The following is a 144,179-nucleotide window of genomic DNA, read 5'->3' on the forward strand; positions in this document are numbered from 1 at the left end:
CCACAAAATGATTGAAAATATTGTATAAAATTATCTGCAGGCTGTGTGTATAAGGTGTATATAACACATAAATGCATTCTGCGTGTATATTTTGCTCCCATTCCCAAGATATTTCATTATTAAATGTAAACATTCAAAAATATGGAATATTCCGTTATGCAAAATACCCCTGGTCCCAAGTATTTTGGATATGGGAGACTCAACCTGTATTCAAGTTTTCTCCCTGCCAATATATGAATTTAGGCTGAATGTATCCTACTGGCGTCGGCAACACCATTGGTTCCGCGTAGGCAACACCATTGGTCCCAGTGGGCCTATTTCTATGTCATTGGCAGCGAAGTTTGGATACCTTGAGCTGTTGGCAATGAGCTGGCAGTATTCCCCTATCTAAGCCTTGAGTTGTTGGTGCTGGGCAGGCAGTTGGTCCCCATATAAGCATTGAGTTGCCAGTGGCAGGCTGGAAGTTGGCCTCCATTTAAAACTTGAGATGTTTGCGATGAGATGATAGTTGGTCTCCAACAACACCTTTTATTGGCTTATGTTTGCAAGATGGCTATACTATGTATAGAGTTGCTACAGTATTTTTTCACCACCATATTTTTTCATTTCTTTCAATAATATTAAGTAAAGCTTACCCTTTTTTTCCCCACCAATATGTCTCTTTCTTTATTGTAGATACATATTTTTTTTCCTTTATTCACATGGAGAATATGAAATGTAGGCTGACATCAGCTGATAGGAACTATAATGTTAATAATAGTGAAAACTTACAAATTGTACAGTCCAACAGTGATGTAAACAGTCAGTGCTTTAAAACCATTTGTTTCAATTGTCAGTTCACTGTGGGCAGTACAGTATGGTAGTTTGCTGGTTAGTATTGGAGTACCATGGTACTGGGGCCATGGGTTTTATTCAGACGAATGTCATATGTGTCGAGTTTATATGTACTCCACATGTTTGCATGGAATTATTCAGGATTCTCTAGCTTCCTGGCTGTTTTGTTTAAATTAGAGATGTACACCGACCCCGTGTTTTGATTTTGGTTCAAATTCATCGTCGGGTTTTGGTTTTTCCAAAACCGCCATCACATGTTTTGGATCTGTATTTTTTTTACTGCAACCCCAAGAGCTGTCTGGAATTTATGAATCAGTTTTCAATCCAGTTTGAGGGCTTGGCTGCAAATTTTTCCTAGAGAACTAAGGTGGCTTACATTATCTCCTTGTTTTCTGGTCAAGCCCTAACAGGGGCTTCTCCATTGTGGGAGAGAAGTGACCCACTGGTCAATAACAGTGTCAAATTCTGTAAGCCTTCAGAAAGGTGTTTAATGAACCTGCATGGGGGTCTTCTACCACCTCAGGTATACTGCCGTTGAGACAAGGAAACCAGTTCATGGACCAGTATGCAGTTCAATTCAGAAACCTTGCCTCCAAGCTAGGATGGAATAATAAAGCCCTGGTGGCTGCATTTATGTCTTTTGGATTAAATTAAGGATGCGATGGCATGCAGTGAGTTGCCAATGTCCCTGGATGACCTAATATCCTTATGTATCTGGGTAGAATTTCATCAAACAGAGAGGGCATGAAAGAGAGAACAGTCATGGCACTTCAGTTTCAAACTCACTCCTCGTTTCATGGCTCCTGTTGATCCTCCTGGAGATCTCATGCAAATCAAGAAGTCACTGCTCCTTGCTGCAGAGAGAAAAAGGAGGTTCAAGAACAAGCTGTGTCTGTACTGTGGCAAACCAGGTCACCTTCTAATTGGCTGTTCTAAGCACCAGGGAAATGTGAAGGTCTAACTGATTGAGAGATGGTCAAATAAGGTGCATTTCAGCACACTCCAAAAGAATATGCTTCTTCCCAGTTTACAATCGATATTACTCTCCTTCTACAGAAACCCTATGAAATGTTTAAAGTCTTTTTAGTCTTTTTAGACTCGGATGCTGATGGCAACTTCATCAGAGCCAAGAAAATTCAGAAGTTAGAAATTCCTAGTGTGCCTTTACAGGTTCCAGTCTGTATTGTCAGAGTGGATGGAAATAAATTTCATACGGATACTATTCACTCCTGGTCTTCAGAAGTCATCAAGCAAATTGGCACCATTTATAAGGAGTTAATTTTGTTCTCTGTAATTCCATCAGTCGAGAGTATATATTATCCTGGGTCTTGCATGGCTTCGACAGCACGATCCCATTTAGATTGGAGTGAACCTCAAATCCTATTGTAGGAATCCTAGTGCCATCAGTCATGTTTGCCATCTATCAAACCTCCACATTGTGTCATCCAGGGTTTGGTCATCTCTCCGAAAGACCCTCTTCTAGCTCAGTACCAGTCCTTCAGGGATGTATTTAGTAAAAAGGCAGCTGAGTTGCTTTCAGCTCATCAGGAGTGGGAATGCATTATAGACTTAATATCTGGGAAAATGCCCCCTTGTGGAACAGTATTTCCTATCTTGCTTCCTTAGACCCAAGCGGTGTCAGAATATATTAAGGAGAACCTTGAACACGGGTTCATCAAGGAGTCCAAATCATCCACAGTAGTTAATCTATTCTTTGTGAAAAGAAAGGTGATGGTCTTAGACCATGCACTGATTACTGTGGCCTGAATGCCATTACCGTCAAGGACTGGATTCCCTTACCTCAGAGCTCTTTGATCAAATAAAAAGGGCAAAGACTTTTTATCAAATTAGACTTTCATGGGGCCTACATTCTAATCCAAATACAACCTTGGGATGCGTGGAAGACAGCCTTCAACACTCATGATAGCCATTACGAAAGTCATGCCTTTTGCATTAAGCAATGCTCCGACTAAGTTTTTGTCCTTCTAAAGCAGTGTTTTATTTCAGCACCCATTCTGAGAAAAGCTTATTGTGACCAGCCTTTTTTTCGAGTTTGCTATCTCACACAAGTTTTTACAGTGAAAAGAAAGAACTCTCTTACAAACTCACTCCAGTTTGTCTATAGTAAATTTGCGAGTTTAAAAACATGCCTAAACTCATGTGAGAATGCAATCTCACCCAAACTCGATACTTAGTAAATTTACCCCTTAAAGTAGAAGAACATTTCAATTAAAAAGTGTAAAACTTGCACTTACAACAAGCTGAAAGAAAAAAAGTAGTTATCAGATAAATATAAACATTACAGTACTATTGTAGAGAGACCTTTCTCAGATAGCAAATCCTCTATATATTCAAGAAAAAAAATATCTGACATTGTTTAGACCTCAAAAATAACAAAGTGTCACTTAGGACACATACATATTGATAAACCACAATGCAAACCAAGGGCCTGATTCAATGCAAGTGCACTGTGGATTGCAGAGTCCTGATTATCGAGAATCTGTGTGCACAGGACCCATACTGTGAGTGTGCAGAATGGGTCCTGCATAGTTGCAAGCAGACCCAAACAGTGGATAAATGGGGCAAACATTTTTTAACTATATAAGTGAAAGGAGGAAGTCAAATGGAGGAATAATAAGACTTAAGACAGAGACTGAGGGCCTGATTCTGCACGGATCGCACGACTGCAGTCGCATGATAACCACAGCACTATACCAACAAACTGTATAAAGTGGCCCACTTCCCATTACATGCATCCGCAAGTCAGCAAAAACATTAGTAACATCAAGTAACATCAGAACCACTCGCACAGTTGTGGTTGACTTGACACTACCTCACAAACTGCAAATGTCCTGTAGCCATCTAGACCTCTGACAGCATATACAGTCACAGGGGCTTAATTATGCATGCCCCTTTAATGGCATTCAAATGCACAGGCACGCCTGCGTTTCTATGACCCCCCCGGTCACCACCCTCAAAAGGACAGTTCCTGTCAATAACTGTGTGAAGACTCTGTGTGTTCACTGCGATCGCTTACTGATTGCAGTGGCCTGTTCGCATACATGCTCTGCAATGCATATGCAGATTGCAAACATCTATCGGCTGCATGCGAATGCAGCCGTGCAATCCTTGCTGAATCAGGCCCTGAGTACATGATTGAGGGACACAATGAAATAGCAGATCATCGAAATAATTATTTTTGTTCAGTATTTACTACAGAAGGAGAGAGGAAGGGACCACAGTTATTTTGCAAAGCATTCATAAAAATTAAGAACATGAAAGTACATTTACACTTACAGAGGAGAGGGTCCTGACAGAACTCATTGGGGCCAGATGGGATACATCCAAGGATACTAAAAAAGCTTAAAGGGGTTCTGGTAACACCATTAAAAGAATTATTCAACCAGTCGCTAGTATCAGGAGTGATTCCAGAGGACTGGAAAAGAGCAAATGTAATACCACTGTACAAAAGTGGAAACAAAGAGAAGCAAGTACCTATAGACCAGTGAGCCTTACATCAGTAGTGGGGAAAATAATGTAAACACTATTAAAAGAAAGAGCGGTGGAATATCTCAAATCCAACAATTTACAAGATCCCAAACAACATGGATTTACACAGGGGAGATCATACCAAACAAATCTTATTAACTTTTTTGACTGGGTGACAAAGGTAATAGATCAAGGGGGGCTGTAGATGTCGCTTATCTAGACTTTTGTAAGTCTTTTGACACTGTCCCACATCACAGAATACTAAACAAACTGGAAAGCTTGGGATTGGATTCTATGACTATTGAATGGATAAGATCTTGGTTGCAGGATAGGAAACGGAGAGTTGCAGTATTCACAGGAGGCAAAGGTTACCAGTGAAGTACCCCAGGGATCTATACTTGGGTCAGTGCTTTTTAATATCTATGTTGGTGATATTGCCAATGTATTGAAGGGAAAGTATGCTTTTTGCAGATGACACAAAAGTATGCAATAGAGTAGACTCACTAGGATGGGTAAAACAAATGACTGAGGATCTGGGTAGACTAGAGGAATGGAAAAGAGCAATGCAACTAAAGTTGCAAAATCATGCACTTGGGTCTCAATAACCTAAAGGCTAAATATAGGGTTAAGGACACTTTAATGAAAAACACAAAAGAAGGAAAGTGATTTAGGAGTCACCATTTCAGATGATTTGAAGGCAGGCAAGCAATGCACCAAAGCATTAAGGAAGGCAAGTCAGATGCTTGGTTGCATAGGGAAAGCAATCAGTAGCAGGAAAAAAAGAAGTGATAAATCCACTGTATAGGTCCTTGGTACGGACTCATCTAGAATACTGTGTTCAGTTCTGGAGGCCATACAGTATCCCCAGATGGATATAAATACATTAGAGATGGTACAAGGAAGGGCAGCTAAATGGTGCATGGCCTACAGCACAGAACTTACCCAGAAATACTAAAATATTTTAATATGTATAGTTTGGAGCAGAGAAGGGAAAGGGGGAATATGATATAAACTTTCAATACATAAGGGTTTTAACAAGGTACGGGAGTGAAGCATTGTTCAAAGGAAAAGAAGTACAAGAACACGAGGACATGCACTAAAACTGGAGGGAGGTAGGCTCAGTGGAAATTTGAGGAAAAATTACTTCACAGATAAGGTAGTGGATAAGTGGAATAGCCTCCCATCAGAGGTGGTTTAAGTTAAGATGGTTGAACAGTTTAAACACATTTGGGATAAGCATAAGAATATCCTTAAGAGAGACCTACAGTAGGGCGCAAATAGGGTTGAAGATGCCAAAAGGATAAATGAAAAGGGGAAGACTAGATGGGCCAAGTGGTTCTTATCTGCCATCAAATTATATGTTTCTATGTTTGTATGCCTCTGCCTCATTGACAGACAGAGGCATTTATGGGGTGGTAAGGGGATGGCTAGCATTCCCGGAAACAGAGTCATGTCCATCCTATTTTCTGGGAGTGGCAAGTCCTGGGACTGCGTTGATGCTGTGTCTTGGGCTCAGGAGTCGGAAAGCCTGAGTAAGTGCCAGTGCAATCAACCATTGCAACCATAGACCACTGATGGTCTCGATGGTGATCCCAGCCTGAGACCTCTGTCGCAAAGCTGGGATCGCAAATGCAGCTTTGCAATTGCAATCCTTCCTGAATCACCCCCCAAGTACTTAAACCTTTTTTCAGTTTAACCCAATCAGCAACCAGAATAAGCATATCACATAATAACATTTATAAAAATCAACTCTGTCAGGTCCGGATTATTATTTGAACCTGGGGTGGATGCAGAAGAAACAAGAATGGGTTTGTAACACTGGAATGCAGCAGGTTTAATAGGAGTATTATTAGTCATGAAGAGGTAATAAATATATAAACTGGCAAAAAATAAATAAGTCGAAGTGAAGTGTGGCTGAAAACAAATGTCTGGCAGGAAAACAAAGTACAAATAATGAGGCTGGAAACAAGTGTCAGGCAGAAAAAACATAAGTCCAATGTGTCAGGATGCGACCTCTGATCGGCCGCTACTCACTTCTGCACTCGTGTCTTTGGGCTTAGGTGTTCAGTCGCTGGGAGTGGAGCTGAGTGGTGACTGAGGATTCTCCCTGGAGTCTGCTAGGGGAATACATACGAATTACAGCTGGACACAAGTCCGGTGGTTCAAATCCCGGCATCAGCAGGCCGACATGGCAGAAAATTCTGAACGTCCACAGGTAAGTATGTTCTAACCTTACCTAACCCCCCTAACCCTAACCCTCCTTAGGGGTGCCTATCCCTAACCTTCCCCCCAGTGCCTAACCCTAATCCCCCCATCCCCACCTCCTAAACCTAAGTCCCCCTGAGGGGTGCCTAACCCTAAGTCCCCCCCATGGGTGCCTATCCCTTCCTCCCCCTACAGGAGCCCTAAACCTAACCATCCCCCCTGCGGCTGTCCGCAGCAGAGCCCAGCATCACTTCGATCGGGATGCCGGGTGCCGGTCTCCTGGCGTCGGTAAAATAATAGGTGTCTAGAATTAGACACCTGTCATTTAACCCTTGCCAGGATAAAGCAGTTGGGAAGCTGGCCATCAGGCTTACGTGCGCTGGCTTCCCGATTGCATACCCTGCTAGGGCTTCTGTGCATGCGTCCTGGTTTCCGGAGTGCTGGGCATTGGCGCAGCCATTTTGGTCCATTTCACCTTACTAGTCTTGCACAATGGTATTCCTGTGGTCACTCAGCTGATTCTCTGATCCAATGATCAGGTGCCCATGGGTATTTAAGTCTGACTCCAGGAATAGGAAGCTGCTGTTTGCTGTTCCAGTGACTTGTGATACTCACCAAGTGTTGCTCTGTGCTATTTCCTTTGGGGTTTTGCTTCAGCCTACTCACAGTTCTCCAATATTTCTTGTATTAGCTCTCATGCTAATTATCAGTCTGAGACTTTAGTTCTCTCTCAGAAGTCCAGTTTTTTATGTTGTTTCTCCTGTGTGTCTTGTAGTGTGCTGCTAGCTCTCCTGCAGCTTCCATGTGTTACTGAGGTGTCAGGTTTCTTGCTAATTTCTAGTTATCTCTGAGCTGGATCTATACAATCCCCAGTACATGCCTGTGTCCACTTCTCTCTGTGTCTCTCTGTGCAAATCAGCAACTGAATCTGTTGCAGTTCCCAGTACATTTCCCTGTGTTTTCAAGCAAGCCTATGACTAGGATTTCTACATTCTCAAGTTTTTCACCAGTGTTTAAGTGTTCCGTTCATCACCAGTGTTTAAGTATTCTATTAATTACCAGTGTTCAAGTATTCCATTCATCAACAGTGTTCAATTATTCCATTCATCAACAATGTTCAAGTGTTTAGTTCATCACCAGTGTTCACGTATTAAGTTCATCACCAGTGTTCAAGTATTGTGTTCATCACCAGTGTTCAAGTATTCAGTACATATGCAGTGTTCAGTTCATTGCCTGTATTCTGTCCATCTCTTTTGTACTAGTTACAGTGTCATACTTGTTTCCTCGTTTCTCCCAGGTACCTAGTCAGAGGGCCACAACCTGCTCACTTAGGACCTGATTCAGAGCCGGATGCTATTTGCACTCGCTCGGTCAGAAAAAGGGGCCGGCTATTTAAATTGAGCGCTCGCACATTGCGGTTTGTTGACGCCTCTATGTCTGAGCAAGCGACGAAACATGCGCTCGCTATTTTGTAAAGACGTCCCTGGCCACTCGCATCATATGTCATCTCCGCTATTTATTTGATTAATCGAGTACATCGAAAGGCATCTGAACTGCTCGCAGTGCTTGTGGTAGCATTTTCCTACCGCAATCATGCGAACAGTTCAGGCTAAGAGACAACCAAGTGACGTAGCCGATGATGCTGCTTTGTTAATTATGCACACCATTAAAACACCTGTTTTGACCGTTTGGCATGCCTGCGTTCGGATCTCCACTCCCCGTTTTCAAGCACCTTCCCCTGTTACCACCCACAACCGCCTCATTCTGTCACTCAAATTAGCAGGCATTCGCTATTTTGTGAGCACACAATTTCCGACCGCAATGACTGGTTCGCGCATGCGTATTACAACCTATATGCATGCGCAGTTGTGCGAACATCGCTCAGGGCGAATGAGCGGCCACTTACGAGCAGCTCTGAATCATGCCCTTAGTGCAATGAACCCACATCTCTGGCTAGGTCTTACCAACACCTGGGTTTGACCTTTATTGGGGAAACTAGGACTGTCACTTCGCTAGCCATCCACCATCCTCCACAGAGAAACTCTTGCACCAGATCGTAACACAATGGAGGTGTGACTGAGCAACAGAGGTCTGAAGTACTGGAGTGGGATCTGAGTCTGGAGGGTACACAAACTGTGGGGTGAGTAATGGGGTTGAGCAGGGTAAATTCAGGTATCTGGGAACAGCCTGTGATGGAGACAGAGAAGGACATGGAGCACTGCTGGGACTGCAATTATCATACAAAGATAAGGAGCACATAGAACTCTCACACAGCTTGCACTGTGTATACGTTGCACTGGCAACAGGAGGGCGTGCTGAACACCATTAATTACCATTGGAAGGTACATGATAGGCTGCTTAGAGTACACACATGATGATCCAACCTGATTGGCCCATTCAGGTCACATGCCCAAAACCAAGATGTCGGCATCCAGCAATCCCCATCGCAGCAGTGCTGCCAGTTTCTCCTTTCACCACATGCACTGTACCCTTCAGACATCCATGTGCACCTCACATTAACCTCCAGACACTAACACCCCCACCAGTAGGACTGCACCAAAGCACCCACACAGAGACCACGACTCACCAAGTACAACACCTCTGGTCATGACAAACTCAGGCCCAAAGATCCATTGAGACCTCTCAGATATAAAGTATCCAGAGTAAATATCCAATGGGTTTACAATTGCAATAAAATATATATAGAATAGAGATGAGCATGTACGGTTTCATAGAAATCAAACCCACCCACACTTACCTTTAATGAGTAGACCCGAGCCACTGCTCGGATCTCCGTGCAATTTTAGGTTTTAAAAATGAGGCACAATTACATCTTCCTGGCAATGGACCTTGCATGTGTTGGATTCAATATAATCCCTCCCACAGTGATTCGGCGTCATTTGTGTCAGGACTGCTGGAGGTGAAGGAGGTTTGGGTAGTTCATTGGAAGACTGGAGAGAGTAAAAAATAATATTTTTTGTTAGAAGAAACTTCAGGACGTGATACTGTGTCTGTTATATATAACAGCTATGGACAATAGGTCAAGGGCCATCTCCTTAATACTTTCTGCACGGTGTGACACAGTCAAAGGGCAGATTGCTTTTTTTTTGTTTAAAAAAATGCATTATTTTTGTTAAAAAAACTTCAGTCCGTGATATTGTGTCTATGATATATAACAACAATGGTCAGTAGGTCAAGGTCCACCTCCTTATTAATACCATAAATTGTTTTTACTATAAAAAATTTATTGGAGCTTGCCAATCAATCAACAGAAAGCAGGAGCAGCAACAAAGCACTAGCTCTTGCATCTTCTACCACCACCAGACATCATGATGATACCACTTCAACATAATCTACTAAAGTTGATGGTCAACGGCATAGAGACTTTCAGTCAGGGCATCTAAAATCCAAACACTTAGATTTTCTTACATTGCTAAAGAAAAAAAATCTTTAATAAAGGGAAAGTTTTTGGCTAAAAAAACATTAAATTGCTAACATGCCATACACCAAACACAGTGGCAAGGAAAGGTTAAAACCTTGACCTTTATTTCTGAGTGGTGGTTCCGGAACTACAATCAGTCAAGCATCTTTTTCTGCCCCACATGATGATGCAAGAGTGTGTCCCTCTTGAAAAGGTTAAAAATTAAAACTGTAATATCAGTGGTGAAAAAAACACTAAGGTAGTAGTACAAATGTGTTCACAAATCCCTAAGAATGGTATAAGTGTGTCTGCGAGTGCTACGTGTGAGCCTGACCTTTCTAAAACTATGCTCATAGAGAAGCCTCCTTTGACCATTTCTGCACCCTTTGGCAATATGCTGATGAGCAGAATAAGTCATGAAGATGGTGACCTAGAAATTGAGGAAGCTATGGTGGAAGTGCAACATGATGAGGAAGACATTTGTGAAGCTGACGCCGGCGCAAAGGAGGATGTTGATCATAAAGATGTTGATAATGAGGATGTTGTTTGTTAAAGTGAGGCACCAGTGAAAGCAGTTCATGCCCATGATAAAAAGAAGGCCATAACCATGTCTGGACATAAGAGAAAAAAAATCCATCTCTTATATGTGAAATAATTTTACCCAAATCCTGACAATTGTCTTGCCATTTGAAGTGTTTGCAAAGCCACAGGAAGTAGAGTTAGGGACTTTAACCATCTAGGAACCTCCTCCCTGTTATGTCATTTGCAGCACATTCATGAAAAGTTGTTGACAAAATAAAAAACATGCTAAAAAATTAACAACAAGCAGTCCAGCATCAGCAATTTCCCTTCTCTCTGCTAGATCCAAGCACTTGCAATCTTCACCAGCAACACCTTCATTATCAATATCCTCAATAATGATCGGACATAGTCCTGCATCCAATTTGCTAAGGCTAACTGAGTCCTCCCCTATCCAGGATTCCACATAAGATTCCTTGAGTGCTAGGCCTGTTGCTTCTGCTGCTGCTGCTGGGAGTGGATTTTCATACCAGAAGGGAACCAAGAAGACTACTACAAGTAGTAGTTAAAAAAAAACAATTGACAATCCTTTGCTAGGGGAAGCAAGTATGACAGCTGTTACCGAGTTACACATTGGATCACTTACACCATAACAGCTACTGCATGCTCGTATTAGATCCGTGTCCAATATCCACCATTAATGCAGTTAGTTTTAGACAGTTAATTGAGGTCCGGTGCCCCCGCTACCAAATCTCATCTAGATTCCATTTCACTGTAAAGCAATTTCCCTCCTGTACATGGACATTAAAAAAACATGATTAGTGGCCTACAAAATGCCATTGTACCCACTGTCCACTTAGTCACAGATATGTGGACAAGTGGAACTGGACAAACAAAAGATTACATGATTTTGACAGCCCTTTTGGTGGGTGTATTGCATTCAGCAACACCATCTAACAAACACTAGCTTATTCAGACAGGCTACTCTCTGTATCACCGGCTTCACTAAGAGGCATACCAGTGTCATCTTAGAAAAACTCAGGGATGTCTTTGAAAAATGGCTTACCCCGCTTGGACTCTCCTCGGATTGTCATTTCTGACAATGCCACAAATATTGTGAGATCATTACAGCTGGGTGTTTTTGAACATATCCCATGCTTTGCTCACACAATCAACTTGGTGGTACAGAAATTTTAGAAAAATTACAGGGGCGTGCTGTCTGTGGCACAATATTTTTAGCATTCAGCAGCATTTAGAAGATTGGAGCACCTGCAAGAAAAGTTTGATTTGCCCTGCCACCAAGAGGTAGTAACAAGGTGTAATCCCTTTATATGTTTTAGCAGATGGAGGAACAGCAAAAAGCCATCCAAAGCTACACAACAAGCCATGACATAGGGAGACTGTACCTTACTCTGGCACAGTGGAGAGCAGTTTCTGTGTTGTGCAAGGTGCTGAAACCCTTCAAAGTTGTCATCTGTGAAGTGAGCTGAGACACTGCCAGCTTGAGTCAGGTGATTCCCCTAATTAGACTTTTGAAAAATCTGTTCAAGAAACTGAAGGTGGTGATAAAACGAAGTGATTCCATTAAGTATTGCAGATTTTTAGATCAAGTCCTTTATTCGCTTTGCCAGGATCTAAGGGTTGTCAGCATCTTGAAATCAGATCAATACATTTCAGCTCAAGTGGCATGTAACAAGGCAACATTTTCTCCTTCAGTTTCTCCGGCAACTGTGGCTGCCAGGGAAAAAAAAACTCAGAGACCCACTGGTGATGCAAATAAGTCAACACAACATTTTAACATCTGGTCAGGTCTAAATTGATTGCATAAAATAAGTGACAATTAGTGATACCACTACCGCAACTCTGATATGGTCACCATCCCAAAAATGGTGGACTAATATTATTAAGGGATTGTAAAAAAAGGAATACCATACAGTGCCTTTGATTACTGGCAGGAAAAAAGGCAATTTGTAGGCAATACAAACTGGATTTGCTTTACTAAAGCTGCCCACCCTCCAGTGTGTGCTCAGATAGAGCTTTCAGCATAGCCGGGAACCTTGTCAGTAATCGGTTTAAGAGACTACTTCTGCTACTTCCTCAAAATGTGGATGTTTATAAAAAAAAGATGATATTCATCCAAAAGAACTACAAATTCTATGAGGAAGACCTTTGCTGCCAATTTTAACAAAGTATAAATAGTTTTAACAGTGAATGCTTGGTGGGAATTATCTAATATTGTGTGATGATAATAATAACAACACTGATTAGGGTGAGGATGATAATGACATTTTCCAACTTTAGACATGATTATCAACACTGTTAGCCACCTTAAGCCCAGTGGTAGCTTGTTTTGTGGGGGCCCAAACAAAACAAATACTTTAGCCACAAAAGTGTAAGTCCCTGTCGCTGAAGTGCTTGGTTTGTTAAGCTGTGTATGTCCTTTCTAATATACAATATAAAGGTGGGTGGAAGTGCCCAAAGATATTTCCACCATGCACCACTTTTCATTATGGGCTTTGCCAAGATTGTGTGTAGTTGACAGGCATTGTATATTACTGTACTTTACTGGGGTATTCATGTTGTTTTATATCTTGCAATGCCATCCATTACCAGCTTCTCCTCCAGGCATATAGGCTTTATTTCCTGTAGCTTCTTAGCAGATTAGTATCATCAAATCACATAATCATATAATTAATAATATAATTAATTATCGATTTCGACTAGACTGTTACTTTGCCTCACATCTTGAGGCCTGTCATTTGCTGTTTGGATTCAGTTTCCACTTTTAAAATCTCAATTGTTCAATTTGACTAAACTGTTAATTTTCCCTAAATCCTAAGGAATCAGGACCTCATTCAGAGTCGGCCGTTGCGGCCGCACGGTCGTACGCCACCGATGTTCGCTAAACTGCGCATGCGTAAAGTTCACAATGCGCGTGTGCAAACTAGCTGCTATGATCAGAAATTTATCTCTCCTTGAACACAGCCAGGTCGGTAGCTTGAGTGACAGAATGAGGCATTTGTGGGTGGTAACAGGGGAAGGTGCTTGAAAATGGGGGAGAGGAGATCCGAACGCAGGCGTGCCTAATTATGCAAACGGCATTTTATGGGAGTGCATAATTAACAAAGTAGTGTCATGGCACACATGACATGGGTGGTTTGTACACTGACCTGATCGTAGTGCTTAAGAGAGGGTATGGTCAACCTTAAGCTCTACGACCAGTTCCGATGGTTACCGATGGTCTTGATTAATCCTTATATGCCCGGAGATGATGTGTAATGCGTACGAGAAGGGGGCGTATTTTTGGACTTCCGACCACTTCCTCCCCTTGGTCGGCCAACTACCGATCCGAACTTAGGGACGCAACTTGCAAGTGCATCATTTGCATATCCGGCCCCTTTTCCCTTACGACCGTGCGGCCGCAACTACCGACTCTGAATGAGGTCCTCAGTCTCATTGGGATTTTGAATGCTTGCTTTTTTATAGTGTTTTCCATGTCTCGGATTTGTTTTTTTTTATATTAATATTCTGTAATCAGACAATCTCATTTGGATTCTTGTTTTTTAAAGGATGGGTAATTTATCATTTTTTTAATTTATAGTTATATTCTCTAATCAATAATTTAATCAATCAATTATTCAATCAAATAATGAATCAACAATTTACCTTGCTTCCACTAATACTACAACCTCCATTTACTTGTTCTGGCCTCTGATCTAGTTCTTGATTAATGAAACATTCTATAGCATTGTGTAGTTTATATTAAACTGCCATACTGTCTGCCAATGTAGTGTATGTTTCCTAGATTGCTCTATATTCTATTTTACACTACCATGTGTTTGTGCTGCTGCTCTGTCACTTAGTTTAGCCAGTCATTTTGCTGCAGCCTTTGACCAAGTGACAACTGAAAATAATATTATAAGTTAGGGGTAGGTAGAGAAAATCAACTTAGAAAGACTTAGAAAGATTTTTTTATTGAGGATTAAAAATACTGTTGGAACAATATCAGGCCCAAATTACATGGTTTTAGCTGTTTTTATAAATTTTTAAAGATAGCCAAGTAAAAACCAAACACTTGAGGGTGCTTTTGGCAAAACCAAAATAAAAACCTTTGAGGATAGTTTACATTGTATTGTGTAGGAAAAGGAAGGAGGAAGAAAGATGTTCAATATATGATAAATTACATGTTATGGACTGTAAGTCATATATCGGAAATCAATGGAAAAGATTTGTGCTTAAAACACATTTTTTTATATTCCTATAAAAATATTTACTAAACCTGACCCATGAATGCTAATTAGACACCATATTTTATGGAGGAGCAATTACAAAACTGCTCCACATGTGCCTTCTTTTGGATGTGTATGTACACCCAGTAAAAAGAGCATTTAATAAACTTCTGTATTCTCATACATACAATTGAGCACTCATATCTGTTAAAATCATTTGTTGTATCTATCCTTCCACAGTTTATGAACAGCTGATACTTAAAGACCAATGATCTCTGGCATGTTCTACTCCTGTTCCCTGAACCTCTTGCTTTGACCTGTTGTACTTCTATGGATCTCCTGGCATTTGACCTTGAATTGCTAACTTTGACTTTGAACATATGCTGCCCGCCACAAAATTTAATCTGCCTGACAATTCTATCTGTGTTTCTGGCACTGACTTGCATTTGACTATTTAATAATTGATAATGTTAGGGTCTATTACCCATGGCTGCTGTGGTAATTAATAAGGTGCTAAAGAAGTAGCATTTCTGGTATGGTATCGCAGTCGTTAAGTTATGCACACCCATGCAATGCTGTTGAAATGCACTGGCATCCCTGCATTCGCCCGACCACCCCTCTGTTACCACCCATCACCCACAAACGGCAATTCCTGTCAGTCACTCTGCCTTGGGTCTGTGTATTCTCTACAGCGTCTGGCTCGAGCATGTGCACTGTGAGGCATACGCATGCGCAGTGTGAATTAATCGGCCAATTGCGTGCGCATAAGCAACTGCGTTACTTGCTGAATCAGGCCCAGAGACAGACACATAACATGGCTAGAGTTGACCTAAGTGTAGACTGTTTGTTCATGGACAACTTTACGTGGGCCTGTCTTGTCAAAACTAAATCTGTTTATGTTGACGTCAGGAAGAAAAATGACCAATTTCATCTACATGTGTTTGCAAGGGCTTCCATGGGGTGGTCTGGTTTACTGTCACAGTACAAAAATAGCAGTTTGTGGGGCCCCAGTCAGCCCAAAGACACTGGTGCAACTTCCTTGACCAGATTATATATAAAGTGCTATCCTTATGGCTTATCCTGCACTGAGCCACCCCCCAGTGTGTTGTCATCAATCACACAGTCACAAAGGGAGAAGGTGACTCTGTGGTAGTAGGATTGGCAGTTGCTTCAAATGTGAGCCATTTCCTCATCTATCCTCTCTGCTTTTTGAGTCGCCATACACAGAGCATGTGAGAGCCACCAGTTCCCATGCTGCTCAGCTATGCCGTGCATCTTTTCACCACAAATACATCTTATTCGAAATGTGATGACAATAAGAAGCACATGCAGACTTTGCTGTTTAAAATGATATGCAGCATATGTATGTTCTGTGTGCGCCCGTGTCTGTAACATCATAACAACAGAACGTGGTGTGGAAAACAGCTACAGGTTGAGTCTCCCATATCCAAATATTCCGAAATACAAAATAATTTTGGCATGACTGAGATAATGAAACCTTTGATTTTTGATGGTTCAATGTACACATACTTTGTCTAAGGCACAAATTGTTACAAATATTGTATAAAATTTCCTTCAGGCTGTGTGTATAGGATGTAGATGAAACAATGAATTTCATGTATGTACACAAACTTTGCTTAAGCTACAAAATTATTGAAAATATTGTATAAAATGACCTGCAGGCTGTGTGTATAAGGTGTATATTAAACATAAATGCATTCTGTGTGTATATTGGGGTCCCATTCCCAAGATATCTCATTATGATATGCAAATATTCCAAAATACCCCTGGTCCCAAGCATTTTGGATATGGGAGACTCAACCTTTATTGACACTTTATTGCTGCATATCATTTTAATAAGCAAAGTCTTTGCAGCAAATAACTCTCGTACAGGACTAGGCAAGACTAGAAGCAAAGCCAGCCCAGGCATAGGCAAACTAGGCAAATGCCTTGGGGCATTTGGCATGCCTAGCGGCATACCAAGGCAAGGTTGGGCGGTGGTGTTTGGGGAACTTTGCAGATGGTGGGCAGCTCAGCATGCTGCGAGTGGGAAACCAACAGCAGAGGTGGGGAGCAGAGAGTGAGCAGCGGGCAGCAAAAAAAAAGGGCCACTGGAGGGCTGCTGCACATGCCCAGCCACAGCAGCTCCTCCTACAAATGGCTTTCTGTGGAGTCCAGGACCAGCAGGCTGCACTGACTGACAACTGCAGGGGCAGACCATGAATGCAGCTGCATTTTCATCTTCAACTTCACAGCCAGTCTGACAGAGTGAGTTTTGTTAAAATGTAGATTTGACTAAGTCAGCTCAACATGTGTGTGTGAAGGGTGTTTAGCTGAATGCTGTGAGTGGTGCTATGTGTGCTGGCTGAGTGAGGGGTGATGGCTGTTGCTGACTCAGCTGCTGAAGTGATCTGTACCGCAAGATGAGGGGTTCTGTGCTGGGAGAGGGGTTCTGTGCTGGGTGAGGAGTGCTGACATGCTGTGCTGGCAATAGAGTGGTGACATGCTGTGCTGGGAGAAGGGTGCAGGGGTAGGGGTGCTGACATGATGTGCTGGGAGAGGTGTGCTAACATGCTGTGCATGGAGATGGGTATGGGGTGCTCACATGATGTGCTGGGAGAGGTGTGCGGACATGCTGTGATGGGAGATTGGTGCTGGGTATGGGGTGCTCACATGATGTGCTGGGAGATGGGTACTGACATGCTGTGCTGGGAGATGGGTGCTGGGTATGGGGTGCTCACATGATGTTCTGGGAGAGGGGTAATGACATGCAGTGCTGAGAGATGGGTACTGACATGCTGTGCTGGGAGGTGGGTGCTGGGTATGGGATGCTCACATGATGTGCTGGGAGATGGGAGATGGGTGCTGGGTGAGGGTTGCTGACATGTTGTGCTGGGAGATGGTTGCTGGTTGAGAGGTGTTGTGCTGGGAGAGTGGTGCTATGCTGGGAGAGGGTTGCTGTGCTGTGACGGGTGAAGGAAGGGTGCTGTGCAGTGAGGGGAGAATGCACCCTATAGAATGTCAAATGGCTGCACTAATTAAAAGAGAAGTAGGAGGCTCTGTAACGGCGTATGGCAGAAGATGAGCCTGACAGAGAGAGGTACATTAAGAAGCTGAGAAGGAGTGCCCTGGAGATGACAGAAGAAGCATAGCATTTAAGAACAAAGATAAGTGTTTTAGTATAAATGTTTTTACACAAGAAAGAAGATGCTGGGCTGGGGCTGCAAAGAAGAAATGAGGCTGCATGGGATAGGAGCACAGCACAATGGGGAAGGAAAGCAGAGCACAGTCATAGCATGCCCCCTTCCATAATGCCACACCACTTTTCAGGATCCCACATTGGGGGTTACCAGCAAAAATCTTTCCTGGGGTACTAATTTGGCTAGAGCAGTCTCTGACTTGAAGGAAGGTGTAATGCAACTGCAACAACAATGAGGGAGGGCACATCTGTACTTTGCCTAAAGCAGGAGTGGATTGAGGGTTCATACTTGGTGCAGATCATCTTATATAACATGTAACTGCTGAACTTATAGTGAAAATAAGGGAATTGGAGGTGCAAGGAAGAATTTATATATGTTGCTCTGATTTATAAAATATTGGGATGGGAAGCTGCAAATAAACCTGATTATTAATCATTTAATTACCACATTTGCATTGATTATCAATGTACTGTACAATTAGGTTGTGATATATAATATATTTCAAACTCATGTCTCAATGAGAGGGATTTAGCATTTTAGACTAAAAAATGAAAACAGGACAGGAACTGATGAGAAAGAAGAACTATTCTCTGAAAAGCACTGCACAATATAGTAATACTGAAAATATAGGGTGCTGTTAGTAGTGCCAGGATTTATTTTCACAGCCTCCTGAGGGTGCGAGCAGAAATCTCACTAGAGTGCCGGCCATGAGGATGTTTTCCGGTACTAACAGCCTCGTAGCCGTCACTTTAGTTGGAGACTGCCGAATAGTGTGACTAAAAGTGATATAGTCGGACTTAACAGCGCGCTGAATTTAATAGCTATGGGAACCCCTTACCGGCCCTGAATTGCATCACCCCCTTAGCGTGCAATGCATATGAGGATTGATAATAAAATCTTCAACTGTCTACACATAGGAAGAAGTTATGCATTCCATACATTTGCAGCCCCAATTCCCCCTTCTGCTGATCCGTGGTTATTGGTGATCCCTCGATGGATCGGGGGAAAACTGCATGTTAAAAATCCCTGACTTATCGATCCCAATCATTTTCAGGTAAGGATCAGATTACCCGAACCCTGCTTTGGCAGAATGGAGGATTGATGCAAAACATCACAGATGTATGGGCTCCTGTTTACAACCTCCAAATGCAATAACTTGTTATGAAATTTATCAAATACATTTTTGTTTGTGACTTTAGCTGCATAACTATAACCGCATATTAAATATATTGAAATATATATTTTTCCACCAATTTGCATTGATATTTTTGTAATAATGCAACACCTGTTTTATATTCCATTTTCATTAATACTCATTTATGCCTATTTGCATTTAATTTGATTTCTTAAAGAGAAATAGCCAGCTTGTTTATAATATTGTTATTCAATGTTGATACATGTAGATAATTTACTAATGTCTGACTTAATATCTTGCATACATTTTTCAGAAATTGTTGCCTTTCTCTGTTTGAAAGCTGAGCATTATATGAACTACCTTTTTGCAAGTTGTGTAGTCTTTGGTAAGAAAAAAAAGCATATACTGGTAGATATTCTAGCACTTCACTCCACCCCCCAAAAAAGTAAACATAAAATGGTCAAATAACCACAGCAAATAAACAGAAAACAAGTATTGTTATAATCAGCTACTTCTGCACTTACCAAAAATCTTATTTTGTACCCATGTTTGGACTGAAGTACTAACCTAAAGTTACAATAGCATGTATATATCTCAGTCCCTCATCCTCATAATTTGACTCCTCAGTCAAACAGAGACAGATTTACCTAAGGCCCCCAATACACGGAGAGATTTGCACCTTGTGACGCAATGAGGAATCCGATGGACAACATATCGGGTGGTCCCCACACACGGAGTGATCGGATGGCCGACCACCCAACATGCCAGCACACCCCTCCCCCACCAGCATGGCACTGCATGGGATTATACATCACATCCCCAGATTACATGAACCTGCAGAAAGATCTCGAGATGCGATGTACAACTCCACGGGAGTGCACTCTATCCGATATCATGCCCATACATGGTACTAAATAGCAGCAAAATGGTACCAATCCATCGGATTGGCTGCTATATTGCACCATGTATGGGTGTCTTTACTTCAATATGCAAAAGACTGACTAATATAAAAAAATCCACATAACTCAGATTAAAAAAAATTATCATGGCATAAGTGCTACAGTATTAGTGACAACAACATACTTAAACACTATAATTAACATTAACTGTTAATTATCGGGTGAAGAGAGTGGGGACATTGCAAAAATAAATACATAGATAATAGAAAACTCACAAAGAACTTCTTACATTGTACTATAGATAAATGTGTTCATTAAACTGTGCAAAGATGTGTATCCTTGAGATACATGTTTCTTTATCTTATCCTCTTTTAAGGAGAGATTTATCAAAGATTGTAGACAGATAAAATACCAACCAATCAGCCCTAACTGTCATTTTTCAAACACAGCCTGTAAACTGACAGTTAGAAGCTGATTGGTTAGTGCTTTATCTCTCTACAAGCTTTGAAAAATATCCCCCTTTATTTCTTGAGCAAATAATAAAATCTCAAAATGAGAAAACAATTGTCATATTGATTAATAATATATTCCTGCTAGACTGCAAGCTGCAGTAGAAAAGTCTTATTAGCAGGCTGCCCCTCTAATATAGCTGGAAATGACGCCTCTGCTTCCTCGACCAGCTGTGTGTTATTGTCCAATTACTTTGTGCACATGCTCACTGTCAGTTGGGGAAGTAATGATCCTCATACACAGAGCTGTTCTGTGCTCTGAGACTAACATACAGTATGTACAGTATTCATGGAGTGGCTACAATAGCATTCACAGCATACTATATGTAAGATTGTCATATTATGGATATTTGGAAAGTTCTTGCAATATAATAATTCCAAAAGTATAATGAACTTCAGACTACTGCTGTTAAAGGGTTAATCCAACAAAATCCTCAGAACGGAAAGTGATTATTTCATTGCAATACATTAATGTATATTGTATTCTCAATATGATTTTTTCTAAATAAAATAGTCCAAGTACAACATGCTATATAAACTATTACAGATAATTATTTTATTTTACTTATAATGCTCCAACATAGTAATACATTCACTAAAGGAATTACCTATTTTCCACTATATTACTAACACTGCAATATTAACATTCTAATCTGTGTGGAAAGAGCTGCGTTGTTTTCTTCACTTTTCATTAACCCTCGACTAACTGGGTATAAGTGGATATCAATACTAACAAGCAACTTACCCATACTAATAGGCTGTGACCAGTGACTTTTATTTCACGCTATGTTTTATCATAATGTGTATGTTATAGGAAGAGTATCTTGCAGAAGTCTTTTTGAAGTATCTTTATATTGATATTAATTAATATTATATGGTGGAGCTGGCTCCATGCTTTAAATGATGTGGCATTAAAGCCCAATTAATTATATTCATCTGTATTTCCATTATTTGATGTTTTTAATGTTTTTGCAAATAGTGTTATATGTAATAAAATTACTAATTTTTTAAACCAGCAGCCGCTGCCAGCACTCCCATTTCTTTTCTATATTTTTGATCTTGATTACTATTAGGTGGATTTCCAGATCCACTGTGTGGGGGCAGCAGAAGTGGTATATACTTTTTTCAGCTTAATTGGTGACATACATTGGTAGCGCCCACTTTTTTCTTTTTCAATTAATAAAATATCACAGTTGCAGCAGTGGATCAGGGAAAAAAGTATGCTGCCAACAATACTGCATGCACCAGTAAAAGAAGTCGTCCTACTTTGATGGTAATTTTTGGTACAAATGTGCATACATAACTCAACCATCTTTGGCATTTCAGTTAAAAAACAATTGTAAAGGAAAATCTAATATTTAAAAAAAAAAAGTTTTTCATTTGAAGATATACCAAATAAAACTAAATTTATTTTAACAAATAATGAATTGTCCTTTAAATATTCTCTCCTATCACCATCCTGAGATAGTAATAGCATGATAGCAAAATGAGTACAAAAGCAAGGGTGAAGCTAGCGTAGAACAACACTAGCAGGTGAGCCACAGTTACTAGCGGGATTCAATGCACCTGCATATCGGAATGCGGTAAGCATTGGGCCTGATTTAGAGTTGTACGCAAACCTGATGGTTGCTAATCAGCACAGGATCTGTACTGCACATGTGCCAATTGGTGTCAGCAACAACAGTCTCTTTGACATGCTGCAGTCATTTGGGGACTGGGAAAGGGCAGCGACAATCAGCATCGCAGAACATAGCTTCACTGGCCCCAGCAGCGTGAATTTAATGGACATCCTGAGTATCCTGAAAATTTACTCAGATGCTTGATATTCACTCAAGTGATCCGATGGCCGTGTCCTCAGATGAAGCAGTGGATCACAGAAACCAGCAGGATAAGTCTATTTACAAAAGATGCCTTCTGTGGTATTAGCATAAATTCAAATTTCCACTGCATACAAAGACACAGCAGTCTATGCGATTAGATTGGCAGTTGATGAGATCGATTCTGTGACCCTGCAGTCAATTGACACAACAAGATTCCACTACTCTCTGTGAATACTTCACACTAAGCAGGGTGCATATAGCACAATTTGTTGGCTAATCTCAGATCCAATATCATTATCTACCAGTCTATGGGTAATGTATAATTAGTGCAATCTGGCTTCAAATATTATCTGCTAAATCATCAATGGACAATGACCAATAATGTGTACAACATATGATTACCAGGCACCAAGATATTGGAATAAATACATTTCTTTTTAAATTAAAATAGAGTATACTATACTGTGATAACCCTAAGTGGTGAGTTACCAATCTGTCCTATGGACCATGGATTACTGGATTCTACTCGCTGTGGAGTGCAGGAGTGACATTTAGGAAGAAAGCCAAAGTTTTGTTGCTGCGGACATGTGAAGTGCTGAAAGGAGAATGCTGTTAGTCATAAGCTTGTGTGAGCAGCTGAGGATCTCCACAGTAGAAACTGTGTCTGGCAGAAAGACCTGGAGAGTGAAAGAGAGACCCTAGGTGGAGCCCCTGAGTAAAGAAGCCACTGAGTAGCTGATGCTGAGAGCAATAGAACTGTGTATGCAGAGTGCTGGTGACAGAGTGGGATACAGCATCAATTTTAGCAGTGAAGTGCTATGACTGCAAATGGGTCTGTGAGAACTGACAGGCTACTGAGATCAAAAGAAGATTTCCCATAGTAAGACTGTTCCTTAACATTTATATAAACAGCTATAATCATGGAATTTAGATCTGTTTTTGTTCCTACAGCACTGGTTCACAAACTTTCTTGAATCACAGCAATCTAGAGTATCAGAATAATTTTTACAGTACCCCTAGGGCAACATTTTCCAATTGATAAATTCAGCAAATATTATTGCATTAAGTAAATTGTACATAATGGTCATCTTTAGGGACAGTTTATGGTGGTAGATAAGATTTTGCTTCTGTTTGTCCACATATTTAATGGTTAGTGGCAACCTGCTCTAGTTTTGCATATCACATTGACTATCAAAAAATGAATTTGGTCCTGGACCACCAACCTGTGGCACCCCTGCAATTGCCCCGCGGCACCCCTGCACCCATGGAAGCTTTATGGCTGAAGTGATTGTTTTTTGTGGGACACCACAAAAGAAAACACCTTGGTGGTTTGGTTAAACCAAGCTACCAATGGGCTTATGAGGGCTGAAAATGTTGTTAATCATCCTCACAGTTGGAAGTTGTCATCATCCCCCTCACAACTGTTGCTAATATGATTATCACACAATAATAGCTCATCCCCAATCAAATCCACCATTAGAGTAGGATCTGTGTGTTGTAATTGGAAGCAAAGGTCATCCTCACAGAAGTTGTAAGTTTTTTTTATGAGCATCAGTTTTCCAAATTTTTTTGGCATAGAGTCCTCCACTGATCACTCCCAAGGTTCCTAATTGTGCTAAACACCCTTTCTGAGTACACTGAGTGGAGGGCTTAAGTACACCATACTATAGCTAGTTTGCACAAGGGGCTCCAAATTGCCTTTTATTCTTCAAAGTATATAAAGGGACTGTGTGAGAAGCTAATTTGTCATGAAAGTATTTATCATTAAAGCTAATTATCATTAAAGTAATCCTCCACAATTCCATTGATGTTTACCATAGTAAATTACTGTAAGTCATATTAGAGGTGTGAATATACAGATCTGTTGTTGCACATCTTCAGCTTCAGTTGTGCTAAGCAGCCCCTCTCAGTGCACCAGGTTCTGTGAGCCTCTGCTAGTGCCAGGCACCTTTTTAGCACCTTTTTGGATTTATGACACTTGTAATTCTGTGTGAGTCTCTGAATCAGCATATGCTATGATGAAGCAGCCGCAGCTTTTTTCCACGCCAAGTTCTTTTGACAGACTCAGTTGCACACAGATATACAAGAGTCACTTGTAGAATCAGCACAGTCTCCTGGTGTATCCTAGTCTCATCACATTTTGCCTTACATGCATTTTTGGCAAAGAAAGACACCTGATGCTAGCAGAGTTGCATTGGACCTGGTGGCTCACTCATGCCAGGCATGGCGCCATCATGTTGAGACTCTGGAGGTCTCCAGCCAGAGGGTTAGAAGTCAGAGAACTAGGATATGGAGAGCAGCTACTGAGGAGACTGGGAATAAGTCTTCTAAAACAGTTAGTACCGGATGTTGACTAGACCTGACCAAAGGCGCAGAGTCTACCGTACTGGGAGGTCTTCACCAGTATAAGATGCTGTGATCAGGAATGCGATCACAGGCAGTACTCAGACCCAGTACTCAATGATTGACAGGTAGTGCCATTTGTGGGTGGTGACAGGGGAGTGGTCGTGGGAACGCAGGCTTGTCAGTGCATTCAAACGCCATTACTGGGGCATGCAGAAATTAACCACAGTGAACCCATACTCTGCCTGAGTACTCACTGCATACAAGTTTAGCAATTCCTGCGGGAGGGTCAGGTCAACCACTATTTTGCATCCTGGTTCCAATGGTTCTCAATTGTACTGATGTTTTCGCAATCTTGCACATATTACAGATGTGGGTGAAGGTATAGGGGGTGTCTTTAGATAGTGATGGGCGTCTTCATAATATGGTGCATTGGCAGTGCGTATGCATTCATTAGCATATTTTCGCATTGTCCGGGTGCGTGCTACCACAGCATTGTAATCCATTCTGAATCAGGCCCTGAGTAACTAATAATCATAGTGCAGAGTAATTACTGGAATAGGTCACTAGGATTCAGTACTCGGATTTTCTACTGAGTATACTTAGGTTGATCCTAACGCAGGACAAACACTGGATTGAGACACTAAGATTCAGTACTCAGGTGATGTACTAGGAACAAGTACTGATGATCCAGATGCAGGTAAAGCACTATAGTAGAGAACTTGAAATCAGTACATGGATGATATACTGAGTACACACACTAGTGATCCAGATGCAGGTAAAGCACTGTAGTTGAGAACTTGAAATTTATACACAGATGATGTACTGAGTACACACACTTGGGAATATTGTTGGGAACAATCACTGGAAGAATTGCTCTTGGAGCCTGGAAATGATACAAAAGTAACCATCGAGGAAATGGTGAAGTTGATCAGGCAACTTCCTATTACCTGGAGTCCTGCTTTATATCCCCAGGTAGCTGTCTATTTGAGGAGGAATTCAGCAGAGAACTGACAAGGCTACCGTTGGATGAGAGACTGTCATGTGATTCAAACAACATGGCTGTGCCCATGACCGCCACTACAGGAACTCCAATATGAGGATTGTGTGGAAATCACCTGGGCCCTGGGGAGAATACTCAGTGTGATACATCGTGCAGGATGCTGCCACAGCAGCACACATGCCCAAATTATCACACCATCCTCCTGACGGCTACCAAGACTGAAGACCAAAAGTCCAGCAGGGAAGACATGCGGGTCTAGAACTGCATGGTAGGAGCCCCCAGAAGGGGTCCACCCACCTTCTTCCTGAGCCAGTCACACCCCCCCCACACTCTCCCCAGGACCATTCCCAAGCAGCACTGTGCCTTCTCAATAAAAGTTTTGGCCCCATACCAGTTTGTTTGTCCATTATTTTCCACACAAACACCACACGATAGGCACACACCCTACCCCACATATTTAGAGAGTGCACCTGACTCACACTTTTCCAGAATACTCAGGGTGTCACCCACCGCACTTGACGTCTCACCGCATTTGCTAGTGAGGGGAAGCTGGTGCTGCAGTAATTAACAGCCGATCCAGGCTGAATCCTCACAGGTGCGTTGTGTGGCATATTGAGGATAAATGTAGGAGGACACATCTGTATATGGGAAATTCTTTTAAGCCTGACCACATGCCAATAATGTTTCACTCTGGTGTGCTGGGTTGACTTATTATCATCACTAGGGGGTCTCTAGGAAACGGTCAAGTTTTCAGGCAGAAGCATTTGCACAAGAAACTGAAGCAGGAGATGTATCATGAGCCACTAGAGCTAACAACTTGTTTGCAAGGAGCACAATGCACCTCTTAAGATCTGTGTCAGTTGGAAAAAAGACATTACATAGGATTTAAACCTAGGATCAAGCATAATTGGCAAAATGTATTGCTCAAATTGCAAGATGTTGCAAACCCTTTGGTCCTGGCAAACAACTTGATCTTAGTGGAATTGCTTCAGTTCATCTCCTGCTTAAGCTTTTCTCACTGTTTTTCCAGTAGACTAATAAAGGGTATGACCTGACTCCACATTAACTGCTGCCACTTGTGGTTGACTTACTTTCAGACAAACCACATCTCCCTCCTAAATGTTATTCATTTGTTCTTGTCAATCACATTCATCTTCAATATCCTCATTAGTGTTAGATACACAATTATCCCCCTTATCCTGTTGCATTTCCAAGTAGCATCCTCAATTCCTATGTCTAAACCATTATAATCATTAATTTTACTACTACTCAATCTCACATTAGCAGAGGATTTATAAATGGTGGAAGGAGGCTTTCCTACAATTACAGAATCAGACTCAGAAATGTCAGACTCACATATAGCACTCAAGGACACCCTTAGACACTCCTAAGGGATTTGTGAAGTTTGTGAACACACAATTTGTTCTTCAGCCTTAGTGATCTTTATGTGCTGTTTTAAAGGTGACACATCTACACTGAGAGCAAGAAGGTGGTGCATGCAAGGTTACAGAAGATGCCTAACTGTATTTGGCCACTGTTTTTGCAGTCAGCATTCTAGTGCATGAAACATGCTCTTAGTCTTTACTAGCCTCTATGTGTCAGAAATGGCATGTTGGCAATTTTACTTATTTTGGCAGTAACTTTTCCCTTCATTGGTTATAGGCTATGTTTTCTCTGAGATTGTCAAACATTGTTTAGATTTGGAGTGTCCTTTCTTACACTTTCTTCATATCTCTTGACCTTCTTTAAAAGTAGATATTGAATAAGTACTATGACTGCCAGCACTAGTCCTGGTTTGCTCTATTTCTTTTATCGACTCATCCATGATTGATTTTACTTTTTACACCATGTCAGGAGTAAAGCTATGGTATTCCACCACACCAAGTGAATGTATAGTGAGATATGGAATTGTGGGACTTAAGGTACCTAAAAAAAAGGATTTTTTTTTTTAACTTATTATTTTGTGTTGTAGCTGATGGGGACAGGATCACATAGAGTATGCACAGAAAAATATGCTGCCTCTCAAAATGACACGTTCTTGAAATATGATTTAAATTGTATAAAAAAAACTAGATAATTTTTTAAAACAGGGAAAAAAGTATGTTTTGAATAAAAAAAATGTACGCTGCAGCTGATGGGGACACCGCCACACCAAGAGTAAGTACAGTAATGCTGTATCTGCTGCCACTCACTGCACAGTATAAGCAAATAAGCATGAAAATAATCACACTGTCTCTGACATCATACACCAGTGAGACTATATACTGCATAGATATCCTTATGAAAAACAAGTGCAAGTGCACTGTTTTCACATGAGCCTGTTTGCACTGGATTGCAGGTGCTACTTGTGTCTGACAAACAAACACACAGTGATAGTAGTCTGTTGCTAATGTGTCTGACAAACAAACACATTACACAGTGACAAAGATGACTGCAGTCACCATTCCCACCCACTCCATCCACCTACAACTCTCTTTCCTGGACTCTAATGGCATCCATATGGTGTCTATTTGAAGCACAACTAAAGCACATACCCCTCTTGTGTGAAATGGCACTTGATCAGGAGGAAGGGACTCTTATATGCAATCCAAAACACAAGCTATTTGAGATTTCTATTAATTCCGTTTTGCCTCATGTTGAGATCTGAACTTCATGGGAAAACCTACCCCAAACATATGAATTAATTGGCACGTTGGGAATTAACTGATACAAACATATTGGGCAATTGTGGTTAAGAGAAAATGTGAGTGCAGAGTATGATTTTTTCATATTTAAATGGTGTAGGTACTGCAGATGGTTGAGTGCCAGAGTGCCATAGAAGTCTATTTTTTACATAAAATTTTGTGTTCACATTTTCTCTTGCATGTGCCTCCCTCCCACTTAAAAAATGCTGAATTGCTTCTTTGTCTTTTGCCTTTCATCATCAAATAAACTATTTCTCAAACTAGAGGAAGTGCAGCTAGATAAGAAGGCACTACAACTCAGTGGCCACGTGTGGCACAAGAGTTGATTGTGAGGCACTTACCATTTGATGTGTGGCAAATCTTTCCTCACTATGCAGGGAACTTCTATGCAGAGATTTTTGGACTGTGCAATAGCAAGGAAAGTTAGGTCTTTCATAATACAGGTTGTGAATAGGATGGAATGTTAATCACTACTAATTTGTATAGAGGGACTGGGCTTGAGCTGAGTGTTTGTAGCACCTTCTTGGCCACTCATATAAACCATTACAAATTTGGACATCAATAATTAAAAGCTGTGACATTTTACATCAGGCAAACTGTGTTGTCAATTTATTATAGTACAGCAGGGCTGAAACTAGGGTGGTGCAACATGTGTCATCACCCAGGGTGCTGCAATGCAGAGGGTGTTGTCAATGGGCTGCTAGTCAATTTTCTTTTTTTATTCCACTTGCAGTCAGTGCCAGATTAAGGTCCTCATGGGCCTGGAGCTGAAATCTATGAAGGGCCTATTGTGTATGTCGCAGGGGGTGTGACTACTTCTATGAGGGTGTGACCAATGATGTGGGGGCGTGGTCTGTGTCATGGGGTGTTGCTAGCATCATGGAGCATAGCTACCCACATACATTGAACCATCTTCATCACCCTCCCCTTTTTGATTATATGAAACATACACTACCTGTTCTATAAAAAATAAAAACCACAAACTATGGTTTATTAATAAAATGCAACATTTTTTATTAATAAAGTGCTTTAACAGAAACATAGCTGAAAATTGCTAGTTTCCAAATAATTAACTTTGAACAAAGTAAAAAGTGCAAAACATGAAAACATAAATAATACTAAATAAATATGTGATCTGGATATTACTTAATATGCATATTAAATATTACATAAAATAAACTATGTGAACCATGACTGCAAAATAAGTGACCTGTGCTTTAATTAAGCTCACTGTCTCACCCCAACCTCGCAGCGTGCAAAATTACGGGTAGTATATAAGGTAATTCTGCTCCATATTTCTAGTAATGATGACGAATTCAATCATATTACCAGAGATATTAATCGCCTATGACAAATCTGACAGACATTGGAGCGCCATACAGACTGCAATAGCAAATAGGCAGCGATCAATTGAGCCCATAAAAAAAGTCACTGTGTAAACAATCAAACTTTAAAATTGGTAGTATTAGAAATCCAAAAGTGGTTTGTTTAATCATAAAACATTTTGGTAAAGAGCATATGTGCTTTCATATAAACCACACTTAGCTTTAAACTCTAATATTACATTTCAACTTGCACTAGATAGGTGGTAAACAACTAGACTCCAACAAACTGAGGATAAGAACAAGTATTGCTATACATGAACTTTTCTTGCTTTTCGACTGGCAAATTCTTTTATTACATTTTCCATATCAATTTCTCTTAATATTTCATTTTCAATGCATAAAAGAGAGAGCGCATTTAGGCGCTGTTGTGCCATGGAGGATCTCAGTGCATTTTTTACTCGCTTCAGTGCAGAAAAGCTGCGCTCACCACTGCAGTTGGTGACCATCAAACAAAGGTACATGCGCAGTGAAACGGCAACATTTGGGAAGTTACCAACTAATGCCTCTGTAATTAGAAATTTATACATTTTGATTTCTTGGCTCTCATGTGTATCTTTATTTGCACTGGATGAAATGTAGATACGAAACAAAGCAACAAAGTGTACTACTTCATCTGCATATTCTGGACCAAGATCTCCTGGGTATATTTCTACCAATGTACTGGCATTAGCACGTAGGTCATCTGATGTTGAAGAGAACAGTTCTGAAAGAAATCCAAATCTGTGTTGAATGACACTGTATGCTGCTTGTCTTTGATTTAGCGATGCCAATAGCTGATCAATTATGGGAAGAAAAGTGTTCACTTTAAATTTGTCTGATGGTGAAAGTCCAGCAGCTGCATCTTCAGCACCCCCAAAGTCCCACTTTTTATTTCTTTTAATTTGTCTTCTTTGTTTGTAATCATCACAAGAGTAAAGAATTTTACTTTGGTTCTCAAACTCTGTAAACTGAGAACGGAGGCTTTCTACAAACATTTTTAAGGATTCCAAAATGTCTGCGGCTCTATTCAGATCCAGTTTTGAATCTTGAAGAAAATTACTGGTTTTATGAAACCGGCTCAGTATTGTGGACCAGAGTTGCACCATTATCCCATTTTCTAATTGGCTCATTAGAGAATAAAGTCCCTTTGCTTCCAAACATGTCTCTTCCCTTTCAGATGTGTCATTTCCCATATTGTGCAGCAGATCTTTAATAGCTGGATAGCCTTTTTTCAAGGCATTAAGGGCATCATGATGAGCAGACCAACGTGTGTCTGAAAGGCTTTTCAGTGTAGGCAATCCAAGGGGCTTGAAGACATCTGTCAGAAGATTCCACCGATGTGTTGATGTAGAAAAAAAAACATATAACTTCTGAACAAAGTCAAAAAACAAAACTGCCTCAGGGCAACATTTTACAGCACTTTGCCCGATAAGATTTAAAGAATGCCCACAGCTTGTTCTTCTGACGTATCAAGGCCTGCATACCATTGTATTTTCCACTCATATTCGATGCATTATCATATGACTGGCCCCGGCAATCTTGAATGGAAATTCCATTTTCTTCAAGAAAAAGAAAAAGGGTGTTTGCCAAGTGATCTCCAGTATGTCCACGTACTGGAATAAACTTGGTAAAACGCTCAATGGGTCCACTTGGAAGCACATAGCGAAATATAAGCGTCAGCTGATCAGTGTGTGAAATATCGGGTGTTGAGTCCACACTTACAGAATAGTAATTAGATTTTTTTATCTCAGCTATGATCTGCCGCAATACTTGTTGGCCAATCACCTCAATAAATTCATCACAAATGGTTGAGGACAGGTATGATACGTGTCCTCGCCCTTTGTTTGCATGCATCTGAATATGTTCAGCAAGGAAGGGATCATACTCTGCCAAAAATTCGAGACATCCTAAATAATTGCCATTGTGTACTGATCCAATGATTTCATCATTTCCACGAAAGGCAAGACCTCTTGATGACAGGAATTTGATAGCACTTAAAATTCTGCAAAGAATTTGATGCCAGTACTTTTTTTCAGACTCAAATTGAATCACCAGAGATTTGTCTACACGTTCTCCGGTCAATTTTCTTTTAATAAGTTTCTCAAGAGACTCTGCATGAGTTGCACTACTTTCATGGCGGCTTAAATCTCTGGCTGCATGTCTCCAGTCTGAATAACCATCAGTTGCCAACAGTAAGGTGGCATCTGAAGAAAATAATTTACAGTGAGCACAAAAGAGTTTGAGCATTTTTGGTGAGTAGCAAAGCCAGTCACGCTGAACTTTCTCACCATTCATTTGTTGACGATAAAACAATGACTTTGTACAATGTCGTGCAAAATGTTCACCAGGAAATATTTTTTTGGTATTCGTAAAATCACTGTCCAGGAAGTGGCAATCAGCGACTCCCTTCTGACAAAAAAATTTGCGCAAAGTTTCCGAAACTTTCCACTCTCCTACATCATTTGAAAAAGAAGTGTTTTTTGATTGTTCAACCACAATTTCTGAGTCACCTTCAACTGATTCCCTGGTCACATTTTGGATATCTATTATATCTGCATGATCACTGGATGCACTGGGACTGGTTTCACTTGTACCAGCTTCACTTGCACCAACTGTAAAGTCTCTGACAGTGGATGTACTTGGACTGACTACAGAGGAACTGGCTGCACTTTTTACAGAACAAAAGTCTGTAATTTTTTTGGTCTTAGCCAATACTTTCTCTAGGTTTTTCTTTTCCTCTTTCTTTGCTTTTATTTTATCCCAGCCACTCTGTTGTTTCTTCATGTTAACCTGAATGACAAATAAAATGTCACTTGTAACATAGTTGTTTCTCTATCTTATTCAACACCCCGCTAACATTTAACTGTATAAAACACATTGGAGCTGATTCTGAATTGGACGGATCTCTGTACGGATTAGAATAGCAAGTTTTAGCATACAGCGCATGTGCAGATATGAATTTATGAATTTTGTCATTTTTCCATCCTACCCTGAAGGGCCAGATATGGGCAGTGACAATGTTCTGTCTCGTCAGAGTATAGCTAGAAGCCTGTGCTATTCTGAGTTATAGTGCATACAGACGGTCAGATAAACTGTACGATTTTATCAATAACGATCATATCATTATAATTCAAATCGTACAGTTTCTGGCCCCTGCAAACGACCAAACGATGGTCAATGTGCGGGCACAAATGGTCAATAACGACCATCGACCGCCGCCCGTGCATGCAGTCCAACCTGGTCGATATCGACCAGGTTAGTTTGTTTACTATAGGGACCCGCGATATTTGCGGGTCGCTAAAGTCTTTGGGGGGTTAATGTATGTGTTGGATGCTCAATAACGATCATCTAACACATGCAGGCCGATCAGATAACTACCGTTATCATTATCTGATCGTGCCCCCATCTGACTGTGTGTACGCTCCATTATTTACCGGTCGCTATAGTTTTTGGGGGGTTAATTTATGTGTTGGATGCTCGATAACGATCATCTAACAAATGCAGGCCGATCAGATGGACTTATGGAGAATGTAAAGCCTGTGTCAGACAGATCTCTTGCACCACGCATGGAGCTGGTGCCGATACTAATGGTGATGCTTGTGGCTCTGAACAGACTAACAGTGAGTGGAGCGGCTTCCCGCTTCCAGGCACATGGAATTTTTCATTAGCCAAATGGAAACTCCCATTAGCATAAAGTAGTAAATCAGGCTTTAACGACTACACGCAAATACAGATATTTTGCATCCAACTCAGACTCAGCTCCATTGCTTAATCTGCAAATAAACTGTGCTCTACATATAGAAGACATATTTCCCAGCGAACAGTCATTGATATTACTTAGAGTTTGAAACAATGACTGTACAATTAACACACATACATATATGTATATATATATATATATATATATATATATATTACGGTTATATATGTGACGACTACTTACTGCTGCTTGACAAAGACTTGTTTAGTGGGGCAGACACGAAAGGGAATTAGCCTCTGAAACCATACAGACTACTCAGATTCCCAAAGGCTTTGATGGCTGAAGGAATATACATTATTGTTAGTATAGGTGTTTATTTATTTTTTTATTACACATATAACAAAAAAAGTATATAGTATTGAACTCTGGGCCTGATTCAGAGCTGGACGCACTGACAAGAGTGCTCGCTCTGCATCAGGGCCCTCCTACCTAATATTGGAGCAGCCTCCTGGCCGCTCGCATAGCTGTGGGTGACCACCCACAGCTTATGCGAGCGGCCAAAAAGATGGTCGCGATGGTCAAGACCATCGCGACTATCGGGCTTGCGACGAGACCCTGCGGTAGGGTCTCGCTGCCGCAAGCCCAGGAGTGCTTTTGGCTCTATCAGAGCCAAAAGCACTCCAACTGACATCACTAGTGATGTCAGTGGGGCCTGCCCCAGACGGTAGGCGTTCCCATGGGAACGCCTCCGTCTGGGCAGCAACGCCCCCGGCACGCCCACCAAAGGGGGCGTGCTGTCACTCACCATCGACAGCACGCCCCCATTGGTACGAGACCCATAGCGACGGCTTGGCTGTCGCTATTCTGGTCTCGTGCATGCGCACAACGGAGCTCCCTCCGTCGCGCGCATGCGCACTAGGGCACCATCGACCCGCTTGCGAGCGCTCAGCGCTCACGAGCGGGTCTGAATCAGGCCCTCTATCCCAAGTATTTCATCTATATATGTTATGTGTGTATGCATGCACTTAAATGCCCAAATATATATCCAACATATCAATTATTGAAGCACAGACATATAGAAAAAATCCTAAAATGAAAATCATTAGACAAATGTGAACACACTCCCTTCTTCAAAAAGGGTGGCCACCATCCTCAATAGTCCAAGAAACAACAAAAGAGGACAATGTGCCAAATAGTATAGGTAAATCCATACATGGTAGTCCTCTTTTGGTATATAAATAAATATATATGTATATCCATAGTACAACAAACAGAACAGGAGAGCGCATATACTGTAGTGGCTGATTCAGATGTAGTGGCTGCTGTGTATTTGGTGGTCACACATCTGCAGCTTTATGCAAATGCTGCTTGTGTACAAGTGTGTGTCTAAATGTGCAAGGACTGAGACGCCTACTTTCTGACTGTATAGATACAGTCATTAGACACCACCATCAAAACTTGCACTAGCCCTATGACAGTTGCAGAATTTTTATCTGATTATTGCCTCCGATGTGAATGATGATAATACATCTGTGTACACAAACAATTCAGTGACCCTCCCATGAGACAGACCATTTTTGTGCACATTAATACCCACCTCCCAGTCACTGCCCATCACTTTTCCAAGACATTTCTAATAACCTGCGTCTTAATCACAACAGCATCTTTGTGTGCACACTCTCTATAACGCATGAGCCGTAAAAGTTTTTATGGATTTTCGTGCACATACATTAGCAAAAAAAATCTCCCAACTACGTGAACATTGGCATCACGTGCATCTCTGATTCAGGCCCATAGTGTATTATATCCAATTTTACACACAAATATACTTTACAAGAAATAGTTCACCTATCAGTGGCCATTACCAGCCATCCTAAGCACCTTTTTTGTGCACGATTTGTGGCCGATTACTGAGTGATTGCACGATTACGATGTCGTAATCGTGCAATCATACAGTGTAATCGACTAGTGGATGTGCGCCTTTAGACTGTGACACTGCGCATGTGCACAATGTCAATTACCACTGATGGACGGAATATGCAGATGAGGGACCATAAGATTCCTTATCCACTAAACTGGCATAAAGTGGTTTGTGCCATCTGAGGATGGTGTTAACCAATGGGGCGAAACTCTAAAGTTACACTCATTGGAGTTTAGTACTGTAGTCCCAACTGCGTGTGTGTGTATGTGTGTATATATATATACACACATACACACACACACAGGTGCAAAATCAAAATTTTCATGAGGGTGCATACAGACTTAATACTTAATACCCACACTGGACCTACCATGGGTCCCGCTTCGTCGCACGTCTCGCAAGACTCAGAGCATCCACACCACAAGTGAGAAGTAACAAAGAATGTGATTGGGATCCTGCTGCACCATTGATGTGAGGGTATTTAGCTTAGTAATTATTATGTTTCTATGCACCCTGACAAAAAATGTAATCTTGCACCTGCCCCTACCTATCTCATTCAAATATTGCACGTTTATTTGCCATTGTTTCAGACATAAAAAAATCAAACATGCTCTCTATATATATTCACATATATTATTAATACATATTTCTTAATAAACACAAGTTTTTTTTAATATATTTACTATTATATATAATATAGATAGAAACCTATTTATATATAGCGAAACTGAGGGACACTCACCAGCTTTTCGCACATAAAGGTATCAGATTTTAATCCTCACAAATACCAATATCGGCTCAACGTTTTGGTCCTACATAGACCTTCTTCAGGAGATATAGCAGTACACCAAGTGCATCAGTGACCAACCAATCCTTTAGAGATCCTATATTGCAATGAGTGCCCCTCAGTTTCACTATATTATGGACTTTCCATGTGTGCGTCATGGGTGACACCCCAGTACATTGCAAGACCTGGATGATGTGAGTGCAGCCGTGGATAATCATATTTATATAAAGATATAAATACATATGTACTATATATGTATATACACTCTTTTTTTTATTATTACACACCCACACATATATATATATATATATATATATATATATACTAACAAGAGCGTTTACTAACACTGAAACGTTGAATACATCCGATTGCCAATGCCTGCTATTGCACCGAGTGCCGCACCTTACTCTACTACGTTTTGCTTTTGTTGTGAGGGCACCGCCAATGTGTATGTATGTGTGAATATATATATAAATATATATATATATATATCTACACACACATATGGAGCCGTATTCAATTTGAGCCTAGCCACGTTAAGTTAACGCAGCCCAGACTTAACGCTGACTTCGCCTGTTTTGTAGGCATTAAAGTATCACGCGCGTGCACGCTTTACCCCGTATTCAATTTGAAAGTACGCGTAAACAGCACCCGGCAATACTGTAACGAGCGGAAAGTACTGTCATTTTTGGGGAAATCAGCCTGTCACCCCCCAAATGATGATCTGACATGGGGGTTGACTATGGTACCCCCCGATTTGGCTTGCTGAAGGTATTTGGTGTTCTTAAATGGGATCAATAGCTGCTAAATAGCGTTATTCTATACCTGATGCATAATAGTATTTAGGAGTATTTTTTCCAGAAAATAAGTTATCCCAGCAAATTTGGGGTACTTGAAAATGTGGGTCAGCATATTTAAAGTTCAAATCGTGAAATCCACCTGCCGCAAACACCTGCAATCAAAAAACCTCCTTGGGCATACTTGGGGACCCCTCCAGAGGCAAGTTTGCTAGTTTTTAAGTTTGTACCCCAACATTTTTTTTTCGCCCCCTTTATCAAAGTACATTTTTAGGGTGTCCTTTTTTTTTTTTTACACAGATTACCTTTGGGGGACTGTCTGAAGGCTGCACGGGGGTTCCTGAAAGTTTGCACCCCAAAATCCCAATTCTGTACTTTTTTCGGCGTGCTATTCATAGGCGATACTTTACCGCCTATTACATTGCATTGACTTTCCGCGTAGGCGGAAAGTCTTTCAAATTGAAAACCAAAACAGGCGATATAGACGTCATCGGTGGTAACTTAACGCGGATCCGGACATAACGCTTCAAATTGAATATGGGCCTCAGTTATATATATATATATTTATATATATATATATATATATATATATATACCAACAGAATTCCGGCACTCGTGGCAAAAACAATGAAAAAAGGGCGTAGGTGCCATCCATGGACCACCAGGTCCGGTATAATCAGCAAAGAATGGCGGCACTCCACGACTGTATAATAAGTCAAAACAGCAGCTTTATTGCGTCAATCCAATGTTTCGGGCATCAGCCCTTCGTCTGACGTTATATATATATATATATATATATATAGTGTATAACATATACAGTGTGTGTGTATATATATATGTATATATATATATATATATATATACACACACACATACACAGTTTATATGTATACATATATATATATATATATATATATATATATATATATATAAATATACATAAACACAGTACATATATAGATATAAACAGTATATATATATATATATATATATATATATATATACACAGTACATATAGATATAAACAGTATATATATATATATATATATATATATATATATAATTTTACACATGCACATAGCTTGTATGCATGGTCTTTTATTTGCAATATACTTTGTACACACAATATATATATTTATAAACATATATTTTTAAGGATATTTAATAATTTAATATTATGTATAGATATGTATATGATTGGTATGCATACATATCAATGCATATACTACACAGCAGCAGCATGGAATTGAGGTCTGAAACCCAGCTCTGCTCACCTTTGGGGGACTAAAAAGAACCCTGCAGATCAAGATGCTGCTGCTGCTGCTGCTGTCGTGCGTCGAATTGCTGCCAGTGGTCGGTGCACGGCCGGGGGTGGGGTGTGGTCGGCCCACAGGCTGCTGCAGAGGGACGGTGCACAGCCTGGGATGGGCTACGTGTGGATGCGGTGCAGTGGTGGCGGCGGTGGGCGGGACCTATGTGACGTCAGACGTCACATGACGGGCAGGCTCTGCCGCTGCCTATTCGCTGCGCTGGGAGGGCTAGAGAAGCCCTCCATTGCGCTGCCTGCCCTTACAGTATTTTTGTTCCCCGGCGTTCTGGTGTCACAGCCGCGAGGCGGGGGGGGGGTGTTATGCGCGGCCAGTGGGGGGGGCGTGGTCGGCCCTGAGGCTGCTGCAGAAGGAAATAAAATTTCCTTTATACAGCAGCAGACACGCATCAGAGGGCTGTGGGCCTAGTCTGATTGTAGGCCTGGAGCTGCAGCTCCATCAGCCCCATTACTAATCCGGCCCTGCTTGCAGTGATTCTCGAGGTTGGCCCCTCTGCTGGAACCAGCTACCTTGCTCTATATTCTAGTTAACATACTGGAGATGCTTCTGCCCTTTTCCAACCCAACTTCCCCAATGGTTATCTGATCTAGCCCTCTCCATCCCATCATACTTCCCCTCATTCCATCTCCTCTCTGGTTGCCTCAGCCCTTTTCTTTTTCTCCCTTAGCACCTCCACCTCTGCCCCACCTTAACCAGGGACACCTCCCTATCTGTCCGATCTTATCTCTAATTTCCTATCCCTATCCCCTTTAATTGTGCTCAGTGCTACAATAGAAAATAAAGTGAGCAATGGTAAGGCAACTGTGTAGAAATTTCTGTGAATGGGAGTGTCCTGCCTCCAAAGTGAGATTCAGTTAATAATTAGATCTATTAAACAGTGAATGTAGGGCCTTTTTCTCAGAATGACACAGATAAATGGGTTTGATTATAATGTGCACTCCACTAAACCTAAATATATTAGTAGTGTGTACTGCATATAAGTGTACTGTATATAAGAACTACACTAAAACAACAGGAGGATAAACAAACTTATAATTATTTAGTCATCTAAATAATTCAGTGACTACTGTAGCTCAATAAACCTAAAGAACCTAGTTGTAAAAAAGAGGATACAACAAATTAGATATCACATTAATTTTGTAGTCCAGCTGTTTGTGACTTTATTGAATCTTAACAAATATCTGGTCACCCAAACTTTATATTAAAAGTGCACCAATGAACAAATACTTGGCCAAAAAGTAGGAACTCCTTTAAGGAGAATATTATAATGTTTTACTGATATTTTATTTAATTGTTAGTGCAATGATGATGATTATCACTATAATTATTATTCCAATTTAGTATTAGGAAAATAGGATAAACCTATCAGTTCAGAGTAAAGTATTGAAAGTGTAATGTTTAACAAGTTTGTTGCTGAAGGAACTTTGCTCTAGATAGCAAAGGTTTTGCAACTGTTGTGGGATGCTAATCCAAGTTTCCCTTTCAGTACATGCATTGTAGGAGTTAAACAGAATTTCTGATTTATGTGCATTGTGAACTAATTTTGCGTCTGTAGCACAAGTATTAAAGAAGTTCCTGCTACATATATCAATATTAATTTCTGGATTACACAGTGTGTAATTTATTTAATGTTATTGTGAAAATACCTTCTTAAGAAAAATGTTTATTGTTAACAGCCATGTATGTCAACTGACAACCTTGTTTCTTTTTAAATATATCTTTTCTCTAACATAAAAACTCTGCTAAAGTTATAATTATTCATGTTTGGGACATCTCTTGTTACCTCTATGGAGGAACAAGAGAACCAACACAAAGTGTGAAAATCCATCACTATATTGGTAAGATATCGGAACACTAAACCCAGGGCCAGTGCAAGGGTGTACAGTGCCCCCCTGCAAACTATAAATTTGCACCATCACATTTTTTTGTTTTAGGAAAGCATGTGCCAAAGGACAGTCCCATGACAAAGGTGACAGATACATTAAAAAGGTGACAGGAACAGAATAAAGGTGACAGGACAGAGATTACATGGATCAGACAGCGGAGACAGGGCATATGTGACAGGGCCATGACAGCACTGACAGGATCAAGATATAGGTGACAGGACCAGGACAGTGATGACAGGTCCAGGACAGAGGAGCCAGGATAGAGGCACCAGGGCAAGGGATGATGAGACAGGGGCGACAGGACCAAGACAAAACAGAAGAGAGGGGTGGCAGGGCCAGGATAGAGATTGCAGAGCAAGGAAAGATAAGACAGATGTGACAGTGCCAAGACAGAAATAAGGGAACAGCAGAGAGAAGTGACAGGGTCGTGACATCATTGACAGGACCAGGACAGCATTGACAGGGAAGGACAAAGGTTACAGGACCAGGCCCAAGGTGAAAGCTCAGGAAAGAGGGGATAGGACAGACATGGCAGGGTAGGACAGAGGAGACAGGAGAGAGGAGACAAAACCAGATCAGAGGTGAAAGGGTGAAAGAGCCAGGACAGAGGTGACAGGAACAGGACAGTGCGAGGACAGAACAGAGGGGATAGAAAAGAGGGGTGACATGGAGAAGAAAGAGATGACAGGGAAAGTACCAGGACAGATATGATAGGGCCAGGACAGAGGTGACATGAACAAGACCAGGACAGTGGGGGCAGGGACAGAGCCAGACAAGAACAGAGGGGACAGAACAGAAGGTTGAGAACATTATTATTATTATTATTATTATTATTATTATTATTATTATTATTATTATTATTATTATTATCGTTTATTTATATGGTGCCACAATAGTTCCACAGCGCCATACAAAGTACATAAACAAATAGATTGATTTACAGTGACTTACAGTACAATACAATATATTACAGGACATGGATAATATGCATTGCTACATTCACGACCATAACACCCAGATAAGCAACAATGCAAAGCAATCAAGTGTTAGGTGCCCTGGTAGAGAGTACGAAGTAGATTAAGGTATAGTAAGGAGATGCACAAGAGGGAAGAGGGCCCTGCTCATAGGAGCTTACATTCTAAGGGGGAGGGACAGACAAACAGGGACGACACAGATGGGGTAGGCAGGGAGTAAGGAGTATATAAGGGACATGGTAAGAAAAGGGGTGACTGAGCCAGAACAAAGGGGACAGTGACAGGGCCAGTGCACAGTCCTGAATTCAGCACTGGTAGGAGGAGGTAGTTGATAGCCGCGCTCACTATATATACTGTAACTGATGCTGTAACCAGTCCCTCCAGCCCACTCACCACTTGTGCCTGATCAAGGTTTTATTCTGGCAATGTACTGTCTGCAGCCTGCATCTGTTAAGAGCCTACTTCCACAGCAGGAGGAGGCAGGTCCTACTGATGTCAATGTGAGGAGGAGAAGCCAAGAAAGGTGGGAGGCCTTTTATGTGTCACAGCTGAAGAGCTGCACACTAATATCTTTCACATTGAATAGCCTCCGAGGAGCTGCCTGTGTGCCCCCCTCTTAATACGGCCCAGCAATCACCATGGTAACCAGCTAGTAAGGTGGAGTCACATAGAAGAATAATAGAGTACTGGACCAAGCACTCTGCTATAATTATTGTTACGTGATTCCTGCACACTAGCTGGGCAGGAAGGTATGTGATGGAGGTGTTGGAAGGGGGCCGTAGTGGCGGTGTCGGTGGTGGGACAATGGTGAAGAGTTACACATTGCATGCACAGCCCACTGCTTGTCATTCAGTTTGACTGCACAACAGGTCAGGTGAAGAGGAGAGGGGAGGAAGGGGGAGACCCAGCCAGGAGGGGGAATAACAAGGGGTGGGACTGTGTGAAGAGCTGTTATTTTATGCAGCAGGCTGCCGCTTTCTGTCATACAGTTTGAAAGGCACAGCAACAGCTGGTAGCAGCAACAATGGACCCAGCAACAGCTGCAGGGAGAGGGTCTCTCCAGCCTGGTGCCTCCCTGCAATGCAGGCTATGCTGGGTTGCGCTGGGCCTGACCAAACCACATTTTTGCATTTAATGGAGTGTTACGATAATGGTGCACAACACAAAATATATATGTTGAACAACACAAAGTAAATCTGTATAAAGGATATTAATTCCTTACTATGGATACATTGATCTGGTGAATCCTTCTACACACTAACCTTCATCTACAGTGTTTTAATATGTGTGATGAGTGCAGGGCTATAGCAAAGGACCAATGCCCTGGGTAGGCACAATACTTGCCCTTCCCTTCCCAGTCCATAATTCTCTTATCTCATAATATGCAACCATCAAGTGCCGGATGCCCGCCATGATGTATAATACACAAGAGGTGCACCCGGCTATATGCTGGATCAGTCTCCTATTAATATACTATGTTGACACCACACTAGTGACACTGGGGAATGAGATGTCATAAAATCTTATCCACTGAATAGACAAGCCTGACAAGAAGCAGCTGCAGTATTAGAGGAATGTCATGAGCCCAGTTAGCTTAAGACAGTGCTGAGAAAATAACAAGCATAACAGCATTGTCAGTAAAAAGATAAAGATTGGGGGGCACAAATGATAAAATTATTATATATATTATTAAAGGGGTGGCGATGGGGAGTGGAGGGAATAAATGAAAATATAAACCAATTTTTTTTCTTTTGTCCCAAGCTTTTTGTTTAAATAAATAACAGGTAGCAGACAATAAAGAGGGTAAAGCAGCCTATACCCTATATGTCTATTACTGAGAATGGTGATTCTTTTAGAAAGCTGCAACAAACTACACATATAGTAAACAAAAAAGATAAGGAATGTATTCTCTTATTGGGAACTCACATATTGGCATGCTATATCCTTTATAATATTAATGTTCCAATATAAATTTTCTTGAGATTCTAAATGGACACTTATTTAAAATAAATATAATTTATACAAACAACAATGCTCAATGAAACATACAAATGTTTTCCCATGAAGTATCTGAGCCATGAATGAGTAGAGTGAGTGGGGCAGACAATGGTGCTGCTCCACAATCCATCTCCCTTCTTCTTCCTCCGATCCTAGTCTTTTCCAGGCTGCTATTTTCTTCTGTGGGGGGTTGCGCTTGCATTTTCTGCAGTAGGCTAGGGTCAAATAGTTCTACTGATACTGTTGACACGTTAGCACCCTCCTTTCCTGCCCTGTCTGCTAATGCATTCCCTCTTACCTCCATAATATTGTCTTGGGTGTGTGCTTTTACCTTATTTAGCTTTATCATGGCCACTTGCCTTGGCAACTACAGAGCAGCAAAAAAGGATCTAATGAAATCTGCATGTTTAATAGGCTTACCAGATGATCCCATTAAACCTCTACTCTTTCATATTGGGCCATAATCATAGGCATACCTTGAATCAGGATAAATATTTACTATTTGTCCTTCTGCATATATACAGGTGGCTGCTAGAGCCCGTGGCTTGGCTTTTCGTGCTAAGCTGGAAGGAGATAGGGCCCCCTGTATGAGAATATCAGTTTCTGTGGTTACTGCATAACCTGTGTGTGGCTCACCCCCCACATAATACCGTGAACCATTAACAAAACGGTTAAGGTCTGCACCCTGAAGGGGCATGTCAGCAATGGTGGGGATGTCACTTGTCTCTAGGTTCATTAATTCAAGACAATCATGATCATCAGAGAAAAAAAGTTAGGGTATCTGAGTCTCGTGCACTGTCATCTGCATCATTATTATCATTATTGTCCCCTCTTTTGGACACAGCTGGGTTCGAACAATATTAGAAATGAACCTCTATGTACCCCTGCTTGTACCTTCTAAAATCCTTCCTATAAACCTCTAAGGATGACGCTAATTTGTGTACGCAGTCACACCATAAATAAAGACTTAGACATAGAACCTGTGGTTCCAAATCACAAGTGATAATCAGGTAAAAGTTCAGACAGTTACATGCAATAGATCAAGACACAATTTAGGTGCAAAAGTAAATCATACAGACCACAAGTACAGTATACGTACGCAGGCGCTTCTGGACCCAGAGATAGGCTTCAGCAAGAGACCCCTCGTCATTCAACATTCAGCACAAAGACTCCCAAATAGTGTCCGTGCACCCATACTTATACCCCCCAGTATAAACAAGACAAAAGGTATGTCTGTTGCTGATGTCATTGGTTCTCAGAGGTGAAGCATGTGTTACAGTGCATCTAACAGGCTGGTTTAAACAGACTTTCCCTGCCTCTAACAGCTAGGGGTCTTCCTCCTCACGCCTTCTTCAGCATCCTAACAGTTGAATCTAAAATATACATTTGGTTGCTTGTAGGTTCTGCGGTCCATAACTTCGAGAAAGCATAATGCGATCTCCTCACCGATAGCACCGGGAAACTGTGGAAAGAGTATGCATCAGAACAACTCCAAGAATGACGTGTTTATCTTGTATAATTCCATAGTTAACAAATATCTTTATTTCTTAGCATTTAAACTAACTGAACCTTCTTGAATCATACACTTTAAAGCTTATTGAACCTTATGTATGAATATGAAATGTGTGGGTATTCAGGGTTTGGTATAAAGACATATTTAATGTGTGTATGAAAATGCATTTGTCTCTAACTGAGTGAACATTTTAGCAGTGTGGCATGCTGGGTTAGATAGTTCTACATGTCCTGTCAGCAGGCCCTCCCACCTTTCCTGTGTCATTGCAGGAAGCTTGCTTATTTATTCTAGCCAGACCACCCGTAGTGAACAAGCACTATGCAGGAAACTTATCTACCCAAGCCAGTTGTCACCTGGCCACTTGCTTCATATGATAATAGTCACAGATGCCTTCGCATGATGCTAATGGTATTATCGCCACATGTACTAAAATGTGAGTTTATCTAAAATGGAGCTTAGGCAGCCATTTGCAAAATGGCGTCTTGCGATCGCATTTCAAAAATGGAGTCTTGTGGCCAGTCGCAAGATGGCGTCGCTGTGATTGAATTTTAAACTGAACTTGTCTTACTCAATAATTCAGCTTCGACAGTCCACCCTTTAATAGCAAACAACATGCTATCACAATCTGTTATATAAATTTATTTTAGGCTTACATTTACATATTATTTAGTGTTATTCTGGGATGGCACAAGGTGTTCCTTAATCCATCAATAATGTGTCTCTGGGTGGGGACATAAAACTACTATTATACATACACCGCCGATCTTGGGAGATCATGTGAAAGGTGTGGGAATGCACCAGTCTTATAACAGCTGTCTTGAAGGGGAATTTGAGACTTTACATTATCTGAGGTGTTCTATAAATAACATTTCAATAATAACTTCTATGCATGTCTAAATATTATACATTTAAATGATGGTACTTCCTAGCTCAGGGTTGTAATGCAGTTCTGTATCTACCTTGGTATACATATTATCATTTCTGACCACCATCATAATTTCATTCTTTCGTTTTACTCTATTTTTACATTTTCCACACTTCAACACAATAGGAACACACCGGACGCATATGCCAATTATTGTGATGACAATCAGTATAAGGATCAAGAATTTGCCTATGCTGGCGATCACTTTCTGGACCCATTCCCCTAGACCCGAGAACCATTTAACTGGGTTCAGCCATGACACCCATCCTTCTATATTTTCCCCTGCTTCAGCCACTGATATTTTATGGTTCTTACGAAATTCCCACTTTAGCTGCAGAATCTCATCCATCTTCTGGTCTATCACCTCCTTAGGGTCACTGGTATCATTGGTGACATAAGTGCAACATTTTACGCCAAATTGGATGGCTAACGTTACGCAATGCCCTCCAGTAACAGCGGTTAAATAATTCAACACTAGCCTGTGTTGCACTAGTTCTTTCTTGTACGCTTGCAATTCTCTCCCCGTGTACCTGAATGTGTCATCGTACATCTCGGTGAAATTATCTATTAATTTAGCAAGTTCCTGGATATATCTAAAATTTAATGTACCCCTAGCAATACTGGTGGGATCCTATCTCAGGCTCTTCCATTTGGTATATGCAAGTTTCGGGTTGTATTATTTTAGCACAATAACCATCTGGTACTTTACCAATCATTTCTTTGGTGGAACTCAATGTTTACCGGTACCTAAAATGTTTTCTACTTGATTTAATTGAGCGTAACAGATCATAGTTTATGGACTCATTATCAGCTCTTTGTGAGAAGGTCATCATCTGATTATTCCCCGTCACTTCCCAACCTCCGGGTTTATTGGGGTTGGTTATGTTCAAACATAAAAGTGATCTATCTACTTGGAATTGATACAGTTTGAAATGAGGTGGTTTGGATGAGAGGAATTTTCCATCCAAAGTTTTCCCTTTTTGTAAATCTAAAATTTCCGTGATATTCAGTGGAAATGGCACCAACCCTACATTATGCTGTCCCTGTGGCACATGTGAACACACCCAGCAATCAGTTTGATTTAACACTTTGCCTACCATGCTGTGATAATCCTCTAAAGGATACCTTCCCCAGTATGGGTTATATTTAGGTTGGCACCGTTGGATACAGTTCTCATCAACTAGGGACCCACAAAACTCACAAATACAGGAATCTTCAGACGATAAACCTCCACACCTTCCCCGAGTATCCGGAATGACAGCTCTCTTAACAATAACAGTACTAAGATTGGTCAGATACTCCCCTGATTGGCATTGCACTCCTCCTTTCTCCACTCCATCAGCACTGCCATCAGCTCCTGTTTCCTCAATCGGTCCCCCATCACAGACACTGGATATTCCCGAACTGACCAGGATGGTGAACACTCTAAAAGAGAATATGAGAAAGAACACAGCAGGCCTATCCATTTTAACAACAAGTCCTGCAAAATTTCTCTCTGTTCAGGTATCTCACTACAACAGGGGTTCCCAACCATGGTCCACAAGGCACACTAACAGTCCAGGTTTTGAGGATAACCATACTGGAGCACAGGTGACTTAATTAGTACCTCAGTTATTTTGATTTAACCATCTGTGCACAAGCCTGGATATCACCAAAACCAGGACTGTTAGTGTGCCTTGAGGACCGAGGTTGGGAATCACTGCACTACAACCTTTTCAATCCTCCTGGAACAAGTTCGCTAGCGACAGGTCCACACTATCAGCCTTGACTCCGCCTTGTTTCTCCACTGGTTGATTGACCTTTTTGCAGTGAGTGGAATGGACCCAGGTATCTCTCTCGGCCACCTTCAAAGATGTAGTACTCATCAGCAGCACCTGGTATGGACCTTCCCACCGATCAGTCAAACAACCTGAACGCAATAAATTTCTGATCATTACATATTCTCCTGGTTCAACATCATGACAGTTTGTTGTCTAATGATATGCCTGAAACTATTTCAATTTCTGCTGCTGTTGCTTTAACTGCCTACTCATTGATATAAGATACTTTACAGTTACCTTGTTGTTTCCCTTCAAGTCTTCCTTGGGATTTATAATCAAATGAGGTTGTCTGCCAAATAGTATTTCAAATGGGGACAGATTCAGAGGAAACCTAGGAGTGGTCCTTATGCTATGTAGGACCAAAGGTAACGCTTCTGGCCATCCTAGTCCAGTCTCTGCCATGATTTTACTTAGCTTATTTTTAATAGTTCCAGTCATCCTCTCTACCTTGGCACTGGCCTGCGGTCGGTAGGGGGTGTGAAGTCGGCTATTAATACCCATCAGCTTACACATATTTTGAAAAACATCACCTGTGAAATGGGTACCCCTATCACTCTCAATGATTCTAGGGATACCGTACCTGCATACAAATTCCTGAACTATTTTCTTAGCAGTAAACGCAGCAGTATTAGTGGCCGCTGGGTAGGCCTCAACCCAGTTAGAAAATGCATCTGTGCACACTAGTACATACTTAAGGTTCCTGCAGGGTGGTAATTGGATGTAATGAATTTGTATCACCTGGAAAGGTCCATCAGTTGGAGGAATGTGGGACGGTTCGGTAGGGATCGCTTTCCCTATGTTCTTTCTCAAGCAGGTCAGACAGGACATTGCTATCTTCTCTGCTTGTGAAGAAAAACCTGGTGCGCACCAGTATGCCCTCACCAACTTGCACATACCCTGTTTGCCCAGGTGAGTCAGACCGTGTGCTGCCTCAGCCAGGCTGGGGTAATATGCCTTGGGGGCTACTGGCTTACCATGTCCGTCCCTCCAGAGCCCAGAGGACTCTTGCCCACACCCCTTGGCCTTCCATATGGATTTTTCCTGAATTGAACACAAATTTTGCATCTCAATTAATTTCAGCATATCAATGGTTTGGAATGACATAATTATTTCAATCGGGGAAGACATTTTTAACCCTGCTGCCCATTTTGCAGCTTCATCAGCTCTGTTGTTGCCCAGTAACACCGGGTCATCCTCACATGTGTGGGCTTTGCATTTAATTACTGCCACTGCCTTGGGCAGTTGGATTGCTTCTAAGAGATGTTTTATGTGTCGGGAGTGTGCAACTGGTGTACCTGCTGCTGTCATAAAATTTCTCAGACGCCATAGAGCCCCAAAATCGTGCACCACCCCGAACGCATACCTTGAGTCAGTGTAAATGTTAGCAGATTTGCCTGCTGCCAGTTCACATGCTCTAGTCAGTGCTACTAACTCTGCCACCTGGGCTGAGTGAGGAGGACCGAGAGGTTTAGCTTCCATGATGTCTGTGTCATTTACAACAGCATAACCTGTACATAATTCACCTGTGTCTGTTTGAATATGACAACTCCCATCCGTATAGAAAGTCAAATCCACATTCTCTAAAGGTGTGTCATGTATGTCAGGTCTAGCAGTAAAGGTCTGATTCAGATATGTCATACAATCATGAGTGTCATCATGTCTGCTGAACTCACCTCCCGCCAGCAACTCCTCTCCTTCCACCCTTTGTACATCATGTTGTACATATGGTAGGTATGTTGCTGGATTCAGCGTACTGCAACATTTAACAGTAATATTTGCAGGAGCGATTAGGGCTAGTTCCCATTTGGTGAACCTAGCCGAGGAGACATGTCTGGTTTGAGCTGAGTTCAACAGAGCAGATACAGCGTGGGGAGTGTAGACAATCATATCATGGCCCAATACTACGTCCTCACTTTTACTCACCAATAAAGCGGTAGCTGCTACACTTCTCAAACAGGTGGGGAGTGATCTTGCTACCGTGTCCAATTGGGCCCTGTAGTATGCTACGGACCTACTGGCATCACCATGTTTTTGTGTAAGGACAACTGCAGCACAACCATCAAAAGGTTTTTCATAATCGGGTATTCCCAATAAATCAAAAGGTTTTTCATAATCGGGTATTCCCAATGCAGGAGCTTTTGTCAGACTATCCTTAAGATTAAGAAAAGCCTTTTCTGATTCCTCAGTGTGTGTGACGCGATTGGGCTTTGAGGAAGAGACTAGTTCCTGTAAAGGCAAGGCCAAAATAGAAAAACCTGGGATCCACGTTCGGCAATATCCACACATTCCCAAGAAGGTACGGATTTGCTGTTGATTCTGCGGCAGTGTCATCTTTTGTATGGCCTGGATTCTATCATTTGTGAGATGTCGTAACCCCTGGGTTAGGCAGTGTCTAAAATATTTTACACTGGGCTGGCATGGCTGTAACTTGTCCTTAGCCACTTTGTGTCCTGTATGCGAGAGATGAAGTAACAAAAGTTTAGTATCATTCACACATGACATAAAAGAGTCAGAACATAGCAATAAATCATCCACATATTGAATTAGAACTGATCCATTGGCAGGTTGAAAAGCTTGTAAACAGTTATGCAATGCCTGGGAGAAAATACTGGGGCTGTCTATGAAACCTTGGGGCAATCGCAGGGCCGGATTAGAAATGGGGCTGATGGAGCTGCAGCTCCAGGCCTACAATCAGACTAGGCCCACAGCCCTCTGATGCGTGTCTGCTGCTGTATAAAGGAAATTTTATTTCCTTCTGCAGCAGCCTCAGGGCCGACCACGCCCCCCCCACTGGCCGCGCTTAACACCCCCCCCCCCCCGCCTCGCGGCTGTGACACCAGAACGCCGGGGAACAAAAATACTGTAAGGGCAGGCAGCGCAATGGAGGGCTTCTCTAGCCCTCCCAGCGCAGCGAATAGGCAGCGGCAGAGCCTGCCCGTCATGTGACGTCTGACGTCACATAGGTCCCGCCGACCGCCGCCACCACTGCACCGCATCCACACGTAGCCCGTCCCAGGCTGTGCACCGTCCCTCTGCAGCAGCCTGTGGGCCGACCACACCCCACCCCCGGCCGTGCACCGACCACTGGCAGCAATTCGACGCACGACAGCAGCAGCAGCAGCTTGATCTGCAGGGTTCTTTTTAGTCCCCCAAAGGTGAGCAGAGCTGGGTTTCAGTCCTCAATTCCATGCTGCTGCTGTGTAGTATATGCATTGATATGTATGCATACCAATCATATACATATCTATACATAATATTAAATTATTAAATATCCTTAAAAATATATGTTTATAAATATATATATTGTGTGTACAAAGTATATTGCAAATAAAAGACCATGCATACAAGCTATGTGCATGTGTAAAATTATATATCTATATATATATATATATATATATATATACTGTTTATATCTATATGTACTGTGTATATATATATATATATATATATATATACTGTTTATATCTATATATGTACTGTGTTTATGTATATTTATATATATATATATATGTATACATATAAACTGTGTATGTGTGTGTGTATATATATATATATATACATATATATATATACACACACTGTATATGTTATACACTATATATATATATATATATATATATATATATACTGTCAGACGAAGACGTCAGACGAAGGGCTGGTGCCCGAAACGTTGGATTGACGCAATAAAGCTGCTGTTTTGACTTATTATACAGTCGTGGAGTGCCGCCATTCTTTGCTGATTATACCGGACCTGGTGGTCCATGGATGGCACCTACGCCCTTTACATTGTTTTTGCCACGAGTGCCGGAATTCTGTTGGTATATATATATATATATATATATATATATATATATATAACTGAGGCCCATATTCAATTTGAAGCGTTAAGTCCGGATCCGCGTTAAGTTACCACCGATGACGTGCAGCCTTCAGACAGTCCCCCAAAGGTAATCTGTGTAAAAAAAAAAAGGACACCCTAAAAATGTACTTTGATAAAGGGAGCGAAAAAAAAATGTTGGGGTACAAACTTAAAAACTAGCAAACTTGCCTCTGGAGGGGTCCCCAAGTATGCCCAAGGTGGTTTTTTGATTGCAGGTGTTTGCGGCAGGTGGATTTCACGATTTCAACTTTAAATATGCTGACCCACATTTTCAAGTACCCCAAATTTGCTGGGATAACTTACTTTCTGGAAAAAATACTCCTAAATACTATTATGCATCAGGTATAGAATAACGCTATTTAGCAGCTATTGATCCCATTTAAGAACACCAAATACCTTCAGCAAGCCAAATCGGGGGGTACCAAAAATGACAGTACTTTCCGCTAGTTACAGTATCGCCGGGTGCTGTTTACGCGTACTTTCAAATTGAATACGGGGTAAAGCGTGCACGCGCGTGATACTTTAATGCCTACAAAACAGGCGAAGTCAGCGTTAAGTCTGGGCTGCGTTAACTTAACGTGGCTCGGCTCAAATTGAATACGGCTCCATATGTGTGTGTAGATATATATATATATTTATATATATATTCACACATACATACACATTGGCGGTGCCCTCACAACAAAAGCAAAACATAGTAGAGTAAGGTGCGGCACTCGGTGCAATAGCAGGCATTGGCAATCGGATGTATTCAACGTTTCAGTGTTAGTAAACGCTCTTGTTAGTATATATATATATATATATATATATGTGTGGGTGTGTAATAATAAAAAAAAGAGTGTATATACATATATAGTACATATGTATTTATATCTTTATATAAATATGATTATCCACGGCTGCACTCACATCATCCAGGTCTTGCAATGTACTGGGGTGTCACCCATGACGCACACATGGAAAGTCCATAATATAGCGAAACTGAGGGGCACTCATTGCAATATAGGATCTCTAAAGGATTGGTTGGTCACTGATGCACTTGGTGTACTGCTATATCTCCTGAAGAAGGTCTATGTAGGACCAAAACGTTGAGCCGATATTGGTATTTGTGAGGATTAAAATCTGATACCTTTATGTGCGAAAAGCTGGTGAGTGCCCCTCAGTTTCGCTATATATAAATAGGTTTCTATCTATATTATATATAATAGTAAATATATTAAAAAAAACTTGTGTCTATTAAGAAATATGTATTAATAATATATGTGAATATATATAGAGAGCATGTTTGATTTTTTTATGTCTGAAACAATGGCAAATAAACGTGCAATATTTGAATGAGATAGGTAGGGGCAGGTGCAAGATTACATTTTTTGTCAGGGTGCATAGAAACATAATAATTACTAAGCTAAATACCCTCACATCAATGGTGCAGCAGGATCCCAATCACATTCTTTGTTACTTCTCACTTGTGGTGTGGATGCTCTGAGTCTTGCGAGACGTGCGACGAAGCGGGACCCATGGTAGGTCCAGTGTGGGTATTAAGTATTAAGTCTGTATGTACCCTCATGAAAATTTTGATTTTGCACCTGTGTGTGTGTGTATGTGTGTATATATATATACACACATACACACACACGCAGTTGGGACTACAGTACTAAACTCCAATGAGTGTAACTTTAGAGTTTCGCCCCATTGGTTAACACCATCCTCAGATGGCACAAACCACTTTATGCCAGTTTAGTGGATAAGGAATCTTATGGTCCCTCATCTGCATATTCCGTCCATCAGTGGTAATTGACATTGTGCACATGCGCAGTGTCACAGTCTAAAGGCGCACATCCACTAGTCGATTACACTGTATGATTGCACGATTACGACATCGTAATCGTGCAATCACTCAGTAATCGGCCACAAATCGTGCACAAAAAAGGTGCTTAGGATGGCTGGTAATGGCCACTGATAGGTGAACTATTTCTTGTAAAGTATATTTGTGTGTAAAAAATGGATATAATACACTATGGGCCTGAATCAGAGATGCACATGATGCCAATGTTCACGTAGTTGGGAGATTTTTTTTGCTACTGTATGTGCACGAAAATCCATAAAAACTTTTATGGCTCATGCGTTATAGAGAGTGTGCTCACAAAGATGCTGTTGTGATTAAGACGCAGGTTATTAGAAATGTCTTGGAAAAGTGATGGGCAGTGACTGGGAGGTGGGTATTAATGTGCACAAAAATGGTCTGTCTCATGGGAGGGTCACTGAATTGTTTGTGTACACAGATGTATTATCATCATTCACATCGGAGGCAATAATCAGATAAAAATTCTGCAACTGTCATAGGGCTAGTGCAAGTTTTGATGGTGGTGTCTAATGACTGTATCTATACAGTCAGAAAGTAGGCGTCTCAGTCCTTGCACATTTAGACACACACTTGTACACAAGCAGCATTTGCATAAAGCTGCAGATGTGTGACCACCAAATACACAGCAGCCACTACATCTGAATCAGCCACTACAGTATATGCGCTCTCCTGTTCTGTTTGTTGTACTATGGATATACATATATATTTATTTATATACCAAAAGAGGACTACCATGTATGGATTTACCTATACTATTTGGCACATTGTCCTCTTTTGTTGTTTCTTGGACTATTGAGGATGGTGGCCACCCTTTTTGAAGAAGGGAGTGTGTTCACATTTGTCTAATGATTTTCATTTTAGGATTTTTTCTATATGTCTGTGCTTCAATAATTGATTTGTTGGATATATATTTGGGCATTTAAGTGCATGCATACACACATCAAATATATAGATTAAATAGTTGGGATAGAGGGCCTGATTCAGACCCGCTCGCGAGCGCTGAGCGCTCGCAAGCAGGTCAATGGTGCCCTAGTGCGCATGCGCACGACGGAGGGAGCTCCGTTGTGCGCATGCACGAGACCAGAATAGCGACAGCCAAGCCGTCGCTATGGGTTTCGTACCAATGGGGGCGTGCTGTCGATGGTGAGTGACAGCACGCCCCCTTTGGTGGGCGTGCCGGGGGCGTTGCTGCCCAGACGGAGGCGTTCCCATGGGAACGCCTACCGTCTGGGGCAGGCCTCACTGACATCACTAGTGATGTCAGTGGGAGTGCTTTTGGCTCTGATAGAGCCAAAAGCACTCCTGGGCTTGCGGCAGCGAGACCCTACCGCAGGGTCTCGTCGCAAGCCCGATAGTCGCGATGGTCTTGACCATCGCGACCATCTTTTTGGCCGCTCGCATAAGCTGTGGGTGGTCACCCACAGCTATGCGAGCGGCCAGGAGGCCGCTCCAATATTAGGTAGGAGGGCCCTGATGCAGAGTGAGCACTCTTGTCAGTGCGTCCAGCTCTGAATCAGGCCCAGAGTTCAATACTATATACTTTTTTTGTTATATGTGTAATAAAAAAATAAATAAACACCTATACTAACAATAATGTATATTCCTTCAGCCATCAAAGCCTTTGGGAATCTGAGTAGTCTGTATGGTTTCAGAGGCTAATTCCCTTTCGTGTCTGCCCCACTAAACTAGTCTTTGTCAAGCAGCAGTAAGTAGTCGTCACATATATAACCGTAATATATATATATATATATATATATATATATATATATATATATAAGAGTACAGGAATGAGCGGCACTCAGCAGACTAAGTTATGTGGTGAAATAAAAGTCCTTTATTCCTACGGCGTTACGGGGCTGTGCCCCCGTCTTCAGGGACAGACAGTATAAACTACATACACAGACAAGAACATATATATACCATAAAACACTTAACCATGATAAACAATCATGGTACTCACCTGGAAGGCACCGTCCGATCCCGCCAACGCCGCACACGCCAAACAAGCTCTGTACTGTCGCGGTGACGTCACCGGGCGGCGCCAACCCAGGAAGTAAGGTAAAAGCTGTGGATGTGTTGTCATGGCAACACCAATGCTGGAAAAGACAAATAAACAAACAAACGGGCATGAGCAAAACTAATAAACATTAAGGAATACCTATGGTACACACAAATGAATAATACTTAGTCAGGTAAGTTCAAAAAACTTTTTCCTAAACATGACTGGCCAAAAGCCTTAGACTGTTCATAAATAGAGGTACAACACTATGAACTAGTATAGCAGAATTTACCTTATATCTATATAACAAAAAATGAATAATTCTAGTTGGATATACATAACTGGCAGGACAAACATTAAAGAAAACATTGCAATCCCAAGGATTCGTTGAGCCCTTTAGGGGCCAGTGTATTCAATAGATTAATCCATTTACATTCTTTACGTAAAAGTGTCTTATTACGATTGCCACCCCGCATAGAAGAAGGAACATGGTCTATAATAATAGACCGTATGCTAGCAATGCTGTGTTTAGCAGTAAGGCAGTGACGTGCCACTGGCTGATCACTGTGGCCAGATGTCAGTGCGCTACGAATGGCACTACGATGTAGGGCCATGCGTTCGCGGAATTGCCGTTGTGTCTTCCCAATGTAAGACAACCCGCATGGACAAGTTAACATATAGACTACATATGTGGTAGTGCAAGTAACTGCATGTTGAATGAAAAATCTCTTCCCGGTGTGGGGATGACAAAAATATTTCCCCACTGATAAAGAACGGCAGGTGACACATCCCAGACAGCGGTGACATCCTCGTCGGTGACTAAGAAAATGTGAAGGCTGAGAGCTCCCCATGCCTGTAACATCCAATTTTACCACATGGTCCCGTATGTTTCTCCCCCTAGTATAGCTAGGCATGAGACGTTTATTGAGTAAAGAGGGAAGATCAGGGTCACTGTTTACTATGGGCCACCATTGTTTCGCTAGTTTACTAGTATACAAGCTGTTGGTATTAAACTTATTAACCCAAGGAATACGGTTAAAAGGTAAAGTGGCTCTGGATTTGTGACTGGGCTCAAGAGTCTTAGCTCGCGGGGTGTTCATTACTTTCTGTTTTAGCATGTTCAGCTCAGATCTATTGTAGCCCCGAGCCACAAATTTGTTGACCATATCATCAAGAGCTGGTTCAACCTGACAAGGATCAGAGGTAATGCGTCTGACTCGTAGGAGCTGTGAGAAAGGAAGACCCTTACGTAAGGGGGCTGGGTGAAAACTATCATTCCTGAGGATAGTATTTCTATCCGTACTTTTAACATATAATGAGGTGATAATAAAGTGATTTGACACCCCGCGAGCTAAGACTCTTGAGCCCAGTCACAAATCCAGAGCCACTTTACCTTTTAACCGTATTCCTTGGGTTAATAAGTTTAATACCAACAGCTTGTATACTAGTAAACTAGCGAAACAATGGTGGCCCATAGTAAACAGTGACCCTGATCTTCCCTCTTTACTCAATAAACGTCTCATGCCTAGCTATACTAGGGGGAGAAACATACGGGACCATGTGGTAAAATTGGATGTTACAGGCATGGGGAGCTCTCAGCCTTCACATTTTCTTAGTCACCGACGAGGATGTCACCGCTGTCTGGGATGTGTCACCTGCCGTTCTTTATCAGTGGGGAAATATTTTTGTCATCCCCACACCGGGAAGAGATTTTTCATTCAACATGCAGTTACTTGCACTACCACATATGTAGTCTATATGTTAACTTGTCCATGCGGGTTGTCTTACATTGGGAAGACACAACGGCAATTCCGCGAACGCATGGCCCTACATCGTAGTGCCATTCGTAGCGCACTGACATCTGGCCACAGTGATCAGCCAGTGGCACGTCACTGCCTTACTGCTAAACACAGCATTGCTAGCATACGGTCTATTATTATAGACCATGTTCCTTCTTCTATGCGGGGTGGCAATCGTAATAAGACACTTTTACGTAAAGAATGTAAATGGATTCATCTATTGAATACACTGGCCCCTAAAGGGCTCAACGAATCCTTGGGATTGCAATGTTTTCTTTAATGTTTGTCCTGCCAGTTATGTATATCCAACTAGAATTATTCATTTTTTGTTATATAGATATAAGGTAAATTCTGCTATACTAGTTCATAGTGTTGTACCTCTATTTATGAACAGTCTAAGGCTTTTGGCCAGTCATGTTTAGGAAAAAGTTTTTTGAACTTACCTGACTAAGTATTATTCATTTGTGTGTACCATAGGTATTCCTTAATGTTTATTAGTTTTGCTCATGCCCGTTTGTTTGTTTATTTGTCTTTTCCAGCATTGGTGTTGCCATGACAACACATCCACAGCTTTTACCTTACTTCCTGGGTTGGCGCCGCCCGGTGACGTCACCGCGACAGTACAGAGCTTGTTTGGCGTGTGCGGCGTTGGCGGGATCGGACGGTGCCTTCCAGGTGAGTACCATGATTGTTTATCATGGTTAAGTGTTTTATGGTATATATATGTTCTTGTCTGTGTATGTAGTTTATACTGTCTGTCCCTGAAGACGGGGGCATAGCCCCGTAACGCCGTAGGAATAAAGGACTTTTATTTCACCACATAACTTAGTCTGCTGAGTGCCGCTCATTCCTGTACTCTTATGCATTGGATGTGATCATCCTGAGAGGGCACCGCAGCACTACTGGAGCTACCACAGAGTGCCGGGCATCATCAGCTTTTCATATATATATATATATATATACATATATGTATGTGTGTTAATTGTACAGTCATTGTTTCAAACTCTAAGTAATATCAATGACTGTTCGCTGGGAAATATGTCTTCTATATGTAGAGCACAGTTTATTTGCAGATTAAGCAATGGAGCTGAGTCTGAGTTGGATGCAAAATATCTGTATTTGCGTGTAGTCGTTAAAGCCTGATTTACTACTTTATGCTAATGGGAGTTTCCATTTGGCTAATGAAAAATTCCATGTGCCTGGAAGCGGGAAGCCGCTCCACTCACTGTTTGTCTGTTCAGAGCCACAAGCATCACCATTAGTATCGGCACCAGCTCCATGCGTGGTGCAAGAGAACTGTCTGACACAGGCTTTACATTCTCCATAAGTCCATCTGATCGGCCTGCATTTGTTAGATGATCGTTATCGAGCATCCAACACATAAATTAACCCCCCAAAAACTATAGCGACCGGTAAATAATGGAGCGTACACACAGTCAGATGGGGGCACGATCAGATAATGATAACGGTAGTTATCTGATCGGCCTGCATGTGTTAGATGATCGTTATTGAGCATCCAACACATACATTAACCCCCCAAAGACTTTAGCGACCCGCAAATATCGCGGGTCCCTATAGTAAACAAACTAACCTGGTCGATATCGACCAGGTTGGACTGCATGCACGGGCGGCGGTCGATGGTCGTTATTGACCATTTGTGCCCGCACATTGACCATCGTTTGGTCGTTTGCAGGGGCCAGAAACTGTACGATTTGAATTATAATGATATGATCGTTAATGATAAAATCGTACAGTTTATCTGACCGTCTGTATGCACTATAACTCAGAATAGCACAGGCTTCTAGCTATACTCTGATGAGACAGAACATTGTCACTGCCCATATCTGGCCCTTCAGGGTAGGACGGAAAAATGACAAAATTCATAAATTCATATCTGCACATGCGCTGTATGCTAAAACTTGCTATTCTAATCCGTACAGAGATCCGTCCAATTCAGAATCAGCTCCAATGTGTTTTATACAGTTAAATGTTAGCGGGGTGTTGAATAAGATAGAGAAACAACTATGTTACGAGTGACATTTTATTTGTCATTCAGGTTAACATGAAGAAACAACAGAGTGGCTGGGATAAAATAAAAGCTAAGAAAGAGGAAAAGAAAAACCTAGAGAAAGTATTGGCTAAGACCAAAAAAATTACAGACTTTTGTTCTGTAAAAAGTGCAGCCAGTTCCTCTGTAGTCAGTCCAAGTACATCCACTGTCAGAGACTTTACAGTTGGTGCAAGTGAAGCTGGTACAAGTGAAACCAGTCCCAGTGCATCCAGTGATCATGCAGATATAATAGATATCCAAAATGTGACCAGGGATTCAGTTGAACGTGACTCAGAAATTGTGGTTGAACAATCAAAAAACACTTCTTTTTCAAATGATGTAGGAGAGTGGAAAGTTTTGGAAACTTTGCGCGAATTTTTTTGTCAGAAGGGAGTCGCTGATTGCCACTTCCTGGACAGTGATTTTACGAATACCAAAAAAATATTTCCTGGTGAACATTTTGCACGACATTGTACAAAGTCATTGTTTTATCGTCAACAAATGAATGGTGAGAAAGTTCAGCGTGACTGGCTTTGCTACTCACCAAAAATGCTCAAACTCTTTTGTGCTCACTGTAAATTATTTTCTTCAGATGCCACCTTACTGTTGGCAACTGATGGTTATTCAGACTGGAGACATGCAGCCAGAGATTTAAGCCGCCATGAAAGTAGTGCAACTCATGCAGAGTCTCTTGAGAAACTTATTAAAAGAAAATTGACCGGAGAACGTGTAGACAAATCTCTGGTGATTCAATTTGAGTCTGAAAAAAAGTACTGGCATCAAATTCTTCGCAGAATTTTAAGTGCTATCAAATTCCTGTCATCAAGAGGTCTTGCCTTTCGTGGAAATGATGAAATCATTGGATCAGTACACAATGGCAATTATTTAGGATGTCTCGAATTTTTGGCAGAGTATGATCCCTTCCTTGCTGAACATATTCAGATGCATGCAAACAAAGGGCGAGGACACGTATCATACCTGTCCTCAACCATTTGTGATGAATTTATTGAGGTGATTGGCCAACAAGTATTACGGCAGATCATAGCTGAGATAAAAAAATCTAAGTACTATTCTGTAAGTGTGGACTCAACACCCGATATTTCACACACTGATCAGCTGACGCTTATATTTCGCTATGTGCTTCCAAGTGGACCCATTGAGCGTTTTACCAAGTTTATTCCAGTACGTGGACATACTGGAGATCACTTGGCAAACACCCTTTTTCTTTTTCTTGAAGAAAATGGAATTTCCATTCAAGATTGCCGGGGCCAGTCATATGATAATGCATCGAATATGAGTGGAAAATACAATGGTATGCAGGCCTTGATACGTCAGAAGAACAAGCTGTGGGCATTCTTTAAATCTTATCGGGCAAAGTGCTGTAAAATGTTGCCCTGAAGCAGTTTTGTTTTTTGACTTTGTTCAGAAGTTATATGTTTTTTTTTCTACATCAACACATCGGTGGAATCTTCTGACAGATGTCTTCAAGCCCCTTGGATTGCCTACACTGAAAAGCCTTTCAGACACACGTTGGTCTGCTCATCATGATGCCCTTAATGCCTTGAAAAAAGGCTATCCAGCTATTAAAGATCTGCTGCACAATATGGGAAATGACACATCTGAAAGGGAAGAGACATGTTTGGAAGCAAAGGGACTTTATTCTCTAATGAGCCAATTAGAAAATGGGATAATGGTGCAACTCTGGTCCACAATACTGAGCCGGTTTCATAAAACCAGTAATTTTCTTCAAGATTCAAAACTGGATCTGAATAGAGCCGCAGACATTTTGGAATCCTTAAAAATGTTTGTAGAAAGCCTCCGTTCTCAGTTTACAGAGTTTGAGAACCAAAGTAAAATTCTTTACTCTTGTGATGATTACAAACAAAGAAGACAAATTAAAAGAAATAAAAAGTGGGACTTTGGGGGTGCTGAAGATGCAGCTGCTGGACTTTCACCATCAGACAAATTTAAAGTGAACACTTTTCTTCCCATAATTGATCAGCTATTGGCATCGCTAAATCAAAGACAAGCAGCATACAGTGTCATTCAACACAGATTTGGATTTCTTTCAGAACTGTTCTCTTCAACATCAGATGACCTACGTGCTAATGCCAGTACATTGGTAGAAATATACCCAGGAGATCTTGGTCCAGAATATGCAGATGAAGTAGTACACTTTGTTGCTTTGTTTCGTATCTACATTTCATCCAGTGCAAATAAAGATACACATGAGAGCCAAGAAATCAAAATGTATAAATTTCTAATTACAGAGGCATTAGTTGGTAACTTCCCAAATGTTGCCGTTTCACTGTGCATGTACCTTTGTTTGATGGTCACCAACTGCAGTGGTGAGCGCAGCTTTTCTGCACTGAAGCGAGTAAAAAATGCACTGAGATCCTCCATGGCACAACAGCGCCTAAATGCGCTCTCTCTTTTATGCATTGAAAATGAAATATTAAGAGAAATTGATATGGAAAATGTAATAAAAGAATTTGCCAGTCGAAAAGCAAGAAAAGTTCATGTATAGCAATACTTGTTCTTATCCTCAGTTTGTTGGAGTCTAGTTGTTTACCACCTATCTAGTGCAAGTTGAAATGTAATATTAGAGTTTAAAGCTAAGTGTGGTTTATATGAAAGCACATATGCTCTTTACCAAAATGTTTTATGATTAAACAAACCACTTTTGGATTTCTAATACTACCAATTTTAAAGTTTGATTGTTTACACAGTGACTTTTTTTTATGGGCTCAATTGATCGCTGCCTGTTTGCTATTGCAGTCTGTATGGCGCTCCAATGTCTGTCAGATTTGTCATAGGCGATTAATATCTCTGGTAATATGATTGAATTCGTCATCATTACTAGAAATATGGAGCAGAATTACCTTATATACTACCCGTAATTTTGCACGCTGCGAGGTCAGGGTGAGACAGTGAGCTTAATTAAAGCACAGGTCACTTATTTTGCAGTCATGGTTCACATAGTTTATTTTATGTAATATTTAATATGCATATTAAGTAATATCCAGATCACATATTTATTTAGTATTATTTATGTTTTCATGTTCTGCACTTTTTACTTTGTTCAAAGTTAATTATTTGGAAACTAGCAATTTTCAGCTATGTTTCTGTTAAAGCACTTTATTAATAAAAAATGTTGCATTTTATTAATAAACCATAGTTTGTGGATTTTATTTTTTATAGAACAGGTAGTGTATGTTTCATATAATCAAAAAGGGGAGGGTGATGAAGATGGTTCAATGTATGTGGGTAGCTATGCTCCATGATGCTAGCAACACCCCATGACACAGACCACGCCCCCACATCATTGGTCACACCCCCATAGCAGTAGTCACACCCCCTGCGACAGTACACAATAGGCCCTTCATAGATTTCAGCTCCAGGCCCATGAGGACCTTAATCTGGCACTGGGCAATCGTGTCCATGTATATTGCACACCTCAGTATGTGAATGCGAATAGATACTGACAGTCAGGGTGGAGAGGCACAGAGAAGAAAGCAGAACAGAGGTCAATGACAGTGAAATGGGTTGCATTTGGTGGGATCTGTATCAGGATGACAGCTGGATTCGGCACTACAGGGAATTGGCTCTCTACTACCTTATTAACACCTCTAAGGTCTTGTACCAGCCTATAACCCCTCCCACCACTTTTTTTTAATGGAAATATGGGACTGTTGGCTACACTAGCTGTACGAACTAAAATTCCCTGTTGCAATAATCGCTCGATTATTGGAAACACCCCTAGTTCTACTACCTGTTTTAGTGGGTACTGGGGAATTTTTGGAGCTTGCCTACCGCTTTTTAAGTTTACCATTACCGGGCTTACGTTTGCCATTAATCCAGTGTCCTGTCCATCTTTTGTCCAAAGGGAATCTGGAATGTGGGACAACATTTCATCTACTTGTGATGGATTTTCTTTTAAACGGTAGAGTGATACATTATCCTTTGAGGAGTGTCTAACATATCCTGCACCTCGTATACCATTCTCTCTGGGATATCTAAATATACACCATCAGGGGTGCAATATATGACACATCCCATTTTACATAACAAGTCTCTGCCCAGCAGGTTAGTAGGAGCCGCGGCAGCCAGGAGAAAAGAATGTCTGGTATGCAACGGCCCAATACTAACCTCTGCGGACTTTGTTAAAGGATAACGTTCCACTCTACCTGTCACACCCATTGTTGGTATAGTCTCGTTGGTCACCTGTAAATTAACGGGAGATTTCATCACTGACTTGGTCGCCCCTGTGTCTACAAGAAAAGTATATTCAGTACCAGCTACATCAACCATCAAGACCGGTTCTTCCCTAGTACTTCCCATTAATCTGACTATCTGTAGACTACAGGTATGACCTGAGCCCTATCGTTGGCTACCATTCTCCAATAAAGCATTTCTGGCTACAATTGGAGCTGGTGCTTGCTGAATATTTGCTGATCTCTGTGCATATCCCTTATGGGGATATCCAGGTTTCCCTTGGTGTGGGGTCCATACTCTTTTTACTGTGCAGTTTCTACTTAAGTGTCCTGTTTGTTTGCAATTAAAACATGTCCGTGATTCAGGTGAAAGCATGTGTTGTTGTGGAGTTTGAGCAGAGGGTAAAGGTGGTGGATATGGGTAAGGATAGGGAGGGTAAGGGTATTGTGGGGGATAAGAAGTAGGTGGATATCCTGGGACCTGTGGTTGCATTGGGTTAGTAGCATAGAGTTGTGTTTGTTGTTGAGTGGGGTTATTGAGAGCAACTTGTTCTGACATGAGTGTGCAAGTGCAAGTGCAAGCATGTCTGTTGGCTGTGGTGTTACCGTCATTCCCTCCAGAGCTTGTATACTGACAGCCATTAATTTTTCGCTCTGGGTCTCCCTCTTTTTTGAGATGTTTTTGTCATGTTCTATGGCAGACTCTATGAGATTATCTATTGTAAGTCCCCTCCAGCCAGGCTGTGAGGTCTGAACCCGAGTTTTTAAATTCTCTTTTAAACCGTCCATTAATATCGTGACTATCATTCCCCTGTGGTGAATGCTATCTTTAATATCTTCTATCCCAGTGTACTGGGTGATAGCCTGCAGAGCCCGATCGCAATAGTCTTCTGCAGTTTCACTCTCCTTTTGTTTGATTGTGAAGATTTTGTTCCAGTTAACTACTACCGGAAAATATATACCCAATTGAGTCACAATGGGAACGTCGCCATCCAATACACAATCCGTGATAAATTTTGTCACGTCGGTATTGTGTGGTAGACAGGCCCTTAACACTACACGCCAATCTTTATTTGTGGGCTCATGAGAACTACCCAAATTTCTCAAAAATCTTTGAGATTTGGCTAATTCCTTTTTTGGATCAGGGAAATCATTTATGATGGAATTTAGTTCTATGGACAATGCATTACTACTTCCCTAGTGAGCACTACACCGTTTGCATCCGCATTTCAATTCGGAACAGTTATTGTCCGAATGGGATGCAGACCGGCAGCGTTGCTACCTCTGACCTCTGACCTGATTACCTGGCTGGGGGTTTAATCTGCTGCTGCTACGTATGGTATTAACAACTTCCTCAATGGGTGCAGAGTGTATTAACACTTCCCTTGCTGTTACTGATGGAGATGGCGGCACCACCCGTGATTGTGGTGATGCAGCATCTATCATTTGCTCAGCATGGGAAATGGCAGACATTACAATAGGCTCATCATCTACGTCATAAACATTTTCTTTATGGTTACTTAAGAGGGGGTACAAATTACTTGTTTCATTTTTGTTGGTATATTTGGTAACTGTACTTGCACCTCCATCCACATAAGGTGGGGGAGGTGAGCATGAACTGCTGACAATACTCTCCACAACGCTACCTTGCCGCACATGCGCGCCAATTTGCGGCTCGCCCGTATTGCAATTCTGTGTCGTGGATGTATTTTCTGGCAATGCGTTCGCAACGCTAGTTTGCGTCATTTGCACATTTTTAATCCAAGCATCCCCTTCATGCTGCCATAGTTTTAAACATTCAAAATACTTAATCTTTTTCTCTTGGGATCGCACCATACTGATGTGATCCTGGACATTATCTAACACATTTTTGTCAAAACTACCAATTCTGGGAAACAGTCTAACACTCTTCCTCGTCATATTAAACCATATATCACAATACCTTATCGCATAAGTACCGAACTTGGTATGCATGATACGACGGGCCGATCCGATCGGCGCCTCCATTAGCAGCACATCATTGCTTAACATCTCTACTGTTTGCGTGGCTCGCATTCTGAGACAACTCCTATGCTTTTCAATAAAAATTTAAACCGGTGAAAGACAATCAAGACACTTTCACTTACCTGTGGATGATTTAAGTCGGCGGCGCCCACACACCTGGATAAGATTTAGTAAGGCAACTTCCACACCTGGATAAGATTTGAAGCAGGCCACTTCCACACCCGGATAAGCTTTAGTAAGGTAACTTCCAGACCTATGAGAGTTTATATGTCGGCCACTCTGACGCACCTCTATACAACAAAGACAACATGTACACCTGCTACTGTGTTTAGAACGGTAAGCTGCTTACCGAGAGACTAGGCTAACCCTTGCACCTAGCCCTTAAGGATCATACGATACCCTTAAATTTAGGGAATAAATTACCCCTACCAACAATACACTCACTGTTACACACTTTTTCCAGCACAGAAAAATACACGTTTAACCCAGATATTGGTAATAGAAAATAAAATGTAAACCTCAATGGCTTTGTTCAAACACGTGGCAGCAGAACCGGAAGTGCGTATACGCTATTGTGCGAATGGCCGCATACACAATTATGCAACTACCACACAACCGTATAATGACTTTTTAACTGCGTACGCAAAAATGCGTTTTAGCCGCATACGCAATACTGCGGCACCCCTCTAAACACAAGGTTCTATCAACAGAGGAAAACAAACTTTTTCATCTCTTGTCCCTGGATTCTAGTCAGCTTCCTTAATTCACACGGAGATGGATAGCGATCTTTCAGCACAAAGCGGTAGCAGGCAAACCCTGCATGTGGCCACTCCACCCTTTGCTGAAATATCGATGACCGTATGTACCATGTGAGCAGGTAAGTGACTTCTTCACGAGCCCCCAACTAACAATATTAGAAATGAACCTCTATGTACCCCTGCCTGTACCTTCTAAAGTCCCTCCTATAAACCTCTAAGGATGACGCTAATTTGCATGCGCAGTCACACCATAAATAAAGACTTAGACATAGAACCTGTGGTTCCAAAGCACAAGTGATATTCAGGTAAAAGTTCAGACAGTTACATGCAATTGATCAAGACACAATTTAGGCGAAAAAGTAAATCATACAGACCACAAGTACAGTATACATACGCAGGCGCTTCTGGACCCAGAGATAGGCTTCAGCAAGAGACCCCTCGTCATTCAGCACAAAGACTCCCAAATAGTGTCCGTGCACCCATACTTATACCCCCCAGTATAAACAAGACAAAAAGGTATGTCTGTTGCTGATGTCATTGGTTCTCAGAGGTGAAGCATCTCTTACAGTGCATCTAACAGGCTGGTTTAAACAGACTTTCCCTGCCTCTAACAGCTAGGGGTCTTCCTCCTCATGCCTTCTTCAGCATCCTAACAGTTGAATCTAAAATATACATTTTGGTTGCTTGTAGGTTCTGCGGTCCATAACTCGAGAATGCATAATGCGATCTCCTCACCGATAGCACCGGGAAACTGTGGAAAGAGTATGCATCAGAACAACTCCAAGAATGATGTGTTTATCTTGTAAAATTCCTTAGTTAACAAATATCTTTATTTCTTAGCATTTAAACTAACTGAACCTTCTTGAATCATACACTTTAAAGCTTATTGAACCTTATGTAAGAATATGAAATGTGTGGGTATTCAGGGTTTGGTATAAAGACATATTTAATGTGTGTATGAAAATGCATTTGTCTCTAACTGAGTGAACATTTTAGCAGTGTGGCATGCTGGGTTAGATAGTTCTACATGTCCTGTCAGCAGGCCCTCCCACCTTTCCAGTGTCATTGCAGGAAGCTTGCTTATTTATTCTAGCCAGACCACCCATAGTGAACAAACACTATGCAGGAAACTTATCTACCCAAGCCAGTTGTCACCTGGCCACTTGCTTCATATGATAATGGTCACAGATGCCTTCGCATGATGCTAATGGTATTATCGCCACATGTACTAAAATGTGAGTTTATCTAAAATGGCGCTTAGGTGGCCATTTGCAAAATGGCATCTTGCGATCGCATTTCAAAAATGGAGTCTTGCGGCCAGTCGCAAGATGGTGTCGCTGTGATTGAATTTTAAACTGAACTTGTCTTACACAATTATTCAGCTTCGACAGTTCAAATCTGTACATCTTTTGATGGTGATATTGGATGTTGTGAGTAATGCTATTTCATACTTGGTGAGTCTGGTAGCTGAGAGGTGTCTGATTTGGGCCTTATTGAGTATTACAGTGACTGCATGTGGTACCTGTATTGTAAGTGGGTAACCTAAGAAAATATCTGCCACTTTGTCTATAAGTACACCAGCAGAAGCAACATAATGGACACACGAAGGTGCTCCTCCTATTACAGGATCCAACTGTAAAGAATCCAAGAGGACTTTGTTTTCCCCAATGTTCCTGTGTGAGTGTACCCTAGGCATGGCCTGAATTTTCATGCCAGAAAAGTGTAAAGGGTTTACTATAATCAGGAATTGCCAAAGCTGGGGCACTAAGGATGTAATTTTTTAGTTTTGGGAAAATTAAGCGTTGGTTGTCTATCAGATCTATATGTCCTTGCTTAAGATATCCTTTCAGAGCAGCACCAAACAGTACCTGAAGCTTCTGTGATGCATTTGGAATCCACTCCTTACAATGGGTTATGAGGCCTAGAAATGCCCTGAGCTATTTTAATGTCCTGGGGAGTGGCACCTGTGAAATGCCCATCCTGCTTTCATCAGTAATTTGCTTGGCTCTAGATGATATACAAAGGCCAAGAAACTGGAGTTTGTAGTGCCGTGCACCTTTTCTTTGCTAAGAATGTTAATAGTGAAACAGTGTCCTGCATACGATCTTTGTTTAGTATCTGAACAGAGAAGATGGTCATCAATATATTGAATGAACACTGTGCTTGTATTACAAGGGTGCCATTCTTAAAGGACTAGAGACATGGCTTCTGAAAAAACTAAGGGTGATGTATCCCCTCCCTGTGATAATCTAGTTTAACAATACAATAAAATATAAGTATTATAAGTATACAATACAATATAATACAATATAAGTTGTCTGTCCTCTGTCAGGGGAACTGAGAAGAAAGCATTTGCCAACTCAATGACCGTGAATCATTCTGAGATAGTAGTAATATGGTTAAGCAGTGTGTAAGGATTGGGCATGATAGTACTATCTATTTCCATCCTTTTATTGAACTCTCCAACGTCAAGATCCGTCCTATAGGATGTTGGCTCACCTGTTTTTGTTTTATTTTTAACAGGAAACAGGGGCATGTTCCACAGGGAGCGTCAAGGCTTTATGGATGTATTCGTGTTTCCGCTTCCCAATTGCATGTGTTTGGTCTGGATTAAGAGGATACTGTTTCATACACACAGGTTGGACATTGTGTTTGAGTTGTATAGACACTAGTGTAATGGGCAAAAGTCCCACATCAACTTTACATGTGGCCCAAAGTTTACCTGGAATTAAGTCAGAATTTCCTCTACACTGGTGTCTGTCTGATCAATGGGGTGCATCTGATGTGTGGGCATACATATAGGTGTCAAAAGTAATAGACTGCTGCTTGCCTGGTCCAGAAGTAATTGTTAGATCCCCATCTCTGTATATTATGGCTGCTTTAAGGGCTGACAATAAGTCTGAACCTAATAAATTGACTGGGCACTAACACCTGAGCTACCACTGAAAAGAGGTTTGGTTCTTTTTAATGGCATAGTAGTGCCATCTAAGCCAATGGCATTCACACAATCATTAGTTATTAAGCTGGGATCAATCTGATCTGCCCTTACAATGGTTTTGGTAGCCCTACTATTCACTAGGCAGGGTATATTCACTTCATGTTCTATATCTACAGGTATGGAGCACTGAAATATTAGGTGTAACCATGAGCAAAGTGGGTACGTGGCGGCGGTTTTCCTTTTCTACTTTGGGTTTGTCCACCTTTTGGCTCTGACCTTTTTCTGTCAGGAACAGACAATCTCTTTTCATGTGTCCATGCTGATAGCAATGGAAGCAAAGGCCCCTGAATTTTGCCTCATATGCCCCAATTTCAACTGTCCCTGTCTGCCTGTTCCTGAACTGTTTCTGTATTCTGTGGTCATAACATAAACAGGCTGAGGGGTAGATTTGGCATGTATTTCTACTCTCTTTTTTATTTTGCTCTGTAGCTCTCAAAATAATGAGAAGTGCGTTGGGTGCTATAGATGCAGTCTTTGGTCTACTTTTATATAAATCCTCTTATTTTTGTATCTAGGCCACTGAGTAGGGTAATTTCAAAAAATTGTATCTCTCTGGGCTCTACCAATGCAAAACCCATCATAGTAGTCCTGTACTAATTCACCCTTCTGCCTATGTTCTATATTTGCAGGAGCATTTTCTGCTAGTCTATTGCAGAATAGTCTGCATCTATTTAGCCATTGAGTTCCTGATTGAACTGGTTTATGTTGTGCAGCTTTTTGGGGTGCTGGCAAATTGTATATAAGTAAATTAGAAATCTCAGTTGCTGTAGATTCACCTGCAGCTGCGCATATAACTTCATCTAACTCAATCCATGTGGTTCTATAGACAGTATTTATTCTCTCTAAGTATCGATAGGCTGCCATTGGATGATTTCTAATGTCAGGGACATCTTTAACTATTGATAAAAGTTCAGATTTGGTCCATGGTTTGAATCATGTGGTGTCCTCTACTTGGTCCTGCCCTTTGTGTCTGTGTTAAACTATCATCTGGTAAATCCTTGTAGGTTTTAAAATAACTCTGCATGATGGAGGGGGAGGGGAAGGGCCAATTAATTGTCTGGTGGTACTCCTGGACAATGACATTTACATTGTGCACACATTTTACTAGACCAATTATATAAACCATTAGTACATCTACAGCTCCAGGTTCTTGTAACTGGCTGGGAGCCCCTAAGTCTGTCTAATTTTTTTTTCTCTTAGGGTGGTCACTGCTTTTAAAAGAGGGACAAAATTCAGACGAGAGTGAACCACAACTCTGACATATTATATCTCCTGGCACATTACAAAATCTGCAATTTAGACATCTCCAATCAGAAAAATGGAGATTAATCTGATTTAGTTTCCTTATCCTAACCACTGACTGTGTGACCTTCTGAGTTTGTCCTGACTCTGTTCTTAGGTTCAAGGAGCACATATCATCCTCCAAGTCATCCAGTTCCTTCTCCTGTTTTAATCTGCCTGCCATTTTAAGCCACTTATTCACTTGTTTCAGCAAATCTTTATCCTGTATGTAATCCATGTGTCCCCTTTCCAAATCCAGTATCTAACGTGCCGCACCTTTTAAATAATTTCTCCATTCCCATTAAAACCTTATCACCATGAAACATTGTGCATTACATCTATGGCAGTCTGTGGGCTCTCATGCAAAGGATGGCTGTCACTGTTCCCCTTAGTCAGTAGACTATCTCAGAATCTAGGGTGTTCCTTCTAGTCAGTAGACTATCTGAGAATATGGGGTGTTCCTCTGAGTCTATAGACTATCCCAGAATCCGTAGTCTAATGGATCATTGGATATAAATCATTTACCACTGTATCCCATTGTTTCCCTATGTCACTAACCTGTGGCAGAAAGTGGCAATAGAGTGGAATGTAAATGGTTGATCCTTCTTCATAAGGATTCCTTGCATTTAGTTTTGGATCTATGCTGTGGAGGATGATTGGCCTACCTGACAACTGAGTCAGAATCACAGTACAGACACACTGACTACAACTCATAGGGTAATCTTCTTACACAATTTGGTGTCAACAACTAACTCTAGATGTGGTAGTCACTAGCCAAATTGTAAATCTAAATATCTATTATCTTTGACACCCCCTCCCATTATAATCTGCCAATATTTGTAATCTAATACTTAAACAAACATTTAAGACATATTTTCTGACTCCAGGAGGCTTTTATGGGTACAAAAAGTACATAACTCAATTACTCACTCAATCATACACCTACTAACACAGAAGCACATATACTGTAAAAGTCTGGTTATTGAGGCTTATAATCCCAGAGTCTTACCCAGAAACACATCATGTCTACCTCAACACAGGAGGACAGAAAAGCTTTGAGTGGAGATAATAATTCTACTCACAGCATGGTTTTGCAATTATGTTGTCCAGTGCCCACTAGTTGTAGTGTCCATCTCTAGTCAACAACTGGGAATCTCAGTGGAAACCTCCAATTGATAAAGACAAGTTGTCAGGTAACCATGCTATCTGGAAAGGTAAGAATTAATTATGGCCGGACAGTAAATGAACATATAGCCATAGTGTTTATGCAGTACTCTAATTTATTAGGCGTGGCAGGCATTTATATAGCTTCTTCATTGGTTATCTTATCATTTCTGAGCATGCATAATTGTAACTAACAATTTGATTGTCATGTATACAGTACATGGCAAATTCTATTTGTATGAATAACAGGGGGCAGCATTATATTAATAAGCAAATAACTACTGATTTTTGAATTTTTCTACTGAGCCTTTGTTCATTGTCGATGAGAACGGTACAGACAGTGAAATTCCAATGCCACATTGTATATTTCTCTCTACCATTCCAAACAATAAACACATATAAATTCTTGGTCAGAACATGTGAACTACTGTATCTCCATGTCAGCATAAATTTGAACAAACCAATATTCAGAGTTTAACTCTATCATATGAGATAACTTAAATAAGATGCTTAAAAGTGTCAGTTTCATGTTCTGCTATAATGACAACTTGGCAACACTTCTGGTCATGTGAGATATTGTTTTGCTATTTTTGCCCTCCCAGCTAACTGGTCTACCCAAAGATCATTATTATGCATTGCACCTGACCTTCTTGGTAACTTGACATAGGCTATATAAATAACCTATACAGATAATGGATAAATGCACCTTTTTATTATTATAAAGGTGGATACTGTAACACAAAAATAGAGTAACTTTGGGAACACATACAAGGGGTTTCACTACACTGTAAATTATGCTTTTAGCCTTTCAGGCACTCAGTGGTGTGTGGCTTCAGTTTGCTAAACCATGATGTGACTCAGTGGGACACTTGTTGCCTGTGTATAGACAGCCAGAAGGCATATTCAGAAGGCATATTACACAAACTAAGAGTACACAAACAATTAGCCTCAGCAAAATCAGAGACATACTACCTTCTACCAGCATAAACACCTACTACCAGCATAATTCCAAAATGGTATTGGAGATTATATATATATATATATATATATATATATATATATACATACAAAATATGGGTTTTCCAAAAAGCAAGAACAGATTTAAATTGGAAAGTTGGTTGTTTTATATGGATATTAGTAGGCATGAAAATATACAGATAGCAACTAGAGTCCCAATGTAAATAAACTTAGAACCAGTGTATGTGGATGATAGGTCACTGTAGTGGGAGAGAACAAAGTCAATGTCCAGAAAAGTGGCAGCGATGTCTAAAGTGAAATCCAGAAATGATGCAAATATGGCTGAATGAGATATCCTGTAGAATGGCTTGAATGAGATATCCTTGATGAATGGCTGAATGAGGAGTTAACGACTGGTTCAGAACACAGGAATGGGGACCCTGTGGGAGACAGGGCAGTCACTACTGGACTAAAGGCTGTGGGACTGTTCAGAGTGGTGCTGGGAGATCTGTGGTAGCCAATTATCTAACAGGAAGCAGAGGTAGCATCGGAGCAGAAACACGGCTTAGGAGCACAGGGAACTCTCTCACAGCAAGCTGTGAAACACACTACATCGAGCTCCAAACCCCCTTAAGTACCCAGCAGCAGAGTGTGAGTGGCTGGGAGAGATCAACTGATGCATCAGGATAGGCGCACTATGACACATGACCTGAGACAAGATGGCCGTGCCCAGACACCTGCAGCATGGTGATGCTGATAGCCTTACCCCTGCCAGCAGGACTCACAGACATCAGAACCCTGCACGCACCCAGCGACAGTCTCCAAGCACCAGCTCCTCCGCCGGAAGGGCAACATAACAAACTCTAAGTTGAAGTGGTCCATATAAACAGATGGCCATGACCAGGGTATCTCATCCCAGGAGCCTGCAGATCTCCAGTTGTAGTGTTCCAAAGTAAACATGGATGACAACTAGGGATTTCCAAGAAAAGGCATGCATAATTTTCAAAAGGTGGAGCAAAAACTATGAGAGTAACCTTTAAACATGTTCTATATTATGTTGATTGAATGGTTAATCATGATAGATTTTAATAATAATATAGATCTTTGAAATATACAAAAAAGACCTTACTTGCCTACTTTTTAAAAAGCATTTTAGGGAGAATGTGAGAGTGGCACCTATGAACGTGCATTAAAGTGGACATGTACTACTACTTCTGAGAGGTATACCATAAAATTGCTTTACAGCAACATATAAATTAGCCCCAAAGCAGTTAGTAAGATCTACTTGTTGATGAAAACAAACTCATACTTTTCAGAAAACGCATGTAGCCATAGGGATTATTGTGCCTTATAACCAATGCAAAGAAATTATACTAATGATTCCATTTGGTAAGGTGCAATCAGGGAGATTGCTAGAGGTAAAGTTACTAAAGTGAGAGTTTTTAGAAGTGGAGATGTTGCCCATAGCAACTAGTCAAATTCTAGTTATTATTTTCTATATCTAGAAGGTTCCAGTTAAATGTTAAGTAGAATCTGATTTAATTTTTTTCAGAAGTGGAGATGTTGACCATAGCAACCACTTTAGTAAAAATACCCCTAGGGTTAAATTTACTAAGAATCGAGTCTCATTGAGTTTTTCTTTTTTAACTCGATTAGTATCACCTAAACTTGGGTTATCTGATGCTTCTGAAACTCACAAATTTACTAAGAAGTGAGTTTAGCTGAGATTGAGTTGGCCGATGATGAAGCAGATCGATATTTCTCCCCCGAGTAGAGAATGAGATTACTCACCCGAAATTACAGTGTCTTATATCTGGCTAACTCTGCTGAACAAGCATTGAGATATGTGAAGGCTGCTTGTGTGTTCTACCTGTAATAAAAGGGTTATTTTTTTTTAAATGATGTAGGGTCCCCCTAAAAAGCATTACCAGCCCCGGGCTGCCCAGTCCTTGTTCCTAAAAATACTGGGAAAAAAATGAATAGCATCCTCCCATATTTTGGGAACCAGCACCTGGCTGCTGAGCCAGTCCTGGTTTTAAAAATAGGAGGGGGGGAAATTGCGTAGAATTCCCCATATATTTAAAACCAGCACCAGGCTCAAATCAGGCTGGGTTGTAGTGCCACAGCCAGTGGAGACCCTATCACCAGGTCATCCCAGCCAAAGCATTCGCATCCCAAGCCGGTCAGCCCAAGCTGGGGATCTCCAGGGTGTAGGGACTCCCCCAGTAAAGGGGTCCCCCCTCTCCTGACAACCCAGGCTTTGTCTGAAGCCTGGGGCTCTTCCCCAAACCCCTGGCTGTAGGGGGTAATAGTATTGTAAATAGTGTAAAACTATTGTTTTTGCCATGGAACTACAGGTGCAAGCATGCCTGCTCTTTTGCACTTGTGGAACTACAAGTGCCAGCAAATGGCTAGCACACATACCCCAGCTTAAAAAAATAGTTAAATATAGTAAAAAAACCCACACACTGTGTCAAATATAACTTTTATTACATACACCTACCGCACTCACACATACTTACCTGTTGTCCGTCGCTGGGGGTACCTGAAAAAAAAACAATACTCACCTCCTTCCAGGCGCCGGTCTCCATAGCATCCCAAACTGGCACATGGACCAGACACTTACATTAGCATTGTTGATTCAGCAAGGATAGCAATGCTGCTTATATGCATGCAATGCAGTTACTAATATCAGCGGGGATGTGATCTCAGCCTAACATGAGGATGCCCACTTCCCCCTACTCACATTCGTATAATTTGGCAACATAGCCTACGGAAATTCCCCCCCCCCTATTTTTAAAACCAGGACTGGCTCAGCAGCCAAGTGCTAGTTCCTAAAATATGGGAGGACCCTATTAATTTTTTTCCCTGTATTTTTAGGAGCCAGAACTGGCTGAGCAGTCCGGGGCTGGTTATGCTTTTGTGTGGGACCCTATGTCATTTTTTTTTTAATTAAGACTTTACAGAAGGTTACCAAGCAGAAACAAACACAAATCACACTGATCTGGGTATGTTTCTGGCAAACTCGCAGCTGAGGAGGTGGTCTACAGTGTTTGAAATTTCTGATTAGCTGTGAGTTTTGCTACAATTACACCCGTTTCTTAGTAAATTCCCGAGTTGTATGTTTTTCATGAAAAGTATTTCAGAGTTTGGCCGATGGTGAGTTTATTCGAGTTTGCAATGTCACCCAAGTTTTTCAGTGAAAAGAGAGAAATCTCTCCCAAACTCACCCGAGTTTATCTTTAGTAAATTTTCAAGTTGAAAAAATTGCCTAAACTCGACCTGAGATTGCAATCTTGACCAAAGTCGAATCTTAGTAAATTTACCCCCTAGTCATGGAGATTGCTACTATTTCAGGGAGTCTCCCTGACAATCTGGGAGATTTGGAAAGTATGAAAAAGACTTTGTGAAGTTCTTGGGTCTTATTTGTAACTGCCGGTTTAAAAAGCAAACCGTTCTGGCAGTGTACTGTATAATAATGGAATAAAAGATAAACACCCCATGTCATGTAGGAATGGTACTGCAAATTTGCAGAATATGTTTTATTGCTTTGCAGAGAAATAATGAATGCTTCATATACTAGAATATATGTATCATATCACCTTTGTTATTGTTTCATAAAACCTTAAATGTTATAATCTTCCCATTTCCCATTTGATACATTGTGCGCTATATTTAAATTATGTCCCTTATTAATTCAGTTATTACCTAAATGGCTTTTGCACATAGTAACATGGTGAACTTGTGTGTTGTCGTAAGGAAAATGCACCATTTAATGTTTACTGATTTGTGGAGTAAACTTGTTAATTATTTTTAAATGTATAGCATATCTTTTTACAACTTTGAGCTAACATAAACTGGCATTTGGATATGAAATTGGTAGCTTACTGCCATTGTCTGGTTTCTCCTGATCTCCAGACCTGTCTATTTAAAGTTTTTAAGCTCACAATGATATATGTGATATATGTGATTATATGCAATAGTAACCCTTTACCACAAGAGGGCAATATTGAATAACACATGTATATTTTTATTTCATTTTTGAAATCTAACGTTCACACATTTATTGCAATGTTTAAAAACATGCATGCAACATGCAACATTTTTGTAGACAAACAAAGTGCAGTTCAGAAATGTATGCTAATTAATAGAATCTTACTTTATGAATATGGCGAAATAAAAAAAGAAGTTGTTATACAACCTCAACAAATAAAAAATAAAAATAAATTGCACACTTCAATTTTACATTCATACACACAGAATATAGGGCCTGATTCAGAGCCGGACGCTATTTGTGCTTGCTCGTTCAGAAAAAGGGGCCGGATATTTTAATTGAGCGCTCGCTCTTTGCGGTCTGTTTACGCCTCTATGTCTGAGCGAGCGAACGAACGAAATATGCGCTCGCTATTTTGTAAAGATGCCCCCTGGCAGTTCGCATCATACGTCATCTCCGCAATTTATTAGATTAATCGAGTACATCGAAAGGCGTCTGAACTGCTCGCAGTGCTTCTGGTTGGATTTTACTACCGCAATCATGCGAACAGTTCAGGCTAAGAGACAACCAAGTGACGTGGCTGATGGCGCTGCTTTGTTAATTATGCACACCCTTAAAACGCCCGTTTTGACCATTTGGCTAGCCTGCGTTCGGATCTCCACTCCCCGTTTTCAAGCACCTTCCCCTGTTACCACCCACAAACGCCTCATCCTGTCACTCAAATTAGCAGGCACTCGCTATTTTGCGAACACACAATTTCTGATCGCACTGACTGGTTGGCACATGCGCATTACGACCCATACGCATGCGCAGATGTGCGAACATCGCTCGGAGCGAACGAGCAGCCGCTTACGAGCTGCTCTGAATCAGGCCCATAATTCTAAACATGCATGATACTGTATATTCATCAAAAATTGCCACACATAATATGCAATCTTTTTAATCTATTGGTTTATATGAATAGCTGACTCATTATGCCCAGTCTGATAACATTTAGAAATGTGATTGACCTTTGATGGTGCCCCCACCACCACTCCAATCAATTCCTGGGATAGAAAAGGTATTATTTTTACTGTCCCCGGGAACTATGTGTGCTGATCAAATACAGTTGATGGTAATGTTGAGCACTGTGTGTTCTTTTTCTACTGTATTTGCATTTGAGTTTTCCTTCTGTATTTTAAATTGAGGTAAAACAGAAAACAGCTCTTTTATAGTAGGCAAAGATTTTTCCTATGTAGACTATAAGCACCGCAGGTAACCAGACAAGTGAAGGACTACCATAGCTCTTCACGAGTCTAACTACACTTGGGAGGTTTCTATTTGTACACAACACTTAGCCACACGCACACACATAAATGTATATGTGTGTGTGTGTGTACCTGTGTGCCAGTGTATATAGACTAATGTGACTTTACATTGTACATAACATTATATAAAACTACTGTAATAAATACAGTATGTGCATAAACAATTTTAAATATCTAGAAAAAACACTTCCAATCTGTCATTTTTACAAATTAAACAAGTTAGAGAAGTAATCATTTTATAAAGATACCTATGCATTATGTGATATGCATAGAACCTATGGGTCCAAAAAAACCTGAAAACGTCTATTAAAATTGACATAGTAATCGTTCAATCGCTCATTAATTATGCAAAAGTTGGGCAGTATAATGTCGGAAATGACCAGCGATGCACACTCCGCTGGTCGTTTCCGACATCAATCATCGCCTGAACATGACGGTCTATCTGCCGATAAAGACAGATTGGCCATATTCGGGGATGAGGGAGGATGCCTGCACTGAATGACATATCGTTCAGTGTAGGCACTACAGGGGATTTAAGTTGTTTTGTAAAACATGCCCAAAAATGCCTTAAAAGGCTTGCTAGACAACAACTAAAGGTGCGTATCCACTTCCACATGGGGTAACGACAGTACGATCACAATGTTGTAAACGTACTCAGTGGCAAATGCAGGATTTCTAGAGGGGGTTTCCAAATGCTTGATTTTAGAGTGAGTGTGCCCAGTCCATGAAGAGTTTAGAATTAGAACTTAACCAGCTTTAATATGCATCATACAAAGTGTATTGTGTGTAATAATTCCAGCATATAGAGGACCAGCAATCACTGTAACCCATTTAATGAGACAGTAGGGCTATCCTGCCTGAGCTGAATGTTTTTATTTTAGATGTGGGCACCATTCCAGAGCATGGGAGCAAGTCCAGGAGTCTGGGGGAGCAGTAGAATAACCTAGCACTGCCCTGGACATATATGTACATATTGGGCTCTATAGCAACTGTCGAAGCTGGATTATTGGCTGAGACAAGATCAGTTTAAAATTTAATCGCAGCGACACCATCTTGCGACTGGCCGCAAGACGCCATCTTGGAAATGAGATCGCAAGACACCATTTTGCGAATGGCCGCCTAAGCGCTATTTTAGATAAACTCACACTTTAGTACATGTGGCGATATTACTATTAGCATCATGCGATTGCATCTGTGACCATCGCCATATGTTACGGCGATTCACCAAAAGCCCATTTCATAACTTTACGTAGTTAGGGTGCTCTGGATAAAGTGTATATTATTATAATTCCCCTAAAGGATATATTTCAGAAATGGCTGTACAGTATGTCAAAATTGGATTGCATTAGCTAAACAGAGCAAATGGCCACGTGACAACTAGCCTGTGAAGACAAGCTTCATGGACATAACGTCTGCTCTCACTCCAGGTGGCCCTGCTCGAATACAGCAAGAGGGTTGTTTGTAGCACCTTACATTAGCAGGCTTCCTACAATAAAATACCTTCAAAGCCAAGAGTGTTATCTGAGGTTTGGGTCTTGTAGCTGTGCTAATTTGCATTTACACAAGAACCTGGGAGAACAAAGGACTGTACTTTTGTGCCTGGGAAGGGTGGGGGCTACTGAGAGAGGGGGGTGTGTGGAACTATAAGGCTCAGCATTCCACACTGTTAGGTGTTCACTTAGTTTAAGTGAGATTTAAGTGCACCATTTCTCATACACACATTAATACGCACAATTGCGCTAACTAGTCATATATTAGCGAATGCATAAGATCCTGTATGAAAACGCTGTTTATTAGCTTCATGCGCATGCTTCTGACCCAAGTTAACTAGCGTCTTTACATCACACCCCGCATACTTACACATTACATATTCACATAAAAGGTTTAATAATTTTTAAGGTATAAGATTCAAGTATGCACATTTACTATAATTGCTATGAAATAAAGATTATTTGGTAACTAAGATTTTATACATGATAAGTAAGCCATGATTGGTATTGTACTGATGCGTACTCTTTCAGCAGTATTCCAGTACCATCGGTGTGGAGATCTCATCATGCATTCTCAACTTATGGACCGCAGAGACTTCAAGCAACAAAATGTACATAATATGAACAACTGTTAGGATGTTGCATGAGGCAGGAAACCAGAGACCCCCAGTTGTTAGAGGCTGGGTTCTGTCTATTTGAATCAACCTGTTAAATACCTTGTAACATATGCCCTCTCCTTTAGGACAAATGGTATAAGCAACAAACTTCTCTATTGTGTTGTTTATTTCTGGGGGGTATAAATATGTGTGCTGACCCAGGGTTCCTAGTCTTTGTGCTGAATGCTGATTGACGAGGGGTTTCTTGCTGATGCCTAACATCTGGACCAGAGAGTGCTGCGTATGTATAATTGTGCTTGGGTCTGTATAATCTCTTTGCGCTAAGATTATATGAGGATCATAGCATGTAACTGATGTACTTTTACTTGAATAATACTTTGTGCTTTGGAACCACATGTGCTAGGTCAGGAGTCTTTATTTACTGGATGACTGCGTACGCAAATTAGCGTCATCCTTAGAGGTTTATAGGAAGGATATTCGAAGGTATAGGCAGGGGAATGTAGAGGTTCAAAGGCAGAATCCTTACAGCACATCCCTAACAGTTAATGTTTTCCAGATCTCCTAGTTGGTGCACAGGTTATTTATTACTGACTGAGACATGTTAAAAGTTTCACAGGTGGTGCTAATTATTTCATTTGTGATACTGTGAAGAACATGCAGCACTAGTAAAATTCTATTACATTACTATTTCGATTGTGGTCATGGTGTGGGCTGGGAAGGGGGAGTTTCCAGGCAGATGGAAACCCCCCTGAGTTTGCCTATGGTACTGTCGTTACCCCATCAGCAAGTGGATATGCACCTTTAGTTGTTGTCTAGCAAGCCTATTAAGGCATTTTTGGGCATGTTTTACAAAACAACTTAAATGTCAATGTCAGTCTCTATAACTCTTAAGGTGGGTATACACCTGACAGATTTATCTGCAAATCGAGTGATCTGCTGATATATCTGCAGTTTTGTTTGTGATTATAAGTACAAATATGGTACACTGATCTCTAGTTGCTTTGCAATAAGCTGCAAGCAGAAATCAGCCTCTATGAGATATCCCACATAGCCAAAAGAAGCCATTCCAGTGGCACTTGCATGTAATTGAATAGATTTCCCAACCATAGGCGAAACTAGAGATTTGGTAATGAGTGGTCCCAGTTTTAGCACCATGCTAAACTCTATCACACACACCAGTGGCGTCCTTCCACATGGTGTCACCCAGTGCAGGGAGCGATGTTGTGCGGCCTCATGTACAGGGGGCATGGTCACTCAGAAAGGGGGTATGGCCTCGCAGCCCAAACCCCCGTGGTCCAGTGTGTGGGGGGTGCCAAGTGCTGCCCTTAATGCTACAGTGCAGCACCTGTCACCTTGGTGTTATCCCTCGGCAGGTTTTTGGGGCACCAGTCAGTTTGAAAGTCTTTTCTTACCCATATATGGTGGTTTCTCTGCAACGGGGAACATCTGAAGATTTTGAGCCTCACTGGGCAGCGTCTTCAGCCGGTAATCACTTTTCATGTAGGAGATCACATTGTCTGGAAGATGCCTGTTTATGTAGAAATATAACCCATGTCATCATCATAACCAGATAATATATACTGTAGTAACGTAAGTTTTTGTGCAGAAAATTTTTTAATTTCCCTGATCAAACTTGTGTCTCTCCAGGCTCTCCTGTGCTACTCTAGACCCCCAATGTCTCCATCCCCAGGCCCCTCTATGGTTCTCCAGGCTCTCTGTGTCTCTTTATCTCCATGCCTCCATATCTCTCAATCTCCAGACCCCCTTGACTCTCATAATGACCCCCTGGACCTCTCCATCCCCAGGACCCCCTGTATCTCTCCATCCTCAGGCTCATCTGTGGCTCTCAGCCTCATAACCCCAGCTCCAGTGTTAGTCTTACTACATCATTCCCCCAACCCCAGTGTGCATCTCTCATCCCAATTCCCCAGGCTCTAGTGTGCATATCTCAGCCCCAGTGAGTCTCTCAGCCCCAGTGTACATCTCTCAGCTCCATTCCCACAGCCCCGATGTGTGTCTCTCAGCTTCACTCCCCCCCAGCTGTGTGCAGTTAGCTCTAATCCACCTAGCTCTGTTCAGTCAGCCCCAATCCCCCCAAGCTGTGTGCAGTCAGCCCCATCCCTCCCCCAACTGTGTGAAGTCAGCTCCAATCTCCCCCAGCTCTGTACAGTCAACTCCAATTCCCCCCAACCCTGTGCAGTCAGCTCCAATGCCACCCAGCACTGTGCAGTCAGTTCCAATCTCCCCCACCAGCCCTGTGCAGTAAGCTCCAACCTGCCCCCCAGCCCTGTGCACTAAGCTCCAACCTCTCCCACACCTGTGCAGTCTCCACCACCACCGCTGCCAGCACTTACCTGCTGGCTGCTGCTCCTCTTTGTGGCAGCTTGGGGGAGGATGTGCAGTAGCTCCCCTGGCAACCATTTTTTACCTTTTTTTTAAGCTAAGCTTCTGCGCATGCGCATTGCACAGAAGCTGTAGAATAAAGCTGCCCAATCGGAGCTGAGCTCTGATCGTGGCAGCGGGCGTGGGAGGGTGCAGAGCGGCTGCCCTGTATGGCAGTAGGTGGGCACTCCCCCTGTTTTGCCTTTGCTCCCAACTTAACTTGATGCAAAGGAGTGTAAAAACTATACATGTTTGTTTGTAACCACCACAAAAAAATACATTGTAGCACTTGCTTCAGCATTAATTCACCTTTGCAAAACAGCAAAAAAAAACAAAGGATTCTTCACTTAGATTTCAATATTTAAAGTCTGAACTTAAAATGATAAAACATGTTTTTCTTTTACTAGTTTGACTGAAACACATGCAAGTTATTGACATCCAATAAATACAGCATTTAGAGAGCACACAGTATAAAAGAGGAGAGTCCTCTAATTCAATCAATTGTGCACTTGAGTGTGCAGGTGCAGGATGGGGGCGATGTGGCACTTTCAGTGCCTTTCACACCCAAGCTCTAATAACATTTGTGCAGTTTAATATTGTTTGGCGATCACCTGTCAATAACTAGAAAGGAGCCACATCATTACAAGGAGAGGACTCTTTCAAAATATCTCAAATCATCACCAGAGAATAACTTGTTAGGGGCTGCATCCTTTGTAATAGGGGTCTTCCCTCTTTTTTTATAAAAAGGGAAATATTCAGTCTGTGGGTACTAGTACTGATGACCAGTGTAGTTTTTGGATGGAGAGGTGCTGGATGCAATACTAGTTAATCTATCTGGGGGTCTGCAGAGGTGAGAGCAGCCTTGTGTCCAAGGGGGACTGAAATCCAAATCTATTGCCAGTGGATGGTGTGTCTGGGCCAGGAGAGTGGAGTGCATTAACCAATACTGAACCTGAAAGGCTAGTAATCTGACTGGACAAAGGATCACCCCATTGGAAGAATACCAAGCTCATAATATATTAAGAAAGAAGGAGGCTGCAGCAGGCGCACATAAGAGGATTATATAATACAGTATAACACGAACCAATGACATCAGCGCTAGGTTATATACTAGATGTAACTGCAGAAATGTATCTATATGACCAAATCTTTAGAAAAAAATATATAATTGATAAACCAGCTGCAATTGCACAATGTGGGGTATGTGCACACCCAAGAAAAGAAGAACTAATAACCAGATAAGACTGTGCTTAATTATTTAAACACTATTACATTGTGAAATGGCAGAAAATCACATAGCAGTCAGGGTTCCAAATAATTTTTTGGTTTAATCACATATAAAAGATAACAGTACACACCATAATCAGTTCAATATACATTGTTAATACTACTGATATTAAACTGTGGTTCTTATGTCAAAACAATGATTTATATCAGAGTAAGGACTAAATATGTACTTTAAAATAATAAACACATAATAATAAAATAATAATAAAATAAGGTTAGTACCTTCTTTTATCAGAAGAACTCATGAAGTTCTTCAATGTGTTAATATTGCTCCACTTGGATTTGTATCCATAAGGAAATCCGTGAGGAATGGCTTGTACAGAATCACATATGTGTCATTCTCAGAAGTGGATAAGACCGTAAAAAGTAGCAGACAAATAGCTCATACAAGTTCTGACCACACTGGATATACCTGATCAACAGATTTGCTTTGGACAGCAGCCTAAGTCAGGGATCCTTGCATTAGCAGCCTTGAATGACTCCCGTGTGCTCCAGCTGATCCAGCCACAATGTCCTCCGGGGCCAGCTACATACAGCGCTAATGTGGTGTTTGCTTGCCATGCCTCCTCCGTCTAAAATGTAAGTACAAAACACTCCAGTATATTAGTCGCAAGTGGGGTGTGCTGAAGGTATAGGGGTCCTCTGCCGTGTTTCACCCTTATATATGAGGGCTTTATCAAGGACTCTTTGATAAAGCCCTCATATGTAAGGGCAAAATGTGTCATTATTTAAGCTGCATACACACACAACGATTTTGTTACCAATGATTTTATGAACAATTTTCTGTCAGATTATCTGTCAGATTTTTTAAAGTGTAATGAACGATTTTTTTGAACTACAAACAATTTAGCAAATTCCCTTAATGAAAATCGTTCAGTTGGTCAGTCTGACTGAACTACAAACTGCAAACTACAAACGTGAACGCGCATGAACGATAATCATTCATCGTTTTAGCTCAGAAAGTGAACGATTGTTTAAACAATTGAATGATAAACAATATCGTTGTCGATAATGATTCAAAAAATCGTTGTGTGTGTATGCAACTTTAGTGTTTTTCGGGACATTATTTTAAAGTGCATATTTAGTCCTTACTCTGATATAAATCATTGTTTTGATATCAGAACCACAGTTTAATATCAGTAGAATTATTAACAGTGTATATTGAAATGATTATGGTGTGTACTTTTATCTTTTATATGTGATTAAACCAAAAAACTATTTGGAACCCTGACTGCTATGTGATTTTTCACCATTTCACAATGTAACAGTGTTTAAATAATTAAGTGCAGTCTTATCTGGTTATTTGCACATAAGACGATAGCTAATACTGATCACAGCATATTCCCAAAAGTGTATACACTACGCTACTCTTGATTCACAACACTGATAATGAAAGATAATGCACTATAGTGACCTCTGTGCTTCTGTATTCCTTTCCATGGAGGGACTCCAAAGAATCAGCAGTAGCAGATCCAAACAATATAATAGGAAAAACAGATCTGACCACAAAGAGGCCTATTCATGATAACTAATGGGCCCATTACACTTCCGGAAATGCTATTTAAGTAATGGGCCCATTCATTATTAGTGGTCATCTGATATTCAGCAAATTCCGAAAACCGAAAGGTTTGGGAGTTTTATTGAGGGAACCAACACCGTCTTGGTTGTGGGAAGGAGGTCCAGGGTTACAAAGAGTGATTTGATCAGAATAATGACTTGCTCCGGTAATTAAGAATCCACCACCGCTACTTGTGGCAAGTTGGTAAGTAATGATCAGGGGCCATGATGATGAAAAGGCGAATCATAAAGGGCCTGATTCAGACCCGCACACTGCCGGAGGCTGCTCGCAGGTCTGATGGGCGTGTTTTTTTTTTTTGCTCCAGCCCACTCGCAAAGCTGTGGGTGACCACCCACAGCTTGTGCGAGCAGCCTGGAGTCTGTCGCGATTATCATGCCCATCGGGCTTGTGACGGGACCCTGTGGTAGGGTCTCAGCTCCCGCAAGCCCGAGTGGACTTCCTGCTCTGATAGAGCAGGAAGTCCACTACTGACATCACTAGTGATATCAGTAGGGCTGCCCATAAACGCCAGGCATTGCTAAGGGAACGCCTGCTTTTGTGCAGCCACCCCCCCTCCCCACCTACAAAACAGGGCGAGCTGTCATTCACCATCGACATTCACCATGGAGCTGCTGTCGCTGGACGGGTCTAGTGTATGCGCACGCCGGAGGTGGCGCATGAGCAGTGGAGGACCATCGACCCACTTGCGAGTGCTGTGTGCTCGCAAGCGGGTCTGAATCATGCCCTAAATACAAAGCCTGAATACAGTATGTCTAAGTAGAATACCTGAGTGTCTCCCAAATATTCCAACATCTTTCAAATTATTGTACATTTCTACCTGAACATTAAAAAATGATAGTGCTTTGTGTATATTGACTATTTTTAGGTTACTGAAGAGCGTGTTACATATTATGTTGTAAACCTACAGTGGAATGTGATCAGTGTACATAGAACATACCATATTGTATACCAAATTGTATCCACTGTCTACTTTATATATGGAAACTATCAAGATTGGTTATAAATATGTCATTTTATATGCATTCAATTTATTTACTAAGCGGTTTTGATACTTAGGGCCTCATTTATCAATGAGTTTTATCATAATATGGTGCTCAAGCCAATCAGCTCCCAACTGTCAATTTTAAAACGGTTGACAATTGAGAGCTGATTGGCTGGAGCACCATTATCATACACAATGAGTTTTATTACTCGTTGTGAACGATAAAACTTGTTGATAAATGAGGCCAAAAACAGGATTTTTTTTTCCGACATTATATTTATACCTTGTATCTTTATTTTAAATCCATAATAGCAAATAAATAGGAGAGAACCTATATTTACTATCCTATGGTTCTAGTTTATAAGTGCTATCTGCACATTTGAATTTTGTTTGTCTGTACATGATAGCAGGCTGCCACTGTTTTCTCTTTCTTGCTAGCAGCTTTTAATCAGGTATGCCACTTTATTTATTTAGTAAGCAGGTATGCCATTTTATTATTTATCTATCTGAAGAGACTTGTGATATGCCCTATTTCTTATGTATTCTGTTATCATTTCTATTGTGGGGAAAGAGTAAAAGATCTTGTCATATGCTTGATTTTATTTTTAAATTTGAGAATGTATTCAGTTAAAAATATATTTTATGTTTTAAAACTGGTATTAGTGCACTAGAAATGTTCATATTCGCTTAGAACTTGGAATTTGTGCTGATTGTACTGTATGTGAGATGGAGGATTACATAACTTATTTCAAGGTACCTACTTACCAAATAAGGAAATATTGGCTGGGTATCTTATTACACTTGGAAACGGTTCAGCACCTATTTTAATTCTGAATTGGATCTATTAATAAGGAAGGTGGGAATTTTTTTTACATTTATTGCATAATTATGTTTTATTTATGTTTTTGATATCTCAACCGATAGTCATATGAAAACACCTGTTATAATGCTAAGGGAAAATTGCACATTATGTGTATCACAAATATCGATGCCCTTTAGATGTAACTAAAAATTGCATCTTGTACTTACACCATTGGTATATGTAGACGCCCACATAAAAAGATATTTTTATAAATATTTTTCACATGGGACATACTGATTCAGCAATGGATTTCAATAACCATATAAATTAGCTGAAGAAATTGAGTTAACTTTAAAAATATTGCATGTACTGTAAGTGATAAGTGTATTCATTAATTCTGGATTACTCAACTGGGGTGATAAAGATCAATTACTCAGCAGCATATAAATCGAATGGTCAAAAGGGCTTACATCAAATAAAACACACTAAATATGTTAAAAAGCAGAACATGCAATTTTAATGTATTAAAAAAACATCAATATAGTAGATTAAGGAGCAATAATCAGGTTAGACACAAGGACTATGAATGGTTATATTAAAAGAGCATAACCCATGTTTAAGGCTAATTAAGTATTAAAATAATTGTAACATTAGAGCAATTGCAATCAAATTAACTGCCTTAAACATAAATGTTGTAAAATAAAGAGTTTTACATTAGGAATTTGTGTTACCTGCATATACATTAGTATTTATTTTTGTGTGTAGCTCATACAATTGTATACAGGGAGACAAAGTGACATGTCTAAAGTTACAACAATCTAACTTCTGAAAAATGTGTCTTGGTTTTATTATAACATAAAGTTACCACATATTTAATATTTTAACTCTTATTTAGCCTTGTGTATATGTTAATATTTTGCACACTTTAAAGATTAAATATACTGATTATACTGTTCTTGAAGACAACTATTGATAGATGGTCTTTGCAAGGTCTTAACTATAGATATAGAAATGTGTAAATATAATGTAGTTAAGGATGTGAACCGACCTTCGTGTTATGGATCTGAATTTGGTTTTGGCAAAACCACCCTTGCATGTTTTGGTTTTTGATATGTATTTTTTATAAAAAAAATCATAAAAACAGCTAAAATCACATAATTTGGGCCAGTTTTTGTTCCTACAGTATTGTCAACCTCAATAACATTAATTTCCACTCGTTTCCAGTCAATTTTGACCACCTCACAGCTCAAAATATTGTTTTCATCCAGTTTAAACCCATAATTTGCACCAAGCTAGCTGGCTGACCAAGTTAAGTGGCAGCAGTGGGCGGCATAAACACGTGGCAGTTCAACTTCCAACATGGCACATAAGGAAACCTATGTTTTCATTAATCAAGATGCCTGAGGGAGATGGAGTATATACATAGTTGATGGCAGGGAAAGGAAGGGTTTATTAATAGTAAATTGATTTAAGTTTTGGATTCCAAAGCAAATTTATGAGGGAGGGAGGGAGGTGGGGAATCATTTTAAAAGAACATAATCAGCCCTTGCCCCAGTTAAATTGGTGATACAGTATTTTGTAAAAATTTAAAGGGGAATGCAGGAGATGCTGTCTGTGGCAGCACATAAAATGAAAGCTCTGATCAGGAAAGGGGCAGAGGGTTTTTTAAAGTCTGGTACTAAACATCTGTTATCATTGTGCTTCTGGGATTATGGATGGGAATGCTGGGAGCGGAGGAGAGAGGACATCTCCAGATAACATCACAAAATAGCCTTTCCATTTGGTGTTTGAGCTGCATCTGACAAAAAATGGCTATTATGATCAAGGAACACCAAGTCCACCAGGTTGGTATCTATAAAGCAAGGTTGAAAAATGGCATAAGAGTATTTTGCAAGTATACCTATTTGTGATTTTAGTTGAAATAAATAAAGTATGAAACTATAAAAAAATTAAGTGGCAGAGCAGCTGCACAGAAGCATGGCAGATTGAAAAACATATAGGACATCTATTAAACTTTTGCAACTCACCAGTGGCAGGCAGGATGGTAGTTTCATAAACTATAAAATTAAAAATGTCAGGCAGCAATGCCCCAAACAGCACATATTGCAAAGCAAAGAGGTGCAAGATGGAATTATCCTTGGGCCCTTCCACCCACCCTTATGTTGTATATAGGACATTCACAGTTTAACAAACCAACCACTTCAGCGACAGGGACTGCCAATTGTGGCTGAAGTGATTGATTTGTTTGGGCCCCCACAAAACAAGCTACCAATGGGCAACTGACATTGCTGGCAATGATCTCTCTGGTTAAAACTGGCTTTACAGAGGCAATATGTAATTTTCCGCTGCTGGATTCCACCATTACAGAGGTCTTCCTCATGAAATTTGTAGTTAATTATGATAAACATCATATTTTCCACATTTTGAGGAAGTAGCCTCCTACGCTGATCACTGACAAGGTTCCCGGCTGTGCTGAAAACTCTGGAGGGTGGGAAGCTCAAGAAAGGAAAGTCAGTTTGTGCAAGAGCCTCCAAATTGCAGTTTTCTTTCCTGCCAGTAGTGAAACATACTGAGTGACATGCCTATTTGGACCCTATCATTAAAATAATCCTCAACCATTCTTTGAAAGGTGACCATATCAGATGTCATTCTAATTGTAGGCAATTCTTTTAGACCTGACCAGATGTCAAAACTTGGTTGTGTTGACTCATCTGCTTCAGCAGTGGGTCTTTTTTGGGTCTTACCTGGCAGCCGCACTTGGTGGAGAAACTGAAGTAGGAGCCATCGCTGCATCATGCGTCACTTGAGCTCGCAATTTGCTTACCAACAGCTCTTTGCATCACTTCAGATCTGTGTCAACTGAGAAGAAAGACACAACATATGACAAAAACCTAGGATCGAGCATGGTCACCAAAATGTATTGCTTAGAAGAACCTGCCTACCCTTGGATCCTGGCAAAGCGAATAAAGGACTTGATCTACAAGTCTGACATACTTAGCGGAATCACTTTGCTTCAGTTCCTCCTTCAGTTTCCCAAGCTGCTTTTCCAACAGTCTAATGAGGGGAATTACCAGACTCAAAATGGCAGTGTCTGGCCTCACTTCAAAGGTGACTACTTTGAAGGATTTCAGCACTCTGCACAACACAGAAAGTATTTTCCACTGAGCTTGAGTAAGGTACAGTCCCCCTCCTCTTCCTATGTCATACTTTGTTGTGTAGCTTTGGATGGCTTTCTGCTGTTCCTCCATCCGCTCAAGCATATAAAGGGTGGAGTTACACCTTATAACTAGCTCTTGCTTCAGCTGAAGACAGGGCAAATTCAATTTACTGCAGGTGCTGCAATCTTTTACATGCACCTGCTGAATGGTAAAAATGCGCAGAAATTTTGCTGGCCACGGTCAGCATCTCCTGCACAGTCCTGTCATTTTAAAAAAAAATTGCAACACCAAGTTAATAGTATGAGAAAAGCATGGGATGTGTTGGAATTCACCCAGCTGTAATTCTTTCACAATATTGGTGGCATTGTCAGCAATCACAAATACCGAGGAGAGTCCAAACAGGGTAAGCCATTTTGCAATGACTTTGCTGAGTTTTTCTAAGAGGTTGTCAGCAGTATGCCTCTTAGTGAAACCGGTTATACACAGAGTAGCCTGCCTCTGAATAAGCTGCTTTTTTTAGATGCTGCTGCTGTTGATGCCGCTGAAGGCAAGACACCCACCCAGTGGGCTGTTATAGTCATGTAATCTTACGTTTGCCCTGTTCCACTTGTCCACATATCTGTGGATAAGTGGACAGATGGTACAATGGCATTTTGGAGGACTCTATTGTCCTTCTACAGGCTGGGAATTGCATTTCTAGTGAAGTGGAATCTAGATGGGTTTTGGTAGTGGGGACACAATACCTCAATTAGCTGTCTAAAACCCACAGCACTAATGGTGGACATTGGATGCACATCAATTGCCAGCATATATGTTATGGCATCAGTGATCTGCTGTGCAACTGGGTGACTGCTGTCATACTTGCTCCCCCTTGCAAAGGATTGTTTAACAGTCAATTGTTTTTTAGAACTACTACTAGTAGTTTTCCTGGTCCCCTTCTGGGATGAAGATCCACTCCCAGCAGCAGCAGGTGTAGTGCTCAAGGATTTTTCTGAAGAATCCAGGATAGGGGAGGACTCAGTTAGCCATAACAAATTGTTAGCAGGACTATGTCCGTTCATTATTGAGGAAATTGCTTTTCATTGAAATGGAATCTAGATGTGATTTGATAGCGGGGACACAGGACCTCAATTAACTGTCTAAAACAAACTACATTAATGGCAGATATTTGGACACAGATCTAATACTAGCATGCAGTAGTTATTATGGCATAAGTGATCCACTGTGCAACTTGGTGACAGCTGTCATACATGCTTCCTCTAGCAAAGGATTGTTTAACAGTCAATTGTTGTTTTTTTAACTACTATTACTAGTAGTCTTCTTAGTTCCCTTCTGGTATGAAGATCCTCTCCCAGCAGCAGCAGGAGTAGCAACAGGCCTAGCAGTCATGGATTTTTCTGTGGAATCCTGGATAGGGAGGACTCAGTTAGCCTTAGCAAATTGTATGCAGGACTACTTCCATTCATGATTGAGGATATTGTTCATGAAGGTGGATCTAGATGAGAGATAGCTAATGCTGGACTGCTTGTTCTTATTTTTTTAGCCAAAGTTTCTGAATTTTGCAAACACTTTTGATGGATGCACTGTAGATGATGTACCAGGCAGGAAGTTCCTAGATGATTGGGGACCCTACCTCTACTTACTCGGCATGACAATGGGTACAGATGGCTTGACAATTGTTGTCCAGATTTGGGTAGAAATCATTCATCACATAAGAAGTGGATTTTTTTTGTTTAATGCCAGGCATGACAATGGGCTTTTCCTTATCATGGACAACAACTGTTTCCACTGGGGCCTGATTTAAACAAACAATATCCTCATCAACAACATTATCATCATCAGCAACCTTATCATCAACATCCTAATTAGCTTCAGCTGCACAAATATCCTCCTCATCCTGGTGCACTTCCACAGAAGCATCCTAAATTTTTTATGTCAGCATGTTGCTCATCCCCACATTTGCAGAGTATGCAAAATAGTGTAAGGAGGCTCCTCTTCGAGTACAGTATTGGAAAGGTAAGGCTCACACATGGGACCCTTTGACACACTTAGACGCTACTCATGGATTTGTGACATGTCTGAGTGCACATTTGGTTCCTGTGCCTTAACAATTTTTTTTTTAACACATGGACTTACATCTTCATAAGAGGCAGAACCACCAGTCATAAATAAAGACCAAGGTCTTAGACTTTCCTTGCCACTTTGTGTGGTGAAAGGTATATAGCCAATTTTATGTCTTTTGCAGCTAACTTTCCCTTTGATGTTTTTTTCTTTACCATTGTAAAAGATTGGTTCTTTGATTTTAGATGCCCTGTCTTAAGCTATGTATGCCCTTGGGCATTGGCTTTAGTAGATGATGTAGACGGATTAGTACCATCATGACTGGTGGCACTGGCAGCAGCTCCAGCACTAGGATGTGGTTCCTGCTCTCCTCTCAACTGATCTTTCTCCATATCAACAAACATGAATGAAGTGGGGTACAGCACACTTGTCAATTTGTACCAATTTTAAATATTGCACTGTGGTACAGTATCAATGACCTACAGTGAATAAGAAAATAATAACACACTGTGCTACCAATTACAGTGTCACAAGATTTTTATGAATAAGAAAATAATAACACAATGTGCTACCACTAAGTGTCACAAGTTTTTTTATGAAAAGAAAATAATAACACACTGCACTACCACTTACAGTGTCAGACATTTTTTTCTGAGTAAAACACTGTGCTACCACTTACAGTGTCACAATATTTTTTATGAATAAGAATAACAAACTGTGCTATGACTTATAGTGTCACAATACGTGGATGATAAACTGCAGTCTGGCTGGCAGTGTCACCGAACAATAATAGCGTAGCTATCGCACACAAAATAGAAACAGAAAAAAATATATATTTTTTCGCTTTGTAGAATGCTAATTTTATTTAACTTTTATTTTTTTTTACACTTGGAAAGAGCACTCCTGGATTAGGTAGCAGCCCCTTGATGAACAACACAGCACCTTTTTATGGACAACAAAGCACCCCTGCGGTGCATGGATGGACCAATTGAGAGTCATAAATACGTGGATGATAAACTGCGGTCTGTCCGGCAGTGTCACCGAACAATATTTTTTTTACACTGGGGAAGAGCACCCATGGATGAGGTAGCAGCCCCTTGATGAACAACACAGCACCCCTTTATGGACAACAAAGCACCCCAGTGGAGTGCAGACAACCAACCTGCAGAGTCACAAATACTTGGATGCTAAACTGCGGTCTGGTCAGCAGTGTCACTGAACAATAATAGCGTAGCTAGCACACACAAAAAAAGAAATAAAAAACTCTTATTTTTTATTTTTTTGTGGAATGATAATTATTAATTTTAACTTTTATTTTTTTTAACACTGGGGAAGAGCACCCCTGGGTTGACAGAGCAACCATGGATGACACAGCACCCCTTTGTGAACTGCAGCCCTAGTCCCTTGATTGACAGGACAACAGTGACACATCAGCACCCCCCAATTTATATACTGCAGCCCCACAACACTGCAACTTTGAACAACTACAACACTGCACCCTTGAACAACAGAGAAGAACAGAGCATGTCTTTTTTGTACACTCTCCACAGCCAGAAAATAGCACCTATCACCGGTACCGTTATAGTATCCAAAACCCGTGAGGATTCTACAGCAGGATGATGACGTTTTGCCTTGTTTGGATTCCGAGTCAGGCGGGAAAACCTTAGCCATACTCAGGTCCTACTCGGATCCCCTATGTTCGGGTGGGTCTGTTTCTCGGAGATCCGGACCATTCATCTCTAAATGTAATGGACAGTCAAAGTCCAATAAAGAAAGGCCAGACATCAGGCAAGAGTAAGTCCTATAACAGGATGGGGTCAAGAAAGAAGAGAGAAGCAAAATTCAAATACAGTCCATATCACTACAACCACAAAAAACCATAGGAAATAATCTGTTTAACCCCTGATCAAAAAACTAGTGGCATTACTAGGGTCAGTGAAACTCAGAGCACCAAATAGACCTCCTGCATATGCCCAAAAAGGGAGCATAGCCTAGCCAGGATAGGATATCTCCTCATGGAATAACACTTGTTTCACCACACTGGGCGGGCATGCCCAGCACTCGCAGAGATGCGAGGCTGCCAACAAAGACTATTGACTCCTCCTCTGTGACCTGGAGCCTGCCACTGCACAATAGCATCACAGTGCAGTGCCAGGCTGCTGGTCATGGAGGCTGGTGTCACCCCCTCGGTTAGTGACACCTTGTGTGGTCTGCAACCCCCCTATAATTATATATATATATATACTGTAGCTCATCGGGTATAAATAAAAGAAAGGTGCTTTACTGTCAATGTACTGGTGAAAGAAAATAACAATTGCCTAGCCCCCACTCATGGCACTGTCTCACTTCTTTGCCCCTAACTACCTTTGGGAAGCTAGTCTGCAAATAAAGTCCAAAGTCTCACACTCTGCTTCCAGCAGAGTAACACTGTGATAATTATCCTGCCCTAGCTTAGCCTCTGGCTTCTCATTTGTCAGCTGTCCTGAGACAGGCTTTGGCCTGGTCTTTAGCTGATTGGCTGCCACAGCCTCACAGTTGCAATCTTAACTCAATCTTTTTAGAGGTTTATTGATCTCCCTACCTCCTGTTGGTCTGAACCCCGGCTTTCAAGCCACCAGTGGCTTCCCAGCTCACACTGGTCTCTGACTGCAGTCCTACCTGGACTATCTGACTGCTACAGCCCCACCTGGGCTCTGTGCAAAGGGCAGCAATTATGTATGGCAAAACTCCGTTCTTCTACCCTGTGTTGGCAGATCCCTCCAGCCCCACACATAATCCATGACTCACTATTGCCATCTCCGGTGATCCTATCACATGTCCCTCTCCCAAGTTCGAAACCCTTGGGTTGAGCGACATGCATCCTGGTATTTTCATGACAAAGTCTCTCTTCACTCTCCTCATGAGGTCCATCCTTCATATTCACAGTAATACAAACTCTTGTGATCTCTGGGGTTCTCATCCTCAAAAGTTTATTACCTTTAGTTCCAGAATGGCCCTCTCTGATAAGGTGTTTAAGATATTTTGTTTGAATTGTACAAAATTCGTAAACCTCTATGAGCAGCTGAGAGGTGATTTAGAATCTTTGTGTGGTAGTAACTATGCAGTGCCTGGGATGCATGAAATGTTGTGTGCCCTGCATTTTATGGCCATAGTATCCTGTAAGTTTGTGATCTGTAGGGTATTAGGGATTGCACAGGGAACTTCTACAAGGCATTTAAGCAAAGTGTTAGGTGCCTTCCAGAAATTATTGCAGACATACTGTATATGTGCTTCCCCAGTCTTGAGTCAGAATTTTAGGACCTAAAGGTCCCCTTACATAGGCTCTCATGATTTCCTAATGTCCTAGGAGACTTTGATTGTACTCATATTTTGCTGAGAACAATCCACTCGATTCCTGAAGTGTTTGTAAATACTGTAGGCATCACTTCCACAATGTGAAATTGTTCTGTGTTATTAACCTAAAAAGTATGATTGTTGTAATGGGCTCTCCTGTGTTTTGTCGTTATACCTATATTCTTTGACAGTCATGGGAGAAATTTGATAGTGTACATATTCCAGAGGGCTGCTAGGTATAGATTAATTGCTATAATCTCTTATAATGCCTTCATATATAATAACTGAATACTGTAATGCTGGAAGTAATGCTTAATTTTTTCTGCTCTTTGTTATATTTAAGAGCAGATTTAGGTGTTTTGATCAATCTGGTGGTGTACACATTTAAGCCCCCAATAAAGTTGGAGATATTGTAAACACATGCTGTATTTTTCAGAAAATTGCCCTACATCAAGATAGGTGGTATGAGGACAATAAAGAGGCATTTAACTATGGGCCAGGAGTCACTTTAACATTTACATACAGTATGTTTTAAATATAGAGGGGATCATCTGCTAGTACTTCACCTTTAAATCAACTTTCACCTTTAAGACACCTTTAAGTCAATTTCTAAAAATTGTGTTATTTTGAGATGTAAGTTTAATAATGTTTTTTTGCCTTTTAGAGGTTCTAATACTCTACCTACTGTACCTACCCACTCTATGGAATGCCTTACCACACACAATAAGACTTACCTCTACTCTTCAAGCATTCCCTGAAAACTCACCTCTTCAGACAAGCTTATCAGATTCCACAACCGTCCACATAACCTTCATAGCTTCCATGTCTTATCACATCCCCTCTCACAGTCCACACATAACCTCACATATTGTCTTTCTTTCACATGCTCCTGCCATTTTGCTGACATTCCTGTGTGACTGGATCATGCAGCCCACCAAGAAACTCTGCATTCTGCCCGGACCAAATTGCAATATATAGCACCTATCCTTGTGTATCAATGCCTATTTCCCTATAGATTGTAAGCTTGCAAGCAGGGCCCTCTTACCTCTATGTCTGTCTGTTATTACCCTGTTTTGTTTTATCAATGTTTCCAATTGTAAAGCGCAATGGAATATGCTGCGCTATATAAGAAACTGTTAATAAATAAAATAAATAAATAAATACTGTATATGATGTACTGGCATAAATCTGTCTTACTTATGTGTGGTAACTCATTGAAAGGTCTTATGGCCACAAACCACTGGCGCATCTATAATGGGTGCAGTGTCTGTGGGGCACATGGGCCCCTGGGTCTAGGGGGGGCCCGCACCACACACCCTGCACCCATATTAGTTTAAACTCACCTGTCCGTGGTCCCATGTCGGGTGTCAGCGCTGCTCAGAACACCAGAAAATGGCCGCTGTGGCCATTTTTCTGGTTTTCTGCGCATGCGCAGTAGACTCCGGGCACACTCTAGTGCCCAGAGTTTACTGCGCATGCACAGAACGCCAGAAAATGGCAGTCCCAGCCATTTTTATGGTATTCTGCACATACGTAGTATACTCCAGGCAGACTCTAGTGCCCAGAGTCTACTAATACTCTTGTGGCTGGCCAGCCGTCTCAGTCGGCTGCCGGCCACCGGAGAGAGAGGAGGGGGCCCTGCACAGAGAGTGCACATGGGCCCCCTCCTCTCTTAAGATGCTCCTGCAACAAACCTTGATAAACAACACAATGTACCTAATTTTGTTTTAATAGTGTACGTTAGTGTGCCCAATGTGCTTCAATTTGTGTAAGGAATGGCAGTGCTGCAGTGCTGGCAGTGTCCTCAGTGAAGGGTACCGGTGATGTCGGCAGTGCGGGGGTATCAGCGGTGTTGTATGGTAATATTGTATTACCACTATAATTTTCCTTATTTAGGCTGGTGATGTCTTTTCTGCAGACTCAACATGATCCACTACATCCTGAAGCTTCCACCATCACTACTGGCACTCTACAGGCTGGAATTGCTTGAGATGGGCCTAAAAAGACAAATCACTATTTATGTAAAATACAGTTTCTACCTATGAAAATAGCATTGCTACATAAGCTGTCATTAGAACAACCTTCACATTTTTTTTTAGTTTTAAATATGTTAAAAAGAGTTTACATTTATATAACAGGACCTTTTTAAAATAGAAGTGACATGTATAACTTTTGTTTGGTAAAATAGTTTATGGTTGTCCTTGTTTGAAAAAAAATATCCTAATAAAACACTATTACAAAGTGCCTGAAATTCAGATACTTAGGTAAGTAACTGTTAGGTGTCCATGATGTAATGCAGATAATATTTCCGTTACTATAAACTTATCAAATGTGTTAATTGTCTAAACCATTCTGAAACTTGGGATATAAAAACATTTATATCTATGTCAAGTCTTATGTATTGACAGGATGCTTCCATTTTTTTATTATGCAAACATTTTTGATAATCTTCTAGGGCTTGAATTAATAACATTAATCAATCATTCATATTTTACACTTTCCATTTTAGAACAACTCACCAGCTACTGCACCCATCATCCTGTGCTGGTTGGCATCATTTGGCTGGTGCCTTCTTTTGGGTGGTACAGCTGTGGAAAAGTGGAAGGCATCATTTTAATACAAGAGTGGACCTTAATATAACAATTTTGTTTGCCATTCAAGGACAAACATTCCAAATGATTATACTACAGACAAACTACACTGGCAATAATGTTATGGGGAATGTATGACTATCTCTGATGAAGGAGAGACATACATACAGTATGTGGCCTGGAAACTGTATCAAATGCCTTACTTGTGTCTAAGCCAAGCAGCATGTTACTGAAGACTAGAAAGCATTAGAATAGAGATGAGCGGGTACGGATCTCAGAGATCCGAATCCACCCGAATTTCCGGGATCCAGGGCGATCCGAGCGGATCCCTCACCCAAGGCAAAACCTTGTGACCCCGCTTTTGGGTCGCAAGGTTTTGTAGTAAGCGGGCTTAGCAGTGATTGGCTGAGAGAGCCGTCTGTCATAGCTCCTAGCATTAAGCCCATTGAAAATGCAGAAGAAAAACAAGATGGCGCCCACCATCCCCCACACCGCCAGCACCCCCCACTGCTGACACCGCCGGCACCCCCACTGGCAGCATCTCCTGCTGCCGACACCAATGCTGCCAGCACCACTACCCCTGAGGACACCATCAGCGACCCCACACTGCCGAAACTGTCGACACTTCCAGCACCCCTGCACTGCTGACACTGTCAGCACACATGGCACCCCCGCTCTGCTGACACCACCAACACCCTGCATTGAGAACACCCCAGGACTGCTGACACAGTCAGCAAACCTGCACTGAGGACACTGCTGGCACCCCCGCTCTGCCAACACTGCCGACACCCTGCATTGAGAATACCCCTGCACTGCCAACACAGTCAGCAAACCTGCACTGAGGACACCGCTGGCACCCCGCTCTGCTGACACTGCCGGTACCCTTCACTGAGAACACTGCCAGCACTGCAGCACTGGCATTCCATGTACTGAGGACACCAACAGCAACCCCCACACGCCGACATAGCCAGAAAACCTGCACTAAAGACACCGCTGGCACCCCCGCACTGCCAGCACAGCCAGCAAACCTACACTAAAGACACCGCTGGCACCCCCGCACTGCCGACATCACCGGTATCCTTCACTGAGGACACTGCCAGCCCCGCAGCACTGCCATTCCATGTACTGAGGACACCGTCAGCAACCCAGCTCTGCCAGCACTGCTGTCACAGTAAGTGCACTATTGGTGTATCCAACCCACACTGTATAACACACTGTATCCATGTTTGAAATTCGAAGCTGAACTGCCACATGTTAGTGTCGCCCACTGTGTCACTTAGCTTAGTCAGCCAGCTAGCTGGATGCAACCTTTTGGCCTAAACTAGATGAAGCAAATAATATTGTGAGATGGTCAAAATTGATTGGAAATTACTGGAAATAATTTTTATTGAGGTTAATTTTACTGTAGGAACAAAAACAGGCCCATTTTATGTGATTTTAGCTGTTTTTGTGATTTTTTAAGACAAAAATCCAGATCCAAAACCAAAACATGAAAACAAAACACGGAAGTTAGGTTTTGGCAAAATCAATGCAGATCCAAAACCAAAACACAAGGGTTGGCGCACATCTCTAGATAGAGGAGGCAAAACAGTAATCTGCTTTGTAGAAGGAGTGGTGTACTGCAGAATGAGAGGTAAAAAAATGAGTGGTTGAGATGTCAACAGGGATCTGTCAGACCAAGATACAGCTTAAATTGAGTAATAATCCCACAGTCAGATGGTCTGGCATGCTGCGGAAATGGGGACAAAGCAAGCAGAGGGTTATCTACAACATTAAACCAGCACCAAGTATCACATTTTTAGGATCATGTAGAATCAATTGAGATATGTCATGGAAAAAAGGAGGAGAGCTATTATGGGCATAAATATTCATAGTGTATAGCAGGGCAGCAACTACGGGGGGGCTGAGGGGTCATATGCACTGGGCGCCATCCTCCAGTGGCACCGGCCACACACTTTTCTGTGCCGGAGGTCTGCAGATAGAGACCTCCGGCAGTTTGTGTGCACCGGACATTGAATATCGGCGGAAGATCCCGCCCTCCCTCCGGCTGTCGGAAGTTAGGGTAAGCGCTCAGGGGGGTGCGGAGAGGGAGTGAGAGGGGCGGCAGTGCTGCACTGGGCGCACTGCCGTCTAGCTACGGCGCTGGTGTATAGTGCATGTCATTAATTTGGAGTTCTAATAGCACATAGTTGCCATCAAGGTATCAGACCGGCTGTAAAATAGATTGAGATAATTGTTTAGCAATCAAAATAGAACCGCAACATGGCAGATAAAAAGCACATATAAATAAAATAAATTAAAAAATGGCATTCAAATAAGCAGTAATATGTGACAATATTTGTTCAAGGCCACAAGATTGCACTACAAAAACTAAAGTAGTGAGGTAACAAACAATAACTGTGCACAGACAAACACACCAAGGGGTACATTTACTAAAGTGAGAGTTTTTCGAAGTGGAGATTTTGCCCATAGGAACCAATCAGAGTCTACTTAACATTTAACTAGCACCTTCTAGAAGATAAAAGCTAGAATCGGATTGGTTGCTATGGCCAACATCTCCTCTTCTAAAAACTTTCACTATATATGTATAATATCAAAATGCAGACAAAGACACATGCACAGAGCACTGGTTTGGGAATTAATCATAAAAGTGTCCAACTGTTAGTATGCAATGTACAGTATGAAAATTTGAGAGGGCAAAACCACACTGGGAATCCCTCCAAGCTGAGCCAAAACTCAGGGCCAGGAAATCACTGGAACAGGATCCAGAGAACCGGGGTGAGAAAAAAAGTGAGGAGGAAAAGAAATGGAGAAAGGAATCGGAAAAGAGATGAGGATGAATGGGAGAAGTGGTGCAAGGAATGAGGCACAGTAAGACGGGCAGGTAGAATGAGGGGGGAGGGGGGGGGGCAAGGAGATTGAACAGGGGAAAAAATTTTCAAGCAAGCAGCACAGACAATTCTGCACAGATATCCAACCATTAGAGATGTACCATTGGGTTTGCATACATCTCTGAATCAAGCACATAGCCCAGTAAAAGTACTGTATGTTTCATTTCAAAATCTGTGATACAAAAGGATGTCAAAATGTGAAATTGCATCTTGCAATTGTATATAGGGCCTGATTCAGAGAGTTTGAAGATCTGTGCATATGTAGGATCTGCACTGCTCATATGCTGGTCTCTATCTGTGACTACAGACACAGTGCCCATTAGGGGTCTATTCATTATCACTTAATTTCTACAAAAAAAGGTGAAAATTAACATTTTCACCTGCTTTAAAAGAAATTAAGTGTCTGGGCCATTCATCAAAAAGGCCCAATATATCACAGATATCTTCTGCTTTCCTTTCACTTCCGATGTGGCCCACTGTCCCCATACACTAGTATATGGACAGAAATTCATCATGCTCCAAAAATACAGTATTCTCAGAGCTTGACTGCAGGAGCATTTGTCATCTTCAAAAAGCAGTGCACACCCCGCTCCAGCTCCTTTCATTGGACTTTATGCACCTGCTTCAACTCTAGTCACACAGGCACACTAGCACTGCCTAGTCAACTTGGCAGAGCTAAGTTTCACTGCTTGGAAACTGATTCGGGGAGACAGCAGAAGTTTGGATCAGCTGTCTCCATGCTTGAACAATGATGAATTGCTCCCGTGCTCATGGCAAGTTAGTATGTTAATTATTGGGGTCCACTCAGATCCAGATAATTAACATATTGAATAGTATTAGCATGATTGACATGCTGTGGCAGTTTGGGGATAGGGAAAGGGTGGCAACAGCCTGTGTTCCTGAAAACAGGGGTCGTGTTGCCTCCATTTTCTGTTAGTGACGAGGTCAGTGACATGGCTGTTGTCAAGACCGATGGTTGCGATGGTGATTTAATGCTGCATCTCAGAATTCAGCACTTATATCTGTGATGCCATAAGGGGGCGTCTTTTGTTCTCAAACCCTCCTTTGCAGTACTAGCCTACTTTAGCATGGAGCAATGGAGCAGAGGTGTTAATAGCGTACAACTCTGAATCATGCTCATCATGTGTGGTTGCAATGTTAGTAATTTAATGGGGTTGGGTATGGGATGCTGGCGCTCGGGATCGTGGCAGTCAGAATTCCGACACCGACATCCCGACAGGGTTAGCATACTGACATCCCTTCCTTCCCACTGCCTAACCCTGACCCTCCCCCAAGTGCCTAACCTTAACCCTCCCCCTAACCCCACTACTTAATGTCTGGATGCCAAAAGTCGGGATGCCAGTGCCAGGATTCTGAAAGATGTTGGGATTCTGGCACCTGCATTCTAAGCATTGGTATCACGACTGTCTGATTAGCTATCTCCCATTAAATGGCCTGATTGCTGTAACCTAAGCCCTTTGTGATTATTTCATGAGTATTGCTTTAAAAAGAACACTGTATTTTTGTAAAAGTGTGTGCTTGCAGTATTACCAATTAAATGTACCCCACACCAGTCAGCTTACAACATATGAGTGTAATCAGTGTCTTCTGTTTCTATTTTACAATGATTGTAAAGTTCATACAGTATAACCATAATGCAAATTAATGAAGCACAAAAAGCTGGAGAGGGCAAACCACAATCAATCAATCAATCAGAAGCCAGCAAATGAGAAGCACCTGCACTCCAGCATCGCAAGAGATATGCATCCTGACAGGTGAATATGCACCTCTGACTAGGGGGCAGGGCCGGACTGGCCATTTAGCACGTCAGTCAAATTAATTACAGAAGGGCCAATGGCCAGATGGGCTGGTCTGGCGTCAAAACCCGGCCGACCAGCTCTGCCTCCTTGTGCTCTGCTTGGCAGGGGATACTGAAAGACGGGGTGTACCACGAGACCAGGCACTCATGACTCGCGGCAGGCTCACATGAGACGAGGCCACACACATTTTGAGACTAGGTCACAACCCATTTTCATGCACGCACACACCTTCGGTGTGCACGCAGGAGGACCGCCAGGGCTGCTCAGCAACCCCAGTCCATCCCTGCTAGGGGGTATATTTACTAAAGTGCAGGTTTTTAGAAGTGGAGATGTTGCCCATAGCAACCAATCTGATTCTTGCTATTACCTTCTAGAAGGTTCTAAATAAATGTTAAGTAGAATCTCATTAGTTGCTATGGGCAACATTGACACTTTTAAAAACCTGCACTCTAGTAAATATACCCATAGGTGACCATTTTGGAGAGCAAACCTTACTGTACTGCATTCCACTTCTCTCCCCTGTCCTGCTTCTCTAAGTATAAGGAGATAAAAGTGTATGATGTGGCCTAATCTGCATATATTTGTAACTGAAGTTACTTTTATGCCCATATGTGTTACATCCAACTCTACATGAACCCCATAGTATATCTATTTATGAACTTTACGTTACATACTTGCCAGATTTTCATATGTGGTACAGTGGGAAGATACCATAGGTGATACTGTATATATCATATCTATAGTAGACCTTTTCCAGTTTGGTTATACTGTACCTTTAGTGAGGCCATTTTGTCTGAGGTGGGAAACAGCCAGGCAGTACTAAACAGATAAAAGCTATTGAAGGTCAACAATCCCAGTGAAATAGTCAGATATAAATCTCATAACAATTGTTATACATATTACTACATTATAAAAAGCTATTTCATTATGATTAGATATGAAACCCACACATTGTTATCTACAGTATATGTATAAAGCCCATGTGTTGCATACAGTATCTGATCACATAATGTTTTATTTTTATTGTTAAACACCTTCAGAAATACATGCAACATCCTTTTACCCTTACATGTAAACCACATTTTTCATCATTCAACAGTATCTATTTCTACAATGGATCTGAACATCAATTGATATAAACTGTGCTCTTAGTGAAACAACATTTAAAATTTGATACAATTCTTTTCAATTTCACAGCAGCAGGATCATTTTATTTATAGACACACACAGAACTATTTCCTGTGTATATTCTTCTTTTGTTAAAGTGAAAAGTCTTTGCAGTGCTTTTTATCTTTGTTTCTTTAACATTGTACAGTATAATAGAAATCCAGGCTTACTTTCCCTTAAAGTGCTTCTCCTTATAGTACAAGTCGCTTTTTGAAACTAGAATTGTCTACAGTGGGTTTGCAGAGAGCCAGAAAAAACTAAAGAAGTGCATCAAGCAAACGTGTAACTAGCCAATGTAGGGTTGTAGTAAGTGGGCAGAAATTACACAAAACTATAAGCCGCTTAAGTATGATGGCTTCCATGTGTTTGCATAATTTGTTAGCCACCTATAGATTTCTTCATCATTACCTCTTAATACCTAATAAAATAAAGATGCTACACACCATAGCTGGCAGGAAGAAGGTCCAAATTTTATTTATCACTTCCATAAAGTTGGTGGCCTAGGATAAACAATTGCAAACTGTTCTACTCAAAATTTCCAATCCCACTGATCGTGAAGTCAGCCAAAACTCCTACCTCGCTACGCAGTGTAAAGTCCGTATCTAGACTCATACACTGCCTTGTTTTGGGAGGAGCCTTCACGATCTTCAATATCAATGGGGGCCGTGACAATCACCACAGCACTGCTGCATACACCGGCATAGGTGTCACATCAACATAGGTGCCCGCTGCCCGTCATTAGGCAGACGAGCCAAATCACTTGCAAAATTACTACATGGCCCCCGTAGGACATATCATCCTCGCACCACATGTTTATCATTATAAGTTTATTATGATTTAGTTTGCAATTGCGATTCCCACCACAGGTAGAGCCTCTTTAGGAACTTGCCTGCCACCAACTTACCGCCCTCTGCTAGTAGATCCTCTATCAACCAGGCCATTCCATAGTCTGACAGATGTACTCCATCCGCCCTGTATAGTGATTCCAGCGAAGCCACTATACGAGGGTGCCTAATCATCCTACCTCCTAAGTTGGTTATGAATTTGCCTATTATCCTATTTACCTTCCACCCTGTCCTGTGCATAGCTGGCCCTGCTGCTGCCTGCCACTGCCTTCTAGGAACTATGTTTGACCAAACTAGAATTGAGTCTGGCCAACATGAGTGCACCTTGCTTATGTCTATTTTATTGCCCTGACTAGGCTCCAGAAACTTGCCTTGCCCAAGTCGTTTCCCCCCAAGAGTAATATTATCTTCCTTTGATATCCGTATTGCCTAGCTGCCCTAGCAATTTCTGTGTCGAGTTGTTCCCACTTCATTCCTCTCCTTCCCAACCACCTGATCCGACCCCACTGTCTCTCTGCAGTTTGCACCAAACCATTCTCCCTTACATATCTCTCCACCCAGAAGATAACAGAATGCCCCACGATCCAGGTGTCTCCACCACTGTGCGACTCTGAAATTTGGAAAATACATATAAGTAACATTGTAATGCACAAAACTTTCAACTCCTCTTCCTTTGTTCTAAATACTACTACTGCATGCTCACTTGAGGTTCAAGACCCTTGAAGGGGGTGAAAACAAAAACCTCATGTCTAGAGCCAAATGAAGAAGTTAGAATTTATAGCGACATGAGTAAAAATAAAACCCACCTCAGAGGTAGATCTCCTCACTTCACCCGAAATCATGATGAGTGTGAGCCCACATCTGCCTACTTCCCCAGTCTAATGTATCTCCTGTAACTGTCTCCTTTCCATCTCCCCAGGGTCTGTATGCTGTTGATGGCTGCTCCCGAGACAGCGGCATTAGTTGCTGCTCTGATCCAAAAAGAGTGTGAACCAAACTTTTTCCCATCTAAGTTTAACTCTGCAATGCATTTCTTGAAAACTGCCAGGAACTGAAATTTTGTTAGCACAGCACCATTGTTGTGCGATAGCCACGCTGAACTGTGACCACTCCTTAAAGCCACATAGAGTGATGTCAAATGTAGTTGGCATATCTCTTTGTTCTCATGTGGTAACAGTGCTATCCATTGGCCCTTGCCCGCTTGATCCTTTTTGGACTTGTGGATTTTGCAAAGCACTCCAGACTCCCTGATCATTACATTGTCAAACAACAAACCTGTGTTATGTGCTTTTCTGGATGCCGCCACCAGTTCTCCTATCCTAAAAGCCCCAAAGTAGGCAAATGAAAAAGCCACCTGGAAAAGTGCAACCTCAAAGGGACTGCTGACCACCCTGCCAATCACACCCATTTAGTCTGCTAATAATTGTGTGTCATTTGGCCTCCTTATATCCTCTTTTCCAGGTTGGCTTCTTCCCCACCCTTTCAGGGCCTTTGATATAAGAAACCCCCTGGTGACATCTTTCTTACCTGTTAGGTTCATGAAGAAGGACATACCTGCTAGTGCGCCTGACATGGCGGCCTTTGACCGCCCAGACCTGTAGCTTTCCCAGATGTATTTTAATATAGCCTATTTGTTTTACCTGGGTTAACCTCTAGAAACTGCTGCCAGTCCTTCCAGGCTGCGTTATACTTGCGATATGTAGCTGGAGCTAGGGCATTAAGCGCAAGTCCCTCGATGCAGGCTCGAGTATCTGCCAAACATGAGATGGACATTCCTCACCAATCAAACATGATGCGGGTGCTAGCTGGGAGAATTTTTCCCATTGGAATCTAGACAATGCATCCGCAACTCTGTTCTCGACTCCGGGAACATGCCGTGCTCTGAACGTAATGTTGTGCTTAAGACAACACAACACCAAGTGTCTGACCAAGCGCAGTACAGCGTGTGTTGTTGCGTGCTGATTATTACTCTCATGCACTACCCCTAAATTATCACACCAGAACACAATGCGTGTGTCCTGCCAGCATTTCGCCCACAGTTCCGCTGCTACCACTATTGGGAAAGCTCCAGGACCAACAAATTCTTGGTTAACCCAGCTGCTACCCATTTTTCTGGCCAAGGTGCAGAACAACATCACCTTACAAATACTGCTCCAAACCAATTGCTATCTTCTGCATCAGTATGCAGCTGCAGTTCATGGTCTGCTGATCATCCTTTTGCCATATCCTCACACCATTGAAGTCTCGCGCAAATACCATCCACAGCTTAAGGTCCTCCCGAATCTCATTTGACAAGCATATTTGGTGATGTGGAAGTTTTGCACCTACCATAGCTCTCTTTAACTGATGACACAGCACCCTGCCCATGGGGACAAGTCTGCATACAAAATTGAGGAGATCTAATAGGGATTGAATGCGTCTTAGCGTTGCATACTTTGAATGCAAACAATCTGCTATCTTAGGCCCTCATTCAGAGCCGCTCGTTAACAGCAGTACGCTCGTTGCGTTCCGATGTTGAGAAACCGCGTATGCGTCGGTGTAACACTGCGCATGTGCGTACGGCATATTGCGAGCTTTTTTTGTCTTGTTCGTCAAATTGCGAACAGGAAGTGACATGTCAAATGTGATTGACAGAACAGGCCGTTTTTGGGCGTTGACGGGGGTGGAGATGGAAAAACGCAGGCGTGGCGAGGCGTTTTTGGGGCGTACATTCATTATCTGATGCGAACGTCAAAAGTGTTCGTACCAAGTCATACGTCACTGGATGATCCTCTTTCCGTTCAAACTGCTCGCACAGCTTGGGGTCTGGATTACTCGACCACAATGGCGATGGCCTTGTCCTCCGTCCCGGGCCTCCACGATGTTTCATCGATTAATCACGGCTTGTCAGAAAAACAATCAATTTTTAATTGAAAACCAGCTTGTAATGTGTTTTGAAAAGCGTTTTTTTGGTTAGCACAAAACCGTACGCAGGTGGAAATCATAGCTGCTAATTTCAGGATTACACAATCAATTAGCGTACATTTGTAGGTATGCTTTTCTTGGTTTGAATTTTGTTTTTGTGCTATTGTAACAATAATGTCATCATGTTTGTGTGTATTTTACCATTTTGCTTTGGTCAGGAGAATTTGCATCCTTATGTAATTTTTAAAGTGTTCCTTAAAGAGCCCTTTTTTTTAAAACACTTTTTTTTTTCTGGGAGGTCATTTTTGGCTTGTGGGCCAGGATTAGCTCTAAACCATTTATAAAATAATGTCACAATACAATGTAGATCATTTTTTAAAAATTTATTTGAAAATAAAAACATTTTCAGGCACATTTTTTGCCAAAACTTTTTGGCCAGTGTTATTCCATAAAAAATTAAAATTGGGACAAACATAAAAGGTATGGGAAACTAAAACCAAAAAATTAAAAACAATTCACAAGAAAGGAGAGGGCAGTTTTGGTCAGAAAGGAATATGGGGAAAGCACAGAAGGAGTGTGGGAAAAGTAGCCAGTGCTGTCAACGTTTTTTCCCCCGTTTGGCTGGGGGAGGGTGGGCGCCAGACCGGGTCTGGGATGTCATCGGGCTGGCCTGTCCACAGGCAGATGTTGTGGCCTCTGGACTAGGCACAGGGCTAGGCACATTTGGAGGATTGGCTGATGTTGTGCCAGAGGTGGAGGATCCTGATGTTCCGGCAGGAAGGGAGGTCGGCTCCACCATGTGCTGGCGAACGAGCTGCTCCAGGGCATTGGCGATGCGGATGTTGGCCCTGGTATTTTCCACCAGGGCCTGACCAATGGTCACGTTGGCCGCAGCATTTTGCTCCAGGGCCTCAGCCACCTATAGCAGACTGGCGTCCATCCTCTGCAGAATCTCCGTATGGAAATCCGATTTAAAATTGAGTTCTGTGAGGAGTGCCACTGCCTGCGAGGGGGATTGCCCTGGACTGGCTTCTGCAGGGTCCTCAGCCGGACGTACTAGTTCCTCCCCTGCAGAGCCAGCAGAAATTCTGCGGCCAAGGCTCCCCTCTGGAGCAGACTCATCCGCCTGTGTCTCTGTGAGAAAAATGAGAAAAACGTCACATTAGAATCTACATATTGGCACCATAACATTTCTGATTTGGTTACATAACAATATTTACCTGGGACAACATGAGGAGCCGCAAAGTCTGGCATGTCCGTATCCATGTTGGACACGCCAAACACCTCCACAGCCTGCACACACCCCTGTGCCAGCTCTTCCAAATCATTCAACTCCAATGACACAGGGGTGGGACCCCCACCTGTCCCCCTTGCATGCCTATCCCTGTCCGCCATTTTTTGTTTCAGGCGATATTTGAAGTCTTGCCATCTGTGGGTGAAAAAGTAACCTTTATTCCTGCATTTTTTTTATTTAGGGTTTTAGGGTGGTCAAGTTTTTACTTACCGCTGTTTGACATCCCAGGCTAGACGGACATAATCACCCACCATATTGACAGCACTGGCTATCTCCTCCCACATTCTCCACTTCTGGCTTGCACCCATATTCCTGTCTGCCTGTGGCAGGATGTCCACACACTTCTGAACCAAAACCTCCATCTCCTTTCTTGTGAATTGTGGCTGCCTTTTCTTTTTCCCTGCTTTGCCCGGAATACTGGGCCCAGCAGCCTCTTCCATGTCATCCTCCTCACCTATTTTTTTAAACGTTGAGAAATTTAAGCTTGCAAACTTTCACTATATTATGTTTCAAAATAATCCTTGTTTGGAAATGCCTGAAAAACTTACCGGCCGCCTCTTGGCCATTGTTTGCCTGGTCTGTAGCCATTTCTTACATCCAAACAAGAAATACACCAGAACATTTTTTTTGGGTCGTGACGTATTTATACATGCGTCCTTATTTTTCGTTCACATCATTGATTGTGCGTTCCTATGATCCCTCCTTAATTTGCGCGGAAAAAGAAACACTATTTATGGCTTTGGGCGTCTCGAGTCGAGGTGGCGGGTGTTGGTTGTTGGAGGTTACGTTGGTCGGAGTGGATTGTTGGCGGGAATTGTATTTGGCGGTGTTTGGCGTTTTTTTCTGTGTGTATTTTTGGAGTTTTTCTTTCCGTTCGCTTTTTTTGGTGTGGTTCTTTTATTTGTCGTGTCTTTTTTTGGTAAGTTTTTGGCCGTCTTCCTTTTGTTCACTTTGTGTATCCTTCTTTTTGATAAATTTTGTTCTCTAATTTTTTAACAATTCTCCTTTGGTAGGTTTCTTTTGGCTCTGCCCCGTTCACAAGCACCTTCCCCTGTTACCACCCACAAACGCCTCATCCTGTCACTCAAACTAACGACCTGGCCAAGTTGAAGGACAGAGAAATTTCTGATCGCAACAGCTAGTTTGCGCACGCGCATTCCAAAACTTACGCATGCGCTGTTTTGCGAACATCGCTGGGTACAACCGAGCGGCCGCTTACGACCGGCTCTGAATGAGGTCCTGAATCTGACCCTTAGTTAACAATTTACTATAAAACACAGCTATTTTTGAACATACCTGCAGCAATTGATCTTTCACAATGCAAACCTTAGTTTATCAATTTAAACTACAATATACAGCGACTATATAACAAACATGCAGCGATTGATGTTACAAAATGCAATAATTTAAAATACAATCCCTAGCAATCATGAAACAACAGCAATTGATGTTACAAGATGTAAGTGACCCTGATAAGGTAAGCCAGTATATAACAGGAATGAAGAAAGAGACTGGGGTTATGTGCTGATACAATGGGATGAGAGGTAGAAAGAAAGACTAAATACTTTCACAGGTTTGTTTTTTGAAAGGGTGAGAGTTGGAAGGTACAGAAAGGAAAGTCGAGAATTGTGTTTGGGCAACTTAGAATGCAGATGCGCAGAGGTAGGGATTAAGGGCCTGATTCAGAGCCACTCGTAAGCGGCCGCTCGTTTGTTCCGAGTGATGTTTGCCCAACTGCGCATGCGTACGAAAATCGTTTGTTCGCTAAATAGCGAATGCCTGCTATTTTGAGTGACAGGAGGAGGCGTATGTTGGTGGTAACAGGGGAAGGTACTTGAAAACAGGGAGTGGAGATCCAAACGCAGGCGTGCTTAAAGGACAAAACAGGCGTTTTATGGGTGTGCATAATTAATACAGCAGCGTCATTGACCATGTCACTGGGTTATTTTTTAGTCAGAACTGCTCGCAAGATTGTGGTAGGAAAAACCAACCACAAGAATAGCGAGCAGTTCATACGCTGGTCGATGTACTCGATTAATCTAATAAATAGCGGACATGACGTAGGATGCGAGCGGCCAGGGGGCATAATTATCCAAAAAACGACCGCAAGTTTTGTTCGCTCGTTCAGACCTAGCGGCGTGAACAGACCGCAAAGAGCGAATGGTTTATTTGAATAGCCACCCCTTTTTTCTGAACAAACGACCGCAAATAGCATCCGGCTCTGAATGAGGTCCTAAACCCCTAGAGAAAACAGTGTAAGCCCACAGGGGATATTTAAACAATCAGTCTAACAAAGCCCCAGCGATTGGTACTTATCCTGTCCCACATGATCCTGCTTCCGGAAAGATTTTTTGTAAAAGAGGATGCTGGATCCGTGCATCAGCCTTTTGTCCTTCCATGTCGCCTCCCCTGTGATGCCCCTTGGACCTCCCTTGTCTTGAAATTCCACCTTTAACCCTGCATTTTCCTGCAGACACAGGGGGTCATTCAGACCCGCTCATGAGCAAAGTTTGCTCACCAGCGGGTCGATGTTGTGAGACTGCGCATGCGCACAATGGAGGGAGCTCCATCATGTGCATGCACGAGACCCAGCGAGTGACGAGAAATACGTCGCTCGGGGTCTCGCACCAAAGGGGGCGTGCTGTCGATGGTGACTGACAGCACGCCCCCTTTGGTGGGCGTGCCGGGGGCGTGGCGGCCAGACGGAAGCGTTCCCATGGGAACGCCTACCGTCTGATTCCGGCCCCACTGACATCAGTAATGATGTCAGTGGGAGTGACTTTGGCTCTGATAGAGCCAAAATCACTCCTGGGCTTGCTGCAGCGAGACCCTACCGCAGGGTCTCATCGCAAGCCCGATGGTCGCGATGGTCTTTGACCATAGCGACCATCATCATGGACGCTCGCAATAGCTGTGGGTGGTAACCATGAGGACACTCCAAAAAAAGGTAGGAGGGCCCTGATTCAGAGCGAGCGCTCTGGTCAGAGCGTTCAGCTCTGAATCAGGCCCACTATCCCCTGACACACTAATCGTTATTTCCTTTCATGTGTACTACAGATAGCTGAACAACACTTACACACTATCCCCACAATCCTACAGCACTTATCTGCATCAAGATCATTTGCAGATCTCTGCTTACGCAATACCCCTTTCACATTGCCAAAATAACCCGGTTTATTCCCAGGTTATTGCCGGTTCGACCCGGGTCGATGTGATTTTAAAAAGCACCAAAATGAATAACCCTGGTTGACCGACCCGGTATTTCAACCCGGGTTAAAAGGAGGGTTATTTGGCTCTTAAATGATACAGACTCGGGATATTTGATCAGGGTCTGAGAAAATTGTGCTGATTGGCTTTTTCCAGTCAGCTGACCAGCCTACACACAGAGCACATGTCTCTGTATTTACATTACTGTCCTGCACTGTACACTTTGGGGAAAAGGCAGCTATTAATAAGCTATATACAGACAGCATAGTGTACTATACTGCACTTTACTTTCACTTTGGGGGAATCATGGCAAACTGGAGTGATGAAGAAGTAATGGAGTTGCTGCCGATCAGGCATGAGGAAGAAATTTGTAAAAATATAACTGGCACTGTCATGGATGCGATAACTTATTGCAACATCAGCAAAATGTTGGCTGCATCTGGATTCATCAGGAGCCAACAGCAGGTCGTCAATAAGCTGAAGGCACTGAAGAAGCAATTTCATAAGGTGAACGACCACAGTAGAAATTGCAGTGGTGCTGCCCGCATGGACTGGAAGTTCTTTGAGATGTATGCCAATGCATTTGGCCATACTGCATTAAGCAGACCTGTGACATAGTCATCTGCACTGCAAACATTCCCCAGCCCCTCCTTTTCTTTACTGAAAATGTCATCATAATTGTGAGCCAATAAAATCCTTTAAAAATGGCATCACACTGTTTTAACATGGGCAACCCAGGGTTGAGATAAAAGGCACCAAATCTGCAATAACCTGGGAATAACCCGGGTTATTAAGGCGGTCCGACCCGTGTTTGCGATGTGAAAGGGGTAATAATGTGCGCAGATAGCGTATTTATGCACATATGCACAGCTGGAGTAGGGCTCTATGCTGTCCTATGCTGGTCCCACACCCAAACATGTGATATCATGTTAGGGGCAGGGATGCAGGTAGAAGGAAGAAAAGAGCTGTCCAGACATACCAGATGGCTCTACAATGTCTTCCAACCTCAGGCCTCAAGGCACACCACCAGTCCAGGTTTTAGCGATATCCATGCTTCAGCACAGATCGTTAAATCAAAATAACTGAGGTACTACTTAAGGCACCTGTGCTTACGTATGGCTATCCTTGAATCCTGGACTGTTAGTGTGCCTTGAGGACTGTGGTTGGGAACCCCTGCTCTACACACTACAAGGTGCATTCTTGGAGCATACGTTGGATGCTCTGAGCAGAACTGGCCACAGTGTGCAGTTCCTGGCACCCTTCTAGCCAAATACTAGGGCCATGAGGCAGGGCCGGTCAGCTGCATAGAGCAGCTGACCGTAGTCAAAGAGCAGGAACAAGGAGACCAGCTAACCAGAGCCCTAGAGGATATCATAAGAGCACTGATCACCAAGGTAAGAGTAAGCTGAGCGGGGGCAGGGGGTCATTGGGGGTCAAGGAGGGAGTCACGAGGGTGGTTGCAGAATCCGGCAGCACAGCATGCGCAGACACATTCTCCCTGTAATGTTTCTGAAAAACACAGGGAAAAGTGTGCGGACGGGATTCACAGAGACAGTGCTTTATCGCAAGCTCTGTCCCTGCATGCTGATGTTAGTACATCAATGTGATGTTTCCTAATTTCACAATGCAAATTTAGTCGGAAATATTACACTATAACCGCATATTAAATGTGGCTTGTAGTAAATAGAGGCCATAGTATTTCATGCACTTGACTGTGCCATCTTGTATATGCATGCACTCTGCAGTAAAATACACACAAGATACACTATGTAACTCTGCATTTGATCAACTCTGCATTTGCCTGAATGTCTGTAATGTAAATGTCACAGAAGAATAAGTTTAAGGGGTAAAATTACTAAAGAGAGAGTTTTTAGAAGTGAGTTTTAAAAGTGATGTTGCCCATAGCAACCAATCAGATTCTAGCTATTATCATCTAGAAGGTGCTAGTTAAATGTTATGTAGAATCTGATTTATTGCTATGGGCAACATCACTTTTAAAACTCACTTCTAAAAACTCTCACTTTAGTAAATGTATATGCCGGAACCCGGTGGAGGCCAGCAGTCAGAATATCAACAGCGGCATCCCAACAGTCAGAATCCCATCCCACGTCCCTCGGAGAGCCTAACCTTAGCCCCCCCCCTATGCAGCCTAACCCTAACCCTCCCCCTAGTACCTAACCCTAACCCCTATCCCTAAATCTAACATGCCCTTAACCTTAATACTTACCATCAGGATGCCAGTAGTTGAGATTCTGGCGCCGGGACTCTAACTGCTATTGGTATTCTGAGCGTCGGCATCCCAACTGCCAGGATATTGCCAGGATACTAACTACATCCCTGACAGAGATAATTCTGCAAAAGTAACAAATTCTCGTAGGTTAATGCACATATCACAAATACACAGGTCCTGTTTTCCTGACAACGATGCAGTATTTCAAAACATTTTACAAAAGTAGAGATTGCATTTGTTTGTTACCACATGCACAGTTTTAATTTTGCTCTACAAAAACAATATGCATTCTACATGACAAAATAAAGAAGTCTTACCGTATTAGAACCTCTACTTCCATGAAATAAACAGCAAGTATATACTTTTAGACTGTATTTCTTTATTTGAGGCACTTTTGCATTTTTAAAGATTTGATACAGTAACAATAGGTCACAAACCTATGCTAATATGCAGTCTGGAGAGAAACACCTCAAGTATTACCCAATGCTTTAGAGAAAAGAACAAATAAAACCAATATGATGACCCCAATCTAGCCAGGGCCGTATTATAGGAGGGGCAGATGAGGCAGTCACCCTGGGGCCCCCACACTGCTGCAAACATTGGCTGGAACCGGGTAAACCTAGACTCTCCCAATCCCTGGCCGGCACCCACCTCCCGGCAGCATCACATAGTACAAACTCACTCACTGAAGGTCCTGACTCCTGCCTGGCCATGGTTGACTATGTACACAAATAAAGAAATACAAGTGCACAACACCAAATTAACTGTTTATATATAAATAAATACATTTTTGCAGTAAATAGAGGTTTTTAGCACAATCTTTACCAAAGTTATGGGCCTACCCACCACATCCGGGTAACCTCTGTGGGGTAGGTCCCTAACATACTAGGGTTCAAATCCAGAGAACAGGACACCCTCAAACTAGCCCAGCTAAGCCACCCCAAGGCACTGCTCTAATAAGAAAAGTGAAGTGTAAAGTATAAAGGAAATAGTTAAGGACAGCCGCAGCTGCATATACAGAATAAAAATAAAAAAGTGAAGTACATATATAAAAACAGACAGTCAAGCGTTAAAATATGTTGTAAAGGAAAAATGTGTTATTATGCTGTGCCCTGAAGCAGATCAACCAATGCAATCCAGGGGAACCAAGCCCCCAAAATGAACCAAAGCTACACTACACAGTCTAAATATTTGCAGGACTTACCTATATTGTGCCTCTGACTGGTGTGCATGTTACAATGCCAGACTCCATGCTCTAAACCAGGAGTTCCCAACCACAGTCCTCAGTTCTCAACTCCAAATTAAATTTTTGCAAATTCAATAAAAAAAAACTAAGAAATCACATGTACATAAGTATTCACAGCCTTTACCATGAAGCTCAAACTTGAGCTCAGGTGCATCCTTTTACCACTGATCATCCTTGAGATGTTCCTACAGTTTAATTGGAGTGCACCTGTGGTAAATTCAGGTGATTTGACAAGATTTTGAAAGGCATACACCTGTCTATATAAGGTCCCACACTTGACAGTGCATGTCAGAGCACAACCCAAGCATGAAGTCCAAGGAATTGTCTGTAGACCTCCGAGACAGGATTGTCTCAAGGCACAAATCTGGGGAAGGGTACAGAAAAATATCTGCTGCTTTGAAGGTCCCAATGAGCACAGTGGCCTCCATCATCCATAAATGGAAGAAGTTCGGAACCACCAGGACTCTCCCTAGAGTTGGCCGGCTAAACTGAGCGTTGAGGGGGGAAGGGCCCTAGTCAGGGAGGTCACCAACAACCCAATGGTCACTCTGTCAGAGCTACAGCATTCCTCTGTGGAGAGAGAACCTTCCAGTAGGACAACCATCTCTGCAGCAATCCACCAATCAGGCCTGTATGGTAGAGTGGCCAGATGGAAGCCAGTCCTTAGTGAAAAGCACATGGCAGCCCACCTGGAGTTTGCCAATTTGCACCTGAAGGACTCTAAGACCATGAGAAACAAAATTCTCTGGTCTGATGACACAAAGATTGAACTCTTTGGGGGTCAATTCCAAGCATTATGTTTAGAGGAAACCAGCCACCACTCATCACCAGGCCAATACCATCCCTACAGTGAAGCATGGTGGTGGCAGCATCATGCTGTGGTGATGTTTTTCAGTGGCAGGAACTGGGAGACTAGTCAGGATAGAATGCAGCAATGTACAGAGACATGCTGGATGAAAACCTGCTTCAGAATGCTCTTCACCTCAGACTGGGGTGACGGTTCATTTTTCAGCAGGATAATGACCCTAAGCACACAGCCAAGATATCAAAGGAGTGGCTTTACGACAACTCTGTGAATGTCCTTGAATGGCCCAGCCAGAGCCCAGACTTCAATCCGATTGAACATCTCTGGAGAGATCTGAAAATGGCTGTGCACCAACGCTTTCCATCCAACCTGATGGAGCTTGAGAGGTGCTGCAAAGAGGAATGGGCAAAACTGCCCAAAGATAGGTCTGCCAAGCTTGTGACATCATATTCAAAAAGACTTGAGGCTGTAATTGCTGCCCAAGGTGCATCAACAAAGTATTGAGCAAAGGCAGTGAATACTTATGTATATGTGATTTCTTAGTTTTTTTAAATTAAATTTGCAAAAATCTCAAAAAACTTTTTACACATTGTCATTATGGGGTATTGTGTGTAGAATTTTGAGGACAAAAATGAATTTATTCTATTTTGGAATAAGGCTGTTACATAATACAATGTGGAAAAAGTGAAGTGTGGGGAATACTTTCCGGATGCACTGTATATTGCAAGATAAATATATATATATATATATATATATATATATATATATATATATATAAATATTAGGGGTGTGCACCAGCCACTTTACGTGTTTTGGTTTTGGATCTGGATCTTTCTTCATGTTTTGGAGCTGGATTGGTTTTGCCAAAACCACCCTTCCGTGTTTTGGGTTCTGGGTTTTGTGTTTTGGATCTGTATTTTTTTTTTTTTAAAGCATAAAAACAGCTAAAATCACAGAATTTGTGGGTTTTTCTGCTCCTATGCTATTATTAACCTCAATAACCTTAATTTCCACTCATTTCCAGTCTATTCTGAACACCTCACACCTCACAAAAGTGTTTTTATGTCCAAAAGGTTGCACCGAGGTAGCTGGATGACTATGCTAAGCGACACAAGTGGGGGCCACAAACACGTGGCCCATCTAGGAGTGACACTGCAGTGGCAGACAGGATGGCAGTTTGAAAAACTAGGCCCCAAACATTACATAACGCAAAGAATAAAAAGAGGTGCAAGATGGAATTGTCCTTGGGCCCTCCCACCCACCCTTATGTTGTATAAACAGGACCTGCACACTTTAACAAACCAATCATTTCAGCGCCAGGGTCTGCCACACGACTGTGGCTGAAATGATTGGTTCGTTAGGGCCCACACAAAACAAGCTGGCAATTAATCTGTCCCTGCACAAACTGGCTCTACGGAGGCAAGATGTCGTCCTCATCCTCCTCATCCACCGATTCCTCACCCTCTTCAGTGTTGTGTACATCCTCATCCTCACAGAATATTAATTCATCCCCATTGGAATCCACCACCACAGGTGCTTCTGTACGTTCTGGAGGCTGGTCTCCCTGGAAGAGTTGAAAATTCATTCTTATGAACAACAACTTCTCCACATTTTGTGGAAGCAACCTCCTACGCCTTTCGCTGACAAGGTTCCCGGCTGCACTAAACACTCTTTCGGAGTACACACTGGAGGGGGGGCAACTCAGGTAAAATAGAGCCAGTTTGTACAGGGGCCTCCAAGTTGCCTCTTTTTCCTGCCAGTACAGGTACAGACTGTCTGACATGCCTACTTGGATGCTGTCACCGATGTAATCCTTTAACAGACAGACGCATGCTTGGCGCTGCTGCTTTGAGGATGCACATACATTGCACACAATTCACAAACACAGAATAAAATGTTTTATTTTTGTTGGAGTGCACTTTGGCGGTTACACCACCCTATAACAGACATATGCACACAATTCACAAACACAGAAAATATTTTTTTATTTTCTTTGGAGTGCACTTTGGGAGTTACACCACCCTTTAACAGACGAGCCAGCGGGCCATTTACTTATGACACAGGCGCACGCTTGGCGTAATTTGTTGATGCAACTGCGGCTACTGCGCACACAATTCACAAACACAAAAAAATATATTTTTTTATTTATTTTGGAGTGCACTTTGGGGGTTACAGCACCCTTTAATGGAAAAGCCAGCCAGCCCTTTACTTGTGGGACACAGGCGCACGCTTGGCGTTGCTCTTTTGTTGATGCACGTGCAGCCACAGTGCACACAATTCACAAACACAGAAAATAATTTTTTATTTTGTTTGGAGTGCACTTTGGGGGTTACACTACCCTTTAACAGATGACACAGGCGCACGCTTGGCGCTACTTTGTTGATGCATGTGCGGCTACTGCGCACACAATTCACAAACACAAAAAATATAAATTTTTTGTTAGGAGTGCACTTTGGGGGTTACAGAACCCTTTAACGGTAAAGTCAGCCGGCCCTTTACTTATGGGACACAGGCGCACGCTTGGCGCTGCTCCATTGTTGATGCACATGCAGCCGCAGTGCACACAATTCACAAACACAGAAAATAATTTTTTATTTTGTTTGGAGTGCACTTTGGGGGTTACAGCACCTTTTAACGGTCAAGCCAGCTGGCCCTTTACTTATGACACAGGCGCACGCTTGGTGCTACTTTGTTGATGCACGTGCAGCTACTGCGTACACAATTCACAAACACAGAAAAAAAATATATTATAATTATTTGTAGTGCACTTTGGGGGTTACAGCACCCTTTAACGGATGAGCCAGCCGGCCCTTTACTTATGACACAGGCGCACGCTTGGTGCTACTTTGTTGATGCAAGTGCGGCTACTCCGCACACAATTCACAAACACAGAAAAAATATTTATTTTTTTGCACTTGGGGGGAGCACCCCTGATGGACAGAGCACCCCCTGGACAACACTACAGCACCCCTTTAGGACTGGGACACTGCACAGGACTTTGGAGTGGACACAGCCCCTATGGACAACTGACTGCACAACACAGTCCAGCCAGCCCCTATGGACTTTGGAGGAGTGGACACAGCCCCTATGGAGAACAGCAGCACAGCACAACACAGCCAGCCCCTATGGACTTTGGAGGAGTGGACACAGCCCCTATGGACAACAGCAGCACAGCACAACACAGCCAGCACCTATGGACTTTGGAGGAGTGGATACAACCCCTATGGACAACAGCAGCACAGTGCAGCACAACACTACATTACACTACACTACACTACACAGCCCAGCCAGCCCTAACTCCCACCCTCCCTCTTCACTGTCCACAGCCGAGTGAGAAAATGGCACCGATGCGGGTACCTTATATACAATCCAAAACCCGCGAGACCCGGAAGGCGGGATGATGACGTTTTGCCTCGATTTCAGATCCGAGTCAGGTGAGAAAAGTCGAGCCTGACTTGGATTGGACTCGGATCGGCGGGTGCTCATGGGGGTTCGGATTTCAGAAATCCGAACCCGCTCAACCCTAATATATATATATATATATATATATATATTTACTTACAAATCTCTCAGGTTGCATCCATCCATGTTTTCTAATATATGTGTTGTTGGCAGTTATTTTTACAGTTTATTTAAAATTACAATTTAAGTATGCTAGCATATAATAAGTACACAACACTTTATTTTTATTTTTTTAATAACAATCACTCGAAATAACAAAACTTAAAACAAAAATAAAATCCATAAGGCTCTCCTTATGCGGCCTATGGACTTCCCCATCATCTGCACATATGTGCTCAGTAGATCCAGCTCCCTCCTGAGCACACTGGCAAAAGGATCTTGTGGCACATCTGAAATGTAAACAAAAAAAAGAGAATAATTAAAAAAAAAAGTTACTGTTGAAACCATCACCCAGCCATGGTTGCTATGATAAACCCAGCACTGCAAGCTATGTGACAGTGCTGCTTTTGCAAACGCAGCAAGGGATTTCAGACACCTTCAGCAGAATTAAGCTGATAGCAACAATTACGTTTGCAAAGCGGCCTGTAGCCTGCTCTGCCTTTTTTTAAATGTTAACTGAAACAGGCTTGTAGTGTGAAATGTCTCCCTTCCCCATACATGTTTAAATGTAAGTGTTACAAATACAATCATGATTTGGATATGTTTGTCAAAGTTTTTTTGGTCTTTCATGTACCTTCAGCCACAGATCCTCCCTGGAAGAAGCTGCCCAGTTTGAGCCCCCAGAATACTGTGAAAAAGCTGGTCCAGGGGAGGAGTGGTGAGAATAGGGTTGGTCAGGGGAGGAAATTGGGGGAATATATGAGGGTTAAGGGGAGACAGGGGTGGAATGACTGGAAGTGGGTTGAGTGGAGTGAGGGGAGGAATGGTTGGAAGAAGGTTGAGGGAAGTGAGGGGTGGAATGGTTGGAAGAGGATGCAGGAGAGCTGGGTATTTGGGGTGAGAGTGGCCGTATAGCACGACCTCTTCTCAGCCATTGTCATCGCTGTTGTCCTATGAGATAATGTATAAATGACAGGTTATAATTTAATTATTATTCTTTAAAGATACAATATAAAAATATGGTCTCATAGAAGAAGTGTGTGTATCTCTCCCTCTCTCTCTCTCTCTCTCTCTCTCTCTCTCTCTCTCTCTCTCTCTCTCTGTATATATATATATATATATATATATATAAAGATAGAGAGAGAGAGGGAGAGAGACTGAGATAGATTAATGTTTTTGGGAACATAAGAGTCTTTTAAAATATATACATCTTTATATGTACATGAAGAATGCAATCACACAGACGCACACCGAATATCACCTAATAATAGAAGACGGCCACTCAGAAAACCCAAAATGGCCGCAGACCAAAAAAAAAAAAAAACGCCACATAAGCAACCTAAAGAACACTTAGGAACTATGCGTATGCATATGCCGGGGTCCGACACCGGAGATTGGACCATTGCCTCTCAAGCAGCACTATGGTGCGGTGACAGCCTGTGCGGCATAGTCTCTTCTGCACCTCTGCGTAGGCATGCAGCTTTTCTGCATTGCTGACAAATGGGGCCACTAGCCCCAAGCACCGGTCCACCACCTGGGCCAAGATCCACTGCTCCCTACGAGTGAAGCTTGGGGCTCTCATGATGGCAATGACAAATATTACAGTGTGCATACTTTATATAAACTATGGTGATATCTGATTGGCTGTCCCAAAAAAAATGGCTGCTTAGTACAAGGAGATGTCGAGGCTGAAAGGCTGCAGTCAGATGGGGGGACATAAACTCCATCATCTCTGTCATGTCCATCCACCACTGCCACCCTTGCCAAAGTCATTGATGGCCTTAGGGTGGCAGTGGAATGACAGACTGCAGCCAAACCTCCTTTCTGAGGACATTCAACCAAGATCACAGGGAGATCAAAGAATGATTTCCTGGCCCAAGGGAGTGTTCCAGTGAGGTGGACCACTGCCCTTCCCTGGCAGGAACTAGCTATGAGCAGGGTACATGACTGTCCACCCAGATTCAGAAACTTACATCTCTGGAGTCGGCTGCAAAGCGTCATTGCCATGATTGTTTTTGTTGCAAATTTGGAACCAGATCTTTCCACGAGCTTTTGGAACTTTTGCATAATATAAAATCTGGGTTGTGCCTCTGTAAACCATATTACTAATACTTTGCACTTGTATTTTTGTTTTTGAGGAGGTGAAGTAGGGACATCTGGTGATGGCACAAAAGTCACATCCCAGATCCGTAAGTGTGTGCCCCTTCCAAATTCGACCAGAAAATCATGTATATTTTTAAAATCACTTTTTTTGTTACTGTTTTCTTTTTATCTGAATTTTTGTATTTAATTAAAAAACACTGTAATTTACAGTCATTATGCATGTTTATTATTTTGAATAAATCATTTTGAACATTTAAAACAAAGTCTGTGAGTTTTAATTTGAAAAACATTTAAATATGTATTAAAAACTATTTAGCAAAAAAAAATTTTTTATTAAGAGGGGCCCTACAGCTGTTGTGGAAGAATGGGCTGACACAGTATTGCTATTAAGGTATGTAATTACTGTGGAATAGCATGCTGGGATGTGCAGTTCCACACTAGCAAGAGGGGAGCAAATAAAAAAAATGTGTTTTAGAAACAACTATTCCTTTTTACAGTTATAGTTAATAGTTTACTATTTCACTCTTGAATTACACAGTTTGTAATGTTTTTATAAAAGGAAACATGCTGTAAACTGTTAGGGCACTAATATTTATTTGTTACCTATAAACACATCACATTTAAAAACAATTCACACTACACAAAGTGAAATGTAATTGGATTGGGCGAATATACACACCTATACAGCAGTACGCAATCACTGAATGCAATGGGCAGTACCTGCTACTTCATTGTGTGTATGGATCGAAAAACCATCAAAACCATACGTACACTAGTGGTTGACCTGACCCTGCCGCAGGAGTTGAGAGATGCCCGTGTGGCACAGCAGTGGCTAAATTATGCATGCCCCTGCAACAGCGTTGCATAGCATTGGCATGCCTGCGTTTGCCCGACCACCCCCCTGTCAACACTCACAAACGGCACTTCTTTTCAATCGCTCTGCTTTGGGTCTGCGTGGCTTCTGAACACACAGATCTCATCTCAGTTTTTGGTATATGCACGTACATTGCTATGCATATGCATGCGCAGTGCAAAAGCATCGTCCGAGTGCGTGTGTTCTCTCCTGTGCATCCCTTGCTGATTCAGGACCATTATCCTTAATCAATTTCACAAAACTTAATTTTTAATTGTGTGTAAATAAGGTAGTTGGAAGCGCCATTGTTAGGTCACCATATATTGGGTTTATATGTTCATTTTTAAGGATCTGTTTTTTACACTAGGCAAAGTGTGCCAAAAAATTAGCTACTTTCCTGAGGGAACACACACAAAATAAATAAGTTGTCTTGTGGTGTGTAAATGTCTATAATCCCTTCAACAGGGCAATAAACACCATTTTCAGCACTTTCTCTCACTTCTATACTCTTAATCTTATACATTAAATACACTTGCGGGAGTGGCTACTGAGGCCATGATGACAGACACTTCTGATAAAGCTCTGCTAGTGTCCACAGCTATATCACCACCAGCTACAATCTTCGGCCCTGACAGCGATCTCCTGTGGCAACGCTTACCTCCTACATCCCTGGTGACTCAGCTATGCCCATTCTGCCAGCTGCTGCTACAGTAGCTCCTACCAGCTTGAGTGGGACTCTACTTTTATGACCTGGGAACCACCTGCCGGGGACTGCATACAACTGGGCAGATGGGTACCCTACCTTGCTAAATGCCTGCAGCTATATACACTTGTGGATCACAAGTTCTCAGCAGATCTGAAGTAGAACAGACCTTACAGCCTACCTGGAATTGTCCTGAGGCTGCTGAAGCTGCAGTTAAAGACCTGGTGTGTTCATGATCTTACTTCTCAGGCCCCTGTACCTTTTGAGTGTCTGGCGAACACCTCAGAGTGCCCTGGTTGGTTATCCCTGTCTGCCTGCAGGTCCAGCTTCAGCTCTTCCTATATATTCTGGGGTAGTTCATGCTTAAGTTTTTCTGGCTGGTGACTTAACTAAGTGATTGGAACCTGTTACAGTGTCCTGCTTTCATTGAATTTACAGATTTTTGTGCTCCCTGTCCTTATAATTGCTGCCTCCTCCTTTACGGTCTAGACCTCCGTTCCTTAGCTTCAGTACCTCAGATGACTGCTGAACTTACATTATGTTGTTATAATGTCTTTCTTCTAAATATGCCTCTTACTCCCATGCAGTGATCCACAATGGCTAAGTGGCTCAATCTCTATATAAATGGAGTGTCCCATACCTGTTTATTTTAGTATATTGGAGTCTAAATTTATCACCTGCAACTACTGTTTGTCATTTAAGAAAGTTAAACACCTCAAGATTCCTCCACCCATCCATTTTCTTGCAGGCCCTTCTCCAATGACTAGGCCAGGATCCTTCTAACCATCAAGCTCCCAATCTATGCTTATCACTCCTGTGTCCTGCACCACTATTTTCCTACAGACTTGAGCCTGGATTTGGACACTAGTACATCTCTCATGGTTCACTCCAAATTCCAAATATTAATGTAATTTAGGGCATATTTGCTAATTGGAGAGGAGACCTCCGTGCAATTATTCAATACTGAAATTACAGGACTGGGTGGTCATAGGGATCACTTGTAATAAAAATGCAGGAACTGGTCTCCTCACACAATGACTTTCTGACAGCGCATGCTGACCTACAGGCTGAAATGGTAGTGACAAAGAATAAATTAGTTGATTTAGAAAATTGAAAATCTACAGAACTCTAAACTCATTCTCCAATGCCGAATTGTTGGACTGTGTTTGTACATTATTCCATAAGCTGCTACCTTCATCCACAATTAATTAATTAACTGCATTGATCACCTGCTCAAACCTAGGATTGGTACCAATAATTATCTTCAAGATGCCATCATGTGTGGTTATTTTTTTCACATCAAAGAGTGCCACTACAGGTTGAGGATACCAATACCTTGGGAGGCTTATACAGACCGATCACCAATATGTTGGCCAAGAGGAGAACATTCCACCCTATCACAGCAGTCCTGAAGTATAATGACATTAAGCCCCTAGCAAAATGGGACATTACTGTGCCTGTCTGTTGAACTGGCCCTAATGATCTAGTATCCCAGGACTGGTTCCAAGCCATGTGAGGTTGCCAATTATGAGCTAGTTTTTCATTGTTTTTGTTTATGCACTTATCTTCCTATTTACAGTGCTTGCCCTGGGCTGCAGCCTATGGATCATCTCTTATTATACCAGAATGCCGGTGCCAGAGTCTCGACACTTGGCAGAATGCCAGCGCCGGCATCCCAATTACCAGAATCCCGAAGGTAAGTAGCAAGGTTGGGGAGAGATTTAGCATTAGGGTTAGGCATTAGGGGGAAAGTTAGGCACTAATGGTGGTTAGGTTTAGGGTGAATCCCGAAGGTAAGTAGCAAGGTTGGGGAGAGAGTTAGCATTAGGGTTAGGCATTAGGGGGAAAGTTAGGCACTAATGGTGGTTAGGTTTAGGGTGCAGGGAGGGGAATTTTAGATTTAGGCAATAAGGGGGGAGGTTACGGTGAGGTATTTGGGAGGGAGGGTTAGAATACTGACCAACAAGTGTCAGTATTCTAACCCTGTTGGGATGCCGGGATCGGGAATCTGACCGCCGGGATCTGGAGCTCCGGCATCCTGTTCCATCCCATTCTTAAGTCGTTGTTTGCCTCTTCTCATTTAACCAAATCCAGAAGACCGGAAGAGTTGGAGGTCCTTAATCTATCTGCTTACCAATCCACTTAACTGAATTCTCAACTCAGTGATTGGGTATTCCACCCTAATGCCAAACCATGGGTCAACCTGGAATGAGCATTGCTCCCAGACTACCCACTTTAGGTTTTACTTTGGACACCTTAACAGCGGTGCCTCTTTGCTTCAGATGTCCCTAAAGCTATATTATAGATGTGTTCTTTCCCTAGTTCTTATACACTTTTGCTGCAGTCATGCAAAGAAAACCTCTTAGTGTGCCATGTCTTGTGCAATTCTGCTTGCATCAACCATCTTTTTCACCTGCAAATGCCTATTATTGACAATACAATGTGAGTAAGATGCACCAGTAGACTGCACTGATACATTTGATATGCATTACTTTTATTTCTGTATGTGATCGAGTCTAAATTTGTAATACAAAGTGCTACTGTGCAGCGGCCATTTCATTTTTCCATGCCAAGTTCCATTGTGCTTTATTTACAGACTCAGTTGCACACAGATATACAAGTGTTGCATCACACCAGGCATCTCATGATATATGTTTTTTTGAAGCTAGCAGGTATATTTACTAAGAATCATATCTGGCTAAGATTTAATTCCCGTGCAAGTTTTCCCTGATTTTGCAACTCAGATATTTACTACGGCAAACAAGCATTCAAAAACATAATTCTGCACAGAAATAAATTGCAAAACACGCAAAAGACCATCGAACCTACACATGACTACTTTCCATAGACACAAATACAATGATGGAGTTAGTAAGAACCATAATTTAAAACACAGTAGAGCATGGAGGAAGCAATGTTTTTCTGTGTCTGTGAAGTTTCTCATTTGTCAATACTTAATGATGATGGGAAAATAGGGGCCTCAATCTGTTGCAGCAATCTTGCTGGCTGAAGCATGGCAGAATTTCTGTTTGTGGCTGTGTTAAGCAGTTATGTGTGTTACCTTGTACTCTTCTACCTGATTGAAAGGACCCAGGAGCAACAAACAAATCAGGATGTGTAGCATATTAAGGTAGCACACATGTTACGTAAACCAAGGTTTTTCCATGGCCGTTTAAACCTGAATGCAGTGTCTGATGGAGAGGTCATACAGATGTTCCACCTCAATCATAACAACTTAATGCATCTTTAAAACCTTATCATGAGTCATCTTGACCCAGGCACCGGTCAGTCACACGTGGCATCTAGGCTTCACAAACTGCTTGCCATATTACATTTGTTTGCTACTGGCTCCATTTAATCAGTCACTGGTAGAATCCTTGGACTCTCACAGCCCACCTTCTCCAGATATTTGAACTAGGTCCAGGCTGCACTGACTTTTAGGACAACACCTTTATCTGCTTCCATAGCCAGGAGTAGCAGTGGAATGATGTCAGGGTAGCTTATTATAGTATCTCAGAAATGCTTAGTGTATGGGATGAGAATGACTGTATACATATTGAGACTACCTTAGGATATGGCACAGATATATCTGAATAGACATCACTCCCATTCAACTAATGTACAAATGATTTGTGATGCAAAACAAAAAATATGGTGGGCAATCCTGGCTCATGTCACAATTCTGTTATCCTTAGTCAGTCATCTCTCCATGTTACATGTGAGGCAGGATAATTGCCAGGGGGATGGCTGCTGTGTTATTACACATTACTTTGGCACTGTAAAGGCAAGCCTCATTCCTATCTGATTGTCGTGACATCATTCTCCTACTTTTGTTTATTGTCCATACAGGTAATTCTGGGTATGACTGCTGCTCCCGGCTTCTTGTTCCATTGTTGTTTCTTGAATTACCCTGCTGAGCATAAGTATAACAATGTACACAAATTATCTGGATCCATGATAAAATGAACCTTTCAGCTATTAAAATCTAGATTACGGTGCCTGGACAAGTCTGTTGGGGTTTTGTTGTATTTCCCATCCAAAGTTTCAGACAATTTGCACAGCTAATGTGTTCTGCATAATCTGGCATTTGGGCAACCTGTACCTCCATATTATGCAATACACAGTGAGCAGGCAGGGGCATGTGTACCATCTAGTGACTCTGTGACTACAGTTAGTGGTAGGCAGGTCAGGCAGACAGTAATCAGACACTTATTCAGTTGTAAGTATTCTTTACACAATCACAAGTGTCAACTTCATACTAACCATTTGTGTGTTATTGTTTTAGTATTTGCTTAATGTTGTGATTTAAAAATGGTCTAAATGTATAGTATGACATCAGTGTAAAGAGTAGAAAAGTGGATCAGTAGCAAAGTTGTCCATTACAAACTGCAGTATCTAATTGGAGGAAACATTTAGATATTAAATTAATTATAAATATAGATGCAAGCAGATTGTTTGGTATGTGCAACTTATTTAATAATATGGTTTATCACTGTCGACACACATTGATAAATGAACTCAAATGTGAAAAGAATTTACCCTTAAACCATTTAGCATTTATGTTTTAACACATGATTTAGTACCACGTGTGTTTTATGTGACCAAACACACATGAAAGTATTTAGCATCCTTTGGTCAATCTCAACACTCTATACCCTTTTTTGTTGTCTCATTCATTACCAATTGGTTCTGGTACAATAATTATGTTGCATTGTTTTGTTTTACTAACCATTGTGTTAAATAGTGTGACTTACGCCACTTTCCCTAAAATGTAACACAATGAAAAGTACTTGATATTTACAGACGGTAATCTTACTTTTTTTAATTTTTATTATAGTAAACAACACGTACAAATATACTTGCCACTACAAGCACAAGAGTGTTTTATATATTTGATTTAAATTGGAATATGCATCAAGACAAGCAAAATAAACAACAAGGGCAACCCAGCAATTTTCCCTCACTGGCTTCTCCTAGGAGCATTGGTTCCCAGATTTGAGGGTCACAACATGAGTCTGCTGAGGGCGTACATGTGCCTCATATATTCTGGGTAGTACTACATTACATGACTTCCCTTCTCATATTGTATATTCAGGCCCAATACCATCTCTTCCCTATTGAACTGTTTTACATATTATCATATATTCGACATTGAGTGACTATTGTGAATAAGGCAAGTGGTGTAATGTGTTTAACCACACCAAAAATCCTCTCTAAAGCCACGTATCACTTGTCGATTAAACAGAGCGATTGAATGATTACGACATCGTAATCATTCAATCGCTCATTAATCGTGCATGAATTGAGCATGAAAATGTCAAAAACGACCAGTGATGCACGCTCCTGCTGGTCGTTTTCGACATCAATCATTGCCTGAACATGCCAGTCAAGCAGCTGATAACGTTCAGTGTGGGCACCTACCGGATGAGGAACAACTGAAGGATTACGATGTCATAATTGTACTGTAGTTACCCCATTGCCTAATGGATATGCACCTTTATGTGTCTCGGTGTAACTCTAGGGTTAGATTCAATTTTGGTTTACCCATTGTCTGGTGGGTAGCTCGTAGGACAAAACTAAATCTCAACTTCTTTTGGAATTTTATTTTCAATTAACTTTTCCATCTCCACCATGGGATCTATTTTAATGCCCATAAACTTTCCAAATGTTAAATCCACTTAGAAACAGTATAAAATGCTTCACCAGTTATACTTTACCCCAGTTAAATTGCATACCATTTGGCCCAAGCAATCCAAATACTGCTTGCATAATTGTTGTAAGTGGGTGATATCTTGCACACTTTTCTGGGATGCCCCCTCGTTTGCTACTTATGGCATTTCTAATGCAAACATTAAACATTCCCTACTCTACTTCTGCTTATTCGCCATTGAAGAAATGGTTTAGGTGGCATGTATTTGTTATAGATGGTGAAGGCTATTACGGTGTCCCTCTTCTCCCTCTTAATTTTTGACAGTTATAGTTTGCTTTCCAATGTTTCCCAATGTTATCTTCACTGTATCCATTGACCTACTATTTTATACATATCCGGTGCCATCCTGTTACCTCTCACAAGTGAGGGAAAATATATATTTGCAATAAAGGTGGCACTCTGGACGTCTTAAAATACAAGAGTATAAGCCCGCTGATGTAAATCAACATTTCAGAACTTTATTTTATGTTCTTTCGTCAGGATATAGAAGGTAACAAATGATCAGCTTACCTTATAAGTGCTTCACCATGAGTGAAAACACACCCCCAGCCGTCGCAGACGAGGCTGTTGATGATGTCACAGATAGACATACACGTGCACTCTTCACCAAACTGACAATTACCAGTGTGTGAAACATGAGTCTAAACTGAATAAACAGAAGTGTCAGCAAATAAAACATAATCGCAATGAGACACTATCTGTCAATAGATCAATCTATATAAGTAAATTAATGGTACATAAAGATAGAACAAGTATCAATGAAACATGTCATAATATGTAGTATTTAAGATGTTAGATATATCATACATGAAAAACATCAATGGAATTACAAAAATCAGTTCAATCCTCACTGTTCAATCAGACCTTTTGGAAACAGTTTCCAACTTAAAGATCCACCTGGATTGTTTCTCTACTTAGGGGGGAAATACCAAAGACTACAAGGAAGAAATTAACCAGCTGTTGAGTGATTCCTCTACTTATTTCCAACTTAGAGGGGATCCGACCGCTAGATATGAAAAAGAATTGGAACATCTTCTTGAAAAGGTGGTTAAAGAGGGTCTACTCCAATTGGAAATACAAAAAGCACTTATATGTGAACATCCGATTATTCCAGTGCTATATACAGTACCAAAGGTACACAAATCCTTGATACGGCCCCCCTGGTGTGCATTGTGCCAGCGTTGCTTGTTTCCATGGTGATGGTACACTTGTTTACGTTGATGCATCATGTGATGATGTCAGTGGTATGCGCCACTGGGTGGGTGAGCGGTCCCACTCCAGCGATGCAGCTGTGTGTTCGCTTGGTGAGAGTACTTAAGGTAAGATACTTTGTTAATGTTCTGTATGTCCTGATGAAAATGCCAATGGTATAGGCATTGAAACATTGAAACCAGCTATGACTACAGTGTGTTTCTTTTTGCACGGAGTGCCGCATCCAAGGGGATATCTGTGACATGTTCTATGCAGGCAACCAGGTAAGTAACCATATACTGAGAGTGCCGGACTATATGCTGCTTTGTATTGTGTTACTAGACTGGCTAACTGGTAACATTTGGGTCAAGGCCCCTACATATATTCAATTACTTTCATCTTGTGACTATTTGCTGCTCAAATTGATTTTAGTAAGCACTATATAGCACTTTATGAGATTTTAGACCGTGCTGCTACTACGCTGTTTTTTGCATAATTTTTGGACAGAAGTTTATGTATTTATTATATTATTTTTTTCTTGTTAGTTAAATTTTGCATTGACTGAGATATACATACTAGCTATTCCTTGGTACTTATTGACTGTTTTATTATACTCTAAAAGAGTATGGAAGCGGAACAAGATGACGTGGCTAGTGGATATAGTCATACATCTTATCCTATTGGTGATACACATTCATACTATGAGTCAGAAGCACAATCAATTTTGTTTGCAGTAGATTTATTGGAACAATTAGAACAAACTTCATGTGAAGAATTGTACCATGAGATTCTGAAGCTCAAGAAACATAAGATTGACTACTTTTATCACGGTCTAACACTCAGTGACTATTTTAGAGTTAAAAAGATACCAAGGGGGCTAAGAATAAAAATTGTTTGACTATTGGTAAACATGACCCAATGTTTTGTAAGCTTTGGGTCGCAATTTTAAATAAATGCTTGTTTGATTTGATGCTTTTAATTATTGAGCAATCATCAAAAGAAATCAATTTGGTGAAGGAGAAAATAACCAAATTCGAAATCTGCATAAAGAATCTACGGATATCAAATGGTTTGATAAGCTCAAGTTACAAGTGCAAAATTATAGACGTGACATTATCAAATTTAAAAAGAAGAAAAGGATGAAAGTGGACACTGACTATGAACTCAACACTGTATATTATTGGACTAGCAAAGACAGGAATGCTAAAAAAACTTTTTTTAGGAGGAACCGTAACAGATATTTTGACAATGATTCCTCTAATGAATACAAAACCTCTGACAGTGATTATGAAAGAGTAGCAGATACTGGAGATATGAGACATAAACAACACGCTTTAGGGGTCACCATCAGATCCCGAGAAGGAGGTGCAGATGATATACCAGAAGGGGAGGTCAAACCAAAAGGAAGAGGTTGGGCAAAGAAATCGCCTATACCATGCAAGACCTAATAGTTAACTTGTCGTCATATCAACTTAGCTAGACTGAGATCCGGGTTTTAAACAAAGGTTTATTCTTTGTGGCTACAGTTAAATTCGACCCCTTGCAGTGGCAAGTTGAACAGTTTTCATTAAACATACAACTTAGGTTGATATAATTCTTTGCTGAGACACCTCCTGTAGGTAACGCTGATACCACTCAATTACCCCCTAAACTGCAAAAGTTACAACCTAAATCCTCATTTGACCTGCTTTCTTCAAACCCATCTATTAAAATCTATATGAGGTTGTTGTAAAAAGAAGTGGATGACATCACACATGAATTGCTGTGTACACGATTTAACCTTCCTAAAGAAGAACACACTGTGTTAATGCAATTATCCAAAAATAATGATTTGATATGCTGACCAGCGGTTAAGGGCAGGGTCCTGGTCATCTTGGACCAATATAAATACAAATTATTGAGACACACCTTGATGATACTGTAACATATAGATTACTATCCACAGATCCTACTTTGGTGGTGAAGAAAGAACTAATATAGATACTCAAGTCAGCATAAGAAGCTGATTATATATCCTTGAAAGAGGCATTAATACCACCGTAGCCAATAGCCATTGTGTTGTGTTGCACTCTGAAAATCCATAAATCGGTTGATGAACCACCGGGAAGGCCCATTATAACCGCTAGAGGATCATTGCTTCAATCCACGGCCATTTATCTTGACTCTATCATGCAACCTTGCATTCGGAGCCAACCTCACTATCTGTTGGATACTTCTATACTCCTAAGAAAACTGGGAGAATTACCTGGATATGACGAAGAGATCTGGCTTTGCAGTATTGATTTTGGCAGCCTTTATACCATCATACCCCATGCAGAGGGTTTAGCTGCCACACGTGACTTTTTAAGTAACCACCCATTGTTCTCTGGTCCAGACATTAACCTTGTCCTTGATCTACTCTGTATAATTGTGATCAGGAATTTCTTTCTATATAATAACCTATTCTACCTCCAATATGTTGGCTGTGCGATGGAGTCCTGTGTGGCCCCATCATACGCCAACATATATATGTTTGGTATAGAATCAGGTTTATTTTTTGATGACCCTTTGATAGCACAGAGAATTGCGTTTTATATGCGCTATATAGATGACCTAGTGGTGTTCTGGAAGAGTCCCCCACTAGATCTAGTTGACATAATAGAAGCTCATAATAGGAGTAGTAGCCCAGCGAAATTATCCTATAACATCAGTAATAAGTCTATTAATTTCTTGGATGGAAATATATCCATTCAGAATGAAATTATTTCTACTAGTCTGTATATGAAAGACACCGATAGAAACGACCTGCTTTGCTCTGATAGTTGCCATCCTCGGCCACTTATTTTGGGTCTCCCATATTCTCAACTTTTGAGAATTCTGAGAATCATCTCAGATGGTATTATGGCTGAACAACAGATGGATGAAATGATCCATAAATTTATCTGCAGAGGCTATGATCCGATACATCTAGCTAACGTGAAAAACAGGTATTAGAAATGGATAGGGATAAGATTTTGCAACAGAATGTATCCAAAAAGAACAACAAAGCTATGATACATGGGTGAGCCAGTTTAATTAATATAGTGGCCATATCAGTAAAGCTTCTAAAATCTATGGCCCATTATACGGAGTGATCCTGATCTCAAACTGCATGACACGCAAATTATGTTCTGCTATAAAAGAGGACGGAGCAAATGGGATCTACTGATGAAAACTGATGTATCTGGCCCTGATCCCAGGGCATAAAATATCGGCAAACTAGGTTGTATTAGATGTACTGTACATGCATCACCTGTAGATATCTCATCTCAGGTGACAGTTTTCATCATCCTCTTTCAGGTCATAAGTATTTGAATCGCCACAAACTCACTTGTAATTCATCATTCATAGTATACCAGATAATTTCCCATGTGGCCTATCATACATAGGCAAAACTGAAAGGCTTTTTAAAGAGCGTATGGCGGCACATAGAAGTGCCATTTGATCGCCCATCAATAGTGGCCATAGTGAGCAGCCAGTTGCCAGGCATTTTGCCAAAGCCGGCCACCGCCTATCAGCTCTGAGGTACCGCATGGTCGATCACATCCCTCCATCTATTAAGGGGGGTGATAGATTGCACAAATTGTTACAATGTGAGGTTCGATGGATTCATCGATTAGGTACCATATCCCCGAGGGGCCTTGATGAACAACTGGGTTTAGGAGCATTTTTGTAATTGATATACAGTCCTTTCATGATGTTTTTCATGTATAGTTCCCGTTCCTATCCATTCCATGTTCTGCTTGATATAGCCTTAGGATGTATAACTTAAATATATATTGTATTATGTGCTGTGCTTATGTTATGTTATGATGACATTCCGGCACATATTATATTGATGTATTTCTATCTGTCTATACTATTTTGCTGTGCATTGTGCCAGCTTTGCTTGTTTCGATGGTGATGGTACACTTGTTTATGTTGACGCTTGATGCATCATGTGATAACGTCAGTGGTATGCGCCGCCGGGTGGGTGAGCGGTCCCGCTTCGGTGAGGCAGCTGTGTATTCACTTGGTGAGAGTAGTTAAGGTAAGACACTTTGTTAATGTTCTGTATGTACTGATGAAAATGCCAATGGTATAGGCTTTGAAACATTGAAACCAGGCATAACTACAGTGTATTTCTTTTTGCATGGAGTGCCCAAGGGGATATCTATATTTTTTTTTGTTAATACATTTTCTACTTCCTTTTCATGTAATTTTGGTGATAGTTTGGTGAATTCCATTGCCACTGGAAAGTTGGTGCAGCTTCACTCTGACATTTTTGAGTTTCTTCCAATTTTTGGCAAATAGAATGCTTCATAGCAGAGGAAATGCATCTAATGTGCTGGCAATTCCAAGTCACATGCATCTCAGTCACAAATAAGGTGCAATACTGTATTCACACATAGGCTAATTGTAATGATGTTGTGTAGTTGGAATTGCAGGCTATACTTAGTCGTGTATAGGGCAGGAGCAGATGTGCTGGTAATGATGATGGCAAGGTCTTGATACAGACAGGGGTGCCGAGAGGGGGGGAGCTGGCACTATTTACCTGGGCCCGGCTTCCTGAGGGCCCAGGTCTGGCGCCGCCCCCCCTCCCTCACAGCAGCCCAGCACACAGCATGTGCTAAACTGCAGTGGGAGACTGCTCGTGGCTGCTAGGCAGCAGCCGCAGCAGTCCCCTATGCCTGTGGGGGAGAGCGATCACACTGATCACACCCCCCTGGCTTTGCATAGACCTGAGGGGCTCACAGCGCCCCCCTCCCCAGCATGCAGCACTGCAACTGTGTGTGTTTTTTTATCAAGGGGTGTGGCCACACCTCCCACAATTAGGCCATGCCCCCATCTGTACCAGGGCCCGGCAGGGCTCTCAACACCCCTGGATGCAGATCTGGACGCTAATGCACTAACAGCTCCAATTTTGTAAGCAGCTGCTGTGCAAATATATGTTAATGCTACTGCCATCTGGAAATGTATTAAGATGACCACCAGTGGCCTTGCAAATCCAAGGACCTGAGTAAAAATAGAAAACGCTAGTCTCAGATCCTTTGATGGTCGATCTTCTGAGTAACCCTGTGGTCAAGCAGATATGCCGGGGGAACTGAGATGCTGGCACCATATTTTTGGTGTACATGCCCCTTAAATTGTCATATCACACTAGGGTATTTGCTGCCACTCCAAGTTGCCCCATAGAGTAGATAGAAAATTGCCCTAATGAAAGGTATAGAAAATAATTGTGTTCTGCCTGAGTCTCATTTGTGTTTTGTGGAAGAAGGTGAGATGTAGCTAGTGTAGCTAGTGTGTAAAATGTGTAAAAATATATGGTGCAAAATTTTGTAAGGGAGCCTAAGTAACAACCAATGGTTAAAAATGTATATAACACATGTAACCTTGACAAAGAAGATGCCCCCAAATCAGCTCTGGGCCCCATAGCACTCCTTGCACTTATGGAAGTAACACCCATAGCTGAAATTCTGTTTGCAGGTATATAACTTACATGTAAAAAATGCACAACAATTTACATAAGGCTGGGCTACTAATAACCATAGTTTCATAGATTATCCACAAATGTTTTCCTCCTGAACAATGCTGGAACAATGAGTATCTAAGGCACTGTAAGATCCTTTCATAAAACTATATACATGTGACATTTGTTGATGCCTGCTGATTGGCTTCTGTACCTGCTACTGTAAGTACTGGTAATAATGATGTTACCTATGTATAGGCATGCTATAATATTCCTTTAATCTGAGAAAACTATGAATTACACACATTCTGTGGCTGGCTAAAATCAAGTCTGGATTTCAAGTGGATTTAATCAGCCACAAAACCATAATCGTAAATCATAGGTGTCCTGGATTAAAGCCTACCTATGTATAAAATGTTATACAGTTGGGGAGATTTTAAATGATAACGCACTAAGCTATTCTATGAAATAATGAGATGAGTAACAGCATACAGTGCTACAAGACCTCATAAAACCTTGGCAAATATAAAATGGACCATTGTTTTTTGCAAGCAGTGGTACTATTAGTTACAATGAGAAGATTAATCAACTTGTGTGATTGATCCAGGGAATTCATTTGAGGTATGTAGGGTCAGGAATGAGATTTTCTTTTTGTGTGAGATTGAATTGGCACATGCTTCAGGGGTTTTACCTTCCACTGGATGAAAACATTGAGATTTTATAAAAGGTTACATTTGAGAGCCTTGGATCTTTTTTTTAACTTAACTAACTATGTAGCTAAAGGATATATTTTTCGGTAGCCTTACTGCTAAGCCTCCATACAATACCATGCCTGACCGTACAGCAATGGAAAGAAAAGGCAACTATCAACTGCAGTAATAATGCATTATTGTGAATATTTTTTACAATATGTCTTATTTTTCATCTTATTTAAGTAAAATATGTATAATTCATATTGGAGCTAGAGGATAGTTGTGAGTTTCTATATGAGCAACAACTAATAGCAATGCCACAAACAAAAGTTTGTTTACAACTCAAATAAAATGATTATCATACAATGTGCAGCTTATTATATCATTCCAAACATTTTTGATGGCTTGAAATCATAGAACTTTTTACCACTTGTGTTATATGCCTGTTGGTAATAAGATCTACAATGAAATGTTAGGATATCCAGAAAAGCCAATGCTTTTGTTTATGTTATGGGGTGTATATTTGTGCACAGATGTTGCAGTCTGTTGTTTAATTAAAAAAAGCTGTTTGGATTTATTTGCTTATATTGCTGTATAAATTAAATTTATAATTCCCACATTTACATGTCTAAGTTGTAAGACGTGACGGCTTTCATTGTATTTGATGTTTGTCATGTCTTGCTTGAGGACTTTAAACTTTTCTTAACTTGTGTTACTTTGCACAGCCAGCTGTTACTTCCTTATCCTTGGGTTTCCCTGGATGTGTAGTTGGGCATTAAAATAATCAGTATATTTGTCATTGGTTTAAAAGCGAAAGTAAAAGGCTTTATGGTAAAGAACGTCATACAGCCCAGAGTTGTTTCTGATCCACTTGCATTAGGTCTATCTCTGTATTTATAAAGGTTAACCACTGCCCTGCGACTTGTGTCAGAGTTTGATTCTCATTAAAATTTACACTACAGAGACTTAAGTAACATCAAAAGAAAAAGAAAAAAACAAACTTTGGTTTAATGCTATTATGTATACACCCTATGGATTTATACATATATATTGTCCTAGAAATGTACCCACAGAAACAGCTTAATCCAAGTGTATTAAAGCCTAAAGGCATTCCCACAAACATTTTTTTCATTAATAGTGCAAGGAAATGATTTTGCTAGATATAGTATTGCCTGAGCTCCCTGTACAGGCAATGCTCAAATTTAGAGATTTGTTTCATATCTGCCACTAGTGTATGCTGTGCCCTCAAGCTGTGTTGTTAAAGGTAAATTACACATGACTGACTAGAACTGAAAGGAAGGCTCTAGGAAAAGATAAAGGGATTATGTGTGAAGAAGACACACACATTATTAAAACCTCTGACCATTGACATATGTAAGACTTAATATTTTCTCACTTTTTATCTTAGAGAAAAACAAAGGAGGAAATAAAAATTATTTAGGTGCATTTTTAAAACTCATCTAGTGATAGTTTAGATCAAAATCCTTGCTAGATACACCCACATTTGCAAAATATTATTTTTAGCATTGATAGCAAATATTTTTCTGTTTTGTATACATATTAATGAATACATTAATACTTTCACGCAGCTGGTACCATGTACAATATGGGTAAAACCGAGCGTGGGCATATTTCTCTTCTGTTTCATTTAGTAAAAGCTTGAAAATGTAAAATGCATTTTGTAACTGAGATGGGGAATTCAACTAGCCCCCAAATGTTTTTGTGTGCGAAAAACAGGAGTTTTCATGATTAGTTTTTCATGCTATTCAATAAGCCCTGTTTTTTGCACCCGAAAAAATATTTATATTCACACAAAAACCCATAGATTCCATGATATTGTGATTTTGCAGCCGCAAACATGATGAAGGGGCTGATTATTGGGGATTTGTGTTTGCCTGCCTCAGTCAGGTGAATAAAAATCCCAGATGACTGCCAGGTTTGCAGCTAATTGAAAAGCCCTCGGGAGATCAATTAGCAAATGTAAATAACCTTGGCTAATTGAATTACCCCCCATAGGGTGGTATTCAATTAGTTTCGCACCCACGATAAAGTTTTGCATGCTGGACTTTTTACCTATATTGCGTATTTTGGCAGCGGAAACCCCCCAAAAGATGCAGAAACATTGGGGATCAATGTAGTTGTGCCCGATTAGCCATAATAAAACTGTTTGGGGTACTTAGGTTGGTACAATTGCCCTAATTAGTGTCTTTGCACAAGTGATGAAGAATGGCATAAAGCAGTAGTTTTTGGTGAAAAGAAGTAGTCCTGTCAAATTTGGGGTACCTGAAAATGGGTGCTAGCATATTTTAATGTCTCTAAAGTGCAGTTTAATAAAAGTGAAATGACTCCCTCATAAAAGCACCTGCAATCCCAAAAACACTTGACCCCTTCTTAGAGCACCCTCAGAACCTTATTTCGCTAGTTTGCAAAGTTATCCCCCCACGTTGTGCTTTTTCGCCCTCAAATTCAAAGCACTTTTTTGGGGTGTTATTGGCTTTTTTCCTGGATTTTTTTGATGCAGTTGTCCTTTGGGGGGCTGTCCCAAGGGTGCTGAGTGGTTTCCCCACCTTTGCACCCCTAAATAAAAATTTTGCAATTATTTTCTCCTGCTATTCAGAGGCGAATCTTTTTCGCCTATTAGATTGCACTGACTTTCCACGTACACGAAAAGAGGATGGAATTGAATACAGAGATACAGTAAGTTTCCGGCAAGTGAAAAGACGCAATTGGCGATACTTTTTTGCGGATCTCGGCTTTTCACTTCTAATTGAATACAGCCCTAGTATTTTTAGTAGAAAGACAACAAAATATGTTTTTCTCTCTTGAAACTGGAGAACAGTGTTATTGTTTATGGTGACTGCGCATACTGTGTGGGTTCTATACTCAGTTAAAGTCATTGACAAATCACAAACTATGCAGAACTGGAATGCTTTTTATCTATGTATGTGTGCCTATGTGCGTGCCAAGTGCATTTTGCAGGCAACATTCGCTTCAGTCTTTGGACACCATAATTCAATCTGTGTTTAGATTTGGAGGTGGTTGGATGCTCCAAAAAATGTAAAGAGTGAAAACGTCAAACATCAAAGCCCAATGTACAACTACTTTATAGCCAACCACTTCATTCATTTCAACTTTGATGTTTTTCTCAGAATGTGCTGCTTGGGGCAGCCTCGTTATATATTGATCATGAGAGTTTGGCGACATCATTAACTTCTTTATTACACGTGTCGTGTGTTTGTTTGAAGCTTTGTATGGAATGAGACTGAAAAGAGCAACATGCCTTCGCTAAAAATATAGGGATGAGAGCTGATCTCTAGAACCTTAGATCTCTAGAACCTTAGAATCAATAAGTGTTAATGAAATGAGAAAGAATTAAAAGAAAGAATTCTTTCTCATTTCATTAACACTTATTGATTTATACTTACACATCTTTTCTTTATACTTCACTATCACCTTTTTCCCTTTTCGTGTGATGCCCTGGGGATGGTCCTTGGTTGGAATTTTTTTGGGGTGCCTTGTTTCTCGGACGTGAACCCCTTAATGCTAGGGACGCCAGTATAGAGGAGCCTTGACGATTGGCCTGGCGCTTATTCATATATTTGCAAATGTATGTAACTAATACCTCTGAATCGCTATTATGTAGGATTTAAGTATTGTTTTTGCTGCAGTGTGCTGGGGGGCAAATCTCCTTTTTTCTGTGTTCAGAGTAAACCCCGCCCTTTACAAGCACCTGTGTTATGCAATTAAGCTGATCTGAGCAACTACCATTTCTTTTGCATAGCACATATTATTTCAGAAAAATGCTCTTGTCATCCCAAAGCCATATCACTTGGACAGTCAAGCACATAACTACAGTACATTCATGCGGGTTATCTGGAAGGATTGCACAGATGCTTTTCTGATGGATATCTTGTAAAATAAAATGCAGTTTTGCTTCTATTTTAAGCCTGTCATAGAATGGCAGGAATTTTAATTTCTCTTTACAGTAAAGGCACATTATCTAGCGTTAGTTAATATAATGCTGTATACATACAAGGGGCGTAACAGTATGAAACATATTCATATTGTCCAGTATGATCTTATTGTGACATTTTTTAACTATTCACATATATCCTTTCATTCATTCTTACTGTATTGAGATATGGGGGTTATTGCTGCCTGTGACTTCCGACACAAGATATGAAAACTTTTTTGAGAATGATTAAGCTAGTACTCTTTTGTTCCTGACAGGTACAGGTATTTTGAAAAAAGTTTTAGTAAAAAGTAACACCAAATGCAAGAAAATGTCAATACGTATAAATATATATTAAAAAAATTATTGTAAACTAAAAAAATCTCTCTGTATTATGCATTTTGCTGTCATGCTCTTGTATCTGAGTAAGCTTAAATACTTCATTATGTCCAGGGTCTTGCAACTAAAATATTATATATGTATTATATTACCAGGTTTGCATGATATTTTTATAATGTGCAAACAGTGCCGGAGCAGGGCGATTTTCCACCCTGTGTTGGCCCTACCCATGAACATGTGCTGTGGCTGCTGGCAACAGGAAGAAAAGCACTGCCTAGCACTGCTTGCACTGCTTAGTAGACTCTGGGTAGCTCTACACGCTGCAAGGTGTGTGCATGCCGCTGCATGTAGCTTGCAAGATGCTTTTTCATTCCACTTTTTCAGACATGCCACAAGCTAAATGCAGGTGCCGTGGAGCAGCGACAGTGTCAACCCCAGGGCAGCGTTATCCCTGGCAGCGGCACAGATCGCAGGCCCCCAGTTATGGCCCTGTGCACAAAATAATGTAGTTCCAATTACATACAAACTATAGAATAATGTAAGTAAAATCCAGCTTTTGAAATTTATATTATGGCTTTATTATTGTTGTTTCTCAGACTCCTTATACATTTATTGTAATGTTATATACAGGATACAGGATTTTATCACCTTTTAACTGTATATTTTAGTGTATGATATATTCTTTCATGTGTTTGTTCTGTATAATAAATTGTGCATTTTTTTACAATGTGATAAGCATATGTTTGTGGTACCCAGGCATACAATTGATCTGAAAGTGCATTAGCACTACTATTGTTTGATTTATTAGTATTATTTTTATAGGTGGTGGCAGCCACCCTACAGCAGCTGCTTGTCTCCCCCTTTTTTACTTTTTACTTTCCCTTTTTCCATCCCTTTCCTTTCCATTTCCTTTCCTTCCTTTGCTCAGCACTTGGAATTTTTACCCATTTATTTTATGTTACATGCAGTGTTGATTTAATTTATCTAAGATGTTAGTGGTCTGTGTTCCTGTGCTAAAGATTGCCTTATTGTTCCTATCTACAAAATATATGGATAAAGTGGAACAGATCTAAGTCTATGGCAGACAGTACAAATTTGTGGTAGTCCAACAATATCAATCTAACAATGAAACCTGCACTACAACAATAGTACTAGCAGCACAATAAGGCATACTGTATTCTAATTTAATACATACTGTGTGACTGTGTGATATCATTATAACCCCCAACAGTGTCGGACTGGGGCATTAGGGGCCCACCAGGGGAATGCAACCACAGAGGCCTACTAAGGGGCGTGGTCAGCTGAAAGGGGTGTGGTCATCCAACCAGAGAGGAGTGAAATTAACTGGTAGCACTGTTTTTTGTCCCATCAGAATGTTAGACTAAGTGTAATATATAAAACGGTTTGAGCCCTCAAATGTACCTCAGACTGCCACATATGGAATAGGACCTCCCCAAAAAGCCCTACATGCACCTCACACTGCCCCATCCATGGCATCAGAACTCCCCACACTGAATTGCTGGCATATGGCTACTTAGCAACAACAGCAATGTTATAGTTAAAAATTAAAATACAGAAAAAAGGAGATATAAAGATCCTGATTCTGAGTGAGAAAATGTCCCATGTTTTTTTAACTGCGTGTGCGTCTAAGTAGCTAAAAAGTCACGTGTCCCACAGTGTGTGTGTATCCAGGGTCCCTGAACCGACCGAGACGCACCCTCTAGGAAATGTATTGAGCGTTCCTGGGCAGTGACTGGGAGGTGGCAGTTCAGACACGGTGATGCACTTTCTTATGGGCGTGTCTTATGACTGTCACTAAAGTGGTTGCAAACTCAGATGCTTAAGCAATAATATTGGAGGAAAAAGTCTCATAGATTCTGCACCTAGCATGGGGCTAGTTTAAGGTTTGATTACAAGCGGGATTACAGAATCTAAACAAGCACAAAATGGGTGTCTCTTGCACATTCAGATGCCTGACTTTATGGCAACTGCAAGGCAGGGCATTTGCGCTACAGCAGCAACAGAGGTACACATGGACGTGGCCAAGTCAGACTCAGAAGCAGGCCCAATTCAACTATTATATTTTTATTGGTGCTAAAATGCATATTGCAAATTGAGTGGACTGTCCCCCATCTTTTTTGGGGAGCTTTGACTTGCATTGAGGAGGGGTGGGGGGGTTGGTAAACACAAAAAAAAATTAATTGTCCCAATAACAGTATAAAAAACACAACAGATAGCACACTCTGTTGGCTCCCCCCAACAACAAAAACAATCACTATTTACTGTACACATCAGTTTTATACTTCAAGCCCTTACATTATCATTGCGCGATACTGAGGCGACCATTTACTGGTGATGCCACGGCTGAGCTAATCTCTCTGCACGGGTGATGCTAAGGAGACTCAGGAGCGCAAATGCCTGACTCCTTATTCTCTTCTTATAGCCTCACCAGCTGCTAACTTATCGCCAGCTATTGTTGGGGGAGAAGTGGCTGAAACCTATTGGCTGCAGCATGACATGGGGCTCTATTTACTACAATCCGCATATTGAATGCAGATTGTAGTGTGATATTACTGAGTGAATTCGCATTGCGAATTCAATCAATATCACAGGGATTTACTACAAATCCCTTGCAGGGACAGAGCTTGCGATGAAGCTCTGTCCCTGCGAATCCCCTCCGGAGCCTTATCACGGTATTTTTGCAAACAATACCGTGATTAAGTGCCCGCGCATGCGCCGACCGGTCGCCGCTGCTACCCCCCCCTCCGGCGCTAAGCCCCGCCCCCCGGTGCTAAGCCCCACCCCCTGTGATTGCGGACCCCCCCTCCCTTACTTACACTTACCTGCATGCTCCAGGCCCCCGGTGATGTCCTCCGTCCCTCAGGAGATCTCCCATACTGCACTGGGGCCCGATCACCTGATGACCGGGCAGCAGTGCACTGTGGGAGACATCACCAGAGGCCCGATCACCGGTCCCTGGAGTCAGGTAAGTAATTATTTTTTTTACTATTTTTTTTTCTTTTTTTACAGTGTATCAGCGTGTGGTCTGTTTAGACCACACAGCTGATTACTGGGACCGACTCCCGGCTCTGCTCTCCCCGTTAGAGCAGGCCAGGAGTCCGGTGACCGGGGGAGACCCTGGATAACGCCACCTCCAGGTGGCGTTATTATCACAGGGCTTTCCCCTATATTTTTTTCACATTTATTTTTAGTATCTCTGGTCGGATCACATTTCCCATTACAGTTATGGGAAATGAGATCTGCTTTACTAAAAATAAGTGATACTTAGGGGTTGGAGTAGAATTTTACGAATTCTACTCCAATTGCTCTGTAATAACTATAGGT

This window comes from Taudactylus pleione, unplaced genomic scaffold (genome assembly GCF_031769625.1).
Source record: "Taudactylus pleione unplaced genomic scaffold, aTauple2 ptg000041l, whole genome shotgun sequence".
In the NCBI taxonomy this organism is placed as follows: Eukaryota; Metazoa; Chordata; class Amphibia; order Anura; family Myobatrachidae; genus Taudactylus; species Taudactylus pleione.